The sequence below is a fragment of the Neopelma chrysocephalum genome, unplaced genomic scaffold, assembly GCF_003984885.1.
Source record: "Neopelma chrysocephalum unplaced genomic scaffold, ASM398488v2 Primary Assembly neopelma1_26, whole genome shotgun sequence".
In the NCBI taxonomy this organism is placed as follows: Eukaryota; Metazoa; Chordata; class Aves; order Passeriformes; family Pipridae; genus Neopelma; species Neopelma chrysocephalum.
In genome coordinates this window covers 27,842,349-27,986,527 of record NW_020897695.1, presented here as the reverse complement: position 1 = coordinate 27,986,527, position 144,179 = coordinate 27,842,349, and the positions used below count along the sequence as shown (strand labels likewise).

Sequence of the window (144,179 nt, the reverse complement as noted above, 5' to 3'; positions counted from 1 at the left end):
AGCCTAGCCATGATGATGATATCTGCAATAATATTATTTTTTCCATAAACAAAGGCTCGGAGATTTCATTTTTTGCAGACAGTTCTAATGGAAATAGGACAAACTTTGTAAGTCTTAATATTCACCTCTAGTATTTTCCAATTCCCTGAGACTCTAAAATTTTCAGCTATCCTTGGAAAAATGTCCTGATCTATGTCCATAAAGACAATTAGCGGAGAAATGAGTGGAACTTCAAAATTTGGTTTTAATACTTCACACCAACAAGGTTATTCAGGAGATAAAGTTTTACATGACTGTCATGCCACTTTTCTTCCACACAGTCTGAGAAGAATGAGAAAAAATATCACTAAACAATTCAAACGGAATTGCTGTCATTCAGTGAACTTAAGTCAAGGTGAAGTGGTCATGGCAGAAAGCCTTCCAGAGTTCAAGAAACATTTGAATAATGCCCTCAGGCCCATGGTGTGATTCTTGGTATGGTCCGGTGCAGTGCCAGGAGAGCATTTATTTCAATGATCCTTGCAGGTCCCTCCCTGCTCTTGATAGTCTAAGGAATTTTAGCTATTAAATTATCCCAGTTGCATTTTAAGTAGAAGCAAGTTATTTAAGGAATACCTTAAGACTTTCTTAAGAAAGAAGAAGGAAGCCTGTTTCCTCCAGTGTCTCTGTCAGTTGGCCATAGGTAGGTGTCAGCAACAAATAGGATTTTCCAGTATCAGCTATGTGTGATGCACTTGCAGTTACCCTTTTCCCTTGTTTAAACTCACTAAGATTTCTGAGGATGAAACAGCTTCTTGCTTTAAGGATAGTTGGAAGGATTTCAGTATTTTTAGCAACTTGATGCACAGGGAAAGATCCTTCAAAGATTAAAATAAAATAAAATAAAAACTGGGATTTTCCAGGTGAATTTAGTGAAATCCTTTAAAGTATTTTGAGTTATGCTTGCATGTATTTTGATGGAAACCAAGGGCAAACTTCTGACTCACTGTGTGATCTAGTACTGTCCATATAGAAAACAGCAGAGAAGAAAGAGAATGAGTTCATCGATGCCCTCTGACTTGCAAGTTAAAACCAAACATATGACATTAACAGATGTGAAGGTGATATATTGAGTTATATTTCACCAGCACTAGGTAGCTTTTGTAAGAAGATTGTTGGTTTGGATGAGATCATCTCTCAAAATGAAGTTGTTTTCAGTCAATAAGTCATAAGCAGTGTATTCATCTCCCCATCATCATCTTAATAATACTGTTCTCCTTCTGTTATGCTACCTTTTGCAAATCTAATTTTTTATTTTTGCAGGGAATAAACTAAGTTCCTGATCCTTCTTGGGTTCTTAGGCTTATTAGTTACTAAAACCATCAAAAAATTGTAGATGAATTAGGCGACACATGCATGTACTCATGTTGTATGACACAGTCACACCCGTAGTAAATTAAAAACTGTAACATATATGCAGTGACAGGTCACTGGAAAAACAAGAGCCTTATGTTAGTAGAGGTACAGTTATTATTTTTCAGTTTTCTCAGTACATACCTACAATTCTGTGCCTCTGGAGTCTTTGATAAACCCAATGGTAAAAACAGGAATTGAAATTAATCAAGTCATCACATACATTACATCTTTTACTTTTTGACATTAATACTTAAACATCACACTGAAGAAAAACCAAAATGATATCCCTCCCTTATTACAACTGCATCAGTTGCCTGTCATCAGTGAAGGTAAAAACTAGTCATTTGCATTTTAAAGTCCCCAATGAAGACAAGCAACCTCCTGTATTAAAAACAAGTTGTACCTTCTGTATCTTCATGAAAGCAACATAATGTTATACATTAATTATATATATTTTGTACATATTTTCACAAGAAGGAATAAATTTGGACTGACCCAGTTCTTCATTAATGTGACTCTATATACCTCTGAGTAGCCAAGAGATATGCTGCTATCCTGATTTGGGAGTGTTCACCATATTCTTACTTTGAAGACTTGGTATATTTCTGTCTCTTATTGTCCCGCTCTCTTAAGGTCTTGTATTAAGCTGCGGAATGAAACAGAATATCCTAAAGTAGGACAATCAGAAAACAAGAGAAGTTTTTGCTAAGCAGGGAATGTGCCTTCATTTGTATCACTCACAAGATTCTTGAGTTTACACAGCACTAAATTAATCTCATCACACTGTTTTACATTCTGTTAATGCCTCCATTTTGAGGTCCTGAACATATAAGGAGTGAGACCAAGCCCAGGGCTGTAAGGACACGTTCCCTTGACAAGGCTGAGGGTCCTACCTTCTGCTCTATTCCCTGTGATAACAGTGCCGCCTGATCAGTAACTTCAGAGCAAGCCTCAGTGTTGCAGCACTTGAAAGAAATACATCAGAAAGCTTTACAAAATACACAGGATAAAGTAAAGATCCAAAATACAACAATACACACAGTGAATGCCAGCCTAATGTTCTGCCATATATTTCTTTTAATAATACTTGGACAGAAACATGTGTTCTGAATTGGGATTCAAGTAAGTTAACTTCAGAAACCAAAAAGTCAAGTGCCTAACTAGATCTCAGTTTGAGAGCACACAGCATGCCTGAGAGGAGCAACTGTCTTCTCCAGAGGGCAATTTGTTCTGTTCTAAAATAATCTAATCTCAGGATTAACCTCTGGAATTACACAGGGAGCGGTAGAATGGGTGATGTGGTTCAGGTGGCTAAATTTCAGTTCAGTGAAAACCTCCTTAGTGTTACCAGTGTAATTTTTTTCAGGCAAAGGACATTAGGATTTTGTCCAGCTGTTGTTATTACACACCTCTGTAATGCTGTGAGACCATAAAGGTCTCCATACTTTTTAGAATAGAACATTATTCTGCCCAATAAGGACTTGATATTTTCATGGGTGATGCAGATTTTACTTTAAAGTAAAGTATCAAAGTAAACTTTCATGCACTTCTGTTATTTGCTAGAAAATAAAACTATTCACCAGAGAAATGGAATAATATTTTTAGTATGCTCTGTTTTATTAAGACAGCTTGCACCATTCAAAGCAATATTTCAGATAAAATTACTAACCATTGTAAATGCTGTCCAAAGGAAAGAAGTGTGAACAGAGAGGCCCTACAAGTCAAAAAATAATACTGTCTTCTCTGCGAGAAGACTACTGAATCTGCATCACCACAAAGTATGAAGTGCAATTGATGTGACTGAATGGAGACATATACAATTGAGTATTTTCTTTTCTTAATACCCATCCTAGTACTGGAGTAGGCAATACAGTCTTCACTGAGTCAGAAGAAAAAGTTGTCAATTTATTGCCAAATTATGCTAGAAACACATGGAATGCATATAGAGGTCTGAGGTAAGAGTGGATCATATGTAGAATAAATCCTACCAGTGATCAAGGAATCTGAAAAGATGAATTTATCAGACTTTTCTGGATAGAGGCTCTTTTAGCCCTTCATCATTTTCTTTCTGCCTTCTCTATTTCCCCTTCCCCCAGTCCCTCCAAAGCTTCCAACCACTGTTATCATTTCCTGTGTTTGCAAATGGATAAGCAGAGTCCTGCTTCTCAGAAATCCCCTGCAATCAGCTGGCTCACTCCATCTCCCCACCCCCCAGCCTACTCCTCTCCCCTTCCACTGTGCACAATGTCCTGGTGACAGGTGGTTGCTGCCTTCTGTAATTCTGGATACAGCTCCAGTCAGATTCAGTGGCCTGTAAAAAAAACTAGAGCTTATGAAGAAAAAAGCTCTGGCTCTGAAAGTGCTGAGACAGGCTGGTACGGGGACTCAGTACAAAAAGCATTCAGCACAAAAAGCCAAACCCAAATGAAAAGAGCTGCTGCCAGGATCATCACGAGGTCCTCTGCTGCACAGATGTCTACTGAACTAAGCTGAAACTGATGAGTCTTTTATCATGACCCCCCTCCCCTGTAGATACCCACAGCAAGACTCAGCTGCCTGGCTCAATTATTATTATTCCAAGGGACACAGTACATGTGATAGACAGATGACACTCAGAGAATGAAGCTCAGATAGGACTATCTGGCAGAATTCCTCTCTTTTTTTTTCTTTTTTTTTTTTTTCCCTAGTCACAGCAAAAAGCTGATTAGTTAGTTTACAGGAATGGAAAGGATTTGGGTACACTATAGCAGTGTTTTAACAAACTAATTGCTTTCAGTATACTCAAGCAGGAGTCAGCTAACAAAGTGGCCTCTTCAGCTTGGTACTTCCATGGGTGCTCCATGTTTTACTGCCTCACTTGCAGAATTTTGCCATTCCAGTTAAATAGAAACAGGACTGTTTACTGTGTGTTAACATTCTCAGTCTGATCTATGCACAACATTTTACCCATTTACCTTGATCTATGCCTGCCTGTTTATTACAGTTTCTTCCCATGTATTATAAAATGGGTTTATAAATTTTAAACCAGTTGCAAGCTTGTGATGGGCTATATCTCCAAAAGAATTCAGCACCTAAAAGCCCTTTGCTCTCCAAGGCTCAGCTGATGTTTCCTTTTCAGTAAGTCTGAAGCACACACTTATTGTCTTGATATTAAACATGGAACATACAATTTATGTCAAAGCATCTGTCAAACACGTGTTAATTTCTCTGAAAGCAGCAGGCATATAAAACAAGCAAGGGTGATGGAAACTGGGCACTCAGCAGCTTATGAACCTTGGCTATAGAGAAGAGAAGAGACTGAAAGAGAGCTGCCTCTGGTTACTGCAGGTGCTGCAGTTTGCTGAAGAACAATTTTCAAGAAACGTTGAACAGGCAAAACATAAAGATCCCATTGTTTGTATATTAGAATGGACAGCCTGAGGGGTTTTTACTTTAGCCATCTGCCTTCTAACTTTTATATAAAAATTCTGCTCCTTAATAAATGTTTTAACACATTAGAACACATATCTTGCTGGAAAGAAATCAAACCAAACTCCTTCTACTTCACAAGGATAAATTAACAACTGAAAAGCAAGACTTTCCAAAACCTCTTTTGTATGAATACAGCCATTTAACTTAGAACTTGGAAAGTTGAAGGTCTAGTCACTAATCTACTGACTCCATCACATAAGGGTGAATTTAATTTAGGAACTGCTGGCTCCAGCACTGCATTTAGTTATGCCAACTTGAAGAAATTAATGTGATAATCCTTTTCATCAACATATCTGTTCTCTTTTTGAGCCAAATAGCAGATCAACCAAACAAAAGATGTGCTTTACTAGCTAATAGCTTAGCTGGCTATCTTTTTTGGCTGGACTGTTCCCTGCTCTGTCTTCAGTGGGTGATGAGATATATAAATCAGTGTCTACATGGAAAGATGACATTCTGTTTACACAGCAGGTTTATATTATCATAGCAATCATATATGGGTTATAAATTAAACCGTATCAAGGAAGCTCTTTTTCTTATAGTGTTACCAAGAGCCTGACAGAATATATAGACCTCTCCTGTAAACTGTACCAAAGCATTCAGGTTTGACAAAGTTAAATCTGCAAATGTAAAGTATTTCTCTGTTGTACTTGAACTGTCCAGGTTGGAAAGTTGAAGGCTTGCATATAGCCCTGAGCTGGTTACATGCATCTGCATTGCCTTGCAAACAGCTGCTACCTTTGCAGGCTGGAAGGAGGAAAGACACTTTATCCACACAACAAAGGCCCCAGGGCTTTACTGGTAGGACAGTGGGGGAACACAAAAGCAGCTGGGCAAGACCAATGCACCTGGATCTGCTCTAAAGGGGAGGGTAAGGCCAGCTTTTCACCACTGGCTTACTCCAAAGATTGCCTAGGTGGTTGGTGATGTTGGTACAGTGAATCCTGAATTCATGGATCATGTACATGGTGCAAGCGTAGCCACTGTATTCCATTTCGTATAATGCCCTAGTTAGTCATCAAAGAGCCTAATGCTCAGCAACCTGGGAGCCTTTTCTCTCAGATGGCTACTTGTCTCCTGCTTCCAATTCTGTCACTGATTTTGTTGGGCAAAACTTACAGAATCTCCCTCAAAAGAGCAAAATTGTCCTTTTGCAGAGTATCTTCAGAGATTTGTATCAAGGAAAAGAAAAAAATAAATACAGTGAAATTTAATAGTTCAGCAAATAAAAGCATGTAACTATACTTTCACCTCAAATATTGTGAGGTTTTGGCCCATCTTTGTTTTTACTTTTGACCACTACAACAGAAAGAACTCAAATAAATATGTTGTCTTTCTGATTGAGTACAAGGGTGTTGTTGTTGTTTAGATTTGTCCTTTGCAAAAAATGCTTGAAGACGTTGGGCCAAATTCATCCTTGGATTAATTGCACTGACGTCAATGTGATTACAGTAGGAATTAATTTGCCTCACTGATATCATTTACTGGATCCTATATCTACTTTCAAAATGCAATTAGAATCCAATTTCCTCAATATTTTATTTTGAAGATAGGCAGCTTGAGTTCCTCCACAAAGATACAGGGTTAACAAAAAAAGTAACTATTTTCTGGTCATTTAGCTGACCATTGGCATTGGTACAAGCATAATGGAGAGCAGGCTCAGAGGTTTTCCACTGTTTAAATGGAAGACACCTGCCCCTTATCACTGCAGTGTAAACCCAGCCTGGGAGATCTGCAGTCTTAGTTTAACTCCCTTTATTTTCTTTTCATAGGTTTTGGTTCATTCCATCTGACAAAATACAAGAAAGTAATTGATTTTGCTGTGAATTTACTGTGTGTCTCTACCCTATGAATCTGTTGTATAGTAATGCCATTACTTGAAAAATATTGACTTGCTGAATGCCATTACAAAGGATTACTGAATCAGACAGTATTGAACAAATGTTTATTTTATTAGGTTTTAACAGTGACTTTATTAATCAATGCACCACCTGTCTCACCACTTGCAGCAGACCCAGCTACAGGTTAGCAAAATATAAGCTTTTTAAAAAGTGTATCTTGTTACTGTCTAAAAGCTTCTGTATCAAACTCACTAATTTGCTTGTATGCAAAAAATGTACAGAACTAATTAATAAACCTACAAAATAGTATAAAAAAGGGGATAAGGGTGTTTTAAGGTAATTATTGAGGAGGCCTATAAAGGCAAACATCAATTATCCAACTATTACAGCAATTGGTTGGTCTGAATGTGCTTTCTTGGTGGAACCTATGCTGAACCACAGCAAAATACACCATCATTAATGGTAGGAGAAGCTTGAATTGAGATTTTGCTCACCACGTCATAGCAGCATTCGTATTTATTTGCCAGGAGCTGAAATACTAAATACAATAAATCCACTCTTCTTTATAAGCTGTTCTATATCTCCTTGCTTCTGGCTGCCATGCATAAAAGTGTAGAAATCAAAAGTGAAAGTACTGCAAATAGTAGGAAAAAAAAGTGTATGACATTGCATACAGAAAGAAAAGGCAAGAGAAGACAGCATGGAGCAGGGCCAAAAACTAGATGAAAAATTAAATATTAGTAATTATTTCAGAGTTAGAACAATCCATTAGACAGAGCTTACAGCAGATTTGCCCATCTCTGGGAAAACACAGGAACAGTAAGACAAGTTGTCCTGAGGACAGCTGGCTTCTGGAGCTTGTAGAAAGAGACAAGAATCTGAACAGCCCCCCTGTAATCCAGAAGGAAACAGTCAGTGACCTACTGAGCTGCTTGGATTCCCACAAGTCTATGGGACCAGATGGGATCCACCCAAGGGTGATGAGGGAGCTGGTGGAAGAGCTCATCAAGCCTCTCTCTATCACCTACCAACAGTCCTGGCTCACTGGGGACATCCTAGATGATTGGAAGTTGGCGAATGTCACGCCAATCCACAAAAAGGGCCGGAAGGAGGACCCGGGAAACTATAGGCCCGTCAGCCTGACCTCAGTGCCTGGCAAGGTTATGGAGCAGATCATCCTCAGTGCAATCACACAGCACCTACAGGATGGACAAGGGATCAGACCCAGCCAGCACGGGTTTAGGAAGGGCAGGTCCTGTCTGACCAACTTGATTGCCTTTTATGATCAGGTGACCCGCCTGGTGGATGAGGGGAAGGCTGTGGATGTGGTCTACCTGGACTTCAGCAAGGCCTTTGACACCGTCTCCCACAGCATACTCCTGAAAAAGCTGTCAGCCCACAGCTTGGACAGGGGCACTCTGTGCTGGGTTAGGAACTGGCTGGAGAGCTGGGCCCAGAGAGTGGTGGTGAACGGTGCTGCATCCAGTTGGCGCCCGGTCACTAGTGGTGTTCCCCAGTGATCAGTGTTGGGCTCAGTTCTGTTTAATATCTTTATCAATGATTTAGATGAGGGGATTGAGTCCATCATCAGCAAATTTGCAGATGACACTAAGTTGGAGGGGAGTGTTGATCAGCTGGAAGGCAGGAGGGCTCTGCAGAGGGACCTGGATAGGTTGGAGAGTTGGGCTGATTCCAACAGGACGAGGTTCAACAAGGCCAAGTGCCGGGTCCTGCGCTTTGGCCACAACAACCCCATGCAGCGCTACAGGCTGGGGACAGAGTGGCTGGAGAGCAGCCAGGCAGAAAGGGACCTGGGAGTTTGGATTGACAGGAAGCTGAACATGAGCCAGCAGTGTGCCCAGGTGGCCAAGAAGGCCAATGGCATCCTGGCCTGTATCAGGAACAGCATGGCCAGCAGGACCAGGGAAGTGATTCTTCCCCTGTACTCAGCGCTGGTGAGGCCACACCTCGAGTGCTGTGTCCAGTTCTGGGCCCCTCAGTTCAGGAAGGACATTGAGGTGCTGGAACAGGTCCAGAGGAGGGCAACAAGGCTGGTGAAGGGTCTGGAGCACAAGTCCTATGAGGACAGGCTGAGGGAGCTGGGGCTGTTCAGCCTGGAGAAGAGGAGGCTCAGGGGAGACCTCATCACTCTCTACAACTCCCTGAAAGGAGGTTGTAGCCAGATGGGGGTTGGTCTCTTTTCCCAGACAACTATCAGCAAGACAAGAGGGCATGGTCTCAAGTTGTGCCAGGGGAGGTTTAGGTTAGATATTAGAAAGAATTTCTTTACGGAGAGGGTGATCAGACATTGCCCAGGGAAGCAGTGGATTCTCCGTCCCTGGAGATATTTAAAAAGAGACTGGATGTGGCACTTAGTGCCATGGTCTAGTAACCGCAGCGGTAGTGGATCAAGAGTTGGACTTGATGATCTCGGAGGTCCCTTCCAACCCAGCTGATTCTATGATTCTATGATTATAATCACTTCTCACAGACCACATTTAATATACCCAAGCCACTAACATGCAATCTATAGCAACAAATTTCCCATGAGCAAAGGGCAGCCATGCATGAGGCCATCCTGGTCTGTGATGCCCCAGTTGCATCAGCTGGAGAAGGTGTAGAACTCCTCCAGATGGGCTGCATAGGGCCAGTCACAGGGACCTGAGCCAAGATCGGCTCTGCAAGGAACAGTTGTGCTTTCTGGTTGAAATTCCCTCATGGTATAGATTAAAGAAATGCTGATGTGTATGTTAAGGAGAAATGGTTAGCCCTGTTCAAAAAGCCCTTGGAATATCTAAGATTCGTCAGTTGTAGCTGTCCTGTAGATTTGCCTTTCAGTTTTATCCTTGAGTCTTTTATACATGGGGTAAGGCTTCCTGTTCTAAGAAGCCAAAGAGAATGTATATTCCCCAAATCTTTCTCAGATGTGTCTGTATCCCGGCTCAGTGTTTCTCTAGATAAGGGGATAAGAAAGTAAAGCACATTGGAGCAACCTAAGGGGATGTAGTTTTCTTTATACATAATATGCCTATTTTCCAGGCATTAAACCAGATTTTAGAGAAATCATACTCCTTCCCTCCTCCAGGTCATACTCCAGCTGTAAACATGCTTCACATGGGGAAGCATGGCTGGCACCAGGCCTAACCAGATCGCAAAACAATTTATATAAAAGTTTGGACCTGAACAGTCTCATGGAGGAAACTCTACTTAATCATCACAGAGCTCAGAACTGAAACAAAATTTCCTGGCCCACAGTTTTTGGAGGTTACTATAGGTCTCTGGCCAAAAGTTAGTCATTAGTTTGTTGAATGTGTGACCAGTATGCCAGGGAGAGCTCTCTAGATAACATCAAGTTTCAGCGTGGAGATTTTTCAGTGCCTTCTCTTGGAGCATAAGCTAAAAATGACAATAGAAAAGGAATATAGGATCATATCTGCTTTCTCTGAAAAATAGGCTCTTAAGCCATGAACAGCTCTCTGGGAATCAGGACCTCCACCCCACTATGGTGAGACAAAAACAACCTCTATGAGCAAAAATTATGACCTCCCTGTCTCCTCCTCCCTTCCCCATTCTCTTTCTGAGCAGCTTGTAAAACAAAGAGGGGGACTTCTGGAGTTGTCTCCAGCTCCTGCAGAGTTTCCATGGATGCTGGTTGCCTAAATATCTTTTTCTGTCCTAAGACCAAAAAAGTATCTTCTGGTCTAATTCAGGGGTTTCATTCCTTTGAATGAAAGCCCTGTACAATCTCACAGAAAAGATTACTGGAACATACCAGAAAGGTAATAAAATTGAGAACTTGTTTACTTGTCCTAGAAGCAGCAGCAAACTGCTTGACTGGAATACAGAAAGCTCCACAAAGTCACTATGGCAATCTCAAAAGTATTAATACATAAATTGATTTTGTAACTTGGGTGGGTTTTTATTGTTTGTCTAGTTTGGTTTGTTTGGGGGGTTGGTTTGTTTGTTTGTGAGTTTTTTTGTGGTTTGGTTTGGGGGATTTTTGTCATTTGTTTGTTTTGTGGTATTTTGTTTTGTTTTGTATTGTTTGTGTTATACCCTGTAAATATGCTATATGAGGCAGATGTACTTTTTAACAGCACCATATCTTAGGGCAGATTTTGGCACATTTTACTGCCACTATACATTGCATGAACAGCAGTAAGTTAGAGGGGTGGCAACCAAAGTGAGAGCTGTACAGACAAAAAATCAACAGATTTCCTGGACTGAGATAGCTCACACATTTTAGATGAGATGAGATGCTTCAACACATTTTAGTACTAAATTTGGTAGCTGATGTCTCACTCATCAAAATTTATTGATCATTACTCAATACTAATAATTAGTAAAACTCTGCTGGCAAAAGTCACCAAATTCTAATGTGCTTGTTCAAAAACTTCCTCAATTTACACACCTCTGAGCAGTAATCACTCTGCCTCCAAATTAGATGCATGGATATGTTCCACTTTAACTGTATTTGACATCTGTTGAGTGCTCTGGGGATACTGGCGATGGGAAGAGAGGCATAAGGTTAGGGTCATTGCTTAAGGGCAGCTCTAGTGCATGTTATTTCTTTGATCACATATTTATGCTTTGAGAGAACATAAAGGAGTCTATTCTCCACTTGATATACATATCTAAGTGTCATTGATGCTAGAGGACTCAGATTACTGGTTACAGCTTTCCACCACAGTCTTTTTTGTATATTAATTAGCTTGAACATTGCATAAGGCTACTTTGATAGGAATGCTTAAAAAGCAGTCTATATTACAACCAAACTCCTGTCTCCTTCCATGGGAGCCCTGCCTTCTGTTGATATTTTGCCTGAGGATGAACTGAAGGACTTTTTCCCTCCACCCCTAAAGAGCCTCCATCACCTCTGCTTCATGTGTAAAAATCAACCCAGACACTTGGCAAGGCGAGATGAAAAACCAGGCAAGGCAGACTAATGCAGAGTTTGTATTAATATTTTGACTCAGTCTAGGTTTTTGTAATGGTAAATGCTCTGCTATACCAGGAGAAAACTCCACTGACTTGTAAACAGAAAAACTGCACACAAGTGTCAGAATTTGCTTTACAGAGTTTGCCTATCTGTTAAGTAAGCAAGAAATTATGTTATTAATGCAAACAGAAAGGCAAGATTTATTCCCAGAGCAATGGGCTGTCGAAGGCTATTCATACAGAGTCATCGCCTCTGGGACTCCCAGATCGATGTGATACTTTTACCCTCCACCACACCCCGGCAGAAATTTTCCTGATGACTTCTTTGCTGCTTATATATTTTGACTTCTGAAGGCTTTTAAGATTGGTGATAAATACACAAATGTTGTACATACAAATATAGCATACATGTCAAATATCACAAGAGCATTAAATTTACCTATCTAGCCTCTGGGTTCATTTCAGCCCTTTTTACTCCTGTTTGCCCTCTTGGTGCTATTGCTAGGCCCAGCTCAATTAAAGGACAGATTCATCCCTGCACGTGTCCTAGGGGCCCTAATGAAGTCAGCTGTCAAACTCCCATCATGCAGCTGCCTGGCTGCAGTATCTGATGGCCACTTGTCAGCTGCTTCACCCAGTCAAACCCAGACAAAGGCCCCTTTGATGGGCTGCCTTTCTCCAATCAATCTACACCTTCTTCTCTTGGACTTCAACATCTGCTTCAGTGTAATTTGATTTTATATTCAGTGCAGCCTGACCCTATTGATAAATTAAATCTATCTGAACCTGATATCCTCACACCACCATGGGGTAAATGGCTTGCTCTTTAATTTTGGCTTTTGCCAGATATGACATGTTATCAATACTGACTCTTTTTTTTGTATGTTTGAGTCATTATTTGAATAATTTAGGCTCCAGATCACAATTAGGATGGGGTGAAAGGAGGAGAGAGACTTTTTAGAAGTATGTGCAAAAAAAGTAAATCAGAATAATTCTTCTACGATTTTGTTATTGCTTTCTGTAATTATGTGGGGTTTTTTCCTGATAATCATGTTTTATTGCTCTGCATTCCAGGTGTATTTGACACACACACAAAAACTCCACCCTTAAGCAAACAAACAAACAAGTATTTTATATCCTTATTCTGGATATAAAATCTGCTAATAACCACTTACAAAAGCAGAGTTTTGCTGGATCATTCCTTAGCAGCAATCTAGTCTCTTCTGGTGCAGTTGGAAGAGGCCGGTGGAAGCCAGCCTGCTGTAGTGCTACCCCACTCCTCTCTCTGCTTTGCATTTCAAGATAAAGCCAGCCTTGATGTGGTCTTTGGGAAAAACACATTAAAATGTCTAGTTAGAAAAGAAAGCTAGAATCTTAAAATTCAAGATGGTTTCAAAATCTCTAATAACTAGAATAACTACTCACTAAAGTCTAAGTAGATTGAAATGGAAGATTCTTCTCGTGTGTACGCAGTTTCTTGTAGGGAACATGTCCCAAGGTGCAACAGGTAGGCACCGAAGCTAGGGGACATGCGCAGAGCCAGACCCTCCTATTGGCTAAGAGTCACGTGGGATCAAGGTATAAAAAGGCGCGCGTTGTTTGAATAAATCTCTTTGTTTACCACCTCACAGAGAGCGTGCCATGATTTCTTTATTATATAAAGGCAGCGTCCACGTGGATGCAACATATGGCGCCCCAACGGGACCGAATCTACATTAGATCAGATATTTAAAACCTGTACCAGGTATTACCGGTAGGTCTCCGCTTATCACTTTAGTTTTATAAAGTGGGAGTCCTTTTACCGAAAAAAACCTAGACGTCTGTAAACGTTGCCTTGGGGGAGACCAAGGAACGAAGTTTAGTGAGCTCAAAAAAGATAGGTTAGTGCACAGAAACAAGAAGAAAGAAGAACTCGCCGAGAGATCGGAGCGGGCGGGCACCGGAGAAAGCGGAGAGGACCGAAACAACATCGCAGCGGTGAGTGAGCTGAAAGGCAGCCTGCGCGACTAGGACTGCTCCCCGACCGGCAGCGTGACCGCAGCCCGGACCCCCGAGCCGCGAGCCACGCTGAAACCGCGGGGAAGCTTCTGCCGCGCCACTGCCCACCGCCGCAGCTGAAACAGCCGCGCGGACCGGCACCGCAGCTGCCCGCACCACCCCAGCCGCACCGCCCGGACCCCTGCTTTGGCTGACTGCCTAGCAGAAAGCTGCAGCTCCGCGCCTGCCGCCATTCTCGCCGAGCCCTGCGCGACCGCGTCCGCAGCCCCCGCGAACCCACCTCGCCTAGCGAGCCCCCGCCACCACCTTCTGCCGACCCACGCATGCCTGTAGCCACCGCGTGAAGCCTCAGCGTAGAGGAAAAACCCCCCCGCGGTGCCTAGCGAACCGCGGGACACCCGGAGCCGCTCCCCACTGACCCCCGGCCGTCTGTAAGGACTGCGCCGACCCTTAAAATCGGTAAAAACCGCCGAAAGCCGCCGCGAACCCACAGAGAACCTGCTGCCGCTTTTGCCGCTTTTGCCGCCGCTTCCCCGCCGCCGCCGCCACGCCGAGCCGCCACAGCCGCCGCGCCAGCCGCCGCGGAGAGGACAAGGACCCTGCGCCGCAGCGCCGCGAGAAGCCTTGCCGCCGAACCGCCGCCGCAGCCGATAGCAGCCCCGCGCCGCGAGACGACCCCGCGCCAGCCGCGTGCTGCCGCTGTTTGCAGCCACCGCCACTGAGCCGGGAAACCAGCCGACCAGAACCAGCAGCCACTAACTACACAAAGAATTTCTGCCCGCGCGCATCCAAACCGCCGCGAAAAGGTAAACTGAGGAACTTTTTCCTCACTGCAATTTCAAAAGACACAGATTCACCACACACAGCCCACGAAAGGACAACACAAGAGCATAACACCCATAAGCACCCCCCCAATAACACTGCCCGCAGCAGCCGCCCAACTTTTAGGCGTAGGGACACAAACGCCCAAAGTCTGGCGGGGGGGGAATGGGAGATGTTCGTGAATTGAGCACTGAGTCAGAAGCCCAGAGCCAAAGGCACACGAGCCGTTGGGAGGGGACGGAGCCTGAGATGCGAGATCCCCACTCATGGGACCATCGCAGAGGGCTCCGTCACGGTGACCGGGGGGGCAAGCCAGCAGAATCGCCTCCCCGTCCCGCGAATGACTGCCGGCCACGTGGACCCTCATGGGCGTCGCCATCTTGCCGATTAAATGGCCCGGGCGCTGAACTGTCTCTTCCGGTCCCTGAGCCGCCCCGCCCCACCCATAGCCGCGAAGGGGGAGGCAGCCCCGCCCCCTCGCCGCCTCCGACACCTGCCCACACCCCCCCACCGGCAACCGAGGCTGCCGCAGCCACGGGGAGGGGGGGATGGGGGGAGGAGGAGGAGGAATTCTCAGTAGTTCCGTCGGGAAGCAGCAGGGAGGCAAACAGGGCAAAGTCGGATAACAGGTGGGAATAAAACAGGGGTAAGGCGATTCGACTGGGCGGCCTGGAGGTTAACTGGGCATACTCAAATGAATTTAGCCAAAGCCACGCCCCTCAGCCTGAGCCCCTGCACAGAGCTATTCAGAGGCTGAGGCATTTGGTAAGAGATAGTGGCATATCCCTAAATGATGCCTGCGGGTATCCGAGGGCATTGAATTCCATCCATTTTTCCACCTCACATGACACAGAACATGTGCACTGCTTATCTGACTTTCAGGAGAACTGTGCCAATAACACAGCAAACACCCCAACTGGTATAACAGTAAATCCATTGACTGGAGAAGGGAGACACAGCACAGCAGGTGCCCAATTGAATCACTCCCGAGAAAAATACAAAGTAACAATCAAACAGGCGCTGAGAGCCATGAGAAGGCTTCTCGCCACAGACAAAAACGGCAACCTGCCCAGCACAAGAGTGTTACAAAGTTGTGCTGAACCAAACTCACAACATTTAAATCGGCTGCGGACTGCTTTGCATAGGCAAATTGAATACAATGAGGCCAGAGAGATGCTGTATAAGCAGTTGGCTTCTGATAAGGTGAGCACAAGCTGTGAAAAGGCTTTGCAAACCCTCTCTGGAGGGGTTGAACACAGCGCCGCTGAGCTGGTTCAACCTTACCGAGGATTTGGCTCTGAGGAGCACCGGTCTGCCTCTCTAGCTGCGGCCCTAGAAGCCCAGCTAGGAATACGAAAGGAGGCCAGACTCAGAGCAAGTGGTGTCAGGTGCAGTAGCACTGACCACTTCCAAGGAGATTATATCTGGAGACCCCTTTGCAGCAATGCCCCAAAGTATTCCAATGGCAAGGAATGGGCTGAGTTACACCCAGGGTGCCGAGGGCGAAACAAGTGCGTTGCTGCCAGCATCGTCCTGCTTGTTGCTGTCCTGCTTACTGCCTTCTGTGCCACAGGCCTTCATGTGCCAGAGAGGAAGCAGCTCGAAGCAAGCCCCAAAATGACAACAAACAGCCTAGACAATGCCCTTATATACTGCACACCCAAGAAAGGTGACAGATGGAGAATGCTGCCAGACTCTAGAGCAGTAAGCGCAGTCATAAAGCATGTAGGAGCACAGCAGCATGGACTGCCTTTACCCGATGTGCTCCCAACGAGTTGGCCGCTATTGGTAACTGATTCAAAGACTTGTTCCTCTACCACCTTCCTACACCCTGAGGATGTTCCAAGGCTTGCCTGTCCCATCATGGCCTTGTGCATGGCCCGTGCAAGTATATTGCTGGGCTGTCTGTCCTCAGGGGATGCAAATAGCCAAGCAAGATATCAGACAACCACGATACACCCTTATACAGGTAGCATACCAATGAGCATGGCCACAGGAAATGAACTGCCATTTAGTCTTACTGCTCTAATCCAAAATGTCCAAGGCAGGGTTACAGCTTGCAGCAGAAGAAATTCAGCAATCGTTACCCTGGACTTTCCTTGGACAAGAATTCACGCAGCAAAAAGATTCTCCACAACTGCTGCAGCTCAAGGTAAAAAACACTTTATATTTACACGAGTTGCAAAGCTTCAAGGGGCCACAAACCGGTTAAGGCCTATTTTAGGCATAACCACAGAGGAGCTACACCCTCTGCTTCAGCTGCCAAAGGGAGACTCCAGTCCAATGTCTAACAGGCTACTGATACCGGAAGCCAAAAGAGTGTTAGACATTCGTACCAAGGCAATAGAGAGAGGGATAGGCAGAGGGAGAAATCCTGAACTACAGATCTGCCTGACCCTCATTCCCAGCAGGTATCAACTATTAGCAGCCTTGTTACCGTGGGATCAGACTGAAAAAGACCCACTGCAACTTCTAAAGTGGCTAATTGTGCCCCATGTACCATCTAACACTGTGTGGACTGTTAATGAGATGTATGCAAAGCTTGTCATTCAAGGCAGAGAAAGACTGCAAAACTGGAAGGAGGGGACCCTGCCTTTACCACCATCGACTTGCCAGCTCTGAAGGACAATTTGGATAGGACGCCAGCTGAGGACGCAAGGTTCCGAGCTGCCTTAGCAAGCTTTCATGGTAAAACTTTAATGCATCTCTCAAAACACAGGTTGTGGGCAAAGACAACTAATCTACCTTCAAAAGCCACGACCAGATGCAAACACGGACCAGTGAAAGGCTTCAGAGCCTTCACACCTGCATCTGGAAACAGCATAAAAGGCTGTAATAACTCAGGTAAAATCCTGCTACGAAACAAGGGAAGGACAGACGCAGACCACGAACCACAGCTGTGCAGGTTCTGGAAATGACCTCGTCTGTATTGTCTTGGGAAAGTTATTAAGCGATCTTTGAATGTTATAACTGATTTCTGTTATGTTGCAAATTGGTGCCCCATCTTGAAGGGTTGTTTGTTTGAAATGTCCTAGTGCTTACTTGTTAATTGAAATGCATTCTGTTTGGTTTCTTGTGAATTACAGAAGGTTTGGATTTTCATACACATGCATACAAAGTAACACAATGACAGGTAAGGGCCAACAACTGATAAAGAACTAAGTGACTGGCAAAATAACAACATTTAACATCATATCTAAGGTCTTGAAGCAAGCGAAATTGTCTAGTTCATTTTTCCATCAGAACGCAAAATCCTTAAACAGACAATTCAAATAACATTCAATTAGCTCAAGACTCCATCATGTCACGCCCAAACTGTCAAAAAATCACAACAATGCCATCTCAGAATGCATTAACCCCGCATGGTTAATTGCAAATGAGATTGAGCAAACACATATCACACACATCTCTGAAATGGACATATTATATTATGTACATGTAACAGTAGGTATATACCGCACCACGTAACCTACACAACACCCACTGCAGAAAAGGCCAAAAGTGTGAGACACTTTGGCTTAGTTGCCCAGCAACTATTGGTCCATAATATTCACATTAAGGCAGCTATATCTCCTATCAAATAGGAAAATTCTCATGTCACAAGTGTTCCACACTCACTCATTACACAGATAATTACACAAAGAGCACACAACACAACAAAACAGTGTCAACTAAACAAAAAAGGGGGGAGAGAATCTGTATAGCTAAAAGAATATCTGTGAAAAACCATGTATGTATTAATTTTCAAATTGTGACAAGCTGGAAACGTGAGTATGAAAGGTAATACAAACCCCATGCTAGTGTGCCTCTCCCAAAACATCGGTTATGGTAAGGGATTTGGTATCTGGGCAGTGGACGGAACCACTAAATCTGATTTGGGATAGAGGCTACGCTGGTGAGTCTGAAGAAAAGAGTTAAAATGAACCCCTTCCAGGTCTGTTACACCCCACAAGGTACAAAATCACATCAGCAAGAACCAGAATGACGCAGAAGTTATAAGAAGGTTATGTTTATGTTTAAGATTTACTATAAGGACGACCAGTGTGGCAAAAAACAGTTTATAAAAACCTCATGAATGTGTGTGTATGATGCGCGAGATGATGGCCATCAAAGCGAATGAGAGTATGAATGAACATGAGTGTTGTATGTCTGGACAAATATTGGAACACTAAAACACCTCACAAATAACAATACCTCCGCCACAGGGTCATTTAAGAGAATGTAGTTCTGCTAAGCTTAGCCCGTTTCTTAATAAAGTTGTACTCCCCAGTTATTTAAAACCCTCAGGTTAATAAAGCTTATAAGTTTGCACGGTTAGGCCAAGGCCTATAGATTAATAAAGTTATTTCTCCAAGTTGCACTACCCTATAGGAATATAAGAAAGTTTTAAAAGGTTCACAATAGGACTATGAGGCCAAGGCAAGCAGTATGCTGGTTCATTGCAAGCCTTGGTAGTTTATAATGTACTGTTCTGATTGTTTGCGCTGTTGCCTTTGTAATGTTCTCGTGACCTTCTTATACAATTAGGAAGGGGGAGATGTAGGGAACATGTCCCGAGGTGCAACAGGTAGGCACCGAAGCTAGGGGACATGCGCAGAGCCAGACCCTCCTATTGGTTAAGAGTCACGTGGGATCAAGGTATAAAAAGGCGCGCGTTGTTTGAATAAACCTCTTTGTTTACCACCTCACAGAGAGCGTGCCATGATTTCTTTATTATATAAAGGCAGCGTCCACGTGGATGCAACAGTTTCTATCTATAAACAAATAAGACTCACACACACAGACACAAAAGCAACAAATGAAAAAAATCCTGGAACTGTACATACTTTATTTGATACCTTTACAATGCTTCAAAGTTAGAATAAATATAATATTTCAGCCCCACAACACTTTATGGTTTAGAAAATTTAGGAGTCTACCTTTCTAGGAACTCCAGCACTTTTCCCTCAAACTATTGACATTTTATAGATTTATTAATTCTTTCTTTCTTTCAAAACAGCCTGAAAACACTGTGAGATCTGCTGCCTCCACACATACCAGCCTCCTTCACCAAAGACTTGTCAATCCCATCTTCTCTTAATCTGCTTCCTCCTTCTCTTTTCCTAGATCAGGAGGGCCACGTGCAATCAACACCCTGCTCATGTCTGGGGAAAGCAGTTCCAGGACAGTGGGAAACACTGAGAGCATGCAAATAAATGTATGCATGAAGAGCACTCTGAGGTTTTGTTTTGGTTTTCTTTTTTTTTTTTTTGATAAAGAAGAAAAGTCTTCTCTTTTCACTGTATTAGTCTAGGTAGGTTTGCAGAAAAGGACCTTATTATTCCCCTAGTTTTTAGGGTGCCCTGAGGAAGGTAGGAGTGGGCAGAGCAGAGACCCTTGGGGAGTGCCTGGCTGGTGACACTGATGAGAGAAAGGCATCCAGAACTGGGTTCTGGGTTTTACTGGTATTGTGGACTATGGACTGGCTTGGGCCACCGCATAACCATTTCCCAACACACTGAGAGGTCACTCAGGGAGCAGTAGGGCTGCAGACTGTCCGTGCATCTCTCACCTGCCCTTTGCCTGCTCTGTGTTGCCCTAAAGCTGATGTTTGAAGACACCCGGTGCACCAATTCATCACTACACAACAAACTGGGTTCGCCAGTCATAAATAATATTGCTCAGCATCTCCTGTTATAAAACCCTGTTCCCTGGCAACTAACAAATATTATAAAATCTTCCTCAAGTGGGATAAAACTTTCCATGTGGTGTTATCTGGTCTGGGATTTCTCTTCTTTTTAAACAATTTAAGTTAAAGGATGGAGTGTCCCCTGATGGTTACCAAAATTTCTTCACTCAAGAAGGAAGAAATAATTTCTTTGCTTAACTAAACACCTCCTGCCTATACCCTGAGCAATCAGGGCATCCTAGCTCTACTGCCACATGAGGGCATCTTGCTGAACCACTTGTCCACATTGAATCTCCTAATTTTCTTGAAACCAGCGCACCCTCTTTTAGCAGAGGGCGCTTTTGAAAGGGTGGGTTACAAGAGGTTTCTCACTCCTCTGCTCTCTACCTGTGTATGCAGTGTGTTTGCAGACATGGCAGCTCTAGCTGCTGTCAACTTTCTGGTCTGCTACCTGAGTCAGGCACCAAAGCCTCTGAGGAGTCCTTTCCAAAATAATGGCAGAGCTGAGGTTTTAAACTTGAATTTAACCTAACAGTTTAGTTTGGATTGATTTTTATTTTTTACTTGGATAGACGAAATGTAAAGTTTTATCCACTTTAGCTGAAGAGAAAAAGTCAAATTAATGGTATATCCATGAAGAAAAACTCTTCTTTATTTGTGTTTGAGATCTAATTACTCAGACTTTTCTCAGCTGTTGTGTGCTAACTCTACAGTGCCTTGAGAGTGGTTTGAAATTGGAGTTGCTTTTCAAGAATAAAAAGACTCTAGACTACAATCTGTTTCAGTCACTAATGTTGCTTAGGCCTTTGTAAAGGAGTGGGGCCTTTACAAAAACCAGAAAGTAATCAGTGACCACTATCAGGATTACTCTATTTCAAAGAAATGCCTGTAGACATGTTTAAACCAGGGCAGCAAAATGTCAAAATATGCACTTATTATTATTCCAATTACATTTAGTCCATCCTTACAGTGCTGCAAAGTGGAATGAAGTGCACAGATGAACTAGTCTAGGAGAAAAGCTGTGATCCATCTTCCACCATGCTAAGCTTTACCTACGTTATCCCACTCTAAGAAACCTTAAAAGTTTCCAGTAGAAAAGTGCAGAGGGCAAAGCCAGGTCCCCATTTGCCATGTAAAGTGGCCAAAGACCAGTGGTCCCATGGGAAATCCTGTATATTGATTGAGAGGACAAGGAAACATACCCAACATACCCAACAATTTGTCAACTTCCTTAAACCAAAGCTACTCAGCTTTGACTGTATCCCAACAAAATGACCTTAGGAGCTGATATTAAATGTTTGTGGTTCCATGTAGGTCTCAGTTGTACCTCTTGACTCATATATATTGGAGACACAGTAGTTTGGCCCAACATTTGAGTAATTTGCTGGGATTACACCTGCCCATGAATGGGTTGTCTCACAGTGGTAGCCTCACTGTAGCCAGCCTGAGGCCTGGGTCCTTAGCAACATAGAAGATGTTTGCCCTGTAAGAGCTGTTTTCAGAAAGGTTATAATCACTGCCTGTGTCTGTTTTCGTTTCTACAACCTACAGTTTGAGTGTTTTTCTGGTTTCAGAATGCGAAGAAAAGTCAGCAAGCCAGCGTAAGCTGGTTTGGATTTGGGCTTTCCGTTCAAACCTTATCTTTGCTGTGACCTAATGCAACATCTTAGCAAATCTGGAGTATAACAAGCTTCTCCAAAGAAAAGAAACTTCTCCAGAGAAATCCTGCACCTCCGAGACCTGTCCCGGCCAACAGGTATAAACACATCTGCCCACTTGGAGTGGCACAAAGGAACAGTGCAAAGGGCAGCACAGCAGTGCCACTTCCAGCTGCACGTGCAGCTGCACTGACAGAGAAATTGCTGGAAATCCCATCCTTCCTAAACCTCTCTGATGCTCCCTAATTGGCTTGAGATTTTGGGAGGGCCACCAGCTCCTACTTACAATATTCAGTTTAAATATATACATATAGAATACATATAAAATTTTAATTGAATAGAAATAATTTTATAAAAAACCTACTATTTCAGTGAAAACACTGAAAGAGACAAAATGTTTCCTTTTGGGGGCAAATATAATTTGTACAAAGCTACTGCTGTTAAATAAATTTTGACAGCTGTCAGAAATGACAGCCAGTGGTACTTCCATTATTGCATCTATAAATCTATAGGAGCTTTTAAAAATTGAAGTATCCTCTTCCAGCTGTTGTAGTTAGGAGGATAAAATTACAGTTTGTACATTCTGCAGCTCTTAGTTCTGGCATTTAAGTTGCATATTCCTGGAGGGAGTGCAATGTGACAAAATTGCTTAGAAAACTATTGAGGTGGCAAATTATGTCCATTGGTAGTTATTCTGAAGACTTAATGGGAGGTAATTTCAAGTAATTTCAATTTCAAGTTGACCTCAGTTCTTTCACTTACAGGAAGAAAAAGCTCTATAAAAATTCATATTCTTGCCCAGAATCCCATTATTAAGATGAATCATAGAATGGTTTCGGTTGGAAGGGATCTTAAAGATTTAGTTTTAATTGTCCTGTCATGGGCAGGGACATTTTCCACTAGACAGATCACTCAAAGCCCATCCAACCTGGCCTTGAACACTTCCAGGGATGGGGCATCCACAGCTTATCAGGGAAACATGTTCCAGTGCCTCACCACCCTTACAGTAAAGAATTTCTTCCTAATATCTAATCTAAATCTACCCTCTTTCTATTTACAACCATTACTCCTTGTCCCATCACTACATGCCCTTGTAAAAAGTCCTTCTCTGGCTCTCTTGTAGGCTCTCTTCAGGTATTATGGAAAGCGCTATGAGGTCTCCCTGGAATCTCCTCTTCTCCAGGTTGAACAATCCCAGCTATCTCAGCCCGTCCTCATAGAGGAGACGTTCCAGTCCCCTGATCATCTTTGTGGACCTCCTCCACGTAGGGTCTCACAAGAGTGAAGTAGAGGGAAGAATCACCTCCCTTGATCTGCTGGCCACAGGTCTTTCCCCCTTTTTTAAAACTGTGGGCTATATTTCCCCTTTTTGCAGCTCCTGGGAAACTTCTAAACTTGGTTTTGGCCAGGATAGAGTTAATTTTCTTCATAATAGCTTGCATGAGTCTGTGTTTTGGATTTGGGTTTAAAACTGTGTTGATAATATAAGGATGTTTTTGTTATTGTTGACCAGTGCTTAGGCAGAGCCAAGGACTTTTCCGCCCATCACTCCACCTCACCAGCAAGTAGGCTGAGGGGTGCATGAGAAGTGGGTAGAGGATACAAGCAGGTCAGCTGACCTCAACTGACCAAAGGGTTATCCCATACCATGTGACATCATGCTTAGCAATAAAAAAGTGGGTGAAGAAGAAGGAAGGGGAGGAAGGACACATAGAGTGGTGGCATTTTGACTTCCTTGGTAACCGTTATGCATGATGTAATCCTACTTTCCTGAAGATGGCTGAACACCTGCCCTCTGCCCATGGGAAGCGGTGAATTAATTCCTTGGTTTGCTCTGCTTGTGTGTGTGGCTTTCACTTTCCCTACTAAACTTCCTTTACCTCAACCCATGAGTTTTCTCACCCTTACCCTTCCAGTTCTCTCCCCTACAGCACTAGGAGAAAGTGAGTGAGTGGCTGCTTGGTGTTTAGTTGCTGGCTGCAGTTACACCATGGCAGAACTTCCCCAGTCTGCCATGACTCTTCAGATATGATAGAATGGCTTAGTAACTTCATCTGCCAGTTCCCTCAAGACCCTTGGATGTATCTCATCAGGTCCCATGGATTTGTACACATTAAGGTTCCTTAGATGGTCTTGAATCTGATTTTCTCCTATGGTGGGCAGTACTTACCATGAATACAGCACATAGTTCTCAAGGTTAAGTGTTATCCCTTCCCAGAACAAGTAATTTTGCTCAATACTTGATTGCAAGATGTCTTTCTTTACTGCAGTATAGTATTTAGAAGGCACTGTTCTCATACAGCAAGGAAAAGTAGAGATGTCTGTGGAAAATGCTTTACTTCTTTTTTAAGAGAAGAAAAAAATCCATATCCAAAACGCAGCCAACGAGAACTACTTTAATAAGTCAGTGGTTGAGCATTCACAACTTAAATGGAAATCAATGATAACCTCACTTCTGAAAATCTCACCTTGCTCAGTGAAGCATAGCTAAATTGCATCAACCTCACCTAACCCAGTCATCCTTATATATTTGACCATGTCAGTGGAAGTAAGCAAATAATTAAAAGACGAAGTGTGCTGGTTTAAAAGTTAACCAGCAAGGCAAAATGAACTCAATTCAAAAGAGAGATTTATAAGTCAGAATAACAATTTATTAAAATAATGCAATAAGTACAAGTATACAGACAGACAATTGGTTTTAATCCACAAAACCCAAATGTACAAACCCAGCACCCTGGGGTATGAACAAAAATGGTGTACCTTGGCCCACCCCCCGAGTCCAAAGCAAAGGGAGAGGGAATAAACCTGCTGGTGGGAGAGCTGCTGCAGTCTGGTCAGAAGTGGTGATTGCAGTCCAGTTGAGGGTGGTGGTCTCAGCCTGGTTGGGAGCAGCGGTGGTCTGCTGTCTTCCTCTGGGTCCCACGAGAGAGCCTCAAGGCTCTGAAACTCCCAGTTATATACTCTCCAGTTCAGGCGGGAGTGCTCAGTCCCTCCCTCAGAGTAGGGAATTCCATAAAAGGGCATGCGGATGCTCAGTCCCTCTTCCATATAAGGGTATCAGAGGGGGGAATTCCATAAAAGGGTACAGGAACATCTTCCCACCTTGCAGGCCTCTACTGACAGCAGTTTTTGGGAAATGGCATGGAGGCTATAGAATACACAGTTTTGGGTTACACCCATCCAGTGATGAATTGGTCCCAGCCATTCTAACCAGGACACGAAGATACACTTATGAGTCTTTTTAATAAAGGTGCTTATCTGCCCTTACTGTAAAGAGCAGTTTAATTTATACCTGCTGATAATTGTCCATGAACTCAGATGCTACACTGAGAACATGCCTAAACTAGACTGAAAGTTGGCTACTTGACATAGTAGTTCATAATACTCCTTTTACATTAAAAAAGGGAAAAGTATCTTCTAGTTATTTTCAAGACATTGCAGAGGAAAATCAATTCCCTCATTGTGCTTTTACACTGGAACAAATCATCCATTCCTTTTATTGTTTCACTGAGGTTTTACTCTTTTACTGTTATCTCTCTTGCTATCTCTGTTTTAAGGTGGCCAGTATTTCCCAGTATTTAATTTGACAGTGTGAATGTGAGTATGGGAATGGGTGGTGAGAAGTGCTCTCCAAAGCTGAGCCATTTCTCTATTATGTCATGAGGCATATATTTTGTGACTGCCTTCCCTTTGCCATAATAGCCCTCCTCACTCCACCCAAACATCTCTGACTTACGTCTTCTCTTTCTCTGACAAGATATAGGTTAAAAAAAATATCTCTCGATTTACTAGTTAGCAGATGAATAGTGCTGAAATTAAAACTAAGAGGTTTAAGACAAAGTATCATGTTTCAACAGGCTAAAAAAGCTTGGACGTGCAATGACCTAGAATTATGATGTGAAAACATTAAGTAGCAACTAACTCATTTTCTGTTTTCATTACATTCAAGTTTGTTGCTGTTTTTCCTTACAGATATTCTTCACTTGTTTTTATTTATTTGGCCCCAGAGGTATCCTTTGAATGTACCATCTAGTGGGATGTAAGTGACCACTGGGATTTTTCATGGCTTTTTTATCTGATAAAGGCTACTAAACTACTGGAATCATTAGTCACACTACTCTAACCACAGAGAATCCAACCAGCACTCATGCAACATTGTGGTGTGCCCACCTGATGCAAGTGTACCTCATTTACAGAGAGTACAAAGTTGATCTAGCTTTGAAAGAGAGGCACTGAGTCACTGGACCTCTTCCTGGAAGCAATAAATCATGCACTTAGGTGGACATCAGCTAAGTACAAAACAACAGCTGAGGCTTGCCTTTTTCATTCACTCTCTTCAGATGACTATTAACTCAGCATAATTTAGGACTCTGAGAGAGGCAAAAGAGATTTACTAGAGGGAAAACATTTATGTAAGGAACATGACACATATTTTCTTAGTGAGTCAGTTCATTGATGCAGTCAAGCTAGTTTGTCACATCAAAAAATCAAGGGAGATGGGAAATCTTCCTTCTCTCTGGCTAGCTGTGTTTGCCTACTGGTTTTCTAGCAATGTGCACGTCACTTCTAATGGCAACAGAAGGTTCAAGTGCAATAAACAGACAAGGCAACGTACTTGTCTCTTATATTTTACTCTGTATGCTTTTTATTTTAAAATCTTACCATATATTACCAATAGATCAGGTTACTTTGCAACGCCTTTATTATATTTCTTCTCTTTAGTTTCCTACTAAAATTTAGTTGCTAGTTTATGGTGTAAGAGCCACAATTATAGAACAAATCCGAAAACAAAATATAGGGGAGATGTTCAATGCCTAAAAAGAAAGGAGAAGAGAAAGTCAGTGCAACCATGATATAGACCACTCTCTATGCAAATTTTGCTATCTGTTTGAGAACAATTTGTTCATTATGCAAAGTCATACAGCTGCTAAGATTTCAGCTCTTGTGACTGCTCATGGAGATCAGTGGGTATGACTGCCCCTTCATCGTTAAAGGTTCTTGACAGGGTGCTCTTATCCTACAAGTATTCTGAAACATTATTTCATAGCTGATTGTTTTATCAAAAATTCCTGTTAGGAAGTCACTTTTTTTTTCATAAAGGGGTAAAAAAACCCACCATAAAAACTTACAGTCAACACAAAACTGATTTTTGCTTGGGTTTTTTTGTGTGGTTTTTTTTTTTAGCACTGTGTAGCTGGTTTAAAAAGAGGCTTGCAACATTAATCCAACTCTACATGGGATATACACTTTCTCATCCTACAAACAACATTTCCATCCTTTTCTGATTTCTAGCCTGTTGTAACTAGATCTACAGCACTCAAAGCATGCTATGATCAAACTGGTTTTTGCAAATGCTTGTCCAATAGCAAAATATCACGCAACAACAATGTAGTGGTCTGTCAGGTAAATCAGTGGAATATAACACAGTTGCTGGTGTTGTCAAAAGGAATGACTGTTAAAAATAAAATTAAAAATATCAACACTTGATATGAAAGTTCCATATTCATATGAAGTACTCGTTTCATATTCCTTCACTCCCTTAGATCAAGGCCTTTGCTAGGGTAATTATAAGTGTTAAAAGTCATCAGTTTCAATTTTTTTTTTTTTTTTAATTAGGCATATTCAATTAGAAACTTGCACACAAAAGTCATTCCACTGGACGCTCTTAAACAGGTCAGCGGTGCTTAGCTGTGATGTTATTTATGGAGGGAAAAGAGGAGAGCGAGGGAGAGATGGTGAAAGCAGATTGCCTGGGAAAAGGCTTACCTCAAAACAGCCTGGAAAGAAGCACATGGGCCTGGGACCAGGGTGGAGGGGTGATTTCAGTCTTCATAGCCATTGGCTTAGGTGAAGTGTATTCGTTATGAGAATTCGTAGTTACTATACAATCATGAAAAGTACAGTATACCAAGTTCATACTTGACTCTAATGCTTCAGTTTGCTCAGTTATGATTTTCAACAGCACTTTAAACAAATGTCAGACTCACTGATGGATGAAAAGGAGAGGGAAGCTTGGGAATACTTGCTATAGGAACATGCTGTTATTTACATTTAAAACAGGGAATGTTTTAATAAAACAAGCAAGGAAACAAGAACTTATTGGACTAAATAAGTTCAAGGGTCCCTCTACATTTATCCAATACCCTCTTTATTTTATCAGTGGAATATTTTTCAATGGAATTGATTCTGAAAATGGTTGCATAACATCTGGTTTTTGCCTAAACATCACTCCATGGCTTTGATCAGACACTTGAGTCCGTTTGCCTTTTTCCTCCTCTTCATCCTGAAAGCTATGCCATCAAGATTTTAAGATGGCAAATCTCAGAAGAATAAAACACAGGCTTCATTAAATTTGTTAATGATAGATATTGTTTCTACAGGGATTGTCATCAGACTTTTCAAAAGTTAGAAGATTTCAACAGCGTATCATAAGATCAGCAAAAGCAGGAGTAAATGCACGAATATATAGACAAGAATATAGTGCAAACTCATTATATGTACAGATAGAAATCCAAAGGTGTGTCAGAACTGCTGAATTTTATACATAATTTAACAGTCTGCAGTCCTACACAGTTTGAACTATAATAAAACTGTTTGTAAGGGGGCGGGGTTGAATATCAACTTTGCTAAATGGAGTCTTGATGGAGAGAGCAAATCTTACTTGCAAATGGGTCAAGTTTGGAGTATGTTTCCTACCAATAAAGATAAGGGTAACATGCATTAAGGGAGCTGAAACATTTCTCTTTGACATTTTAAGCAAAATGCTTCATGTCAGAAATATGATTTTTTTGCAAATGCCTTGATTTTTAATTTTAAACCAGTAATTCATTTTAGCAGGACCAGTAGACATATGATAAAGCAAAAGGTTACTAAAAACTGAAAGAAACATTTTCGTTTGACTCAGAATTTTAATTGATACAAAGTTTTATTTTTCATTTTACTCAAAACCCTCCATAAATTCTGCTTTTGTATGACGTTAAACCCAATATTTTCTTGGTTTTGCTCTGTTATTTATTAAGCTTTATATGTAAAGATTTTGATTTATGTATTTTAACTGTGTACTGTATTGTACATGACAAAGTTTGTAAGAAGATTTAGTACCTCTTATTAGACGGATGGACAAGCTGACATACACCCACAATCTTCCTCAGACCATGTTTCAGGCATGAGATGGGTCAGAAAGCTCAACTGCTTTTTCTCCCCATGTACGTCATCTGGTTTAATAAGAGATATTTTATTGCATACAAAACCCTTTGCTTCTTATATCTTTGTTAATCCCAGCTTCGACAAGATCATCCCCACAAATCATGATACCTAGTGGGACTGCAAAAAATTAGAAGATTTGGGGGTTCAACATCTCAGATGCCTTCTTTCCAGTGATTTATATTTTTATTTACTGTGTTTTGCCCTCTCGATACTTATTCCCATTGCACTCATACCCTGGGAAGTTGTGTCAATAGAAAAAATATATATATTAAATTCCTTATTTTTTAATCTGGAGCATTTAGGATCCCAGGGATCTATCATTTCCAGCACTAGCAGGATGGTGTCAAAGCCATTATTACTTATGTGGTTATTCTCATAGTGACATTATAGGCTAAGGAAGCAATTCTAATTCCATTCCACAGATGAGAAAGTGGAGTCCACAGAGATCTCATGATTTGAGTTGTAGGAAACATCTATGGCATTGTAAGAAACCAAATGTAAGGGCTGTGATAATTTTCTCCTTTTATAACTCAATTGTAGGACCACAAAAACTAGTTGCAGGCTAAAGCTGAGTTAGGTAGTTTATGCCCCCTACATTTACTTCCTTTGCATTTGTACATGACAATTGTAGATGCAAAACATTTTGATACATTTTACAAAAATATTGTAAAACTTTTTCTATTTCTACCTTCAGAATGAGTGGGAATTTTTTTGATTTAATTAAAAAAAAGTCATAATGTTAACAATAGTAAAACAATAACTTTTTTAGTTCAAAGTCAACTGTATTCACATGACCTTTAAAAGTAGTGGTCAATCATTTGCACTGCCATTGGTATGAGCTCAGAATTTGGAGGATGGATGTTAATGTCTCACCCACCAAAACTCCTTGTCATCCATTAAATGGAGAAGCTCCTCCAAGATAGGTAGGTAGAGCCTTTGGGAAGAAATCTTACTTCCACATTTCACAGGAAAACATGAGAAGTTATGCTGTCATGTTAAAAAACACACACTCTTAAAAAAAGAAAAGGCAGGATGAAAACTAATTTATCTGTGTTACTGAAGTGTAACTTAATGGGACACATGAAAAAGGTTATTTTAAAACAAGACACATCATATTCCAAAAACTATGAGTACATAGGTTTGCTATGCCAGTATGACATTCTTGAGGACAACTAATGTATCATTTAAGTATTTTTTTTCCAAAGAAGATTTAGTATATGTTTCTGTGCTGTACATATATTCCTGTGCATCAGCTGTCTCTTCTACTGGGACAAATATTATACTGCCAAAAACAGTCAGCAACAGTCAGAAAAAAAAAAAAAAGGGAAGAAAGGTATAGAATTGTTTTCGCCATTAAACTAATTCCCAGTGTAAAAAGAAGAGTAATAACAATTAGAGATGCAAACATTCTTCTATGAGCCAATGAGATGCCTGCAAATCCAAAAACCAAGTATATTTGAGTACTAGTTGTTTTGTCACAGGCCGAGCGAGTCATCTGCCGTCATTCTGCAGCAGTGTCAGTGTGTGGGGCCATGGGATCCTACAAAGGACTGAGAGGCAGGAAGGCAAAGCCTACTGTCATGTCTTTGGTGTTTCAGAGTAATAGAGGACACAATAAAAAACGGTGGACTTCAGGACTTTTTTCTCCATCCTCTCTTGCTGCTATCTCTCCTTCTGATCATATCTTTGTTCATATACAGATAACTCCAAAAACAAGGGAAAAGCAAAGCAAAAAGAGCCCCAAACCACACTTATTCAATCTATGCTTGCATTCAACCTTTTATGAAACTCTGCTATCCACATCGTTCAGCATCTGATTGAGCTTGTGTTTCAGATGGTGCCTCCTATTGTTTCAGATATCTTACTCCAAAAGGGTCTTAATTGCTTCTTCTGTTTATTTGAACAAAAAGTAGCATCCCATCTGCATACCAGATGCAACAGGACTGAACCCAACTTTTCAACAGTATTTTAAATGAAGTACTCGTTTGCTAGTAGCTGACAGCCTGTAGCAGCAGACTCAAATTCTGGGAAGATAAATGAAGTAACTCAATTGCCCCCTGGCAATTATGCTCTGCAAAAGTGCACACAAAAGGGAGAAAAATTAGCCCAATCCATCCCTAAACTGAATGCAAATTCAAGATCTAATTAAGTGCATCAGTTTCCTGGTGTGGGTGTTTCCTTCATGTTCTTAGCTTGATTCTAAGCTAAACAACATTTCTAAATAGTCATTACAACTCAAAAGGCTTGCTTTCCCAGTAAATCATTTCAGAATAACTATTCTTATGAAAGTTGTCTGTCTTTCTCTCTATATTTGTGTGCACAGATTGCATCATTACACACACTGGCCAGTAAATATTGTCTTTTCGGAGTAAATCTGGGTAGAAGAAAATTACTTCCTCCTGTAACTTGATCATAAAGAAATACGCATTTTCTGTGTCAGTTTATGATCAAAATATTTCAATGTTTTTATCAGGTACATTAGAGAAATGTACCTAGTCACCTTGGCAAACAAGGCTTTTCCCTGCGAAAAATTCAAAACCAACAGACATAACCTAGGAAGAGTACATTGAAGAGTATATCTATTTAGTCTGTTCTGCCCGAGCCAAAAGCTACAATAGACTTCTATTGGAGCAATTGGCTCTGACCTACCAGTCAAAATTCAGAACTTTCCAAAAAAAAATTATAATAAACCCTAGAAGGTTATGGTGCCACTTGCAATTTTGGTGGACGGGCATTTTCTAAGGAAAATGTCATCTTAACCCTTTCTGTTTGGGGTTTCATGGCTCTTACAGCTCAAACTACAGCAAAGTTATTTGTCATGAAACTGAACTTACAGTATATACTCAGAAATGTGTAGGGCTTTACTTCCATGAAAGTAAATAAACAAGAGCATTAGAAGTGGATCTATTCTTCCCAAAGAAATAAAAAAAACCTGTCCCAGTAGATAGACTTGAGTCGCATTTAAAAACCTATTTCAGGACTCAATTGCAACAATTGACATTAGTAAATCCTTTGTTAAGCAATTTCTGTTTTAATAAGCTAACCAGATCAGCCTCTTTAAGAGGCATAAAAGTCAAAGTTTTTGAGTAGTCCAGGCTCCTAAATGGAAACATGCTTTGAAATATTTTTATGCTTTGTCAACAGAAAAGAATTCAAAAGTAAAAGAATTATAAATAAAACATCTCAAGCACTCATGACAACTACAGTAAGCCAAAATAACCTTAATCCTGGCACATGGATAAAATTTACCATAGTCCTACATTAGTGCTACTAGGTACACTTTGCAGAGTTTGTACATACCTCCTAAACACAAGTCCTGCTACTCAGGTGACAGGAATGCTGTTAACCAAATATAACTCTCTAATTAGAAAGTGGAGATGAGACCGTTTTTTAAGGAAGAAATCTGCCCCAGTCAGGAACAGTTTACAGACACCTCTGCTTTCCATAAAATGCCATCTTATTTGTATTTCTAACATTTCTGGTTACAATTCCCTTGCAAATAGGAATTCTTCAAACCAAGAAAGTCTGCAGTTCTTTAGACAGAGGCTGTACAGAGAAAAGGGTTTATTTTAATCCCTGACTTTTGATTTAAATTGATTTCCTAAAAATGGTGTTTAACCCCTGCAATGCTGGATCAATTAGCCTTAAAGTTTGACAAGTTTCCTCAGTTTAGCAAGAAATTCTGCAGCTGGAAGTGCTACATGCTTTCTGACAGAACTCCTTCACCAGGGAAATGCCAGATTATTAAAAGTGGAACTTTGATTGTGGTGGAAAACAAAGAAAATAAGGTGCTATTAACAATAAACTTTCATTTCTTATAGAAAGTGAAGGAGAGAGGAAGGAATCAGATAAAGATGCACATCAACCTAGGGGCAGAAGATGCTCACAAGTCCACATCTCTCAACTCCCTTATAATTACAAGGAAGCAATCTATACTTAAATTGGTCACTCTAGAATCCACAGTCTCACCCAAAGTACAGTTACTTTAACTCCTATTATGTGCCTGCAGTTCAAGGCTGCAAATATCCACAGCACTGGAGTGCTGTCTCTGGAGTCTCAGCCCGGAATTACACCTTGCTTTCCCAAACACTGAATATCATAACCATTGGGGTATTTGCTTTTTTAACAGTACAGAAGAAGATAAAGACAGGTAGAAATTTCTCACCCTCGTGAGAAGTCAGCTCCTTGCCTAGATTTTACCTACTTCCCAGCTTCTGGGTAGATGCTTTCAAGTAACAGAGACACACGGGACATTTCTGTCTCCCAAAATACTAAGAACTCTCTGAAACTTGTTTTTTGGACCAGTATCTTTATCATCTTTACAAAATATGGTATCTAATCACAAGAACATGGATTTGCTTATTGCCACAGCGTATGTCAGAGTTTTGGTTTCAATTTTACTGAAACAAAGTTGTTCACTCCCATCCCAACAGAAATTAAAAGCAGCAGAAAGGCAGGATATTCAGGCTAACACTGACTTTTCCTCACTGAGGCCAGACATATACTTTTTAAGAAGTACTAATAATAATGGAAAAGGGCTGTGTGAGACGGACCTAATCACTTCTTTCTCTTCCCAATAGACTCCTTTCCCAATAGCAGGGGCCCAAGCTCCTTCCTGGTTTTAAAAACGTGAATGTTTGTAAGACCACAAAGGTGCAAAATATCTGAAAAAGGAGGCAAATAGAGATTAGATTTTCACCTGTATGTAAATTAAGGAACAGCCTTGCAAGATGAAGCAACATCTGCTGAGTGAACTATTTATTTTTGCCATCTAACAACATTGGATCTGCCTGTACAAGCACAGAACCTCTCTCGTCATTGTGATCAGGTTGCACTGTGGTTGGACCTGAGGTAGAAAAGCAATTGTTAATTAAATTAAAGAGAACACATGGAGTCAGAGCATGTAGTGCCCTCATTCATCACTCGGACTCACGGAAAAAGGTGCTCCTAGCTGTTATAAAACATGTTGCAAACCGGTGGTTAACTCCCATGTCAGAACCTTGACAGATGTTTTCTGAGCACCTGATCCTGGGGCAGCAGCAATCATCTGTTGGAGCTTCAAATCCTGTCCTGACCCTTCCTTGGAAGACCTATTAAAAAATTAATGTCTAAAACACAGGATACCTCATTATTATTCCCACCCCCCCTTTTTAAAAAAAAACAACCCAAACCATAAATCTACATGCAGCAGTACAGGTTACTGCTTTGTTTGCCTGCACTGTTCAGCAGGGCTCTTCAAGCTTCATTAACTGTTTTGAATAGTTATATTTCACTATTTGATTGCATGTTCTGAATACCTAATGGCTGCAAAGTAATTTTTCACTGCAATGCTAGATAAATCAAGAACTCAATCACCAGCTAGATGGGATGTCTTATGCACATAAAGAAGACAATGCAGATTTCCAATTTCATTTAAGAAGCCTTAACACAGAAACTAAAAAAAAAAAATCAAAACAGTGACCCCTATGCTAGCAGTAGTCAGTGAAAAAATATCAGGGACATTGAAGACATTCCATTTCCATATGACTTTATCACCTTGTAAATCTCATTTTGTAGTGCCAGGACAGAGGAAGCTTGTGGCTTGCTTTTGTACAACAGCTCCAATACTTCCTTGTTAAGGTTCCATCATTTTGAATACAATTATGGAAGAAGAGAAACAGACCTAGTAGCTCAACTAATTCCTCTCCCCCTTCTGTGCTCAGAAGTAATTTGCCTTTTATTTACCTTTTCCCCCTTGATGTTGGCCTCAATGACAACCCTCCCAAACTTTCACTCAAAAAAAAAAGTGTTCTTTTTCCTTTAACTGTTTCTGATACATGGCATCCTAATTAGAATAAAGCTGTATCACAGTAAATGGCAGCTAGATGTGGCCTGTTATTATTAATAATAAAAATAAGAAAGCTCTTCTGAAGATAAAAGGCAAATTGATATGTGATCAGGAAAAGCAAAGATTTCACCTGGTGGCTTGAATATTTTTACAAAATCTAGCTGGATTTATCTAAATAATCCCAGAATGCATTGTGCTTATGCAATCACAATAAAAAATAACACTCAGATATGATTTTAAAAATACAAAATATTACACAGTAATAAAATATCACTATTTGAATTGTGAACCACTAAGGGACCCAATAAAATTATAAAAAAAGCTCATTTCTTAACCATCAAGTTAATTCTGAGGATAGCTCCAATCTGCAGTCTCATATTTGATTTACTAACAGGACTTTCTAAAATGTATGTAGGTGCCAAATATTAAATAAACTTCTCTGTGTGTAAATATTTTAAAATTTCAGCTTGTGTTATTACTTTTTTTTTTTTTTTGCAGCCCAGAATAATTATACTAATCTACAGAAGAAGTTTTAAATCCAACTGAATAAACATATGTGCAATGCACCATTAAAGTACACTCCATCACATGATAGCATAATGTAGTTTTTGAAATGGATCTGTAGAAAGGATTCATTAAGATAAAGTTCCGGCATTCCACCTGAGGCCAATAAAAATTCTGTGCAAATCTCTTCAAATTAAATTTTCTTCTTGAACATATCCTCTCTAATTATGTTTAGTATTATCCTCCTTTAGGAATTCTGATTCATCAGTGCTATTAAGGGAGGGAAAAGGAAAACCAGATGCTGTGGACCGGATACCCAGCTGGTAAGAAATCACTATAGTTTCACAGAAGTCAAAAGAGCTACAGTGATTTATATCAGCTATGGGTTTGGTATACACAGAGGAACACACATGTGGACAGATGTACAGAGAATTATATTTATATCTGAAGTTACACCAGCATAAATGTAAATCTGTGGAGTTACACCACAAGAGAATTTGACCCAAAAGCTCTAATAAGCTGAAGTTTATAAAAGAGCCACAGCTGTGTTGAGATTTCTTGTCTTTCACTCTCTAGAACTGAAAATAAATGTAAGAAACAGAAGTGCTCTAATTAGATATTTGGCTTTAAAAATCAGGAAGATAGCCAGCTAATGTTTAAGCACTTTTTTGTTCTGGGGAGCGAGACTAACAAAGATATCATAATTACAATCATACTACATACAGATGAAGTACATAGCATATACTGGTATACCAAACTGAGGGATTGAATTAAATTCCAGCTAAGTTGCTTCAATTTTAGTCTTTAATGAATACTATTTTTTTGTTTTTTGTTGTAGTCCATGCAGTAAGCAAAAATTTAGAGGGAGATTTACAAATGCATTTAACCAAGGTGCAAGCTGAAAACAAAATTTCTGAGCAGCTCCTATGTTCTACTCCACTGCAATTTATATGTTATCACCCATCCATAGACATAGAAGCACCTGCACTAGGGACCAAAATGGTACTGGTCAGGACACTTAGTGCCTGCCTCAGTTTCCATGAGCCACATCAGTCATTCTGAAAGCTCTTAATATGCCTTTAGCTTTCCTCACCCTGTCATCTGCACCCCAAATACCTCTGCATCCCATTTCACCTCCCCATTTGTGAGACCCTTCTGACTTAAAGGCTGGAAGAAAAGAGGGAAGAGAATGTGTGGCTGTAAGATGCCCACTCTTTTGCCTTTACCAAATAACATTATATGTGTCAGTGTAGTATAAGATCTATCCTACACTACTTTTCCCTTCCCAGCACCTGCTCTGTGTTTGAAGGGGGCTTCATCCCTTCCCAAACTTTTAACCTGAGACTTCAGTCAGCCTTCTGAAAGCTGATCTTCGAGGAGTTATGCTTCAGTATCATAGCCTGAGCCCTGCTTTGTTAGATGGAAGGCACCTTAAAAGAAAACTGAACTGGAACAAGGTTGTTTCCTCTTTCAGATTACACGTATTTTATCCAGCAGCCCAGTGAGCACAGCACACACATGGGAGGCAGCAAACCCAGGTTACCATTTCCATTCCATAGAAGGAAAGCAATTGCTCGTCCTACTGCTGGCAACTGTATGCTGCCTCTGTGCTGCTGGCTATGCCCCCCATTACACAGAGCACCTCAAGGCTTGCTAGTGAAGAGAGAGAGAGACAGTCTTGAGCCAGCACAACCACTTTGTCTGGAGGCACATGCCTGCTCTTCGATTCCTCTGTCAGGGACTGGTTTCCTTACAGTAATCAATCCTTGAGCGAAAGATCTAATTAAGCCTCAGGACAAGGACCCCTGGCTGCTCATAAGCACATAACAACAGGAATAGAGAGTCCCTCTATTTCACTAAAATTTTTTATCCAAATAATTAGGTCATTTCTTACAAAATATACAGATTTGACCTCCTGCTGCATAAGTGACAAATCTCCAGTTCCCATGTTCTGGACATGTGCTCTAAATATCGATTTTTCAGATAGGCAGAGAAGGCAGTAATATCAACTCCTCCACATCAGGGTTTGAAAATGAGACAGGTTTGAAAATGCCATTTGAAAATGACATCTGACTGGGAGCTTGCTGCATCAGAAGCACCTAGAAAACATTCATTATACTAAGTTGCTTTCCCAAAACAGCCCATTTTGTGGATTCCTGCAGTGCTCAACCCTGAATGATGTTTATGCCTACCAAAAGCAGGCAACTTCTGCGGTTATTTAGAAGTTGAATGTAATGTATCTCAAATCTTTGTTGTCACAATCTGCCTCCTTGTCTAGGTCATTCTAGAGCTAACTGGCAGCTGAGAAGGTTTTGAGGCTTCAAATTCAGATGTCTAAACCCTCTCTCCCTCCAGCTGTTTACACATCTTATACTCTGTCTTTACATGCACTATTATTTTGTAGGTGTATCTCATATGTGCAATAGAAATTTTAGCCCATAGATGGCTTTACATTAAGATCCAAGCTTTTCTCAAGAGCTTCTAATTGCTCTACAAATAGCTTTTAATCTCCAATGTACTTACAATTATTGTTATGAAAGTAAAAATAATTTGAAAAGGTCCCAGAGCAAATGGTGCTGGTTTTCCAGGGTAAATAATCATAACTGGAGGTAGGAATTGGAATGCTTTGATAAGTGCATTAAAACATAACTATAATGCTTCTCCTTGGCTCTAGAAATGCTCCTACAGAGAAGATGCATTAATGGCTTGTTCCATACCATACCATAAGGTATGTTGATTGAGGTATTTACCAATGTGAACAAAAACATATTAGGACTCTTTCAGTAGTTCGCTCATCCTTAAAGATAAGTTTTCATGCTGAAAATGCAGCACATCTCTGAAGGATAATAGCAGAACTCTTAGTGCAAATTAAAGTAGAGGTGCTTCTAGGGTATTTTGGAGGAAGACAATATCGCTATGCCTTCAAAGGGAAATCATGTAGTGGGAGCTTCCTAGAATCAAATGCAAATGGTTAGAACCAAAAGCAATTATTCGACCACTTAGCTTTCCTTCCTCCTTGCACCTTTTCTCAACCAGATTGGAAAACTGTCTCCAAATGGACCTGCCCTCTACTCTAGTACTCTGGAGTGATTAAGTTTGAGCAATTAAAAGTTTTTGGACCAGATGGTCTTTTCTCACCACTGCCCCCATAGCCATGGGGCTCCAGAAATGGGACACCCGTGGCAGTACCCATGCAATTGATGCCTCTCTTCTGCCAGCAGAGAAGATTTCATTTAAGTATTTTTCCAGAACAGCTTGTTCAACAAATAGCTTTTAGCATATACAATTTGCAAAGTTGCCAGTTTATCATGAATAGAGTTATTTGTAGTCTAGTCATATCATAAAATCTTGTTAAAAGAAACAACACAAAGAGACTGCTCACTTTTCAGTTATGGTGCTTTTGAATTAATTTGAATCCAGATTGCCTCATGAGTATTGTTTGTTCCAATATGAAACAGTTTATGGTGATAAATTGCAGCAGCATCTCTTGAGAGCTGCCTGGTACAGTATATTGCAGCAGAAGTTGAGTCAGTTTTCATATTGAGTATATACTGTAGCTTCAGCGCACCCAGATTTTGTGGTTTGGAGGATAGTTAACTGAGAAAGGCAGGGAAATCAGAGTATTTTGTGCATGTGCAGGTGTTGTGGCATGTATCAGGGCTTGTAGGGGCAAAACCAACCAAAGCATATAGCGAAAATCCAGTAATCTACCTCCTGTCTGAGCCCTCCTGTCCCCCTCAGTCAGGTACTTACTTACTCAACACTCAGAAGTAACAATCTACAGAGACTGACGTTGGGCTACTTTAGCCACACTTTCAGTGCTGAGCCATTTAACACATATGAATTCTTCATCTAGATCTAAATTTACTGTTACAGCAGATGTTAGAGTCAAATCTCATTAGTAAGATTTCAGTAATCTGCAGAATAATGACAAAACATTTTGGTATCCTCTCAATTATAACCTTAATTAAGACTAAGTAGGGTATGTTGTGTAACATATCACCCTGCAAATGCACACTCTTGTGTGAACCATCATGGGCCTGATTCAGAGATGGATAGCAAACATTTGTCATTCTCACCAAAAATCATCAGGGATTCAAGAAGGCCTTACTCCTCCATCAGACCAGTTCTTTACTACTGTGTGATTCAATAGCTTACAGATTTTCTGTAGCCTCTGAGAGGAAGAGGTAGCAGTTCTCTAACTCAGCCAAACATACTGATATCTATAGCCTTATGACACATATTTAAGGTCTCGCCTGGTGCTGCTAGATCCCATCACAGGGCAGAAGAATCACAACTGTTACCTCACACTTAAAATATTTTTTCACATATAATGAAATTAATGAATTTGATGAGGCACTATGCCAAATTAATCTCTAGTGCCCTTCCATCAAATGCAACTGAGTTAAACAGGGATTAATTGAGGCCCATGCAATTACCTCTTAATTAACCCTGAAGGGTTGGGATTAACCCTGCTGTTCAGGGTTAGATATGAGTGTATTTGTCATGGGAACCCCTATACCATGGGTATCACAAAGTTAATGTTGACCAAAATGTCTGTGCCAAAACACATTTGGGAAAATGAACAGATTGCTCTTGCTCTCCTGCCCTCAGCATTTTGCAGGGTTCTGGGGGCTGCTCCTACTGGAAGGAAAAGTCAATGGTGCAACTAGTTCCTACAAACTCGTCCATTAACATAAAACCCTGAATATATGCGCAGCAGGAATACAGGCAGCAGGAAATAGTCCCTTTCTTTCCACTTCCAGGTATCTTTTCAAACACTGTCCTACTCAGAGTCTTGCTATGGGCTTTTCTTAAAAATCGTGACAATGTTTTACTGCTGGGCTTGGTTTCCTAGCTTCATTTTCTCTCTGTTATTCCAAGTATGCCTACATCGCAATCTAGGGTGGTAAGCAGAGGTGCTTGAATTAGGAAGGATAATGAGCAGAAGAAGCATTCACATCTTTCAGTTTCAAACCAGTAACCATAATAATCTGGTTTATTTGTGTGAGAACACAATGTGACCACTGGTGTTTCTTTAACGTGGAGCCGCAGGAACACCTCTCCCTGGCACAGAACTGCTGTTTTACACTTGTCTTTAAAATATGAAGATACGTAGGAAAATGGAATTTGTGCTAAACAATGTGAAAGCAGGCCAAGAAAAATCTTGGTAAGGATTTGACTCAACAGACAAGGGGAATGAAGTGGGAGACAAACCAATCCTTTTAGGTTGCCCTGTTTCTACTTCAACTTTTAAAGTTATAGCAATATCAAATTAACATATTTCCATCTTTTCCCAGGGGGAAGACAAGTAGATACAGCCTGCCTCTGATTAAATTACAACCCTCAATGCACAGGAGCACAGTTTAACTCAAAGGTTTGCTACAGCATCCTGCAACAGTTGGTGAAATTGCTCAATTTAGAGTTCTTGATGACCCAAATTCAACACAAGTTTAAGCGTAACACTTTGAACTCCCGTTGCCAAATATATTAACACCTATAGAAAATGAGCATAACTTGACAAAATCCTTTAGTGCAGCTGAACTGTTGTTATCAGCATGTAAGGAATATCAAGAATATATTATCATGTTGATTTTGGGTCATGCCAGACTCATTTCAGACTTCAATGGAGATAGTTTTGCATTATACAAAGTCACTGCAATATGATTAAAATGCACTACACATCTCTCTGTCTTAGAGATCAATGCGTACATGAAGTCTAAAATATGTTAAGGAGGTTTTTCCTCAACAATTTTAATCATCCATAGTAACTACTGTTATATGGTAATTCTAAACCATACTGACAAATGTTTGAAAAAACTTCACTTATAATGAATGCAGAGCATCACACAGAAAAATGAAAACTATATTTTGCATTTGCTTTCAGAAGTGACTCAGATTATATCCATACAAGCAGTAAATAAATATCTTGTTTTGCCAACACAAATTTTGTACCTTCCACCCACAAGTCAGTTGGCAGAATTTTTGCTGACAAAACCAATGAAAACTATACACCCACCCGCAGGGAGCTGAAAATTTGCAGTGTCTTTTTACTACAATATTTTACTAGCTTCAGTTTCTTGTATTACAAAAGTGTTGGTAATAAAGCTATTATATTTTCTATTTTAGACTAAGAAACAATGTGAAAAAAGACATGCTTTTTTTTTCCCCGCAATGACAGGGTTGAGGGGCCAATAGACATATATACATACATACATACAAGCTTCATACTCTTCACTCACTGTAGAAAACAATAATTTGTTTTCTGAAACTGCTTTTAGGAAGGAAAAAATTTATTCAGCTCACTGAGGGATTTAAAGATGTATGTGAACGCCAATGGTCCTTATGCTCTTGAAATAGTTTATTAGGTTTGCACATGCTCTTTAGGTGCTAATATATATTCTTTTTAAGAAAAAAACCAAACAGTTTATCCTGGCCAAACATGAGTTATACAGAGCATAGGTTAAACACCTTTGCACTGTTCCTAGCATTCCTATGGCAATAAAGTATCAGCCCTTTCTAAGTCCTCAGTTTAGAATGCATGCATCTCCACCAATGCATTCATCTGTTCCTGCAAAAGGTAGTAAAGAACTGCAATGACACATTTAAAAAAAACAACCAAACAAAACAAAACAAGCGCAAATTAATAATGATTATATGTAATTTCCTGTAGTCACATCTACCTGTTTTTCCCCATGAATCACATTTCTTGGACAGTTCCACAAAAGAGATGGTGAGGAAGTCAGCCTTTAGAACTTCTCAGCTTCCTTCAGTGATAGACACACTGTGACTCTGTCACTCACGAAGCAGGGAAAGCTTTGAAATAATGCAGACAATTTACCTCCTAGAATTTCCAAGTTATGCTGGGAGGTGAGGAAAGCTTGATTGGGAACACCTAACTCCTGTTTACTGTATTGTAACTAAAGTGGAGGAAAAAAAAACATAGAAGAAAAAACATGAGCAATCAAATAGGAACTGTTGAGCTGTATCAGTCCATCAGTCTGTTTGGTAACCCATCTGATCCAGGTCGAGAAGGGTGTTCTGTCAGAGAGAAAATAACAGAATCTTACAGGATTAAAGAAGTGATGCTATATACAGAGTCGAATACAAAATAACTGCTTTTGGGCTAGAACTATATGGTCTTATAAAATTTAAAAAATCAGACCAGAACAGGTGTATTAGAGTGAAAAAAGTCCATTATAAACCAAATTTAGGTTTCAAAAATCTTTTTTTCTTTCACTTGAGCCAGCCCTTTCTATTGCATTGCTACCCTGTTAACCATTCAACAAACATTTTGGATTGAGTAGTACTACCTAGAGCAGAAACATGAACACAGAATTTAATATCAAGTAATGCACTGTGCTGCATACGTAGATGTCATGGCCACAGCACCAGTCAAACCAGGGACCTCAGGACCAATCTTCCATTGCCCTTCACCAACATAGGTAGAGATAGATATGAGAAATGCATAGGCTATGCTATGTACTCCCCAGCACAAGCATTAGGGAGGCACAGTCTCATATGGAAAGCTGACTCTGTTTTGGGTTTTTTTTCCCCACAGAGATACTGCATTTGCCATTACTTTCTTCTAAATTGTTCTCTGCTCAAAACTTTCACCTAATTTTTAGTTACCTTACCATCCTGTTCACCCACAATGTCCATATAATTACCAGCAGCCAAGTCACCATCATGTTGTAATATGGACACTCAATAAGAGTCATATGCAATACTAAATTTTAAAACATAATTGAGGAAGAAATTCAGATTAAATAGGGGAGGGAGCCAAGGGGGGCAAGCTAAAAGCACTGAGGTAAGAAGCCAATCTAATCAGGCAAACCCCACATTCATTTATTAAGCTTCCCATTTGAATCCTGTGGCAAAAACGTACAACCAACATCACAAACTAAAATGTACAACTCTGAAATAACAAAGCAAGAGACATAAAATGCCACATCCAGAGGCTTTGGATTACATTTTATTGTAATTGTTGCTAAGCACGACCCATTTGCAAAATGATTGTACAGTTCTTGTACTCAAACCAGTACTAAACACATAGACGATAAGAGAGTAGATTTTAAAAACCCTGCCCCATAGTTTCAGCCAAAAAATTGTGCAACAGAACTTCAAATGTTTTGTATGGTCCTTGCAACACAGCTGTCCAGCTTGAGGGTCAGACACGCTGGAGAGGTCAGGTCCTTCCTCGCCATCCTGAAACTTCCCCACCAGCTTGGCCAGTACAGATGTAAAACAAGGGGACTAAAGTTGCACTGCTACTGTTTGAAAACAAGTAGGGGTCTTGAGCACATTTCCAAGCAGCTTAGTTTTGTCACTGCATATTGGGTAACCTCAAGGAACACCTACTCAATTGATACACACACATCCAAAAAGACACAGGTGAAAAAATCACTTTACCTTCACACCCCTAATGAGTGTCACCGTGAGGACAATACATCACTTATTCCCAGTCTGGATTGAGGTAATTTATGGTGTTCAGAGAGGTACAACTTCATGATTCAGGCATACCTCTGTAAATCAAAATGAAAAAAGTCAGTGGTACCTACACAACTGAGCAGCAGCTGAGTAGGGGCTGCCAGAAACACTGTTTCTGGATTCAGACACTCACAGCTAGGGATATTTTTGCAGAGACAAAATCACATAGGAAAGCGCATGTAGAATCAAACTGCTAAAAAATCCTCTAATTCTGCACTTGGTCAGTGCCAGAGCAAATTTCCCTGTGCCAGGCCAGGCAGACCCATTATGTCCAGGAGATGGAAAACAAGCCCCACTCCAGCTTTGCCAACTGATGAATTACTGTGTTTTTTCCAGTTTCTTCTGGTGTCTGCTAAGTTGGTAAAAGTGCCCCAACTCCACAGTCACATGCTGTGGAATCATGTAAAATCGTGGCAAAATCTGATGCTCACTTAAAAGTGAGCCATACTAATTGAATTAAAAGAAAGACAACTGAGGAAAACAAAGTCCTGTGTGATAAATGTTGGCCCTTTGATCCTCTAGTTTCTGTAATGGATGAAAATTAGGGTGGGCTGTCTGGATTTGAGCTGAACTTATTAAGGATCTGTTAAATCTTTCTGTTACTGCCTAAGAATGTCCTTACAAGCCTACTGGGTCTATTAAGCATAAGTGGAAAAGATTGCCTGCGTATGCATTTAATGCCTGTTTTGAGCTGCTGTGTGCTGGTGGTAACTGCAAGATAAATCACAGAAAAGGAAGCACAGAGACAAAAAGGGAATCAGACATTTAGGGCTACAGATGTAGCAGAGAGAGGATGAGTACAGGAGTAAAACAACAGGGATAGAGACAGAAAGCTCAGCAGAGGGGCTTTCTAAGAGACAAGAAGGCATCAAGTCTGATGGTAACAGAGCTACCAAAATCATCAGTGATTCATTAGCAAGAGCAGTAATGCACTAGTAAGAGCCAATGAAGAGGAACAGCTGAAAATGGGAATTAAAAAGAAAGAGAATTAGAAACTCTTTACAGGGAGAAACAACATAAAAAGAATTGCATCCCATAAAATTAAGAAAATATTTTTTTAATGTACATCTTCTCATGTATTTCAAAACACATGAAAAGTTATTAATTCATGCATTTCATGGGAGCAAAATCCAAATTCGACAAATACCAACAGGTTTGTGAAGGAAGTTGAAAGAGAGGCAAACATCACATTCCTTTGCCAAGCAGTTAGCAGGGAACAGAGTCAAAGCCAACACAGATACTGACTGGCCACGGTACTATAATTTTTGAAGTGGAAAGGGAGGAGTTTGGATCATTCATGAGTTTTTTCCTTTCTAAATGGAAAAATAGAGATGATGGGGAAAAGGCAGAACAATAGAGTAGCAGCTATTTTATTCTTGCTGTTTGGTTTTACTTACTGTATTATAATCAGACTGGTCAGATAAGGACAGTCTGAAAACATCAGCAACACCTCTTGACACTAAGCCCAGTTATAACTGTCCCTCCCATAGTCCAGGGAGGAAAACAACCTGTTAATGCTTGAAGTTCTCCAACAACCAAGCCCTTTACTGTACTTGTGGTTCATCAACATCCTACTACTTTTCTAATATCTTTCACAGTAAAACAGCATAAACCTACCCCTTATTCCAACATCTACATAACAAAACAGGGGCTGCAGAGCCTCCCTGCACTAGGCTTCTCCCCCTCTCCCCTCCTCCATCTGAAGCAGTTCCTGTGCAGTCATTCAATTTCAGCCTTATCTATTCCCAATTACACATGGATTAAACTCAATGTAGCAGGTTTATTACATGTGCAAATTCACTGCTGTTTAATCTTGCCAGTGCTGTGTTTAGTTTTGATATATTCTGACTGGTTTGCCTCTCAGCAGCAGGCTGAAGAATATTAAACACTGCAATGCAGAGTTACTCACACAAACTTTCATGTGTGTTATTTATTTGTGTTGTGTGACTTACTAAAAGCAAGCATTTTTGAATCACGCAGTATGGACAACATCACAGCAAGAAGGTGCTGCAAGGAAGGGGAGCTTGTAGTCCGAAGCAAATGTTTCAGGACCATGAAATGATAGACCAATGGAAAACAAACAATAAACAAGAAGGCCTCCAGACTGTCACCTTTCAAGCTGTTCACTCAAATGCTATTGCAACCCTCAGCAACTCTACCCACTAACACCCAAGCACTGATGCAGGATAAACAGTGAGGTCCAACGATGACAGAAGACATGCAGAGATTCTTTGTAACACTGTGTTGTGTGTTGAGGGTTGCAATCACATGTAACAAGACATTGAGTGAGCAACATCTTGCTAACATCCTCTGAGTGTGCCCGAACAGCTAATGAACTGACTTTTCTTCATACCTTACACTCACAGGAGGGGTGAGGGCCAAAGTCTGTGCTCAGAGGCTGGACAAGACCTACCTCCCTTCTGGTTCCTGAAGCTTTTGTCAGTCAATAGCAAATTCAACTGTTCATTATTCTTCCCTTGTACTAGAGGAGAGTCTTAAGTACTGTTTGGGAATTTCTGCTAAGTGCAGTAGAGGGTTTCCCCTTCAACCAGTATCACCTCCACTGCAAAAGAAAAGTCATCACAGGATTTAATATTATTTCCTCATTTCCTTACTCAAGGTTTTAAAATACACAATGAAATCTGAGGGAAAATTTGACTTTTCATCCTCCTCATTTCCCTGCAAAAGAGTCCTTCTCTTGTTGATGTTAGGCCCTGATTCTCCAAACAGATATTCAGAGTGCTGCCGGCATTAGTGGGGTTACCTAGAGGCACCAGGCATGCACTTGGATAAATACAAACAATAACAGACAACAACAGACAGAGGTCATTGGGATAATACTAGCAAGATAAAGTGAATATGCTTATTGTGAGGTATCATTTCTTTAGGATAAGTAGTGGTTGGGTTTTTTTCCTATATTCATTTCTTATAGTTCTTGGGTTATGGCACTTTTTAATTTTTTTTTTTTAGTGGTTGAAGGTGGGGAACAGCTAATGTTTGTGTTTTCTAGACCTATAGAGATTCCTGCTTCACAGTAAAACCTGCTAAAAGACTTCTGGCAGCTTCCAACAGCTGCCTAAGTCATTCATTTAACAGAGAGACATGCAGAAGTAAACACAATCATTGTCTATAACTAATCTGTAACATTTCTGGGGAAGGGAGTCTAGTTTTGTTCTGTGTTGGTCCATGACCAAGCAGAAGATGACTATGGGGGATACAGAGAGCAGATTTTGGCATTAGATAAATATAAATAATGAGGTAATTGAGAAGAGAATAAAACTGGAAGTTTCCTCAGAGAATATATTCCATTAACCAGTGAAGAACAACTTTCATGATAAAAGTGGCAAGTTTTCTGAAACTGCCCATTCTTAGTTTGGTAACATTTCCCCTAAAACTATTACATATAACTTATAAGCTGGCTGAGTATCCTTTGCCAATCCACCTATCCTCTTGGAGGTTTCCCATGTCTATTAACATTCTACTGGGAATTTTTTTCTTTCCTCAGTATTGAAGAATATATATACATAGCATACATATCCATAACACATGTATAACCCCTCAGAATCTCAAATGAGTGATGGAACTGGAAAGGACCACCCAGTCACAACATTCAACTCCTCGCAACCACATCATAAACATTTGGCTCAGGAAAGTCCACAAAGCATCTACTTCACACATACCCTCACATAAAGCAAGTTGGGCCCAGTTCAAATCCTCTGACACCTCTGCTACCTTCCCAGTTCCAGGGCTCTTGTCTGGGGCACTGTGGTGCACACAGTCACACAGACCATTAAGCAAAAGCACCTTCCACCAATAACTCCTTCTTGCAGCACACTCCACCACCACTCCTGAAGATCAACTGCCTGCATTTTCACTTGTTCCTTTGCTCACTAAACCTCATTTAGAGAGTTGAGAAGTTAAGAAAGTCTTTTATCTCCCTGGCCTTCAGCTTTTATTGCTTCGTCCAAGTTCCCAACCTCATTCAGAGAAGTCAGCTGATGAGTCCCTCAGCTCCTCTCCCTGGCCTCAGCCAGCAGGCAAAACCACACCTGTCACTCCCTCTGCCCTTCCACTGAACCTCCCACCACGTTATCCAGCTTCCTCTTCCTTCATTTCTTTCAGATGCTGCCCTACCCTCTTAACTGGACTCAGCTGAGAAGAGCTGAACTTTCCTCACCTGGGAGTCCATGGGCCTACATACATAATTCCACATGCCAACACATTTTCTGTCAGGCTTGTGTCTTTTCTGTTCCACAGTTTTGCAGTCAGCATCACCAAATGAGGACCTGCATTCAGATGCCTGCATACCAGATCAAAAATACCAGTGTTACAACCCTCTCTTGAAAAAGCTTATGAGGAACAAAAGGCAATGGTGGAGACTCTCATTAAAACAGTACACAATTACTTCTGTTTGCCATATTCATTCCTCATTTTTTCCCTTTTCATAAACATTTATGTATTCTAGAATACTATTCTTTCATCTATTGACTGCCTACTTTACCATGTAAGACTCTAAAAGCAGAGTCTTTTAGACTAAACCCTTTCTAAGTCAGTGGTCCCAGTTCACAACTGGCATTACTGCTCCTCAGCTTTCTGGAACTGTAAATGTGTACATAGGCTAACTGGTGATTCATCTTTCAATGCTGTTTTTAGGATAATAAATAGGTGTCCTTTCTGGCCTGCTCAGAAAAATAGTTCTAGTTGTAGCAAAGCCTAAACTCTCTTCTCCTAAAATGTGAGTTTATTAATAACAGGGGGGAAGCAGAAAAGCAAAAGATCAGCTCAAATCTTTGCAGGTTTTATTGCTTATAAAATTTCTTTCCTCAAGTTTTCTTGATCCAAGCCATTGTCCTGAGACAGTTTCTCCTACCATACTTATAATCATGTGAATAATGAGTCCCTCGTATTAGCATATCTACAGAACATCCACAGTGCTTTCCCAGAGTAACTGATATCTGCCAGCAGGATGGAAAAGATCTGTTATTATCTTTAAAATGCACTTTCTATTTTTGCCAGAAACGTTGTATTATGAGTTACTGAAGACAGCCTGTTTATCTGAGAATTATCTGTAAAAGTGACTGACTCTTTAACTAAGATGCTGCCGGGAAGAGAAAATGCTTCTCTGACCCACATTGACCTTCTCTTTCTGAGGAAGGTGTGAGTGAAACTATTACAATACAACCATGAGGTGGCCTAGGTGGGCTATTGCAACTACACTGTTTTTCTCAGTTATAAATGTTTACTTTGACATTACCTAATAATACTCAGCCAAAAGCTGCCACCTTCTGCCCAGGAGAATCACCATTCCAGTCATTGGGTACACTAAACATTAACCTACAGCAGCATTTGAGCCTGGGCTAAGATATCTATCATTAGCAATTTTGCAGTATATTCATTAGGCCAATTTGTCTGTGTATGTATAATAATTATTTAAAAGCCCACACACAATGCAATTTTGGCTGCTGGAGAGAATTTGTCAGTTTGGTGGGGTTTTTTCCTGAATTTTATTTTACTCATTCTTACATTTCATATTAAAGATATCAAAAGTTCCAGAGGACGTTTGAACATCAAAAGAGCTTTTAACTGAGCATCATTTTAGTGTTGATTAGGACATGACCTGGCAAAAGTATGAAATCTTGGCCTTAGAGGAATTCAGTGAGACCTCTGAAGTGGATTTTTCTGTAGTATTTCATTTCACCTTGAATTCCCCTAATACTCTTTAGAAGTTTGGTACTGAAGAAACTATCGCATTTCCTTACATTGTAGGTCAGCATTGAGAGGTCTTTGCATGGTGTCCACACAAACAGCCAAAGAAGTATCTGTTAGAGAAAAAAAAATTATTCTTTCACTTTTAAGAAAGGGGAAAAGTTGAATGAAAAACAAAATACCTAAATCCACAGCTCACTAAAAGATGTCTAGATATCTTAATTACTTTTGTGAAGAACTGCCTTGAAAATATGAAATGTTGACTTAGCACGAACCATTTTTAATTAAAAGGGGCTGATTTTCCTTATTATAATCCACTAATTTGAAATATTGAATATTATTAAAATATCCAAATAGACCAACTGAATAACTTCTGTGATATGGAAGATCAGATAATACTTTATGGTACAGTGGAGTGTTGAAATATTACTGTGGCCTTTCTCTCAGCATGATTTCATTTGGTTTTGCTTGAAATCGATTTTGATTTGAAACAAGAACCCAGAGGTCTGATGTAACTTAAGCTGACCTTTTTTCCATCACACCATTTGCATCATGCAATTCTGAAAAAATTTCCCCTGCTCTTTAATAATTTATTTGCACATATCTTCCCTTTTCCACAGTACTTGTTTTTAAGTACGTATTACAGGCTAACAGCAATAATAGCATAAATTTCAAGATGAATTCCCTAGCACTATTTTGTTATAAAAGAACAAGAAGGTATATGAACTTTTCCTTGTCTTTCTATTGAAAATTATAGTACTATTTGAATAGTCACCATTTCAAGACCACAGCTTTCATATTTAGGAAATTTCAGCTTAGTTTGCACTAAGATTGCTAACCACTATTCTATGATGGGCCCTTGCCTTTGCACTATGATGGATTCTTTCAGTGTCACAGAGGGACGGTGGTATCTCCTAAATCCAAGAATCCACCTCCATGCCTTTGTCAATTGGCTAGTCTCTGTAGACAACCACTGCAGAGAAATAGTCTTCTCTGAATAGTAGTTCAGAGCAGATCCTTAATTTCAGGGGATCAAAGCTGTCCTTTAAGAAGCCTCTCCTGTTCAGTATTGATTATAACATGAACACAGAAACAATTAACCTCACAACTAAGGCATATAAATTGGATGCCTATACCTGGCACATCCTGTCCACCTCTAAATGAAATCATCTTACTGGGAAATATGCCAGGGTTATGAATATACTGTAGGATTTGCAACTTAAATTAATTTTAAAATAGGCATTGTTGTATAAGCTCTATGAAAGGTGTATGATACTTTAATGGTAGCTCAGATAGGTGAGCAGCTATGAGTGAACGTAAACGTATACTAAATCAAAAGCTTTTATAGCCATAAAAAGTATATTTTTAAAACTACAATGCCTAAACTTTACAGACATTTTATTTTTTTTCACCTACAGCAGAAGCTGAGGAAACAACATCTTGGGAAAAATATGCCAGCTGCTGAAGGTAGAAGCCACCACAACTTCATGACCTGTGAAGGCAATGATTGTCATTAAACCAATACAAGGGTTACACCTCTGAACTGTCTTCAAGAGATAAAAGGCCTCATTCAAAACCAGTACTTGGCTATGGGGCATCTATGATTTTAGGGTGTTCCTTAGCAACTTCCTTCGTTCCACATTGAAGGGTGAGAACATAGTTTCCCAGATTCTTCAAATTTCTCTTTACTCTCAGTTTTTGGTTGTTTTGTTGGTTTTTTTTTTGTTCTTGTGCTAATGCCCCTTCTGGTGGATTTGGTGAAAAATGACTCAGCCCCCAAACAGACTTGTGTGACATAGCATTTGGACCGCACATACTTATTGCATCACTGTAAAGGGAGGATCACATTGCAGCCTCCTGCCTTAAGTCCAGTCTTTGCCTTCTAAAGTGACTTGTTGCATCATTCTTAATCATCATCATGATAAGCTGTGCCTGGAATCTTGACAGCCCTCTGATTCATGGCCTAATTTATCCACTTCTGGCAGGACATTCTGTGTGTAAACCTCTCCTTCCACAATAAGCTACTAATGACAAGTTACTCAAGAAATCTTGACAGATGAGGCAAGAAACACTGTCTTCCTGTGGGAAATCCCTCATTGTTGAAATTCTTGGGGAGGCATAGCCACCTTATTCCTCAGGATTGCAATAAATTTTTATGCACCCTTTGGACAATGGACAGGGTAGCAAAGCTGTCCTTACCAACCTGTGTAAGCAGCCTGCTCTGAGGTGATGTGAGTAATATGTTGCTGTAATGGGCATTGAGAAAGCAGAAACTTAAGAAAGAAGGCAGGCTATGTTTAAATTAAACGTATATGAATTATAATGTATACACTTTTGTCAGGCTTTACAGGTGCTGTTCAGTCAATAGATAAGACACGCCATCCATGAAATTGATGGAAATACTTCTGATGAAGAGGGAGAGTTGAGCCAGACACAAGTGTCTTTACCTGCAAGTTCAAAGAAGAAAGCTCTAGTGTTTATCCAGAAGAAGTATTTAGAGACCTATAAGAAAAGAGGATCTTTTCTTTAAACACACAGTGTAAGGGGAGCAAAATCACAAATCAAACAATCTGTTTTGAACAACCTAATGTCTATTATTCTGATCAAAACAAGTGAGGGAAAAGGTTTTATCAAACCACACACAGGTTCTACATAAGTGAATTCACATCAGGTCTATTACTCTGAGCAAGAGCTACAGCTGGTCTAATATTACAGAAATGGTTAATTGAGTAATGTATTCAGTCACACCAAAATGTGCCAATATAGTAAATGGGCAGTATTCAATTAGCTCCAGTAAACACCAGTTAAAATACTCTGGGAAATGAAGTATTCTTTGCTGGAATACTATTTAACAGAAAATTATTCACAGACAATTTGACTGGCCCCATACAGACTAATTCTTTCATGCTTAACTTGGAATTAGAGGGAAAAAAAATACTGGAGACTATAAAATGCTCCTTAGTAATCTAAATCATAAAATTATATTCTAAATCACAAAAACAGTTATGACATGCTATCAGAAGTCAAAAAATCTTCGAAGATATTTATAATAATACTAGATATATATAGATAATTGAAAATTACATACTATTTTGCCTATCCTCACATTCTCCTTCATGACAATTTGCATGCAAATAAGGAGTCGTTAAGTGCATTTTAATTTCTACATTCCTTCAAAAATAGAGAAGTTTAAAGATATATTTATTATTGTGTAGGAAAGGAAATGTTAATATGAAAAAAATAATTACTCTATTTGAATAGTGATAAGACTTATTCGTAACAAAATCCTCTTATAAATATAAAGAAGGAACACTGAATGCTATGGAGCTTGAAAAGCAAAATAACAGAAAATGTCATCAAGAAAAGGTACAGTCATAGGTGAAAGACTCTCATTACATTACTTTTCAACATATCTCTACTACTAATGTCAGAGTAACAGGTCAAGGCTTTAAAATTCCCAGCATATGCCATGTTTATTAGGCAGAAAGAAAATGTAGATTGAAAAAAAAAAGAAGCCAGAAGTACCTGAACTTCTTGCACTCTGAGGATTTTCTTGTGATTGCAGTTTTTTAAAGCTGCTGAACCAATGTTTTAATTTAGAAAAGATAAATATAATTTCCTGTGTATGACCTTGAATTTTAAGTCTCAACCCAGAGGGAATATTTACAACTTGTAAACAGGCTCTGATAATGGAAATTCTGATAAATTTCACCATTATGATGCTAGTTACATTTATCTTCCAATTTTTTCCCCTCTCTCTCCTCTCTTAGACATAAATATTCACAGCTGACTAAAATCCTTGTCTTGGGTGTCTATCAGAACATCTCAGACATTTGCAGCATAAAAACCATGGGCTCACTTCTCATTTACTTCAACTTGACTTAGTGTGTATGAAGTCAGTTTGTATTCAGGCCTGTATTCCATTTTGGAGTGTTTTACAAAGTAATTCATATTGGCAAAATTTAAGCACAAGATTGACTACCTCCATTTTCACAAAGGCTGTAGAATTCAAAAAGTGTTCTTTTTGCTTGTTCTGATGGACTTTGCTGTCTCATACTGGCACTGTAAAGCAGGAGGTTTCTCTTCCACTGCCTTTCAGAAACCATAAATCACCTCCTAAGTGAAATATTGACAAGAAGCTAGAGACCAACAGTGGTGTATCTGGGTTCTATTGAACCCATATTGTGAGTGCCCATTAGCGTTTCAGGTTATGCAAAACCCCTTCGTTGTTTTGTAGGAAGAGTGAGGCAGTAAAGAAGCAGCACAACTACTATGGACAAACCTCAGTAGTCACATTTCAACACAGTAGCAGGGTTTTGCTCAGCCCAGTACGGACCATGGAAACATTCCCGTCAGCAGTGATTCCCATGAGTGGAGTTTCATAAGCCCTAAAACCTACCTAGAACGCTTCCATCAACGCTGCCTCTCCTAGAACGCTTCCATCAACGCTGCCTCCGTACAATCCTTAACATCCACTGGTCAGACTATGTGACCAATACATCTGTTCTCGAACAGGCAGCAATTACAAGTATTGAGGCCATGTTACTGAGAACGCAGCTGCGTTGGGCAGGGCACGTCTCCAGGATGAAGGACCACCGCCTCCCTAAGATCCTGCTCTATGGTGAACTTGCCTCCGGCTGCCGCAAGAGAGGAGCTCCGAAGAAAAGATACAAGGACTCCCTGAAGCAACATCTCAGCCTCGGGCATATTGATCACCATAACTGGTCCACTCTGGCCTCCAATCGGGAGGCCTGGAGACACACCATTTATAACGCTGCTGATGCTTTTGAGAAAGCACGCAGATTCACCCTTGAGGAGAAAAGACAACGCAGAAAGAATCGAGCCTTGCAGAATATACCATCTAAGGAGTTTTTCTGCTGTGTCTTTTCCAACCGGACTTGCCTTTCTCGTATTGGCCTTTTTAGCCACCAACGTGCTTGCAAGAAACGTGGGTAGAGCCCTTCCCAAATCTTCGTTCGCGAAGCCTAGCCATGATGATGATGAAAACCTACCTGTACTATTCAGGTGCTCTCTCTCTGTATCATGAGCATTCTGTCTCTAGCCCAACAGCTCTTAGTCTATCTCTTCAGCTCCAGTCCTTCCCATCATCACATGGGCACTAAGTGGCACATGCCAGGTACAAAGCCTGATCAGGTCATGCAGACCGGACATACTCTGACCAACTATCACATCAGCTGCTCCACAGGCCTTGCTCCATAGGTAAAACTTGGTTTTGTATTCTCTGTGCAATGGTTAGAGAAGACTTTTTCTGCTCCTCACCCCAACCCACCAGTGACCAGGCAGGGAGTGCACAAGAAGTTGGGAGGGACGACAGCCAGTACAGCTGACCCCAATTGACCAAAGGGATATTCCATACCATATGGCATCGTGCCCAGCATATAAAGCTGAAGGAAGAAGAAGGGAATGGGCATGTCTGGAGTTAATTTTCTTCTCGAGCACGTTAGGTGTGATGGTACCCTGCTGTCCTGGACATGAATGAACACTTGTCTGCCCATGCGAAGTGGTAACTGATTACTTAGTTTGCTCTGCTTGTGTGTGCAACTTTTGCTTTCCCTATTAAATTGCCTTTATCTCAATGCACAACTTTTCTCACTTTTACCCTTTTAGTTCTCTCCTGCATCATACTGGGGGAAAGTGAGCAAGTGGCTGCATGCTTAGTTGCCAGCTGGGGTTAAACATGGTAGAACTTCCCCAGTCTGCCATGTCTCTTGAGATATGATAGAATGGCTTAGTAACTTCATCTGCCAATTTCCTCAAGACCCTTGGATGTGTCTTATCAGGTCCCATGAACTTGTGCACATTAAGGTTCCTTAGATGGTCTTGAATCTGATTTTCTCCTATGGTGGGCAGTACTTACCATGGACACAGCACATATTTCTCAAGGGTGTTATCTCTTCATAGGACAAGTAACTTTTTGCTCAATACTCGATTGCAAATTGTCTTTGTTGACTGCAGAATGGTATCTAGGGGGGACTGAGCATGCAGCTGCATGTTGCTTGGTTGCCAACTGGGGTTTGGTGATTGGACTTCACAAACCCAGATCTACAAACTGGTGGTTGCTGATCATCTTAATTCTTGTGATAAAAGCATTATCAGTCCATGCTTGTTCTTACTTATCATACAGTTCAGCTCCAGCAGGGCTACTACTCATCCTCAGAGAAAAGGATACCCATATCTTGAGTTCTCAACCCACTCTTCTGATGAGCAGAAGAATATTTTGCTATTTTACTATGCCAGTATACTGCACATAATAGTGTTCTTTGGGGTTTAGGATTCACAGTTATTAGTGTGATTATCATTTCAATATTTGGGGAATGAAAGGAGAAAATAAAATCTTCTCTAGAATCCATCCCCTACAAATATATTTATTAAATATAAATACAGCATGTGAGAGGCCTTGGTGTCAGCTGTCTTGTTGATTTGAACCTGTACAACTAATCTGTAACAAGTCTCTCTGTGAAAGTCGTCTCCTGTTCAGCTTCACAAACTGCTTAAACCTCCAAACTCTGGAAAAGAAGTTCAGCTGTTAGAGACTAATTTGGAGAAACCAGTCAGCAATGTGCTGACTGAAATTCCTACTGCATTGCATCAGACATAGCTAAGGAGAGGACAAACCTTCCAGAAACTGAAACACCCCACATGCCTTTCAAAATCAGGAGGAAAGGTTTGTCCTTGTTCAAGAAGAAAACACTAAATTATCTCAAAAAAAGCCAAAACCTCCAATATCACAAGTATTTTGGTCTCCATCTCTTCACCCGTATGTTATCATATGATAACATGCTACAGAACTACATTACAAATTGCATCCCTCTTTTTATTTTGCTTCCTGTAGCTGCTAGTCTTCTAGGAACATTCTGGTTTAAACTGCTTTTTAAGCCCCAGAATTGTAGTGAAAAAGCAAAATTCAGTGCAACTACTTGTCTAGATATGTTCAGTAACTGTGAAGGAAAAAGAAAACAACCCCAAAACAGAAACCAGCTGTATCCAAGCATGTATAATTTTCCATAGCCTTAGGCAAGAAATCTATTCATAGTAAAATTTCTAAGGTGTCAGAGTAACCAGAAATGGATTAACAAGAAGATAATTAGGGACTGATTATGAAGACTTACCAGATGGATATAAAATTAAAGTTTGGGGGATTTGTTGGTTTTGAGTTTTTATGTATTTCCCAAGTAATCTGTATATTTAACTACAGTCAGCAGTTTTATTCTCCCTGTTACCCAGCATAGCCAAGAAGTTACTTAACTGTTGTTACTGGAATTTCACTCACAAGTTCTTCCTTTTGTTCACTAGGCTGTCAAAAAGTTAAAAATCAATCAGCAAATAAGCAGAAGTATTTTTTATTTAGAAGCAGTTGTAGAAGGGATTGTCTTTTCAGTAATGTTTACATTATGAGCAACTACTTTTCTTTGAAACAGTACTCTTTTTGAGAAAAAAAGGGTACTCTATATGCTGTCTCATCCACAAAAATTACATTACTGAGATACTATATTTAGGAGTCTGGGCATATACATGTCAAGAAATTCACTGTGCAAGCTCCCTAGCTATTTTGTTCTCATTTACACATGGTGAAAACTCCTTAATGGTTGTACACAGCAAGCAATGCCCATACCAAAATATTTGCACTACCTGTGATATCTAAGAAGTTTAGAATAAATTGATTAGATTAGCAAGTGAGAAGGAAAAGACAAAGTTGATATCAATGTGTAGACTGAAAATGTCCAAGTTTCCTCACAAGACAACAAGTTCATCATTAATGAAGTGTAAGGCATGCAGGGATAAAGTTTTCTATTAACAAAGCAAGTGCTTGTGTAAAGCAAAATAGAAGCAGTGCAAGTTTTCCAAAATGTCCTTTTGCTATGCCATAAACCATTTCTGGTAGGACAACTGAATGTTGTCCACTCAGTTCATTGCTGCCACACTAAGATTGCAAGTGAGAGTGACAATAGATGTCTAAAAAAAAAAAAAATCTCACCACTAAAAAAATGAGTTCATTTAACATAATTTTCTAACCAGCTGTCAAATGGTAACAGATTCTGGTCATTACTACTAGAGTCAAATCATTGCTCTGGTTTCAAGATCTCTAGTTTTTAATTATTGATTCCCCAGCCTCTCCAATCCCTCCAATTGCCCATTCACATGTCAGCTGTAAGTGCTCTTGGTTTATGAGGGAGCCGTAATAAATATGTGCATTGTGCAAAAAATATTTACCAAAAAAAAAAATCTATACATCCTAAACTCACAGCAGTGCTCTGAATATCATCTCAGTGATCCCACCAGATTTTATGTCTCAGGAATACAGAGATCCTTGATAGCTCGACCTAGTCCTCACCCTGCATCCCCAAAACAAAGAGGACTCGGTACATGAACAAAGAGAAAGAGAGGGAGAGAGGGAGAGAGAGAGAAATTTTTGTGTGCTCTCACTAAATAAGTTGTCTGACAGGAAGCAAGGAGAGTTGTAATGCGCATATGTACTATTGTGGGAAAATCTATTTGGGTCTATTACAATAAAGAAACAGATGAAGAACAGTCCATCTGTGCAAAAATATGACCCCTGTGATGCTGCCAACATCAGAGTGATCTGCCAAATGATACCATCTGCACAAATTGAAATTCTTCTATGGGCAGATTGAGCTCACGTGCAGATTTAGTAAAATTCTTAAAGGAATACCGTATCCAGAGACTGTGTGCTTTGGAGGTGGGGGAAACTTGCTATCTGCTAATTCTTGTTCTGTTGCATGACAGATAGAGGGTCGGAAGGATGTTGTCTTTCACAGACTGGTGGGGAAACGGAGTAGGATTGTGAACTTTTCAATTTCTTGGGATCCCTGAGCAGGACAAGTGCATCTTGTTCTCTTTTCCAGCCAGCAAGAACTAGCTCCTTTCCTTGTACCATTCTAAGAGGACTCCTCTTTCTCACCTAAGTGAGGGCAGCGGGAAGACCCTGGTTCAGGGCTGCGCTATTACTGCATTGCAAGGACCTTACGGGACCGTGATTTGGGATTCCTGATTTTGAGTGAAGCATCTCATCTCATAGAGCTCCTGACCTGCAGAGAAGGAACCTAACACCGTAGCACAGCACCTCAACTGATTTCCAACTGTGACCCCATTTCTGTGTGACCTCCCAAAGAGTAGCATAGGTGGTCGAATCCATAAGGAGTTTAACCACTCCTTTGAGAACAACCACCCTAGAGGGAGGACATGTGTACCCTGGAGCACAATGAGGTTACCTAAATTCACCAACAGTTTCACAGCTAACCTTATGAGGTGAGAAAAAGAAACCCACCAGTACCAACTGGCAGAATAGAAGCTGTCAGTGTGCTCTGGAAGTAGATTGGGCCCCATGGCTTGACAAGAGCGTGTGTTGGAGTCATGTAAATATTAACATATAGGTGTAACAGTTTGAGCTCCATAGGAAATGAAGACAGCAAGTCCCCCAAGCCACAGAGAGTAGAGCCATCAAGGATCTGTCTGCAGATGCCATGAAGTTGAAAAAGAGCCTGATCAAACACAAAGAGTTTAAAGCAGTTGTGAAACTTTTTACCTGTTGCTGAGTCTCCTTGACAATTTCTCTGGACTTAAAATCATATTTCAAAATCTTCATCTGTCCCCTGTTGATTTTTAAAAAAAACAGCACATAAAAGAAGAGACCAAGTAATTGACTTTGTAGTGAAAACTAAATCTGACCATGCATAAAGCACTGCCAAAAGATACAAGTGATATTAGAAAAGACAAATATATATATTTCCTTTAATCCTCTTTCTGTAAGGCATTTTAGGTGTTACTTATACAACAAACAATAATAAATTCAGAAATAACTCATGTTAATGATATCCCTGGAAAAATACACAGAATATGCACTTCACTCATGATAGGCCTTAAACCACTTTCATTCAGTACTATTTCAATGGAAAAAGTTTAGATATCTTAGCAAGAAGGTGATGTCTTTATGTATTTTCTTCTGGATGCCCTTCTAATACAGGGAAATATCATCATTTTTCTTATCCATAACAAAAACTTCTTACCAGTATTTGGTGGTCCTGATCTGAGATCAGGCCTTGTATCCACAAGTATTGATTGATTAAAGCCCAATTCCAAAACTGGGTTTAGTCTGCAATGATGAGCACTGAAGTAATCAGCTTGAGGGGTCAAAGTTCTGGAACAGAAATTGTAATGTTGAGACAGGTACTTGGGGATCTCCCCTGAGCAACCCAGAGGTGGGTATCCAGTGGAACAAGACTGATGTGGGCAGGTCTTAAACACCATGATTTGCCAGGCACCACGTACTCTGTGCAGTGCAAACAAAAGACAACCTGCTCTCTCCAAATCAGAGCTTTAGTTCTTCCCTTATGAACACAAAACAGCTTGCTTCTTTTCTCCCTTGGAGAGCACAGCTACTGTAGGACATGGCCTCACCCTTTTACATAAATAGATCACTTTTCAAAAATGCAGAAGAGCTCCTTTCCCTGTATTCCTCATCCTAAAGGGATTTGCAGCTGCATGTCTCCCAAGAGAATGTTAAAGCTACCCACTACTCTGGAAAGAAGGTACTCTCCCATATTGCGGGAAAAAAGTGCCTTGACGAGTAGATATCAGGTAGGTAGGTTCATCATCAATGACTGTTTCACAAGAAACTGAAGCAGCCTGTGGAGCACCGACTGGAACTTCTCCTTCTCATGCAAGTACCCTGATTACAAATTTGTGACCTATATCAGTTGCAAAAAAAAAAAAAAAAGAAAAAAGAAGTCAGCTATTCTGTTTGATGAGACATGTCACCCTCCAAAATGTCCATTCTGAATTTAGCATGTTTTTGCCTTTTTCAGGGTAAGCATTCAAACTATTCAAACATGCTTAAAAAAAAAAAAGAAAGCTATATACTTATGAGAGACGACTGATTGAAAACATGCTGTCAATGGACCAGTTTCCAAGGCGATGGTGACAGATCTTGCAATAAGTCGCTTTATAACTGGGTTTTGAGGGTGCAGGGAAATATGTATAAATATAGGTATAACAGAATGCCTTCTGTTCAAAATTATTTTTCTTCTTCCAAGAAATGTTTTAAATGTTGACAACCAAGCTGTATCAGAAAACTAATCAGCACATCAACACCCCAGAGTCAAAACGAAATGCAGACTCCACTTATCTTGAATGGCAGTTGCATAGTGACACTTGTCTTCTGTGAAAATTATTATGGAACAGAACCAAGACCTGGAAGATTTGGGTTCTTTGTTTTGCCAGTCTTCCTGCGAGACATTAACCAAGATATGAGGCTTATTTTTTGTGGGTTTGTTTTGTTTTTTTTTTAAATTATAGATTAGCTTATTCCTGAGTTATGTGAGGAGTTTAGTTCAGAAAGTGATAAAAATTTGCTGGATGAATAACATCAGCCTGCTGTCTACATTTTGCCATCATACTAATCACTAGGGACACATCTGACTTTAGGTACTAAAGAATACCTACAGGAAATATCTGTTCTCATATTTTCAACATTAATTATTTTGCTTCCAGTTTGCTACATCATTTTATTATAACAGAACTCAGACAACTGTGGTCAATCTGCCTGGGATAAATTTCCCTAATTTTTCTCTTGAAGAATTTAACTTTTTAAAAATCAAAATCTATATGCAATAATATAACAATATAGTACTATAAGAATGTACTATAAGTACTAAGAATGCTAGACATATGTAAATCACTTAGTAAATTGTGATTTCAACTTTTTTTTAATCAACATACTCTATATTATTCCATCCATCTACATTCTGCATTAAGCAGAGTGTTTACAAAAACACAGTGGGAACAGGTTGTTCTCACAAAAACCTGATGCACTAGAACACAGCAAGATATATCAGAAAGAAAATAGTAAAAATGAGACTCATAATAATGAAGGTTAATTTTTTATCTAATTTTAGAATTTTCTGCTGATATTACAGGTTTTGATGAAATTCTTTGTTGAGAAAAACAAAACAAATAAACAAAAGTAGGAGGAATTATTTGCCTTATGCAAGATGATAATTTAACTAAGTATTTTCTACTTTTTTCCAGCTGAGAAGTCTTTCAATTAAGACTGCATAGGTTGTATTATGAGCAAGATACTATCTTTCTCTAAGTATTTTGCACACTGGGGGATATTCCAAGGACAACTCTTGTTCTTTTCTTGTCAAGATATCTTATAAACTGTCAGGTGGCCATTTATTCCACCTAGCTGAAGGTCTGTTTTGAAGGATATTTGATTAGGTTCCCCTGATCAAGACAGAGATCTAACATTACCAGGAGGATGGTAAGTTCTATTGCCAAGTTAAACGTTCAGAGGTACATGCATTTAACATAGTTCCTTCTCCTATTTCAGACAGATTACAGATAATGTTTCTTCCTCTGTGAGATACAGATCTTACTGCACCAATCTCATCTGACAATATTGGCTCTTTATGCTATTCTACAAGATTAATTTGTTCATTTTCATAAACCATAAACTCAGTTCTAAAATTCTGTTATTTAACTGAGTTTAAAATCATTACGGGTAAAGGCATTTAAAACTGTGTGGCCTCAAAACATCAGCAAGAAATGGCCATGAGCTAACTTCACACCTCAAACAGTTATTCCCGTTATACTTTGAAGAACTACATCATACACAGTTTAGATAGTTTCATCCTTTTTTTTAATTTTATATAAAAAGAAAAGCTTGTGCAGGTATTATAAAAAGCACTATACCAGCATAGAAAGCCTACAAAATTTAAAAGATTAATCAACTTACAGGAAAGAGATGGATGACCATTGATTACCATGTACACATGTCTGAGATGATAGATGAATGCTGTTGGACCATTGATCTTTGCGAATTAGCCTGCTTTTGGTCAACGAGCACTTGTCTTTGGGACTTCTTCCATTAATAGCTATCCTGAAAAAACCAAAACAAAAACCAAAACCCAACATATCTCACTGAGTTTTAAGTCATTACTTTGATCACAGTCTCATTGATACAGCCATAGCACATCGTAATCTTAGAGCTATTCTGCAAAAAAAGAAGAGATTGCTTCATTTTTTCACAATTCTGTGAAAAGATCCACAAGATTTTTTGTGTTTTCTGCTAGGCCCTATTTTCAATCTCCTTCTCCCATATGGTCTTTTTTCCCAATAAAGTTTACATTTACATTTCCGGAACACGTTAAAGATGTGAGAAACCGTTCTACAAAGATAAAAATGTTTATTGAAGCTTTCCCCTGACTCTTATTCTGATCTTGTACTTTTATACTTGCACAGTGTTAGATCAGTTTTAAATGAATGTTTTTGCTATTCAGCAATAGAAGCAAGATCCAGAGCAGCCTATTGAAAACAGAATTTTCTGCTGACCTTTGTTGTGCTATAGAAGATCTAGGCCAAGTAATCAAGTGCTTTCCTATTCCTTATTCTTTTTCTGAGATCCACTCAGATGATCAGCTGTAATTACTGAAATTCAAAATCTGATCTGTACATGTAGGTACATCATGGTTTAAAATTGAACAGATATATGAGGAAATAAAGTGTACCTATTTTACCACCAGCTGTACACAGACGCCTCGGAACACCGCTATTGATCATGTCTAGGCTTGTCATTATTCACAGCAAGATCCTCAGCTTCAATTTTCAGAGTTCACTGACATTGTATACTAACTTACAAGTCTTTCAACCTTGATGTGAACTTTCAAGAAAGACCAATATACACTGTTATTTATGCTGAGGAAACTTAGCCTGGGCACACACTGGCTTCATGTGAAGATCATAGAAAATGCAGGCCAGATGTCTAAGGAGATATATTCCTGACAATCCAGGAAATGTTTCAGCAAATGCACTACCTGAGATGTTAATGTTGATAATGAAGAGAGTAAAGTCTAATAAGTAGCAAAATGCTCATTAAATATGATAATTTCATCCGGGAATCCTTCCTTACCCCTAGAGGAGGTCTGGTCTGACAGCAAGGGAAGAAATCACTCTAGGAGAGGGGTTGAAACAAAGAAAAGTGATGAGCAGATGAATTTTATACTAGGCTCTAGATAAGTACCTAAACACACTTGCTTAGCAGCAGATAAGGCAGATTATATGCAAACCTTACTCGTATGTTATGTATATCATAACTTGTGGTCCAAAAACTACACTTTATGAACAACTGTACTTCACAGCTCCTACTAAGCAAGATATAATATACTTACACGGGGGAAAGAAAGCAAAAGGTATCAAAGTTAGACAGAGTCATTGCAGGTCAGTATAAGATTAGAGAAATTCATCCATTTTACCATGCTCAAGGCCACTTCACCATTTCTTGAGAAAGAAAAAATACCTGGCATATCTTGGGAACTTTGTAAATCACTAAAATCCATTCAGTGACTAAACTGATTACCAAATAGAACTGGTCAAAATCAGTTTTCACCTCATGGATAATTCAAATATTTCACTGTTTGTTTGCATCCAGAATTAAAATTAAAAATCTACATTTTCAAATTATTCACAAAAGGATTCGGTTTCATAGAAGTGGCTTGGAAATGACAAAATGAAGTTTGACATTGCCAAGCAAGTCAAAATATTTTGTTGTTTGCAAACTTCTCTCATTTCACTTAACAGCACAAGAACTTTTGGGAGGGATGAGGGTATGTTCAGCACAGATCTGTTTTCTCCAACAGGGGTGGAGAACTCTGTAATCCACGGTCTATATCGCCAGGTCCACGATCTCCTTGGTGGATCAGATCCTATTCTGACAACAGGTGTAATGAATGTTCTTTGCCCATCCGACTTAAAAGATGCCCCTTGAGTTTGATCAGGTGAGCAAACCTCAGGTATCATTTTCTGATTCATTTGGGGAAAATTTCAATTTTATGAAAACTGTGTCTATCATAATAAAACAATGAAATACTAAAGTTCCCAAAGAGTTTTTAAAATATTAGTTTAAGTTCCCTTCCTCTAGTGTTCTTATAAAAACAGCAGGGCTCAAACGATACGGTGCTAAAGCACCTTTTGTAATACAGTTGTAGAACAAGTTGCTGCAAGACCAACCTGAACCCTGTGATTGATCTCTTATATTGAAACCAAACTAAAATATTCCATTTCTTTTCTTTCTTTCTGTGTAGCTGCTCTCACTTCGGTCTGCTACCAGATGCTTATTTTCTGTCAGACTGTCATATCCTTTTCGCAAGCATTTTGCTCCCTTTAAAAATGTTTCCACTTCATAATTTCACTTGACCAAGGTGACTTTTTAACATTAGTTCATTGACTAAACTTGTGAAGTTCTAATCAATGCAAGTTCAAAGCCTGTTTTTCATCCAAATCTCGTCTGTTTTCACTGATCTCTTGCTGAGAGCAATTTAACTTCTTTTGGTTATCTCTCATATATCATATATAACAGGTGTTGTATAAATATTTGTCTGCACTTCCCCACCACCATTTTTCTGGTTTTCTAGAGAGCACCGCAGTATTAAATAAAAGACTTCTTGTATTTTTGGGGGTTTTTTTGGTTGGGTTTTGTTTGGGATTTTTGTTTGTTTGTTTGTTTGTTTTAGGTTGTTTTGTTGTTGTTTTGGGGGTTTTTTTTAGCAACATCTATGAACCTGTGATATCCACGTTGGTTATCACAATATAAATCAGGATGGAAGGAGGACACCCAACCCTACACCCTGCTGCAAGACTGCACAATATGTTCATGAGCCTGCTTGGCTACCCTCATGGGCGGTATGAAACTCTCATTTCAGTTTGTTCCGACTGTCTTTTGTGCTCCTGATCTATCATTGACATTTGTGAATTTTAGGAAAGTTCTTCTGGTCTCTTTTCTTTAACCTATGCACTAGGTTGGCAGTCACTCTGCACATGTACTGCACAAATTCTGCAAGGCATGCTGAGGTTACCCATGTCTGCTCAAAGTTGATGCTCAGGTGTTTCTGGCTGCCACTGTATTAGTAAGGACTACATCTAATTTTTGGTCCTGGAGACGTATTTGGCCCAGCACTCCAGCCTAGAAGGACGTGACAAAGTCCTGATATACTCCTCTGCAGGAACTCTGAGGCCTGAAGCCTTGTGTTACTTAAAAAAAAGTTGCTTTTTAGTTATAGCTTATTAATATAATCCATGTAACATACCAATTTTTAGTCTTTCTAAGACAATAACCTCACTGAGGGGAAAGTGTCACTTTTGCTGAAGAAACTGCGAGAAGTACCCATTGTGAAAAATAGGAAAAATTTCTAGTAGTGAAGAAGTAATACAGGTAGTACTTTGGGACCCTCCTGTATGTTTATATACCTCTCCTCTCATACTAATTTTACCACCCTGGTTCCTCTACGAATGAGGCTGGCATGATACAGAAGGTTCAATCATCCCAAACTGCTCCATGTGTCCTTTCTCTGCCAGTGCCACTGCTTCTCTTCAAACCACAGTGGAGGCACCTGCTTTTCTGCCTGTTGGGAATTCTCACACAAACACTGAAAGCGTACCTGACAAACATTCAGAATAGGAAAATAAGAAATTTTATGTAACACCACTGTTTTCTTTTCATAGTGCTACATCTCATTGTTGTCCCCAAACCTACTCTAAAACCAGTATAGCCTCCTATGTTTCTATCATGTTCAGTTAAAGTACTAACATTTGCTCTTAGTCTTGCCTGTAAACCAAGGTAGATTACTAGAATACCTCCTCTCAACCTGCCAGTCCAAGAATCTGTGGTACATGTAGAAAAAACTCCAAAACCTATTGAAATGTATCTATGTTTACCAGTTAAAACTTAAAAGTAATCCCAAGAGGAAGTCTGCTGCAATTGTGCTTCCACAGCACATTGTGTTTCCACAGGACAGTCACTGTGCTTCTCTTTAGTCCTCTTATGAGTGACATGATCTGTGGTTACTCTGAAATCCATTTGTAACTCTGACAAATCAAATTCAAGGCATATTATGTTTTTATTTTGCGTGCATAATTTCTTTAACCCAATCACATCTTACACAACAATTAAACCAGACAGCCATATAGTTTTAAGTCCCTTTGAGTTAAAGCATTTGAATGGTTCCTAAATTATCTTTGTTAATCAGAAAAACATCTTACACATCTCACAGTATTTCGTACCATGACATATATACCCATCCTCTTCTGAATTGTCACCTTTAGGTACTTGGGTTTGAAGTACAGTTGTTAAATATGCACTCAACTTTCTGCTTTGCCTTTATTTTTAGTTGAGTCATGCAGCCATTTCATTCATGCTCCCCTTTCTGCCAGGAAGTAGATTTTCATTGTCTGAACTTGTTCCACATTTTCAAGCTGTTCAATCAAATAATGAAGCTATTTTCTACATGTGTTTCCTCAGCTATATTGTCCCCTGTGTATCATTATTAAAGCTTTGTGTAAAAAGAATTTTCTGAATTTATCCAAAGTTTATGAATAGTTTTGGTCATATACAGTTTTATTTTTCAGACAATTGGTTTTTTATGTAGAATGTTACCATTCCTCCAATTAAAACACCACCATCACCTCCAGTTTTATAAGACCTAACTTCTGTGTTGTTTTGTGCCAAAATATTTCTAGAAGTAATTTGAAGGAGTAGCTGTCCCAGATGTCACTATGAAAGCAGTTCTTAAAGCCTTAAGAAATACTTTCACATCTCCAGATGAAAGATTTAGGTAATACCTAACGGAATTCTCTGTATTTTTGTCAATGTATCTAATTTGCTAGAGGATTTGACTCCTGCATCCTCCAAATTTTGTCAGCAAGTGCAAGCATTTCCTTTTATTCTTTTCTGTAAACTCACAAAGATGAAGAGTTCCGAATCCTCCCATTCTTCTGGCCAAATACTGTGCTCACTCTTCTGAATTTTTAAAGGATATCATACATTGTTTTGCAGCTCCTTCTCCTTTCCGATTTTTATTTAAGGAATATATTTGTAGCACGTGCTACAGATAGGAATAAATACGGTTGAAAAGAGGATGTGTTAACCGGAAATTTTAAGCCATGTAGGCATATTTGGAAAAATTCCCAACATTATTTCTGGGGGGGGGGGGGGAAAGGGGGGGGGAGGGGGGGGGGGAAAATTTTAATCCTTTTTGTTTAATACAGGAACATTTTACGGAATATTAGAATATTCCCCTTCTAAGCAAAAAGAAAAAAAAGAAAAAAAATGAGAAAAACTCTCTCAGATCCTCCCAGGGTTTCTCAGTCTGGTTCATTCCCCTACTGTGAACTTTTGTGGCTTACAAGGCTGTGGTCCATCCTGGGAGATGCAGCTTTATTAAAGACCCTGTCAAGGAGCAAGAGCAGGAAGCATTGCAAGAACAGTTCCTTGGCCCTTGGCCATATCTTGGAGTATATTTATCATCCCAGACCTACGTAGGATCTCTGGGTACTACTGAAGTCAAAACAGCTTTAAATGGGAATGAACATGTTCAGTTTGTAGCATTTGATACAAACTGAAGCATGAGCATTTGATAGGGTTGGAATGGTAAATTATGATTCCTTTGAGGTGACAGACATGTTAAGAAGTGGGTTTTTCACACTGCTGTGTACATGTTGTTGTGGAGAAAAAGATTATTATTATTCTGACATTGTTATCATAATAATCCATAGGAAAGCTTTTCTTTTTCTCAGCCAAGCCAGTCACAGGTGGCTTGATGGCCTGTTTGATGTGTGCTGGTAGTTACTCATTTTACCAGAAATGAACCTGCTAAGGTGTTTCATGTAGGTATGTAGTTTTTAAGTTTGTAAAATAAGATGCTGCCTGAAATGTATTTTTCATGTGTCCCCCACTCAGTCAGATTTACTGAAAATGAACACATCACAATTACAAGATCAGTACACTTGAAACATATCTTTACATATCCAAGGAAATAACAACCTAACGCTTGTCCATTCTTCTTTAATATGATCCAAAAGTGAAGTCTGTCTTTCAAGGCACTGACTATGAAGAGGGTATGTCCTGACTGGTGTCCATTGACTAAAATGTGTGCAAGCTTGAACTTTGAGGCAAGGAGTACATCTGTTAAATACGAAAAAGAAGGCTGTTTACATGCCATGGACATTGTTGCAACCTGTTCTATATGTTAAAGAATCTCACGGTTTTCTGCCAAAACTGAGGCTGTTTTCCATTCTAAAAATAAATAAACAAATCTCATCTCTTCCATATAATGCAGGCAGGAGCTATTAGCCTTCTCTACACCTACTGGGCATGGCTTACAGAAGACCTGACCAGAATAACAGTTTCATCGTGGCCAAGGCTGCACAAGTGCATGTGAAGATACAGTGCTACCCTTCATCGGAGAAGTTACAGGGCAGTTTGTGTTTTCTTTGGGCAAAAGAAAGGAAGGTCCTACACTGCTTACCTGCCCTGCTTCATGTTTTCTAAAAGGTTCTGGATGTTTTCTCAACAATAGTTGCACTGCTGAGACCCTGGAGTCCTTCAAGCAGAGGTGAGACAGGAGTGCTGTTCCTCAGTCTCAAGGAGAGCAGTTTACAAAAGATGATCCCCAAAAGCTCCAGCACCGGGTTACCTCATTCCTGCTTCAGTAGGTCCCACCCTTGAATATGCCTCTCTGTGCTAAATGTAAGTAGTGTTGGCAACCTCTTCTTATCAACCAGACTTTTTGTTAAATTTTGGAGTATTCACATTTTCATAAGTTCCTTTTTATTTAGCCTGAAAAAAAAAAAGACATTTCTCAACTCCTGCACAAAAAACTGCTGAAACGAAAGGCCTGTTACCCACCAGAAATAACCAACTGCACGAAGCATCTTTAAGCACCTGACTGCAAAACAGGTTCATACTGAAAGATCCTGTGAGTATAAACAGCTCTTTTGTGGCCTGACAGGCAAGGACTCCCAGAAAACCCCAGCAGTTGCCTCTCCTCCCTACACATGTGAGATCTCAGGAAACCTAATGAGCCTCTGTTGCTTCCCAGTGCTGCCCATTAACATAGCTAATGGCTAATGAAGCCTTGCTGCAGCTTAGCTCCGCTTCTCTTGGGTTCTGCTGCCGCAGGGAGTGGGGTGCTCCACCACGAACCTTTCACAAAATCATACAGTTCCCATATAGGGTTTGAAGGGAAGTGAATTCAGGCTCCATTGTGGCTGAGGAGAAATTGTGCTGCTCCAAATGTATTACAATGCACCCCAAAACACAAGTCTGCTTGAGGTGATCCTGAAAAGAGAGTCTAAGCTTGAGATAAACTCATGCCTGTATGAAGTAGGATGGAGAAACTGAAAACAGACCTGTTAGGAAAGGAAATGCATTCAAACTCAGCAATGTATATCCCTTGCCTGAAATATACTTTTGTCATTGTCCCAGTCTTAGTAGCAATGACTCTGTTTCATGGACATGCCTTAAACTGCTGTAAGCTTTTTTAACACCTTATAAAGATGTGTTCTCAAATCTCAAAGGGTTGCATAAAAATTACTTTGTTTCATACTATATTTTCAGACATATGTTTGATAAACTGTTGATTAATTAGTTTCCTGATCACATCCAGAACTGTATTTGTTTATATGACCACAGTTCAGTATAAAACAAATTATTATTCTGATTCTTCCAGTCTGTAACAACAGAATCACAGCTTCAGGTTTTGTCTTTTTTTTGTCTTTTTTTTCCCCCCTCAGTTCTTTCTAATACAACAAACAAGATGTAGTCAGGATGAGAACTGTAGACAGAAGACTGCAAACCCTGGGTTCTTTAGGGACTCTACTGAAGGTATGGGCAAACCAGATGAATTCCATAGCTGTAGGTTCTAGATGGACTCCAAGTTAGATTTGTTCTTTACAGAGAAGTGAAAAAACCGCAAGTGGCCATTAAATCCAAAGCCCTGTCAATGACCATCCATTTCCTTAAGATATAAGCCAAGGACTGGCCAACCTTCCTCTTGGAGCATGATCTTATGCCCTGGCTCAGCAGCCAGCCTAGGAGAGCATTATTGACTCCCTTCCACTCCCTCCAAATGTCCTTGATAGCAGACCTGGGGCAAGATGCCCTGTCCTTTGTTTTTCAATGAAAGCAGACACAGATGACTCCCCTGTGGCTAAGATCCCCATAAATATAGACATCTCTCGGTCAAGAGAATTAAATGTGAATTTCCTTCCTGTGGGTGTACCCTGGAAACAAAAACAATGCCCTGGACAAACAAAACAGATTGTGGCACCTTTAATTATGTTTTCCTTGCCCTCTGTAATCATCAGCAAAGCAGAGCTCTTCATATGCATGATTAATGTGATAATTTAACAAGTGATCTATAGCAAAGGCACAGCAAGTGAAGTAGAGGTTTTGTTTGTTGGTAAGTAGGCATGCATCTGCCTACCAACAAACAGCACACCCTGATCTACAGGAAGATGGCCTGATATGGACATTGCTCTGACCTGATCTTTTAAAATATTTATGCATATACTGTAGTCCCTCATGAACCTCCACAATAGTTAATTGGAGACACATAGTCCTAATGCTGGTCTCTCACTGCAGTAAATATTTAATCACAGAGGGAAGTGTGCCTTTGCAAGAGGAAGCATCAGTCACTGACTCTTAAAAACAGCACAAAGGGCACTATTACCTGGAAGAAGTATTTTACTCTGTAGTCTAGAAGTCAAGAAAGGTCCATCTAATTATTTCTGCAGTGAAATAGCAGTCTCTCTCTGTGAGTTTGACATTTATCCCCTCTTCTCTGGAAAAAAAATTAATTGAATACAGAATTATAGCTTTTCCTGGCTAGTTTATTACTAGATTTTGTAGCAGGATTCATGGTACTTGATTAAGTGGCCAGCAACATTTAATTTGTTTTCTAAGACCGAGGTGCAGGCAGGTACTGTACTGACAGTACAGGTTCTGGGACTGCCCAAAAATTCTCATGCCAGGTCATCCATATACTGCCATCTAAAGTTGCCTCTCTCCGGACAGAGTTTTTAATAATCACTCAGCAAGTATGAGAATGTGTTTAAAATAATTCAGAATAAGGTTTGACTGACTCAAACAGGTGATGAAGAATTAATGGCAAAAAGACATCTGCTTTTATAAGTGACAAATTTGCACTAATCCTTGCAAGGTTGTTAGCAGAAAGGGGGATAGATAACTACAGTCTGGGAATATGAGGGCTAAATACAACTTGATATACACAGCAAACAAAGTGATGATTTGAGTAGGCATCAGGAGGTAAAACTCAGAAAAAAAAACGTATTGAGGAATGTATCAGGAAAGCAAAGTATCAGAATGAGGAAAATAGAGCAGAATGTGATTATTTTGGACTCAGAACAAGTTTAGTGGAGCATAGTATACCCATTCTGCTTTGAGTCTTTTCTGCTAGAGGTCTAGATTGTTCCATGAATTTAACTGTTGAATGATGGGCAGGCAAACATCTCTAATATAAAAAAATACAATTAAAAATGCTTTTGTTTGAGTCTTAGTACTTAGGGTTTTTTTCCAAATGGGATGTATACCTGGAATACAAAATTAGGTAGGACAATTAAAGGATACTACTATTAAATCACTGCTTCTTTTGATTCTGAATTATATTTCAATTCATTAGTCAGAAACTATCTTAGATTATTCTCTAGTTTAAATTTTCTGACTGTGGCTTCCATTGGAGTTGATGACATAAGTTTTTCTTAATTATACTGGAATAAATCAAAAGTAATAATGCAGCAATCTGTGGAATTGCTCTGGGTATACAACAACTTAATTGGAAACAAAATTTGAATCACTAATTCAATGTTCTTTTTTTTTTACTGCCTTGTGTGTATGTGTTGCACTACATTAATTTTATATGAGGAATATTCTAGAAATACAAACCTACCTATAACTATTATTTTTCTTTTTTGCCTGACAGATGCGTATTTGTTGCAATATAGATCATTTATGTAAAAATATTTTCTGGGAAAATTACACTAAGGTTAAAGTAATTTCAGGATGATATTACAATGAACGGGGTGTAAATGTTTCTGATCTAAGGGCATCTTTTTTTTTTTTTTAATTTCAGCTAACGAAATAAATCTAAATCCTTAAGCCAAGGTTGAGGGGTCGACAGCACATAAGGATTCTAAACAAGTATTGATGGAGATAGTAGAAGACATCAAAATGTCAATATGGTGGGTTTTTTGCAACAAACAGTTTCCTAAAAAATGCCCAGATGCTGAAGTTCAGGTAAATCCATGCCCACAAGTCAGTCAGTCAATTAGTAAAACTGCCAATGCCACACACAAGATTTTCCTTCTACTTAAATCTGTGTTTTGCAATAGATTTTTAATGAAAACTTAATAAAAAAAAAGCATCTCCATAGAGAGGAATTTGGTGAATAAGGGATAGACCACACACAGGCATATACAATTTCCATTTTCCGATAATGATAAGATGCAATTTGAGGTCTTCAGTGACAAAAGACCAAGACTTTGCTTAATTTGTTATATGTTTAAAGCATTGGATGAAGTGAATTGGAAAGATTGTTATCAGACATCTGGCAAAGACTGTACATTGTAATCTGGGCATGTATATTATTTTGATGTTTCAGGTTTGACACTTCCCCTACTGAAGTGAATGTATCAAATTATACATTTGATGTATCATTTGATACATAGGAAAATGTATCAAATCTGACAGATGCAGGTCAACAGCTGGGTGTCCACACATACAGCTTCCTTACTTAGTTCAAAGGCAGATTTCCATTTCTACAATCTGTGGCTGTCATCCAGGAAATGAGAAACTGCAAATAAAAATTTTGCCATGAGAATTTTTTTACAAAATTTTTTATTTCCCTGGGAAAAAAAAGTGTCAGTGCAAAACTTCCATCTCCAGACAGCTCAGAACATTCCTGTAAATGTATTTTTCATGATTGCCTGAGAAGCCTTCTTCACTGGTATTTTTCTATGGGCTCTCTCCAGCTGCCAATACCGAGCTTGGCAAGATAAGATTCTCCTAAGTCATTGCACAGCCCAGCCAGCCTGATTAGGCTGATTAGGAGGTCTGGAGCCTGGGACATATTAACAATGCTTAATCTCATGACACTCTATATGCCAAGGCAGCACCAAAAACCAAGGCACCTTTGGATGTTGTTTATACCAAAGTAATAAACACACATAGATAAAACAAAAATTTTAAAGTCCCAGGCCCATAGACAAAAATCTGAAATTTGAACACCTTGTGAAACTGTTTGCAATATGCCAGAACAAGTCCCATGACCCATAAGACTACACCTCAAGTTTGAGATCTTATTAGAGTAGGCAATTAAGGAATCCTGAGATTCTCTAAGGCTGATGCTGTGACTGCGGAGCCCACATGGGAGCATGGGACAGACACATACTCCTGACATATTAGATTCATCCAGAAAGACACTTAGTTAGGACACAACTACTACTTCCCTTGCAAAAAGGTGTATAGTTATGACAGATCAGGGACAGTCCCAAGAGCCTAGATGTGGTCACCAAACACCTCACAGACTGTGTGTACTTCCAAATACCTCTCCTGCCATGATAGGGGGAAGTTGGTTGTCTTATATGGGTTTCCCTTTAGGAATACTACATTCGCTATGCACAGCAGTAGGTAGTTATTTGGAGTCTAAAATTTCACCCTGGTAGGCCTAGGATTAAATAGACATAGCCACAGTAGAATCATCTCGTTTGAACATGACCAATGCAAGCAGAGGTTCCTGGGTGTGTGTCTTCATATACAGACACCAAAGCGCAGACGGACTTTTACAATAAAAATGTCACTTGGGAATTTGCCTGTGACCTTTCAGTGACACATCTGGACAAGGAATCTCATCAGTGCCTTTGCCCATAGCCTCAGCAAGAAACCAAACAGAAACACTCTACCAGGGTAGGGTCAAGAACACCGAGCAAACTATGAGCTCCTACTGTCCCTGGGTAGTGGTTGGAGCCACTAACACAGTCCCATCAAAACCCACACATAGATTGCTTTGTAGAACTGTCAAGCCTATCTGCAGCATCCAGCAGTTCTTATACAGGTTACTCCCAAAGGAGTCATCTTAAATCCAAAAGTCCTCTTGGATCTATCATCCTTAACAATAAAAAGCACATTAAAAAGTGAGATTAAAAGCCATAATAAATCTGTAATTATAAGGTAAAAAAGCCAAGAAATTGTTAAAATTGAAAACTTTTTTCTTTCTTTTTTTCTTTTTTTTTAACATGACAGCATAATAGCAATATACCAGTACTGTTAGTTTGAAGGGCTGTCCCAGCTCAGAATAAGAAAGTAAATCTTTGTGTGCATTTTAATACGAATGAAACAATTAAGCAGTTTTCTCTTATAAGAAAGAGTATTTTTTCTCCTAATCTTTGTGTGTACTTTAACCAAACTGTAGCATCTCACATTTGAAAAGTGTTGGCTAAGACAAAAAACCGAAATTGTTGGGTTTCTGGTACCTATGACTACAAATGCCTATTCAGGCTAAATGAAAAGAGAGTTTTTCAGATGTTTCAGATATATATATGGGGAATGGATGTCCCCAAAAAGGGACAGCCTTTCCACAAGCATGTAGAAATTTTGATGTCCTTGGTTGAAATGTGAAGAAAGAGGTTCTTTTTTTTGATGATTTCTCAGAGGAACAAGGCCCTGACTGATTCATTTTAGTTCAATCATTAAGAAATAATAATAGTGTTTCATCTCTTTGACAATAATGCATTTTTAGACAAGCTATTAATTGAAAATGTATTAAGTATTACTTTCAGTTATCAGTGATTGTTTTAATATAGTATTACATTAGAATGACTTCAAAAGAGTAATAGATATGTTATTTCAATACAGTAATAGATATACATATATTATTTATAGATAAAAATAGATATATAAAATAGAAAACAATTCAAATTAATAATTCTTTTGCAAATTGCAGTGAAAGGGAACACAGAGTTATTCCTGAGAATTCAAATTAGGACGTCTTCTGGTAGGAAGTGAATCTCTGGAAGAGTTTTGTTTTCATGGGTAGTTATCAAATACTGTTTTACAGCAGGGAAAACAACTTGTGCACTGATCCTTGAGAATTGTTGTGGAATCCCCAGAACACAACCTACATATTTGTAGCTGCGATCTTCAGCTACAAGTAGTAGGAGGAGAGACGAGAAAGAATATGACATCTCTTAATAAGTAGTCTGCATAGCTGTGAAACTAGAAGTCAGATTAGAAGAAGACAGAAGGGAGAAGAAATTACAGAGAACTGTGAAAGTAGGAGAAAAGTAGAAAGAAATTTCATCCAAAGACTACCTGAGACTATAAAAAAGAAGGTTTCATGATGAAGATAAAAGATCTTAAATCAATAAAAAGAATGAGAGGTTGATATCTTCCCAGGAGAGGTTGATATGGCAGGCTGACCAAAGCTTCAGCAGAAGGGTGGCTGCCCATAGCATGTGTGCAACACAGTCAGTGCAAGGTCAACCAGCATCATGCTAAATTCATGCAGTGCAGCAGTGGTAACTGCCCTTAGCAGTTCCCCTCCATTGAAGAGAGAGATCATTAAATCTTAAAGGAATTATTGTTGCTTTAATTATTATTGGAAGCTAGGGAAAGAATCACCAAATTCAACTTTTTTTCCCAAATCTTTAAGTCAAAACTCTTGCCTACTTGCCCACCTGTTGGCAAGCAGATACATTTAAATAAAACTGGACATTGTGTGGTTCTGTTGAGCCTTTTCCAAAGGAACTAAATTTTATTGGACAAAGAAGATCCTAGGGAATACAGACAGGGACAGAAACACAGTTTGCATTTAAGTCAAAAGTGTTTGTTTGGTCGTTTTAATTTCTACGTTTGATTCAACACCCTATTTGAGAGAATGCTGCCAAGCTTTGCACAGCCAAAATGGGACTTACCTTTTTTTGGTTAATTTTAGGGATAAATTGTTAAATACTCTCAGTTCCTTATTACCACTTGCTTCTGCTGCTAATAGAAAGCTCAGAGCCAAGTAAATCAAAGTATCCAGATGAAGGAGAAAAACAATTCACTCAAGAAAAGGAGTTCAGCTTCAGTTTTCCCAAGAGGCTTTTATAAACCTTAAGGAACAGAATGTTTATGAAAAATGTCTCGTCAGTGTCCTTTTAAATGTGCCACACATACATAGCATATACAAAAATGTTAGAAAGGAAATGAAGTTTCTGTAGATACACCACGTCATCTGGGCATTTGGAAGCCACTCATGCTCCAGTTTCAGAGTACTCGGCAATACCTATAAACCCAGAAAGGATCTGTTATAAAAAAGGTTTCTATCTGCCATGTATAGGTGAGAAACACTTTGAGTTGAATATGTTTGGTTTGGGAAATCTGTTTTTACCCATTAAGCAGAGCTCTCCTTACACATTAATAGAAAGATGAACGTAATGTTCATCGCCTCATGTGGTTTTGTGTGTCCCAGGAATACTACTACTACAGTCTACAACTACAAGGCTCCATCTGGCTGCTCAATTGGAGCCCATCGTGACAACTAATTGTTATGCAAAAACAATTGATTAGATTTTTATGTCCCTCAACAAGCTGACTCAATTACAATGAGTATAATTTTTCTTTTATTTTTTTTCTTTTTGCTTTATAGCTTATAGTCAATTTTATTGTTTTCCAGATCTGGCACTGAAGTCTGTGGACTATCAAATGCCCTTGCCAGGAGGAAGCTATACCACTCTGGGAGCTTGATGTGCTGTGAAGGGCTTCTGGGAGGCTTGGCAGCAACTTTGCCAAAGCACAGTTGATTATGCAGCATTCAGACAGAATTTCTGAGTAGTCTTGTTAACCCCCTCTCCAAAACAATTGGGAGATGAATATTAAAAATGAATTTAAGCTACTAACTGTTCATCTGTTTACATCTTCTAAGTTAATCTGCTCTTCCACTTTTAAAGCTCTGTTTTAGAGATGGCATGAGCCAAACCCTTGACGGTACTGGTCTTCCTCATTTTGCACAGACTAGCAAAAAGGTCTAGGGGAAAGAGGCTGTCAGGACCTGTCACACTCAGAATCCAGACTGCCCTCTCATCTTCTGGAAGAACTGCTTTCCAGTGAAGTTCTTCACATTTCTATTGGCACTCTGAGGGAAGAATTAGGGCCTCAGAGATGGATTTTTCCTCAACATTATACTGATTTCCAATAAGCTAAAGGGCAAATAAAGCTCCTTCTCCCCTGTGTATCCTGTATCTGGGAGTAACATCCTTGTGTTTACAAAGATTTGAGACTGCTGTACTTATTTTCCCAGTGTCCAGGAGGTGTGTATATACAATAAAAATCATCAAGAGTGCACTTTACCTGCTCAGGCCACTGAATTTCATCCGGATGATGAGCATCCTCCAGGATGCTCCTCTGTGTTTGAAGACTGTTGAGTATCATCAACTCAACAGAGCTGATTTCTCTGCAATGAACCTCGCCGCCACCACCACCAGCACTCACAAATTCCAAAAGATGCCTGACTCCTTGGCCTCCTCACTGAATTCTCTTGAAATACAGCCAGACTTGCTAAGTCCTGCAGCTCCGTGACTAAACACCATACAATTTTAGGTCAGTATAGGACTTTCTTTGTCAGCTGGTGCTGAAGGCCACTGGCTTATTCGAATCCTTGATTCATTGGTTCATAAGAAAGAGCAATTAATGTACCTGTCTGGATGCAGCAAAGTTCACCAAAGCATCTGGGAAGGGGAGAAGAAATTGAAATATTTTCATGTTCAACAGTTAAGTGTTTTTCTCAGTCAGCATTTTAATATGAAAATTAAACATTATGAGTTTCTCACAAAAAAAAAAAAGGCAATTCAAATAGATGATTTTTTTTTTTTTTGTCAGGTTGTAGATTTACTTTTTTTCCTTCAAGGGAAAGTAAAGGCAGGGGGCCTGAAGGCAGAGTTAATTTTTCAGGAGACTAGACTTCACTCAACACTTAGCTCTTCACCTGTGAATGAGCATTGTGTAACTGGGACACTGCAGAGGGAATCACAGCATTTAGAAGCTTTATAAAGATGAACTGGCCATAACCTCTGCTAAAAGCCAGAAGTTTCTTAAAAAGCCAGCTCTGTAAAGAGCTTAACTCTTTGCAATGCTTTGAAAGATTGGAATAACTACTGTTTCATGCCTGCCTTAGGCAGTAGCACAAAGATGCTAAATACCAGTAAATTGCGATTTTTATAAAGGATAGTTTCTTCTTGCTGTTGTAGGTGAGGCCAATAAATTAAGGCCCATAGTCTATCCTGCCCAGCCAGTGTTATTACACTTGTTCCATTGGGAGGGAGTCCCTAAGGTTTCAGTCTAACATGAAATTATCCAAGCTCTTTTTTTGCAAGTAACCTTTAATAATGAGTCACACTAGCAGGCCTTATTAGCAACATCAGTCCTGCTGGCCCACAGCCCCACACCACCTCCCAGGTGAGAAAAAAAGCAGCAGCTGAGAATTTATTTTGAACATTTAAAACGTGTAGAGTAAAGAACTCAGACTTGGGAACAAAATAGATTTGTCTTGAAGAAACTGAAAAAAGGTATTTTCACACTACTAAAATCAAGCACTGTTTAGTACAAAGCAGCTCAGCTGCCTTTCTGTTGAAGGTCATGGGGCTGGCGTCTGCCATCTCAAGGTTTAGTAATGAATGAATGTATGCATCTTTTTCTCTCAGAAGCGACAGGTGAAAAGAAAGTAATTTGCTCTTCTTACATGAGTCTGTGCACACTTTGGAGCACAGACAAGGAGGACTGCTGCTTGATCAAAATCCTTGACTTCCACAAAGCCAGGGGGGATTTCAACTAGTGCTAGAGCTGTGTAACTATTCTATGTCAATGGATAAAGAGCCCCGCAATGAAATGGACTCAGGTCTCACATACTTGGGAAAGCTGACACAGGGTGATTGCTGTTTGGAAGTGCAAATACTCACTGAAGTACATACCGCGTTACTGTTCTCAGCAGCAATGTTCTTCAGCTTTAATCATGCTGTCAAAGCACTAACTTTACCAAAGGTTAGAGGGGTAACACTACCAGCATCACAACCTTTCACAAATAGTAATACCCTTCAAACTGGAGTGTTTTGCTGCAGAACACAGTTGAAATTTAATTTCTCCACCATATGAAAAATTGAAATACTTAAGTAATAACATTCAGCAACATCATCTGCCATCTGATAGTGCACAGAAACTGGGCAATTATGTTTTGCCTCGGGTGGCTAATAGGCCTATTTCAAATTTCAGGTATTATCAGATAATAACACTGCCTGCATCTGAGTATGTTATTATAATTATTAGCTGTAAAGAAAGGGAGGGGGACATGCAAACAGGGAGGGAGAAGGATTTTTTTTAATTGTTTAATTTTGAAGTTATATAAGTTTATTGTTCCTCATGAGTTAATATTCAGAGACCAAGTGCTGGCACTGCTGCAGATTTAACTCAGTTCAAACTGTTTTGTTTTCACATTCATAAAACCTTATCATTGCTATTTGGAATAAGTAGGTCTTAGAGCAGTGAGACTTGCTTATAAACATTACATGTGAGTGAAAATGGTTATGACAACAGAAACTTTAAGGAATATTCCACTAGAAGCCAGGTTTTTTTCTGATATCACACTAAAAACTGTGATCAGTGTTTTAGATCCATTGCTCTATTTTAATTATTTTGCTGTCAAACTCTTCTTAGGATGTGGATATTCATGAACAGAATGATGAGACAAAACCTAGATGAAATACCCTTCATACATTCATAAATGGCAAAATTTAGGGCCACAAATGTATACAAGCTTGGAAAGTGGAGAAATGGCCTTTGGGAATAGGTGCCCTTAGTCCAAGTGGCACTGGAAGCCAGTGTTTCTTTTTCTGGCCTGAGTAAAAATATATAAAGGCAAAACATAGTTATTTTGACAAATTTCATATCCTCCATTTCTGTAGACATAGCAAAAATGACATCGCACCAAGGTGAAACACAGTATTAGGCTTTTTAGATCTATAGCTTCTTCAGTGCATGGTAGGATTATTAAATATATATCTTCCCAGAGAAAGGAACAGAAAATCCAAAAGATATAGAAAATTTAGGAAATGAAATTATGTAATGCAAAAATTAATATTAAGCCATATAGAGGTCTCCACTTTTCTCCATTGGCTCTGGTTCTGTGATATTGGTATTCTTCAAAGCTCAAGGCTCAGAGACAACATGAAACATGCTTTTAATAATTGCTTTATTTTAAAAGTAATTCTCTAGCATTCTGTAGGAAAAGCTTCAGAAATAATGAGGTGAATTTATGCTTTAGGCCCAAACACAAGATAGAACAAAAAGGTTAACTAATGACTTAAACTTTTTTCATTATTTCATGTGAGAGTGCTCTTTTCAGCCCTCAAAGGTCATTCAGTGCACAAAAGGACTAAATGCATGAGAGTTGAGTGCAGTGTAAAAAACACCTTTAATGGACTTCCATGAAAAACAGAGAATAAGAAGTAAAGGCAGTTAAAAACACATATTTGTCTAATCACCTAGAGGCAAACAATCCTCCATTTGAACAGCCACCATGAATCACTTCAAGCCACCAGCATCATGCCTGGTCCAGTCCCACCAGCTTTCCAACCACATCAGAAGCCAACTTCCCATCTCTTCCACCATCATACATCTGTCTCTGTGGATGTGCTATAAATAACTGCATTCTCCCAAAAAATGGTAAACTTAAGAATTCAGTTTTTACAGATGCTTTTTCTCTACACATACTACAGCTATCTCATGGTATTTTACAACTAGAAAAGCAAGAAAAATCTTCTGCCCTCTGCAGTGTTAGAAGGTGGCTGTGAAAGAAGAGTTGTTTCAGGGAACTCACAGCACTGGACAGCCAGGCACTTCTCCGGATCACTCCAAAGCAGAGCTGCTCTACCTCCCTAAAGGGGAGCTTTGTGTTTTTCCATTAACTAATCTTAAGTACATATGTGGATTTAGTTGTAAGGGATAAGGTGGATACATTGCAAGAAGGTCTCTGCCTCAGCAGCAGTGGATTTGATGAAGAACAGGTTTCCCTTTTGAACTTTTGTGAGCTTTCACAAAACAGCCTTGCCAGCACTCATGTAGCCAGTGCCAGCATTTGCAGTTCCTCTGGTCCTATGTTCCAGGAAACCGGGTAGTTGTCTTCAGTGCTTTGCTCCTTAGCTGCCTGCAATATTTCACAACATGGCCAGCCCAACCTGTGTAGTAGCCAGACCACGTGCAATGCAAGGGACTTGGTTAAGGGGAGAATTGATTCTGCCACACATCAATAGGAGACTGAGAAGCAAACATATGCTTTGGTTAGACTTGTAAAAACTGAGACCATCGATAACAGACAGACAGAGCTAAGCTGAAAAACATACTGAATTGTGATCTCCAGCATAAGGGTTCTGAGATGTAACCACTGGGAGGCAAAGGCGTCCTGGCTTCCCTAAGTCTACATGGGAAGAGTTTGTGCATAGCAATCGTGACCCTGACACAGCACCTGACACAGAATCAAAATAGGAGTGATGTTTGTGGTTATGAGTTGACTTTATGACTTTTTAACCACCAAGGAATTTTTTAGGAAGTTATTTTCTCAGGGCCACACCATGAAGTTTTTCAGCATGATGTGTATACTTACTTAATGTTTTAGCCTCTCCAGTGCCACACAAGAGGTAACTGGAAAGGACATGAAAATTTCCATTACTGCAGAGCAGTGTATCTCAGCAATTTTTTTTTCAAAGTACATTATTGATATGATATTTAGCAAATTCTGAATGGCAAATTACTTTCTAGTTTGCAAACTGAATACATTTAACATTAAGATATTCAACTCTTATTGCTCTCAAATAGAAGTAAATCTGATCACATATTTAAAACAAATAAACAAACAAACCAACCCAAAAGCAGAAATAAAACTGTTTATTCTAGTGAAACAAATCTCTTAGCTGTTGAAATCTTCCTCTCTCTCTCTCTCACTCTCCTCCTCCCCCATATTTTGAAATGGCATTGGCCCAAGATACAGTAATCCAGTTTGTTCAGTGACCAAACACTCTCTCACGCCTGAAGGATCAACTCAAGATGCCGCACAGCGAGAATCAATTCATGAAGCTGACATACAAGCACCCTCTGAAGGCTGCAGTACCTGGGGTGCCTGAAATGCCATTATTCTCCCTGTAAGTGGCGAACCTCAAGAGGTGGAATCGCTTTTTCCCTGGCCTGTTTTCAATGGCAACATGTCAGGTTTTAATTGCTTAAAAGGGTCTTAAATTTAAAATGCTTTTTCCCAGGTTCTTGGATAATTTAAATCCTTGACTAGTTCATTAAAAGGCCATTTGCAATGAGGGGGGCTGGCGCATCTCTCACTTAGCACGCTCAGTTGAGCTAGGAATAGAAGCAAATAAATGGCAACTGTGCTTCCTGACACTGAGCATGAGCGTTTGAGGGCACTCACAGCGGTGGTAGAGGGGCAGATATACTGTGGTTAAAGGGCTCCATTCTTCCTTGGACAAACATATAAGGTGAAATCCTGGCTTTAGTGAAGTCAGTAGCAAAAGTGTCCAAGCTTTCAATGCAACCAGATTTTTCTCTCTATTAGTTCCAGGGTTCCTACAGGGTGGAGCCCTTGAAGGTGCAATGCAAATAGATAGCTGATCCATAAGGGTCCAATGTAGCTAATTGGAAAACATAAACCAAATAGACCAACAACATGCAGTAGATGTATGCTTTGGCTCAATGCCTTCCTCGGGGTTTTGCATTTTCACTCTGTGTTCTGTTTGTGTCTGTGTATTACTTTAAAATGACATAATATTAGATTAGACCCACTAGTGGAAACCTGATTTAAAGAAGCATTGAGGAGGTCTGTAAAAGTCAGTTTCCCAATGATTGGAAATGGCCTTATAATAAAAATGGAAAAGATGCATTCTTATGACATTTGGAATTGTCTTTGAGAAAGAGCAATAACTGAGAGAAGTAGGAATAGCCTCTTGTACGGATTCTGCTTTCTATGCAAGATTACACTAAGAACTTAATATTTTTCAAATTCGGAAAATATTAATATTGTCCAAAGTTTTCGATAAGGTAGTTAGGAACACATAATTAGAAAATTTCAGATCACGTTTAATGACTATATATATGCACATGTGTAGATGGTACTCATAGACATTGCAATCCCTATTCACATATACATAAACAGCAATAATGTACATATGTACAAAGAAATAATGACACTTATAATGCGGCCATCTGTATTGTTCTCACCTGAATGCACATGCACTGTGCAGACCCTCCTTTTCAAATCTTACAGACCCCAGCCACAAATGTTTCACCAGCCAGGACTGCTTGCAAAATTCTAGTTCTAAATGTCAATCACTTTATTAATAATTTTACTTGGCACTTTCATAACCTCTTTTGGGTAACTATACCTTCTGGATGCTGAGAGTTTTTCCTTACAAAAAAGCCATACATTTGTGATATCACAGTTTCTTGCCACAAGCTTGGCACTATACAGTGCTGAAAAGTTTTACTCTGCAGTGCAGCCTAATCTGGTGCTATACAAATGTAAAATGCTGCTGATACCTCTAATGAATTTTTCAGGTATTCTAATTTTGGCTCTTAGGTAGCTGGAAAACTAAATCTGGGTGGAAGTTGCAGCTTACCAGAAGAGTCCAGTGGTGAAGCATAGCTGTTCATTTCCAAATGCCTAGGTATTTTTATTTTCCCGAGGTAGTTCTTTCCATCACAATTTAAAGTAAGCTTCTTGATTAACTTTTTACACATTTCCCAAGGAGTTAGAAATAGGAAGTGTGTCCTTTAAACTCTATTATTTTTTTAAAAATCTATCTGCTTCCTTCCCTCCTCCTTTGAAATCTTTTTCCACCTTGGAAATCCTATTCAACAGAAGTAGCCTCTTTCTGCTTTCTGTTTTTCTGTGACAGGTAAAGTCTCCAGGTTTTCCCTTTCTTGCTTCTTAGTGTCACTTTGCTGTACAACTGAACAGCAAGAAAATGATCCATCTCTGTAAAGGTTGTTTGTCATTAAACTTAATACCTATTTGAACTGCTGCTTCTTTTTCTTGAAGGCCTATATTTGTCATTAATTAAGAAGAAAGGATGTGGATGATGCATAGCTAGCTCCCTCTGATCTTTACTGTTTGATCCCATCCATTTGAATATAAATGTTCTTTCTTGTTCATCGAGACACTAAATCAATGCAACAAATCCAAAGGTCTACTGCAGTGTTCGTTTGTTTGTGGGATTCTTGTTTTCTGTGTTTTAAAGAATGTGTTGAAAAAGTGATACTAACATAGCTGGGCCTCAAGAGCTCAATATTTAAGACACAGAGCATAGCAAGGCTAGAGCTGTTGTAGGCGATTCAGGATATTTTGCAACATAATGCAAACATCTACGTTAGGAAAGCATCAAACTCAAAGAGTTAAATACCAAGAGAGGGATTACTTGAAGCTGACCCTACCTTCCAGGGAAGGCATTACCAATTCGCACAGAGGATTAGCAGCCTTAATACAGGCTAAGTGTATCCATGTCTGACTAGCTCCTCTTTCATGCTATGGTTCAGTCCATACTCCCAAACAGTTCAATTTACTGTTGCATTCTTTTTTCAGACATGAACTACACCATAACTTACAGCCTCCTTTCTGCCCCAGATAATTATAATCCTCTCAGAGACAATGTCTTTTCTGCTTTGGTTTTAAAATTTTCCAGTTAGATTTGTAATACAAGATGAAATTACATTTCCATGTCTTCTCCCGCTAGCTCTCCCAGCTTTCCTGCTCTGCAGCTTTACATGCTAAATGCACAGCATTTTTTCTTAAGCTGGGTCTTGCTAATCTCCTCTATTCAGCCCTGTCAGGTTGGCACCTCAGGGTTGATCACATTGGAATAGGGAAGAGAAGGGACCTGGCATGTCATGAGCAGAAGATATTTTGCATATTTACCCACTTTCTCTTTTAAAAAATATTTTCTTCAGATTGTTTAATATCTTCTTCATATTGCAACTGTCTTTTGTGTCAGAGTCATTTATGAAATCCCTGCTGGAGAATTCTATCCTAAAAATTAGCCAGCTGGGGACTGGAATAGCTAGGAAATCATATCATTACAATGCAATAATGTGTTAATAGTGCTATTATAGCTTCGTAATTCCTACTGTTCTCATATTCCTGGCCTGCTATATGCTGATTTTTCCTTGCACTAAAGGAATTGCTATAGCAACATACCTTCAAACACATATGATTAATACTTTATATGCCCATGACTGACTAGATATTTGTTCTAGGCATAGCATATTGAAAAACAAGATGGAATACCTGCCACGTATCCACACAACAGAAACTGATTTATACTGGGAGAAAAATAAATCATAAATTGAATAAGAACAAGTTAAAAATACAATTTCATAGATTCAGAATACAGGCTAGTTGATAAAATATACTGCAATGCTTTGATCTCTATGGTATACCTAAGAACCTAGAATATCGCAAGCCATTGTAATATTACATATTAAAAAATGGAATCTTTTCCACATAGGAAAACAACTTCATCAATTTTTCACCTGTATATAGATTCCTCAACCTAGCAACCAGATTCTTCCTTAGGCCTTGGAGAAGATAAAGCTGTCTGAGTTTGGGAAACTAAGAAGAGGTCACATTTCGCAAAGTTAATCTCAGGTGCACCTTCAAGCCTATAGTAAATATTTGAGCTTCCTCTCAACTACAGTTCTGCCTGGTATCATTCAAGACTTTTGTATAACTGACTATAGTTGCCATTCCTGGTCAGAATAGACAACGAACAACATATGTTTTCTTAAAAGCTAATTATACAAAATTTGCCATTAACCACACTGGATCAGAGTTATTGGAGAATGATTAAACTTATTTTCAGAAGTCACCCAGTTTGCATGATGCATCTAATGGCAGAATTTCCTCATCTCTAAAGCAAAAAGTGCCAGGCTTTCCCAAGTGTAGTTACATATTTCATCTTTTAAAATGAATAAGGAATAAAGCTGAGTCATGCACTACATGGGGCAGTTGTCAATAGCAAAATTGCCTTGCAATGAACTGTCTGGCAGATTCAGGAGAATGCCCACACACTATTAACATGGACTTTAACAAGTCTTTAAAACAAGGCTTTGGGGGTGTGCATAAGCTTTTGCCATGCAGATGGTAAATTCCACTGTACGGATGGCCAGTGAAGGTCATGGTGAAGGGCAAGCCTGTGCACCACTCAGGTCTATGGACTTCTTGGCTTTCTGAGACATCCATTTACCAGCCCAGATCCTTCAGTTTGTTTCTGTCAAACCCCTTCAACATGGGCTTCGTGCGTGCGCAGAATGTGTTTTGCCCAATGCAGGAGTCAGAGAGTTTGTCATACAAAATGTGGAAGATAAATAGGGGGAAAGAAGTGTGATCAGAGTACCGAAGGGCAATCTCCAACTCAGAATGTGGAAAATGTCAAATCTCTCAGGAAAAATGGTGAAATCTGATGCTATAAATAAGAGATTATGTGGAACATCACTGATACTGGAGAGGCTCTTTAACATTCCTAGAGCTGGGATTATTTTTCTGATTCCAATTTCTTGATGTTGCATGTGGTGCTCACATACAAGCCCCTGAACTCTATTAACCTGACAGGGTGTGTGTACACAACTCTTCTCAGTCTGTGATAAACACACCTTCAAGACATTGGCAAAGAGAAATATCTCAGACAATCTGTCTTAAATGACACTAACAGAGTCAATTGTGTTGGCTACTTTCCTAAATTCTTTCCCGGGATTTTTAAAAGGCATTGTCTTCCTACGGACAATCTCAGGGCCTGAGTGTCAAGGTAAGTTTACCTGCTAGACACACATGCCGTCCCACTTTATTGGGATAAGTATCCCAGACATCTCTAGGTATCTCTGATGAATTAAATAGGCAGGTAGCTGCACAGGTGAATTTGATTTCTGACTGCTTATAAACAGCTGCTTGTTCTTTCATCTGAATGTCCACTTCTTATGCCCAAGTTCTCAGCTCATTTCACAAATTCTCGGTTTGCTCTATTTTAGCATTTTTTGGGCTCACAGCCTTTTGTAGGCTCTCCATTTCGACTTAGGCAAGGCTGATGGAAAAAAATGTCTCTAGCCTCTTTTTTTAAGTCAAAATTTTTAAACTCTGACTGTGACAATTTTAAAGGTTCAGACAGCCTTTTGGTATCATACTGTCACATAACGTGCCTCACTTTCTCTCCAGGCAATGCCAACTGGTGTTTTCGAAATAACTGCCTATGGTCCTGCACAACCTCTATGTTTCAATGCTTTATCCTGAGCATTTCCTCAAACAACTCCTCCCAAGTAATTTTTCCAAGACAACTCTCAGTTTAAGTGAATGAAGTACATTTATTAGAATGGATAGAAACTGATGCCTAAAAAAAATGATAGGCAGCATTAATCAGCAATGGGGACAAAGAAATTAACTAAATCGTTAGTGAGTTAGCCCTGAGTGACTTTTTATAGAAAGGTCAAATTCTTCCTTAGTCGTCACTGCTAGCTTCATTAGTACACACAAAACTTAACACAGGAGCCTCTTGAGCACTGATTTTTACCTGAAAGTTGACTGACAGTTGCATCCTGAATTGGGGGAGCAAAGGGAAGAATGGGATAACACAGGTAAGAGGTAAGCAGAGAAAAAATCTCACTGTCCCCTCTGCAATCCACTCCCTCTTCCCATCACACATCTTGTACCATCCATCCTTGCTACAGAATCCAAGAGGCAGGAGAAATGAGTCTGTCATTTCAAGCTTAAAACCACACAGACAAAGAGACTCTTTTTCTCCAAAAATGAGAAGTGACTGAGGGAGACAGAATTACAGTGATCTGCTAGTCAGAGATATCATTCCTGAAGAATACCAAGACATTTCTTCTTTGGTTATACTTTCTTTTAAAATATATTTTATTTTAAAATATGTGTTATTTTAAAATATTCTAGTCCAGATGCCTATTTCACCCCCATTTGTCTGACTGCTATCTAAACACTGTCCACACATAATGATCAAGGGGATTACAATAGTGCTTTATCATAGTTCCTCATATTCTCCAATATACATGCCTTTGCCTGTATCCTTGTATCTGTACAAAAGACTAAGACATTCTGTATTGAGGCAATGTTTTAAGTGATTTAGATGCATCCTTCTAGACTGTTCATATGTGGAGATTCCCTTTAATCTTAATTCTGACTTTGTATTAATTTAATAAGCAAATTCAAGCCTCATAAAGCTTTAAATTGAGCAAGAGGAACTGAGTGCTTGGTTTAAAATTTCTTACTAGAAAGATATTGTGAATAAGAAAGACCTTACTCCCGAAAAACAAATTAAATTTATAAGGCCAGGTTTTAACCTGCAAAACAATGTATTTTATAGCTGCAAGGACAGAGAACCTCTTAATTGCCTCACTCCAACACTTGCAGAAGGAATTTGCAACTCCAATCCACTGAAAATCACTCCCTAATCATTCTGCCCCTGCCAGTTAAAATATGCTTCTGTCACTAAATCTGGAGCTATATGTAAGGCCAGTAAGTATCCAACTTCCAGCTTCTCTGCATTAGTTTGCCCAAGTCTCCAAATGTGCTCTCAAGAGAGCAGATTCTTCTTGAGATGCCACTGGTTCAGTAGCAAAACACACCCCAGTTAGACCACCAGAATGGGAGTAGGTAGCTTTTAAAGTAGCAGAAAATAGCATTGCATCAGCAATTCTGCCTCTCTCAAATGTGAAGTAATGTCAGACTACAAGTACATTTACAAGATGTTGTCTTTCCAGAATTTTTCTAGTGGGAAAGTATGACTAGAAATCGAAAGAAAAAAGTTTTTAATCACCTTCTTTTGCTATAATCTAACTAAATTAGAAAGAACTGACTACTAACAACTGCAGAGATTTTAGATAAATCATATATTTTGGACCATATAAGATGATGGCTAAATACAACACCAAGAGACCATACGTATAATGCAATTTTTAATTTTTCCACAAGCTGAGGCAGCCTAAGTTTCATTTACCTAAATCGAGAGACCAAAAACTCTGCAGAACATGAAGATATACTTTATTTGTCACTCAGAGGCGGATATATTCCACTGTGAATACAAAAGAAAATTATCCTTCCTTTCTACACTAAAAGGAGTCTTCAGATCCGTGAACGCTTGTATGATGGTGGAAGACCCATGGGCTTGCCTCTGTGAGAGAGTAGGGAAAATATCAACATGCTACATGCTACATTTTGAAAAATTGGAGGAAAAGTCACATATCCTGTATTATGACATTTGCTCTTTCTGTCTCAAGAAAGTGGAAGCAAGCCAGAGAAGAGTATATGGAATCTAATTTGATCTCCAAACATTTGAAAACTGTGGGATAGAGCAACTTGGGTAGATTTCACAGAAATCTGTAGACATAGGATATGGCACTTACTAAATATGTTCAGATGTTTGGTAACTGTTTCTGAAGCTTTAAAAAACTTTCCATTGTGGGAAAGCCATCTGGCGGGTCATCCGCATTTGCTCAATGAGAAATTCTTTGTAAAAGTGAAAGTTAAGGACTGTCCTGAGCCTGACTGATTAAGAACCAAGAGATATGTCTGCTGGCAGGGCCAAGTCCCAGAACTTTATCAGTTTCAGTTCAGACAAGAATTGCTGGGAGAACAGTCAGACACCCCAGACAGTTTCTGACAGACTTCAGAAGGCCAGTGAACAGTGAGGAAATGCTGTGGCAGGGACAGTCTTCTCAGACTCCAAGCACAGATGACATTTGCACAAACATACTGTGGTTATGCTACAAATTTTAAGAACTGCCTTGGGAACAAGATGAGAATGGAATTCCTTTGTATGCAATAAAAAGTGCCCAAAACCTCATGTTTGGATATGAAACAGTAAGAAAGTGAGCGAGACTGCATAAAGAATACAAACAGAAACACTCTAGTAAGTTTTGTTTAAATTTTTTTTAGGGTATTCAAAGTACATTTTAGTGTTACTGTTTACAATATTTTCTATGTACATTAAACATTTGCTTCATTAAGGAACCATATGGTATTTTAAAAATTTTCTGGAAGCTAATAATGCCTGTTTTCCTGAGCTGTGTCTCCAACCCCTTGAGGTGTGAAACTTTGAGACCATCTTGAAGAATTAGGGCTGTAAACAGTACCTCAGCTAAGAGTTAAAAGTGAGTGGGAAGATGGGAATTTAAGGACCTGAACATAGCTTAGTCTGCCAAAAGCAAACATATTTAAAAAAGAAATACCTTAAAGATGTTAGCCTACATCTCAGCTGATGTCCTTAATTTTACTTTGGGGATATACCGCATCAGCCCAAGTTCAGCATTACTGCAAAAGACCTTCTGATTTCCCTACATAGATAACCTTCCTTCATCAGTGCAAAACCTGTCATTATTATTGGCCTGCTGTTGCCTCATCTCTCTGCAGGACATCTTCCATTCAAGCTTCATGCTGAGGTACTACTATCAAGGCTCTGCCTTGATAAAAGTTGTTAGTATTTTCTGCTCAAAAGCTCTTGGAGTCTTTCCTTCGGAGCAGAAATTCTCATTCCCCATCTTGAATATTGCAGAGTTCCTTCCCTTACCCTTATCAAAAGCAGTCTCACCTCTCTGGAAAGCTGTTTTCCCTTCTTCTAGCTTGTTGGGTTGACTGTATCAAACCTCTCTTCACATCTTTCAGTGGCTTCCTTCTCTCTATGACATCCTTGTTTTCACTTCCAAGGTGCTCCACAATTTGTCCCCTCCTTGAAGTCATCTTATATGATACAGTTAGCCCCTGATGCCAACTTTTCTATGCTCATTTTGTATTTGAGATTTTTCCATGAGTGCTGAATAAATGTTCTCAGAGTGACCTGTTATCTCCCTCCACATTTGTTTTCCCATTGCCTCAACTTTACTAGTAACTCAAGGCCCTGTTCTGTGCTTGTGCCTTTGGGAGTTTTGCTGCAAGAATGAACAGGAGCAAGAGAGAACCTCTGCTATGAGAGACTTGGGATAGTGTTATAAACCTTAGCTGATGTTTTGGTTACCATGTCATCAGTGCATTTCGTTGCATATTGTTTCTCTTTCTTCTAATGGAAAAAGTAAATGAGTAAAGCTGTATTGAATAAGGGGTGGATTTTGTGTTAAACTGTGTGCGATTCAGTTTTAAGAAGGACTGGAAGCACTTCAGTGAAAACTAGTCTGAATCATAAACTTAAAACTGAACATCTCTTGTCCTTGAAATTCAAGGTTGAAGGAAAAGTTCAAGCTTCAAATCTCCTTGGGTTTTGATTCTGGGCTGCATTCAAAACCAGAAGGGACTTATTTTCCAAATGTAATTTGATATGGCCTGGGATAGCATAAATCTCACACAAACATCTGGGAAGAATTTTGCTGATAGAAAGAACATGGAAGTAGTGTTTCTTCATAATGCACAGCATTATAAAACTAACATATATTTTTTCTAAAATAATTTCCACTGTGACATTAAAATGTGGGCCATTTGTCCAGAAGAATAGCAGAGTAACTTTGAATAATTCTTTGCATCCTAATTACATATTGTTATTTTTATTTCTAAGAAAATAAAAATACCTGCTCGGTAGAGCTAATGATGTCCAACACCATCAAAAGGACAGTGTAATTTAGGGAAAATATGTGAGCTTGGCTACATTTTGTGGTCTGTTCTTCTCATACTTCCTGAGCATTCAGAAAGACTGTTTTAAGGATGTTCCAGGACATATTCATGTCTGCTTCACTTAGGTCTTAGTGCAGATCTACTGTCCATTAGTTCCTCTAATTCTTTCCTGAACCTAGTTGTATGCTCTGCCTCCACAGCTTCAAATGGCAAGATGTCACAAAAGCTCACAACACCCTGTGTAAAGACACCCCTTTTTCTGTTTTAAACCAATCTCATCCTAGCTCCAAATGCTCCCAAGTCCAGTCATTGTAGAGTGTGGCAAAGAGAAGTTCTGTATTTGCCTTACCCACTGGCTTTGGATTTCATAACCCTTCATCGCGTCTCTCCTAACCCAGCTGTCTCTTGAAGCTGAACAGTCCCATACTTTTTACTGTCTCCTGGTAAAGTAGCTGCTCCAACTCCTGGAACATTTTGTTATCCTCCTCCTCACCAGCTGCACAATATCCTTCTTCAGTTATGGAGATCAGAAGTATACACTGCATTCAAGATGTGAGCCCATCAAGCTTTTAGATAATTCCCTCCTTCTTCCTTCCTGACAACACCCTGCATTTTTTTGGCTGCTGTTGCATGCTGAGCTAATGATTTCAGCAACAACTAAGAACTCTTCCCTGAGTCATCACTGTCATCTCTATGTTCAACTCAGTGCAACAGACCAGTTCAGATTATTTTATTTCCAGATGCATTTGTTTATATTTATCTGCATTGGTAATCCTTCGCCCCCTTTTTACCCCCAAGCTTTGTTTTCTGAGGTCCTTCTGAAGTTCCTTGCCATTAGCACGGCATTTGGCTGTCTGAGAGTGCTTAATGTCTGTTGCTTGGAGATTGCACTGTGAACTCCCACCACCACATCATTGATGAAGGTTCTGAATAAACCTGGTTTTAACACTGATTCTGAGGGAACAAACTACTGACTCATATCCATTTAGAAAAACCACCTTTAAGGACAGCTATCTGTTTTCTGTCCCTTTACTAAGTTTAATTACATAAATGATCCTTTCCTCCAAATCCATGACAACTTAATTTCCATAATAACCTCTGGTGTGGAACCTTAAAAAATTTTGGAAACTCCAGATTATGTCCTTTATCCTTTATTGACATGATCACTGACACACTCCAAGTGCTTGATCAGGTTACTGAGACAGGATTTCCTTTTGAAGAAGCCATGCACCTTTCCTAAAAGACCATGTTCTCAATGCTTTTACTAATATTTTATAGACTATGTTATCTGAACTGATTTAACAGCCTGCAGTTATATCCAAAGACTTTCTAACCAGACTGCTGCATTAAACAATGATGCCTAATCTCCATAAAGCGTGTTCTCGATGTATTATTCATATCCTGGAGATGGGTAAATGGTGCAAGTTTCCCAAAGCTGTAGCTCTTGCTGAAAATTATTTTTATATGCTAAGTATATAAGTTCAAGGAAAGCCAGCTCCACCAAGTGATCACACCCACTTAATTTCATTGCTAGGCAAAGAAAACAAAACCAAAATAAACCCCAGGTGTGTTACAGCCTTACAGTTATAATGCAATTAGCAGCATGATATGGACTCTTCCTTTCAATTAGGTTTCTCAGATTATATATACAGTCCCCCCATATTTCTATAGGAGTGGTCTTTTTATTTTTCTGTTTTAACTCCTAATTATGTTTGTTTTTCTTTCCCTCTCCATTGTTTTTCCTTCACCCATCAATTTTTCTTTGCCTTTCATATCTCTTAACTTCTTTATTTTTCCCACTAAGAAGTGGGAAAAATGGTAAATTATAACCTTAAATAAAATACTTCCCTTTGTTATTAGAATAGATCTATCTTCCACATTCATTTAAAATCAAAGTGCTGAAAAAAACTGGTCAATTATTGAGAAAATATTACCCTTTCAATGCCAGTAAGAAAAAAGTCTATGCAATATAGAAAAAATCCTTACAATATCAAGTTCTTACAAATACACCTAATTTAAAGTAAGGAACATATGATGTTCTGATTTTTTAAAGAAATGGTTCTGATATTAGACAAACATACATACACACTGCTTACACATGTTATAGTGAAATTGCATGAACCAATACTCTAAGGGCTTGGCCAAACTACTCTGGCTGGCAAAAATAATGATGCAGTATCCAAGCTTGTCTTTTGGGGGTTCACTTCATGGTATTTATCAGTCTTGACATTTCACCCCCACCATGCAGTAGAAAGGTTACTAAGAGCACAGCACAAATAGCCTGTATTCCCAAGAGCATATTTTAATCAGAAAGAAAAACAGTAACTGCAGATGCTGATAAGAAAGGGGCTCTGTGTGAGGGAAATATCAGAAATTGCATGGAAGAGTTTTGCTTGTGCCTGCGGCCAGGCACATCCTGTGGTGCAAAAGGGAATGAACCATCACCTGCCACCAGCTGGAGCTGCTCTCTGGAGTCATGTACAGAGGTGCAGAAGAGATATGTCCTTTTCTTGCTTAGCTTCCATCACCTATCTTTCCTGAGGATTAAAAAAGACAAACAAACAAATAAACATAAAGTTGTTTCTTTTTGTCTATGAGGAAGCAAAATCTGTGGTACACTTGTGGTCTTATTCCCTTAATTTTCTTGGGAAGTACTACTGGAAATGTACCATCCATTACTGTTCCTTCTCTGGTGTACCTTTCAAATTTCTTTTTACTTTATTTTGTAAGCCATAAACAGGAGGGTCAACATGGCTCCATCCTAATTTACAGCTCCCAAGAAAAAATTAAGCAGTATGTGACCACACACGGCTGCTGACTTCCACCATGCTTAGGTGATATGGCTGAGCTGGAGTCACGTCCCAGCCATTCCTGACTCCTTCAGTGTCATCTCTGCCGAGCAGCTGTCTCTGGCTGCCTGCCCCTTACCCCTGCTGCCCAGCAGTCAGGCACCCACTCAAAGTGGCGGCTCGAGTGTGGGACTCCTCTCCATACAGCACAAACTTGCAGCCTTGGACAGGGCCAGAGAGGTGCTGGGGAGCCCTAACCATACAGGCAAACTGGCAAACAGCAAGAGTGAGAGTTCTGGGTGCTGAAACATCTTCAGCCTCTTTGGTTAACCTCAGTGTGCTGTACTAGAGCCACAGTAGCATGCAGGGATGTATTAATCCCTCATAAATCATCACAGGGGAGCGAGAGGCAGGTACAATGGGTACTAGATGAGCACAGGCAAAAATACAAGAGCCAGTGATTTTGAACAAGGTAGGCAGTGAAGGAATAGCAGGAGGTGGTTGCATACACAGGCAAATGGAGCAGAAAGCCTAAGTGTTGAGTCCTGAGCACTCCTCTAGACCAATCATGCTACATCATCTCTTGTTGCACTGTTCCATGGACTGGAAACACTCTTCAGTCTCAGCATCATGATCTGGTGGCTGCATCCCAAAAATGCCCATAGCTGTGCAAGTAGCAAGGGGTGGAAGAGTACGTGCCATCAAGTTTTCACCAGTGCACCATGACACAAAAAGCAGAAATAGTTGAAGGGATTACAGCTTTTTATCCACTTTTCTGCCATGGTAGGGGTGTTGAAAACATTGGGTCCTCAGCTACTCAAGGTCATAATCTGGTACATTAACTTCAACCTCCCTTATTGATCTCTTCACTCACATCAACTCTAGAGTCAATGACTTGAACAAAAATGGGGAAAGGGAAGCACAGAGGTTACGCTGATAGCCTTGGATAGGTAGACTCCTAGCCTGAAGAACGGATCTCTTCCCCGCATATTTAACATCTTCTTCAGAATTTCCCAACATAGCGAACTGGAAAGAACAGGTTCTGTGTGTCTGCAGTTTTGCTACTTTATTGCCTTTTTTTCCAGTTCTGTAACCTTTTTAGGCATTTTGTAGCTGAAAAAAAATCCTTATTTATTGTTTTTGAAGATCTCACATTTCTAAGCGTACCTCATCATCAGAGGGGATCTGCCTCAGGACTTCTGAATGCATGGCACTGTCTGCCCATGATGCAGCCTACATTATCCCGTAAGCAGACACACACTTTCTAGTGCTGAAATTCTCAAGACATCTCTCCACTGTGGCTTCAGCTGCAGTCTCACAACTCTGGACGGTGTGAGGAATATACCAACAAGGCTGACTGCCTCGAAAAGCTGCATGTTACCTAGCAGCAGCATAAAAAAATGTGCCTACTGAGTAGCAGCATCACTGTCACCGCTTGACTGGAGAGCACAATGAGGCTGTTTGAGCCTAAGCCTGATCAGTGTCCAGTAAAAATGAAAAACAATGTTGTAATAAATCAGTTTGAACTCCACTCCCCAGGTATTCAGTGACATTATGATGAATTTCTCCATTCACATGCAATCTGCTTCTTTCTTTGCCAAAGTTTCTCCATCATATTTTCAATTCCAAAGTCATGGTCATCGATATTTGATTAATTTAACAAGAGATAGTTAAGATAACCTGGGGATATTATTTAGATGTAGAAGCCAGACATTAAAAATGAAGCACTTCTTAGAGTGTCCATAGGTCAATCATTACTCAAGTAGAAGATGCAGTGCAGAATTAAGTGGTTTTCTACCTTTGCCTGATGTAGGTTTATATCAGCCCTAAAATAAGCTCTCTACACAACCCCACAACAATTACATCATGCGTTGTTTACATCTGACTGAGGTTTAATAACATTTAAACTTGAAAAAAGGCTGCAGTTTTTAGTCTTCCATGATACCTTACAAGCAAAATGTTCTCTATCAGGATATTTTGCCCATGTACTATATAAAAAATGTATAATGTGAATGTGGAGTATAAATATTTATACCACATTCACTTAACCTCAATCCATCACATATGTTCAGCTTTAACTGTGTAAGTTTTGGGGAAGTATAGCTTCCAGGGCAACTTGTCAATAGCCCATGCCTATTATAGAATGGTTTTTCCTTCCTTCTTCCTCTGTACCCCACAGGGAAAGAACACGGTGGTCAAGACCAGAATTTTTCATTCCAAAGCATAATTTATTATTAAAAGATTAATTTGTTGATAACTGCATGTTAATCTTTCCTAAGTTACAGACAAACACCACAAGGCATTATCCAAACTATGTTGGAGATATTCCCGAGGGTTTTCATATCTTCAGCAGGTTTTGATGTTATCTTTGGCAGCACTCTAGCTGATCTCTTTACATATTGACTAGTGCCCTCACAAATTAGACCACTATTATACTTCTTATTGTAGAGGTCTTTAATTAATTAGTTCCATTTAAATCTCTTTGTTCTTGAAGCTTCATTAAACAAATGGATAGAACTCATTTCCAGCTATCCTTACAGGATGAGTGTACGGTCTTCCTTACATTGGTGTGGATGGATGCTTTCATACTACTCTTGTATTTCAGACTGTCCAGGCTTGCCTTGCATATATAGGTATCCTCTCTCACTAACAATTATCATGCACCACATCTGCAGGGGGATGGAGAAATTAATTAACAAAACTTTATTTTGCTTTAATTTTTTGAAAAACATTTTTGTCCAGTAAATGAAACAGATTAGCAAAAAAATATGAATTATGTAAGTGACACTACATGGATCACAGTTACTTAATATATTAAATGTCATCTAATGTTGTAAGTTTTCTTAGTATAAAACCACCGCACACACAGGATTTCATGTAAACAATTAGAAATTATATCTTAGCCCCACAAAAGAAAAAGACTTCCAAGGCTTTCATTAATTTTCACGTAAAAATATACAATTAATACTTATCACGGAATGTTCATTTTTCAATCTTTTTCCAAAAGCCACAGCTCAATGTATGAAAGGGGAGTTGAAAATAACACAGTTGTTCAACATCATGCCAATTAAAATGAATGTTTAGCTGAGTTGAATATGGGTGAAAATGCACTCACAGAATAAACAATTTAATTTTCCTCCTTAAGAGTGACCTTGCAAAAGCAGCTTTGCTCCAGGAAGTAATAACTGACTCATCATGATGACTAGTTCAAAATTAAAAGTGCCTCTGACTTTCCACACAATGCAAGTCATGGAAGGTAATAGGCTCTACCTTGGTAAGAAGCCAGCCAGCTCCACTCAAGGTCATCCAGTCAGGCACTGCTATTTTTGATAGCTAAACAAGGCCAAACCACTGCAATTTTCAAAGAAAGAAGACCTAATAAATTTGAGAGGTAAGGACTGGGAAGGAAAGCCAAGTCACCCCATTGTGAGGAAGGAAAGTGAACACAGTGCAGAGAGCTGGGGCTTGGACTAAGCCTGCTTCAGCTGCCCAGTGACATAAAAACTGAAAGAAGAAGAAGGATGGATTAGAAAAATGTAATAAAACTGTTTAGGAATTTCTCCTTTTATTAGCTCTATTGAATGGCCTTACTTTCCAAGGGAAGGCATCAAGCAGAGGGTATTTTAAAATCTTATAACTGCAGAACACAGCATGAGATCTGAAAGTCAGAGGATTTTTCTTGGAGAGTATGCCACCGAAGGATTGTTGCCTGTCACTGAGGGTTTGTGTTGTACACCCTATGGCCTTTCTGAGTGTACCATACATGTGGCCTCCCTGTAAGGCAGGGACATTGTCCAGCCTCCCAGGAGCTGGCTGGTTGCAGCTGCCTGTGGTCACCTTGCTCAGGTATGGTAGGGCTGAGCCCTGCCAGCCTCGCTCACCCTCAGCTCCTGCTCTGTTCCTCCTGCAGGGTAGCCTGTCCTTGCCACAGCCTGACAGATGAATCTTACAACAGAACAACGTTCAACAAAATGTAGTGTCTGTTTTACATAAGCTATTTATGGACCTGGGTCATTCAGACAAGGAAGAGAGCAGGCTCAGAGGGCTGTTTGCAGTCCCATCACAATCATCCAATGTTTTTACCATTATTCTTCACAACGCTGAAGAACAAGAGCAGTAAGAAATGAGCACTGCAGCATTGTAGTGACAAGATAAAACTGTATTCAGGCTAAATAGGGTAGCTGCTATCTGAAGCCTCAGGGTTTCAACTACAAAGCCAGTGTTAAGATTATGTTGATCAGATGGTTTTTCTACACAGAGAAAAGAAGAGGACAATCGAGCAAATTAGCAGAGGGAGGAAAGAGAGACTGCATGTCTGGAATATGTGCAGTAAACCACAGAATTCATTATAAATCATAGCTATGTGTACATTTGCTAAGCCAGCTGTGTATAATATTTTATACATGCTATAGGGTAGTTTTGCACCAATAACTCTTTAAACATCATTCTGTTTCTACACTGAAAGTCTGTCAGTTTACTGAAGTTCACCATTTCTTTGACAAAACCATATTAAATAAATAATCCACTGCTTTGATGTTTTTGGTTTAAGGAAAATGAAAACAACATTCTGCCCGTGAATGCTGCAAGGAATTCCATTTTCCAGCATTAACAGCGAACTGTCACTTGTGCAGTCACATCTGCATGCACACCTCCAGTATGGGTTGATGATAGGGTTTACATGCAACCTGGTCTGGTGGAAAGTGTCCCTGCCCATGGAGGACGTGTTGGAACTAAAAGATCTGTAAGGTCCCTTCCAACCCAAATCCTGCTGTGATTCTATGAAGAATGGAAAAACATTTAATTTCAGTGGTCCAAATCAATCTGTTGGTCTTTTTTGCTCAGATTTAATAACCTGGTACTGCACAACTGTGAGATGCTGTTTAACAGTTTCTGAAGAGGATGTCATATCATTATTAGCCTGGCACATTACAGTTAACAGACATCACTCAGAACCCAGAAAATAGTGTCTGTAATCCCATAGGGTTCATGCTAACTATTGGGATAGGTTACTGCGGGGGAAAGAAAGAGTGAGAGAAAGAGTGAGAGAAAGAGAGACTACCATGAAAACTGATAGTCTTTGAGACAGAGCCTGGACTCCTGATACTCATTTTTACCTTCAGCTTTGTGCCCTTTTCACTAAATCCACCATGTTTAATATACTGCTGCAACATGATTGTTTCTACTTGGCTTGTTAACACCCTAAGGCCGATTGACATTTTGGTTAGCATATATCACATTCATTAGTAGTCAGAGAAGACATCAGAGACTCTTGTTCCCAAGCTGGAATTCCAAAAAAAGACTTCATTTTCACCCGGCTTACCTTTATGATAGAAATGCAGTACAGTCACTAAAATCATTCCAAGAACAAGGGATCAGAAATCAGCAACTGCAAATCTTTTGTCATAAGGAATTACTTCCTTCTCCAGGTGAAGCAGTTGATGGCCATCCTGATCCTCCTCCTGACTAAATAATCAAAACTATGGCTCTGAATCAGATTCAGAATGAACTGGGGGACCTGTTCCCTGCCATGCTTCTATAAAACACTGGTACCTAAGAGCTTTCTGACACTACCCGCTTCTCCGTGACTGGGACATCTGCAAGACAGATATATATTGACATCTACATATCTACAGACAGACTAAGCTATAGATATAAATATCTGGATATCTATCTACCTACTGTATCTAGGTGCAGATAGCTACTGATATAGACATGCAAGTATCTTACATCCTAGTAGTTTGATACACAGATGTCTAGCTAGCTAGCTCTATACAGATACCAAAATCTAGGTAGATAAAAGTATCAAGATATAGATAATCTTTCTATCTATCTATCTATCTATATCTATCTAACCTATCTACAGATATCTAGAGCTGTATGGTTACCTATCTAGATCTACAAATATCTACATAGACAGATATCTAGATAAATCCAGACAGATAGATAATCTTTAACCATATAGATCTGATGTGATGGTGATGATACCGATATAAGTCTATCCGTTCCCAACCAGATGAGTGTAGATACTGGATACCAGACCAAGACGTGTAGTTCAATCATTTGCTGGTTACTCCATTCATTTCAGCCCAGCTAAAGGAAAGTGATATTCTCACCAAACTAACAGTATGGACAGAAGAAAATGATATTGTTCACTACCCACTATTTGATAAAGCTGTACTGCTGAAACAACAGGAATTTGATTGGATTTCATCAGAGGTCTCTCTGATTCTTCATTTTCTTGGAGATATTTAATTTAGATTTCTATTAAAGTGAATTAAATTAGTATTAACCTTGTCTGTGAAAACAATGCTTCAGAAAGGTAAATATATTTCTCTTGGCATGCATGAAAATGAGATGCTAGATTGTCCAAATCTCAATGCAGATGGAGCCTTCCTAATAAGTTATCACCAATGTGTAAGTCTATTAAGTTTGTAGATTGTCAAGTGGGATGATACTGGATGAATTTAGAGAAATCAGTCTTTGAATATGTTTAGAGATGGGTCTATGATACCATTCTGGTTCTAAATTTTACCTGGGTAGAAAAAAGCATGGAATGTCACCACCATGTTAGGTGGACACATGTCTGAGCAAAACTGACAAGCTGAGATACAGTTTATCGGATTGGCTTTGTAGGAACTGGATAAACTTTATTATCAACTATATATTGTCTAAATTATTAATTGAGCAGAAAGAAATGAGACAGAAAAACATTTAATAAAAACCTACAGTTCACTGGTAGCTATTAAACTGAGGTTAGCTTCCTAGGTTCATACTGTTTTTTAGCAAATGCAGGGAAAAAAATGGCTCATCTTACTCTTGTTTGCCTAATTTTGGTGATGATTATGATTTTATAGGGGCTGAAAATTGTATATCAGTCTCCAGAGTATCTCTATTACAGCTTGGGTTCAGATGTACCCTACTAAATTATTACCTGACTTAAATTTTCATGAGTGCTGCCTGAATACCTGGCTTTTGATGTTCAAGATAAATTAAAATAAAGTCTTATTCTGTAGTGAACTTGAGGCATCATCTGCCTGCCATGTATTTGTTTATTACATCCAGTTCTATTTTGTAATTGTTCCTAAACAGAACAATCTATCTAACTATCTATCTATGGCAGAATTTCTATCCCTGTGACTCAGTTCTAAAGAAAGACATGAAAAAATCTGTAATATTGTGAGTTACATGATTACCTAAGTTCCCAAAGTGTTCTTAGAAGAGGAAATGGCAAGCACATACTTAGCTTATCACTAATTCAAAGCATGTTCGAATCTATAAGTGGGATGCAACTAACAGATAAATCTCACTGCACAGAAGGTCTATTTTAGCCATGACTTCGTAGTTAAGGTGACATTTTTCTAAAAGAATACCAATGACTGTCCTTACATGCTCAGCCAACTCCGCAACTCCTTTAGGTATGCTGATAAGTACTTTGCACAAATTGTGGTTCTCTTCAGGTGAGATTGCAAAGTAAAAGGCAGATCAAGACATGTTTGTTAAGCACAAATTATGATTTCTTTCAATCATGCCAGGTTACGTGCAAATATCACAGTAGAATAATTCTCTACTATGTTTCACTAGCATACTGTAGTCTTGCTTTTCTGAAAATCACTGAGTTTTCTGAAGGGTAAAAGCAAAACAAGAATATAAAATAAAAATAGAAAATCCAACAGGTTTGGGTCACTCCTCTCCCACAAAGTTATACAAGCTTTATTTTTATTGCAAAGAAAGACTTTGATCCATGTCTTTGATGCCCTGTGCACTTTCCTTCACAGACCCTATCGCTGCACTGTGTTTTCAAAGAATAATATTCACTTTGAGTTCTCCTTGTTTCAGAAAGTCCACCCCCACTGACACTTCTACTATGCTGATGGAGATAATATCAGTGCCTTGTACCATATTTTATCCTGGTATTCTTATGGCATAAAATGGTATTACACAGCAATTGGTTTCATTTGGGTCATAAACCTGTCTTGCATGGTAGGTCTGAATTTTCTAAAGGTGCAGAAAACTGTTTGTCTTGCCAGAATATGAAGAAGACATATATCAAAATTTTACAAATTACAACAACAAAATCCAGGAATCATAGCTCAATTTCGACTGGGAAGATTTGACCCAGCATTTCAGGGTGTAGAAGGTCAGAAGCTGCCAATATTTGCTTTTCACCAACTAAGAAGAGCTAGTTTTCCTTTACTCTCTTCCCTCCTTTTCAGTCCCACACTTCTTTTCTCTGTACGTTCCATTTGTCCTTGAACCAGATTGGCTCTGATCTTCTCTGACTGCTTGCTAGACTAGTGAAAGGGGGTGAAATGGAACAGACATAGAGAGTCCTATGGTATGAAAGAGAACAAAGGAAAAAGGAAGAACATGGGGTCTGTAGCGTTTGACCCTTCTCATACGCATCACACTGCAGCACAGCACATTGCACCCGGGGCTGCATTGTATGATCATACCTCATAAAGATGTGTTATAACCTATTGGAGTAACGCCACTGAGGACTGTGCTACTCCCTTGCAAACAAACATCTTCTCTTAAAAATCATCTGAACACACGGCAAAATCTCCAGGCTGACTTGAAGTCAGCGTTTGAAAACTGTGTGGAAGAAACCATCTTCAAAAGAAGGTGCTATTAGAAAGTTTTTGTTTTTAAATATTTGTTTTTAAAATGGAGCAGTATAACAACAAACATTACCAACAGATCCTATAGAAGTGATAGATGTTTAGTTTTCTAGTGAAGCTGTCAGGATAAAGGCTTGTAGAATTTGACTGAAGTATTTGAACTCTATAATTTCTGGTTCAGCTGTTTTCATAAGCTGTTTTCTGATAAGCAGTCAAAATGCCAGCTACCTAAAGGACTATTAGGTGAAAAGGCCTAGCCTTCCCATTCTCCCCACAGCAAAACCCTTTCTGTAGAGTTTCTCTAATTTTTAAGCTATGGAGTCTATCAAGAACACATTTTGTCTTTGGCTAGCTGCTGAAAAAATTCTATATATAGGATGGTAATATTATGTAGTTTTATGACTACATTATTTTATCCCTGTTTCACTTCATCTTTTTGGGACTCATCCATCCATCCATCTTTTGTTGCCATTGGACCCTGAATCTTCCACTGTTTATCAGAATAATTAGAACAAACAATAATTGAGATTTACTGGAGCTCTTACAACTCATTCAGTGGGTTCCCAAGGAGTCTTGGAAATTGAACAAGTTCATATTTTGCCTTTTCCTTTCCCACCAAGGCATGGGCCAATTGCCTGGCAAGCTCATGATGCTGCACTAAACTGTCCTTTGACATTAAAGAGTTTGATAGCAGATCACAATTTCCCTTTCTCTACATGCCAGTTAGAGTGGGAGAGCTCAGGCATTTCTCAGTTTCTCCAGATGACTAAAAAGGACTGGTTTTCACAGTGCAGAGAGCCAAGTTTAGTCTGTCTTGTTGAAAACAACACTGTGCACAAGAGTGGCTGAATATGAAATTAAAGAGAGATGTAATGAGGGGGTAGTAAGGATCTGACCAGAGTCCATGCACAGGACCCTCTGGAGAGAGGAAGATAGAAGACAGTTTTCCAACTGGTATTACAACCTCAGTTACAGCATCCTGCACAGAAGAGGTGTCATAAGGAATTGGCACAGGGAGCACAGGACCTCTGCTGCACTCTGAGTTCAGCGCTTCACTGACTCAAGCACTGTCACACTGGGTCTCAGGGCACCACAATGAGCAACCTGACAGTGCTGAGACTTACCACCACCCTTACATACATGTGGTGGGCAGAGAGTCCTGGAATGGACACCAGTCATCTGACACTACCTTAAGCTCTTCAAATAAATATCTGGCTAGCTGGGCCAAGGAACACATCATTGCACTTCTGCTATCATAATATTTGTGTTCAACTCCTGCATGTTCTAAAGCAAACATAGCAGAGAGTATTACTACTGGTGGAAAGATTACAGTCTGGAAAGAAAAGGGCTACTTTCTTGAAGGGTTAAAAGAAGGTTGCGCTCCTTCTTTGTAGTTCTCTGCACCATACCAGAATGGAAACTTCTTGAAGACCACCTACGCCTTTTTTTTTCTTTCTTTTTAAGAATATTAGGTATTAGATTTGAAATGTTGAAGCCGAATTGTCAGTTTAAAATTTACATAATGCAGGTCTTTGGCAAGGCTGCACATCTTTTCAGCAGGACTTCTCCTGGGAAACAGAATTTTAGAAAAATATCTTGAAACTTGAGTTATGTAAAATAAAGAAAGATTACTGTCAAATAACTAGTTCATGGAAAGCATCAGTCATATCCAAAGTGATCTGTAATGAGCTGTGTGCTTATTAAAATAAAACAGTAAATGTGAACTACTTGGTGTATATTTTATCATCTACATCTTAATACATTACCAGTTAAATACGCTTGGTGACTCTGAGACGATCAGCTGCACGGGACCTGTGTCTCACCCCTCCAAAACAAAGCCATGGCACTTCATTTCCACCACACTGGAAAACAGCCTATTCATCACTGCCATTGGGACTGTAGCTACCTGACATTTTCCTGATAGGGAGAGCAGAGGATTTTGCCAAGAGCTATTTGCTTGCTCACTGCTGCCATGAAGCATTGCTCCTGGCCTTTGGTTGGGATGCTCTACTCAGCACATAATAACCAGTGCATAGGTCACATGAGAGCAGAAGCAGGAGAGAGATCAAGATGTAAATGTAAATCTGTACCAGCAATAAACAAAAAACTAGCTAAGTTAGCTCAGTCAGGTTAAAAAAAAAGAAAAAGAGACTGCAAAAGTCAGAATGAAGCTGTCGATTGTACCTTTGCAATGGGTTGATGGCATATACTCATGTTCTGATATGTATTTTTTCCCCCTTTCCCAGGAAAGACAATGACAGGCCATGGAGTCACAATCAAGGGTTGAACAACAAGAAAATTACAATGGATTTGTACTTCCATTTCCTTATTGTTTCTTTCAACTGGCAAAAAGTGTTCCATTTCAGATGCATTTGAACCACAAAATATAATAGGGACAGCAGAGGGAGAAAGTAGAAGGAAAAAGGAAGGGAGAGGAAAGAAATGTGGGCTAGAAAATGCACAGCAGGATTAGGTAAGTATGCTGTTAGCATTCCTGATGTGGGTATGTACATGTCCAGGGAGCTTTCTGATGTGCTGTTGCTTTGATAAGCAGAACACTCTGTAGGTTTGGGTTAAGAAAAAGCAAAATCAGCCAAAGGAAAGTGTCAGGTCCAACATTTGATAAAATTGGCCTAAACATCAGTTGAGAAATGAACCTCTTATGGTTTTCATTAGATCAACATATATGTGAGCTGATATGGAAGCACTTACTCCAAGTCCTAGAATGGCAATGCAGATCCAACGGCCCCTGGAGGGGTAGTGCAGAGCCTGGTCTGACCAGTAAGGGCTTCCTCAGAACTGCCTCCTTTCCGATTCTTTCTTATTATAAAAATACATCAGCTGGCTCTTGAAAGAATAATGAACAACTGGCCTCTGGTAGAAAAAGTAACACCAAATCACAGACATGCACAGATTTGTAGGTTATATGTGCTTTTCCCATAAGCAAAAGCTAGAGAATTCATGCAAATCTAAATTTTGCTCTCCTCTTACTCTAATAATGCCTTACTTTAATAATGCCTCCATTTAATTTTTCTTAGCCCTTTCCCAAGAGATATCACAATTATAACTAGCATTATGCTAAACCAGGTGATGCAGAAAGTGTTCACACAATATATTTCTCATCCACATTTCACAAGAAAATTGGGAATATTCTGGTGCTGGACATAGATCCTGTACCCAGTAACATATACATGCTAACAGCAGACAGGAGCCTTTTATTTTATAAAATGGTAACATAAAACATATGCACAATGTGTGCTTACTTAACTTTAGCTTGCCACATGTACAGAAAACATGATACTCACAAATGCCCTCTGTAAGTGTTCATCTTTCATGTTTTCTCTGAAGAAACTTCACCACGCTGAGGTGCCGAACATGGCTAAAGCCCAGTGTGATGTCAGTGGTGGAAAGTGCTCATCACTGCACAGAACAGAGGGAAAGGGAAAGAATGGTAGGAGAAAGGTCTTCTGCTACCTTGTAACTTAGAAATCCTAGTTTTCCATGTTAAACAGACAAGATAAGTGTATTTCCTGTATTCCTGTGTCCTAGAGAACCAAAAATTCTTTAGGAAACCTCTTCACAGAAGAAATTAGTCTCATGTAGGACCCATCCCCCGCATACCCATTCAAAGTAACACCCTGAAGAACTAATGACTCTGCTCACCCTCAAGAAACTACTCACCCATCCACCCCAGGCTCTGAGCACTAGCCCTACCAACCACGAGGGGCACAGCAATCAAACTGCTTTCAGGATGGCAGGAGGAAGGAATTAAAGAGATTTTCAGTTTGGCCACAGTAGTGCTTTGCACAACCAGGATTTCAGACAGAGAATTATCCACAGTCAACATGGTTTGGCACCATTAGGATGGTAACAAAGACCCTAAACAGAGACTGAGCTCAGTCTTGTGTAACTCTTTTCTACCTTAAGCTGAGTCACGGTTAGACACTAGTTGAGATGAAACTTCATGTCAAAAGATGTAACACTCTTTTCGAATAAACAAATTCCTTCTTCAAATACATTTTCATAAACCCTAAATATTAATATATCTTTCCACTGTGCCCAGACAACTGCCTATTTCTAATTTTTGGTACACATAAACAATATCTGTACATGTGAGGGTTTGGATATGGAACTGTAGGAACCCCCTTTGGAAATTTAGATGATTGTTAACATAAATATTAATGTAGATTTTCAGGGGTTTTTTTAGATATTGAAAATGTTTCTTTTATGTTTTTGAGGACATCAGGCATTGTTTGCATTATTTTATATCACCTTAGTGTTTCTAAAACAGAATCCAATCAAAAGAAAGTCCTGAATGAAAGTTTATTCTAAATATAAAAAGACATAAACAATACCAAGGAAAAGAGCCCAGGCTGCAGGACACAGTTTTTCTGCTGTCTAAGGCTCTTTTTGTAAACTATTCTTTAGCAAAATGAAGCTCATTTTTCTTTTGTTTGCACAGATGCTTCTTTTTTTTTTCTTCTGAAATATAAGTTCTTAAATTATGCTCTTCTGATTCAGCAGGCCTCTGTTGTACTCCAGGAGCAATATTCCCCCTCGGTGACTTATTTTTATCTTCTTTAATATTGATAGAGGTAAAGGTGGAGAGGGAGAGCTTTCTTAGCTACAGTGCTAATATTTAGCACAGAATTCATTTGGTAGCAACACGGCTTTAGCCTGGGCTGCCGAGCAAGCAATAAACCCTTTAAATGGCTCAGGGACCACTGGGGCCAGGGCTGTGAAGAATTCATGAAGCCAGGCCTGCAAAGGCTGCTACTTTGATATTGCTTTCAGTGCCTGGAGCTTTCTATCTGCATCCGGCCAAGCCTCTTTTGTAATCCCTCATATTGATCCACCCTAAAGAGCACAGCCGTGGGCAAAGGGTTGGAGCTGGAGGTCAACACCAGAGCTGAAAGTCACTGCTGTCGCCTTCAAGGCAGAAGGGTGGTGCTGTCTGCCCATTTGGCTCAGCTAAGGGTCTTGGGGCTGCTGGGTTTGGGAAGCAGAGCTGCTGTCCTCATTGTAGCTCACAGCCAGAGAAGGAAGGAGTGTAGGAATGGACAAGGAAATGACATGAAAAACAGAAAAACAAGGTTTCATGGAGCCCTGCTAACAAAACACAAAGAGCACCCTCTGATATAGTGAGGGATTCTGCCAATATATTCTGCACATAATGATAAAATCTATTTCTTTTCCCATTTCCTACCTCCCTTTGTTTATTTTCTTGCTTACAGGGCTTGCCAGGACCCCTTACTGTGCTTCCTTTCTATTACTCTTTCCAGTTTAGTTGCTTTAGTATCAAGGAGATTTATTTACTTTTTTCCTTTTTTTTTTTTTCTTTTTTTTTCCCCTCCCAGTAAAATAGTCTAGGGTATTTTTATTCCTTCACACTTGATAGTAATTTCTGCAGTCTCCTCTGGCCTCTGTGGCCATTTACAATGATTAGCGGTTTGCAAGAGGTAATGAGTTTCCATCTTTTCCTTCTCCCCCTCTCTCTTTTACTCTCTGATCCTTTTTCTGGCACAATCTTTCAGTTATTCAAAATAAACAGACAACTGCATAATTAACAACCTTAATATCAAAAAGAAAATATAATTGAGCCTTCTAAATACTAAGAAAAGAGAGGGAGAGCTTGATAAATATCACTACATTTTCTTTCAAGTCAGGGGGTTGGGATTTCTTCTCTACCCCCTTTAATTTCTGTTTAGGAACAAAAGATTTTTGTGTTTGCAAGAAAGGGGAGGTAAATGATTTTAGATTTGCATGTTCTCTTCACTAGAGCCTGGCACTTTGTTGAAAATAAAAAAAAAATCCATCTTACAAATGAAAACATCTGTTTAAGTAAAAAGCCACTTGAGAAAAAAAATCATAAAAAATAATAATTATTATTTTTTCAAAGCAGGACTGAAATATCCAGAGGTCAGTAGAAACTCTTCTCTGCGGTGATTAGTGACTGGACCTGAGGGAAAGGCCTGAAGTTGCGTCAGGGGAAGTTTAGATTGAATATTAGGAAAATGTTCTTCACCCAGAGAGTGGTTGGGCACTGGAACAGGCTCCCCAGGGCAGTGGTCACAGCACCAAGCCTGACAGAGTTCAAGAAGTGTTTGGATGATACTCTCAAGGACATAGTGTGATTCTTGGGGATGGTTCTGTGCAGGGCTAAAGGTTGGACTCAATGACCGTTGTAGGTCTCTTCCAGATCAGCATATTCTGTGATTCTGTGAAATAACTAATACTTATTTATTGGTGTCTCTTTCATTTTTCTGAAACCTCCATTTAAACTGTGGATAAAAATCTACGTTAAACGATCTGCTCTCATTTCACACAAAACATCTTGCCTCTTTTGAACAACTGCAGAAGCCTTTTAAATATATCCATTTTAAAGAAGGCTGTTTATCAAAGTTGGCCATATGCAAAGCAGCACTCAGAGACAGTAGCCAAGACTTTCTTCTCTGCCCCGGCCGGGTGGCACTGGAGCTGGCTGATCTACCAGTAGGCTTGGGAGTCAGGCAGGAGTGGGATGAGGGGTACAAGGCACTGCAGTCTGATTGTCAGAGTGCAGCCAAGACCTACATATGTGTCATGTGTCCCAGGCCAGGGGTCCATCCTCTGGGCCAAATCAGTGCCTAGGAGGGGGCTTCGGTCTGCCACCCAGTATAAAATGGTGACAACAGGTGTGGCAGTCTCACCAAGGTGTCCTGCACTGGACATTTGCTGTTCCCGTAGCCATGATGAGCCCTTCATAATGCCTCCAAGATATCTGCTGGCCACATTCAGGTCTCTTCATTTCCTTCTAGTTACTGGAAAAATACTTTCATTGTTTTCCATGTATTCTGAATAATTCTTTTTGAAGGGCAGAATATAAGAATAGATAGAAATTTAAAAAAATAAAAATTTGAAGATTGATTGTTCTTAATTGAATTCTGCCTCAGTTTGACCTGAAACTAGGAGTCTCCAGAAACTAGGAGTCTAATCTTTGAAAAGGAGTTTGGAGAAGCTATTCTTGGACATCTTCTCAGCTTTGAAAGTACCTGAAAGTACCTGAAAGTAATTGATTTCTCCACTTTGACTAGTGAGCTCCCTAGGCACCTGAGCAAAAACTCCAGAAGTTCACTTCAGACCCCAGACTGGCCTGGTACATTTAGATTTCATATTAAATCCCTTAGACATTTCAATCCAAAATCCCACCATGATTGGATGAGATAAAATACTTCTGTTACTCCTCATCTTTGTGAAATAATTTCTTAAATACAACATTCACACAGGGAGATGGAAATAATTTTGGGAGTCAGCCTGGGGGGACTTGATGTGTTGCTCCCATATTCCAAGAGGCAACTGAGACTGAGCTGGGATCAAAGTGCTTTCATTTCTTGCAATACCTCATCTCTATGGGGCAAGTGAGTGACACAGCCTAAGAAAAGCCAAGCCTGATTCTGTGGTCTAGCTTACATTAGAACCTCTGTTTTGAGGGTGGTTTTTGGTTTCTGGTGCCAGATAAAGAATTTGCTTATGCTTTTTTTACAGTGGAATGTCACTGAAAAAAAGTACCAAAGAGCTGAGGAGCACACAGCAAGGCTCAAAGGCCCACTCACAGCACTTCCACTCAGGTGCAGAGAGCCAAGTAAAATGATCTTTATTTGTGGTGAAAAAAAAGGTGTTTGTTTCTCAATAACCCAATATGTCATCACTTTTTTTCCAGTAAGCTGTGTTGATTTCATGTTGTACCTGATACTGCAGACTTTTCTTTTTTCTTTTTAAGAAAACATTATTTTTAAATATCCTATGAACCTTTTGGAAAAACATAATTGCTTTATCTTTCACTTGAAGCCCTGCCAGGGACAGCAGGTCCTCTGTTCTGCTGCTCCTCAAAAAACAAAAGAGAATCAGAAGATATATTGAAATCCCATACAAGAGTGATGGTGATGGCTCATGGGTTAGCCCAAGTCCAAGGCCGGTGCCAAGAGGCAGCCTGGATTCCCAGCCTATTTTAGGAACAAACTTTCAGTTTTCTGGGCACAAGTCATGCTCATGTTCTAGCCTGAGGGCCAGGGAACAATCTCCAATCCATTTTATTTACTAGTAAAAATGTAGCCAGGGAGACCATTGTCCTAAGAATATCCAGTCGGCCTCAGCACACTTTATTAATTGCTATTATTCTCTCTTACCTCTCTTGTCTTAATAGAAGACTGTCTTTGACAGTCTTTTTTACACTAACAAAGTGAGTTGAATTTTACCCAACAGGGACATTAGTATGGGAGATCCTACACAAGCTGCTTTTGTTTTACAGAGCACATGGCCAGTGCAGCTCCAGTACTTTCACCATTGTTTATTTCTCTCTCAGTTCAGTCTCATCCTCTACATTTTCCAGTTGTCATACTGAAGTATTTTGGCAGAATTCACACGCCTATCAAGGTTTGGCCTGGCTCATGTCGCTTTATCACACTTACACACTTGTATACACTTCAGCCTTACAGTAACAGAAACTTAACACACTGTAAATAAAGCCTATTGTTTTTACCCATGGGCAAGCCTATTATCATTAGCCTTAAATTCATAGAGGGTGAATATGTTCTGACTTATATAGCATGATTTTTTCCATTCTCCCATTGATTTCTCTCAATATTTTATTTTAAGCTGTTTGTAGCTGAATATAGGTCAAACTCGGGATACTTCAGCTGCTCACACAGAAACAATTTACTCGGTTCCAATTGTGAGCCCAAGTCAGTCAAACTGCACAAGAAATGGAAAAAGAAAGTGGTCGTATATTTTTCAGTAAGACCTTCAGGTGGAAAGGAGCCAAAATTTTCCCATGCCAAATTGCTGACCAAGGGAGAGTACCTTCTGCAGGGAGGGAGCCTGTTGAGTTCTGGCTGATCCCATGCAGGGAGGAACAGCCTTATGGGGACCTGGTGCCTGACCCAACCTACACCAAAAGGCAGATTCAAAGATCATCTTGGTAGAAAGGGGTCATTTGGTAGCCTGATCTGTTCTCATGCCTTTGGCTAGAGAGCAGATTGGATGAAAGACTGAAATAGTCAGCATTACTAAGTCACTTCTGCAAACGGCCGATTTTGTCAACTGCCACAGTACCCTGCTTTTTTTTTTTAATGACGTCACACCTTTGCTTTAGCTTTATACCTTGCTATACTGTAATTTACTGATTAGGCCTCTATTTTTAAAGAATCCTCTTCCCATTTTTGTATTTTGGCGTATGATAAAATAAATTCTTTTAGTTTTTTCTTATTTTCTTCTACAAAGGCAATAGATTGAATTTACTTAGGTATACCATGGCAAATTATGTTATCTATTTTCCTGCATTTTTGTTTTTCACTGGATGGCTATGGAACAGTGTATAAAATGCCCCATTCTAGGTTTCACTAGAATGAGCTAGAGGAAAAACAATTTCATTTCACTTTTTAGTATTCCCCTGCTTTGGCTTCTAAGGATTCAATTGGCTCTTGTACCTCCAACATCATACATGGACATCCTGTTCAAATGGTTCTTTTTTTGAGTCCTTCTCAAAGGCACTGTTTTTGGAGATATTAATTAGTCTCAAATTTGGTAATTTATAAACAAGGCTAGCAATGATCAGATGCATTTATTTTCTACAGTGAACTGAAGCAACCATGAACTAAGATTTTCATGGTGCATGGTCATGTGCTAACACCTTGATGTAAAATAATGTTAAAAGAGTTCCATCTTGCTAAGTGTTACAGTATCTTTGTACATGAATATCTGGAAGAGAATAAATAATACTGTCATTTAAATAACTTCCATTCAGGAGCTTAGCATCTTGAAAAAATATAAGACATTTTCTTTTGAAGCCTTTTCTGGAAGTATGAGTAAAACAACAGGTCTGCATTCAGGCTCCAGCTCATGGATATTCATTAAAACAAATAAACAATGAAGTGATGAGGAAAGCATTGCACAGCTTAAAGCCTGGTCTAGTATCAGATGAATAATAAATATATTAGTGTTGGCTATGCAATGGCAAAATACATTTCTACATACCAGGAGATAATGAGGTCACTCAAAGAGCCTTATGTATGAAAAGAGATTTCTGAAGAAACACATCACAGGATAATTGAGAATTTGTTATTACTAATCCAAAAGCTTTGAATTTCCATCCCTCAGCTTTCTTTTTCTTTGATTTGTCTCAGCATAGCCTATGTAGCAGTAAATACATATAAGTGAGCCCAACACAGGCAAGAAAGGGAAATACAAAAAACAGTGCCCGGAGAGAGGTGCTAGACTCAATTAGAACAATCACCCAGTTGCCCTCACATAATACGATATGTTTAGGAGTGGTAAGACATTTTAGTAACAATTATTCCATCTTTTTTTCCCCCTTCTTTAGGCTTTTTTTTGGTGCTAAACCCCAGCCAACATATTTTAAACCTTATGGAAACCAAGTGACAAATGTCTTCAGTCATTTAGCACACACTCTTAGTAATCATAACAACATTTTTGTATTATTATATGCAGTATTGGCAGTATGTTCAATTGTGCATGGAATAAATAGCTCGGATTAGAAGTTTGCCTTAAAATTCATGTGATGGTAGCAGCCAGCTTAATTAAGCTCATCTCTCTGGGAAATCAGTAATAAGAGTAATGAACAAACCTGCTGCTGACCTGCAGCAATGACAAGTCATTCCAAACATTGCTGAGTTTGGAATTAGGAATCACCTAAAGCTTCCTGCTGCATAATGCTGTGATTGGGAAAGGCAGCCAATACTACCAGTATTCATCTTAGCTTGATAATTGTTCCTTTATTCCTTACTGGTCACTATACATCATGTTAGAGTTTGGTTGGTTTGGTTGGGTTTTTTTTATGGGATTTTTAACATAATGTTTCAACCAGATAAGGGGCTGCTGTGTGATTGGGTGCCTGAATTCTTCCACAAAAAATATTTAAGAGTAGTTCAGATATTTTGGCCAGTGAACCAGAAGCAAGAAGCATCCATTTGGTTTCAAAAACTAAATGTGTCTATTCAGATCATACCACCCTAAAACATGTCTGGGGGCAGGGGAAGCAAATACCTTCTACAAGAGAATTGTCTCTGATTTTGCAAAAATTACTTTTCAAATAAAAAGCAAAACAAAGAAGCTTTTCACTGGAAAATTTCCAACTAACTTTTGCATTGACAGATTGTGACTTCTGAGAAAAAGCCAAAAACAAACACAAAAGCATAGAGCCTAGAAAACTTGTCTTGCAAGGAAAAATTGAAAAAGCTGAGGGCAAACATTTGACAAAGATAGAAAGACAAATAGATGTTTAAATATATTTGAACTACATAAACATTGAGCATGAGAGAATTTCTCTAGTTAGACACATGCTGTCATAGAACACATTAGGGACACTTATAGTCATGGGGCGGCCTAACAAGAGAGGAGGTCAGAGACACAGAGTACATTTTTATAGGTGACATCTATTTTACTAATACCAGTAAAAGAATGGAAAAGGTTAAGAGTACACTGCCTTAGTGTTTGGAACGTAGAGAATGAAGCAGAAAACAAACTAAACAAATGGAAATATTAAAGCATATAGTTGATATTATACAGGAAATATAGGAAAACTACAGAATATCCTATATCCGTGTTGGTAAGAAAATGTGCTGAACAATATAACAGAGCATTTTCTGATTTTTTATTTCTATAACTGTCCAGAGACCAGAGTATGAAGAACCTGGATACCATGCATGGGACACCATAGACACAGAGAAGACGTTGTTGACAGGCAGTGAGTCATCATGGGTGACAGTTATTTAAATAAAAACTATAGCATTCTTCAAATAAAGTTCTAGGAAAAGCCATAGGCAATATCTAAAACGAGAAAGAGTAAACAAGAAAAGGGATGTGGGATAAAATTGTTTCATACCGAGAACAGTCTCCTTCAGCAGTTTGAACTCTGCCAAACAGAGTTTCAGTCCGAAACAAAATGTGCAGCAGTTTTGTTTTAAAGAGAAGAGACACAGAGGGAAATCTTTGTTTTCCTTTCTTTTTCTCCTTATTAATTAATTAATAGCAGTGATGAATCTCATCTAAGCCAAGCAAAGAAAGAACAAAGAGACTGGAAATCATACCTTGCACTCTAAGTCTCTGAAATGATGGTCAGTTAGGGAAGACTTCCATTTCCAAGGGAAAAAAGACTTTTACATTTAACATTATTAAGGATACAATAAAGAATCATAATGCTCAGAATTAAGATTTTTTTTTTTATTCATCACAGGGTCAAAAGCTTAGTAAAGCTGGCAATGCAAAACTTGCCTGAAAACTTAGATGGAAAAATTCTAGAAATCACAAATAATACAGAACCATCAATTGCAGGATTGATACCCATATACGCTTTTACCCCAGATGGCCAGCAGTCAAATTTTAAATGAATTAAGACAAAGTCACTGGCTAAAAAGAAGACTTAAAAATGTATATAAAACCATAAAGGACTCCAAAGAATCAAGGTCTCAAAATCAGGAACCAGAAGTTGGAATATTTTCATTAGTCCAGAGAGAATGTGTTCAAGGACAGATTGGACAGGGCTCGGAGCAACCCGATCTAGTGGAAGGTGGCTCTGCCCATGGTAGGAGGATTAGAACTTGATGGTCCTCAAGGTCCTCTTCCAACCCAAGCCATTCTGTGATTCTCTGATTCTCTGATGTTCTTCAAAATCCTTGGAGCCTATAGCCCAGCAAGCAAGCAAGGAGTCCAACAAGAGGTAAGGGAAGAAATAGAGTAAAAGATACTGAAACCCCAGAAGTTCAATTGAGTCCTCTGTAGGGTTGCTGAGGTACATTGGTTGCTTTGCTGCTGATCTGATATAGTAGCAAAGCTTACCCATAATTGTGTTGTGGAGATAAAACAGAAAAATAAATATTTCCATGGACTTATCATGTTAGCTTTGCTTCAGACTAGGTCTCTGAGTGTTATTGTTACAGGGCCAGACCGCAATACTGACACAATCTATACATAATCTGGCTAGGCAGAGTTCAGAAAAAAACAGATCTGGATTTCATTTTTTTCAGTCTTGAGTGAGCTTGAGAAGTTCAAAAAGCAAAATAAAACCAACTAAACCCTATTCACCTCCATATCCACCCCAAGTTGCTGCGGAAAGGAGAGGATTCTTGGGGAATTACACTGATAACCTACCCTGTTCTGTTTTGGGGCTCCTTATCCAAGTCCTGGGGCCAGCAGGACAAACAGTGCCTTGTTCTCAGCAGCAGTGGCTGAATTCTCCTGCCATGTGGTGACACTGGTTCAGGGGAAAAGAAAGGGGAGGGGGAAGGGAGAAGCCCTGCCGTTTCCATCAGTCAGACAGACAGCGAATTGAGGAAGGAGCAGAAGTTGTTTAGGACTGTCTAGCAAGTGACAACTGCTTGATTGGCAGGAGGCCACGATGAGCATGCGGTGCCTTTAAAATAGGTGTCTATCTTCAGCCTGGAATACATTCAAATCAGGTTGCATAAAAAGCTGTCCCAGCTACTCACAAGCTACTTACAGTAATTAAAAACAGAGAGCTGCCTTTGTCTCCCAGAACCTGCATAGAATAAAAAGCAAGCAGAGCAAAACAAAACTAAAAAAAAGCAATTCCCAAGGTCAGTTCTAAGGTATTATCCTCCTTTTCTGCATATGCAATTTAAGTTTACCTATATAGGGCAGCACAAAGTCACTTCTCTGCAACACTTGATGACATACACTGCAGGAGATGAGGATCCTGGAGTATTTAGTCCATGTAATTTGGATTGTAAAACAGAGGCAGGGACAGATTAGCTGAGCTGCCAGTAGGCAAGGTTAGGAGTAGGCAGGCAAACTGTTGTGCTCCAGACTCCTGTTCATCTTACCTTTTTCCTCAGATTTTGTCTATGTTGGCCAAAAATATCATACATCCAGAGATCCAGTTTCTGAGTGCTCCTGGGGCACTTTAGCAGTGTGAGACCCAAAAATATGAAGAACTGATAGCAAAAACTGGATTCCACCTGCTCTACACAATCCCACTATGATTTGCATTGGAAAACTCTGAATGTAATTAAGGCATGGAGGTTGCTCAGTCTACCCTAGTGCTCTGCAGAGGTATGCATCTCTGGAAGAGTATAAATAAATTTAATGAAGGGCATTCTGTCTCAGTCTGCTCTGCTTGCAAACACGCACCTTATTTGTATGTCAGGAGGGCAAAAGAGCAGCATTCCTTCCACAGAGGAAGCACTCACCCTCAGATCTCCCTAAAACAGTGAAGCTCTCAGCCAGTTACTATTGCTTTGCTCTACTTCCAGACCACACAAAAAGGAATGGGAAAGAGGCTAAATGTACAGTTAGGTGATGGGATATTAACTTTCTCACAATTTGGAAACATAGAAAGAACCACAGTACAATATGTAAAAAAAAAATGTTAAAAATATTAATATACACAATATACACAATATCTATACTATATATACATATATCAGTAAAATATATTGAGCAATACTAATATGCTTATGATAAGAACTCTGCCAGCTTCTTCAGCTAAGTTAACACACCAGGACTTTGTCACTGTCAATGAACACTTACACAAAAAGTATTACAGTATGTTCAATAGTAAGTGAACCTTGCAAGTTTGACTGAGAGCATTGTATGATAGGTATATGGTGATTTCTTCAGCATACTCAGTGTGCAGGGAATACCAAACCCAGCAGACCAATCGAGGCAAGGCTGTCACAACTACATGCCCCCAGGTCCATCCAGCAGCCAAGCTGAGCGCATATTCCCAATAGGGGCACAGGTAAATACCCATATATGATACATACACACACACATACACACACACACAGAGACACATGGCCGGCCACACAAACCATCACAGTCACACTCAGCACTCACACAAGCACACAGAGCACCAGCAGCCCCTTCCCTGTCCCACTCTGGATGGCCAGGCTATTCCCATATTCCTCCATTTCAATCCCTCCCTTTCCCCCCCTTTGGTGACTACCCTAAAGAACCCATAAAAACTTTTGTGTAATCACAAAAGGCTTTTCCCTGCATCCCAATGAGTCCTGTCCACATACTCATCTTTGCCATGAATTTGAAGGCTCCCCTAGGACAGCCCTAGAAGTGGCTGGGACAGGGTGTTTTTCGTGTTTTCCCACCTGCCCTTGTGCCTCTGTGCTCCTCTGTGTGGCTGCAGATGACAGTCATCACATAAACCACCACTTCCGCTCCCACTGAAACATTCTTTTTCATCAGTCTACACAAAACAATTTACTCCAAAACCAATCCACCTCTGATTTCTTCCTGGAAACACTAATAAATACCTTAAATAGATACAATTATATCAAGAAAGACAAATGATTTATCATTTTTCAATTCCATCTATTAATAAACAGCAGAGGGTTAACCTAATATTCTGGAAAGATGGCTATCCATTATTTGCAACTTCAGTTAAAATTCCTCCTAGTAAAAGAGTCTCAACTGAAAAATGGGCTTAATCAAAATGGAAACTTTTTGTAATTAAGATGAAAAAGTTTTCTCTCACTTTTACAATTCTTTCCCCTTGTGTTTCTCGCTCCTCGGTTTGTCTAGGGAGAAGACAGTCAATTTAAGGACCTTTTAACCTTTCTTCCGGTGTATTAGAAAAATAACTCCTCTACTTCCAATATTTTATTTCAGGGAGTATTTTATTCTATAAAATTTCAGTTTATTTTATTCCATAAAATAACACTATCTTATTCTAGTGGAGTAAAATACAGTAGTTTTCCCAACCGAAAATTTATGAGAAGCTTGGGAATATTTTATTAAATATTTTTCCCCTAGCATATCATATCCTCCTTAAATTTTCATATTTTATACATATATATGCAAAAATGAAAAGTATTTTCAGTAAACTTTTCATATTTGCATATACATATGTGTATGCAAACATATACACTATTTCCAAGTGGCTCTATTTGTTTCTAACACATTCAAGTATGAACAAATTAATATACAAATTTCAAGGTTGCTTTATTCCAAATAATTTTTAAAATATGATGGAAATTTCATAATAGATTACAAATTCAAATTTCATTAGAAAAAACACCCTCTCAAATGCAGAGCACTTTACTAATACTCTAATAAATTGTTCATTGTACATCCATGAATGGCTTAATTTATTTTGAATGGTTTTTTAAATAGTTATAACTTATCAACAGTCAACAAAATTTCCTTTATTCAATGATAAAGGCTACTCATTTTATTAAACATGTTTTCAGAGCTTGTCTAAGCCATTTATGTAAAAGGACAATTTTTTAATGTAGTATAGTGTCTATGTTTGCAGTAATCTGTGATGCTTAATAATATAACTGTCGTGTCCTGTAAATGTATTGTAAGACATTTAAATCACTGTACAATACTGACAACATCGTTTTAAACAAGTCTTTGAGACCTCACAACTTCTATACAAAAATCTATGAGGTTTTTTACCTCCAAGGTAATAGGAACTAACTGCTTACAGTATCTCAAGGTATATGTGGGAAGGAAAGAGAGACTAGAAAAGGCCACACAGGATAAACAGCAAATTATATAATCTGAAATACTCAGATGATCATGACTGCTGAAAAGGAACATTTTATCTTCTATGTTTATTCAGGTTATGTGGTTGTTTCACAAGGTGTACATACAATGAGGTTCTACAAATCTCATTTCACTTGTACCACGAGAAGCACTGCATACAGTGCAAGGATAACAAGATATTATTCAGAGCCCCTGGAGAAATTAAAAAACATACCCTGAAAAATGATCAGCTAATTTCTTAGAAGTAGAAACACAGAGTAGAAGCATGGAAAAGAGCATGAATTTACAATACTCCAAACTCAGAGGAGGGGCCAGCACAGTTTTGATCTTCAGATACAGGACATCACGTCACGATCTTGATGAAGATCAATCTGCTGCAATATGGTGAGTGTGAAGCCATTCTCTAACAGAAATATATCAACTGACATACTGGAAAGAATTCTGATAAAGGTAGGAAAAAACACAGGTAATTTTATACACCAATCCAAATTCATCTGCTCTTGCTAGCCTGATGACCTATAGACATCTCTCTCTGCTCCAGACTTGTCTCCTTCTTTATGGGCTAAAATCTGGGTCTGTCTCTCTGACATCTCGTCATGGGTGTTTAGCTGTCAGCTGAAGTTCAGAGAGGTTAAAACAAAACCGTGATTCCCCCTCCCCAGCCTGGTTTCTCAATCTGTGTAGACAATGCCATTATTCTGCTTGTCACTCAGGTTCACAATATGGACATCAGCTTTGGAGAGCAGTCTGAGCTGGCAGTCTCCATCATTTTAGGCCAGCCTAAGTGTGAGCTGCCACAAAAAGCGTAACTCAATTTTTCTGGGTGAGGTTTAAGCTGGATCAGTGCCCTAATCCTGCTGGCAGCATGGCTCCATGGAAACTAATGGAATTGAGAGGAACATGGTGTCCCTTTTGACAACAGCCTGTCCAGTCTCAAACTTATTATTGTAGTCTGAGTCCCAGTGCTATACATCTAGATTTTTTTTTTCTCCCATGCAACTGCAGAGGTGAAACTCCCCTAACACCACATCCACTTTCCGTACTCCTTGAAAAATGAAACCTTGAACACTGTAATCTGGCACAGCTGACCTCTCTTCAGAATGCTACTGCAAACACTGCACCCTGAAGCTGTTTTTACCACAGCTGTTCATTCCTTGCACCCTTCACGAGCTTCTTTTCTCTGTCATTTCCACTTTCAGATGATCCTGACTTTACAACTATCCTGTCAATCATGTCAGCCACTGCTCAAACATCCACTCTTTAGTTAGCTTAAACTTAACTCTTACCATAATAGTCAAAGCAAGAAGCTGCGTTTGCTTTTAGCTGGAGTTTAGTCCCTGGCCTCTGGATTGATCCCATTATTCTACACCTGAAATTGTTGATGGAAAATGTACCAAAGAGTACTTCCTGTTCCCTGCTTTGTTCCTCTGAAGCTCCAGCAGATAAAATTACTGCAGCCACAGCACTTCTCCATTGCAAAGAGTCCATCTGCTTGCAAAGGATATTCTTCTCCCCTCAACCCAAGCCCAACACAAACACACACACAGGCTGAAGCTAAATCATCTGCCGGTTAGTCTCATTCCAGTTGAAACCACTCTCCAAGGGGATGCAATTTGTCATTTCTAAGAACTTGTTACTTTGAAGTTCTCTGCATATATTTATCTGCAGCCAGTCTCTTCCGTGTTTAAAAACGCACACCACCCAGACTTGTCAACAATTTACTGTTGAGAGAACCAGCTCATGGTTAGTATCATCAGACGTCACACCTTTAATGAGCAGTGAGGTAAAAGTTTTGTACTTGGACTTACAGTGCTAAGTATCAGAGCTCAGACACAGTAAATGAAAGCCATGGCTACTTTTCCTTGCGTTCCCACTGCTATTTGCACAAGAGGTCTCTTGCTTCAAAGCATGGTAGGGAACAATATCTTCATCTGCAGGATTCCTTAGAGTTATAAGAACTGCAAGAGGAACATGGTTGGTGGGAAAGACATCAACAGTTTTAAAATTAAATATAAAAGGTACAATATGAGTAAGGAATAGAACACACTTTATCAGGTCATTAGCTGTTTCATCACAAACATAGGAAATATATGTCCAATCTGTTAGTACAGGAAATCCACTCCTAAAATGATCTCTTTCCTGCCATAGCAACTATATGTGACAAAGTATCCAAGAATAATCACAAAGAGAGGAAAAGCTTTTGAGATTGCTACAACACCATCATTATGGCTAGGCTTCGCAAACGAAGATTTGGGAATGTCTCTACCCACATTTGTTACAAGTGCGGTGGTGGCTAAAAAGGTCAATACGAGACAGACAAGTCCTGTTGCAAAAGGCACAGCAAAAGGACTCCTTAGGTGGAATATTCTGCAAGGCACAATTCTTTCTGCGTTGTCTTTTCTCCTCGAGAGTGATCCTGCGTGCTTTCTCAAAAGCATCAGCAGAGTTATAGATAGTGTGTCTCCAGATCTCCCGATTGGAGGCCAGAGTAGACCAGTTATGTTGATCAATATGACCAAGGCTGAGATGTTGCTTCAGGGAGTCCTTGTATCTTCTCTTCAGGGCTCCTTTCATGCGGCAGCTGGTGGCAAGTTCACCGTAAAGCAAGATCTTAGGGAGGTGGTAGTCCTTCATCCTTGAGACGTGTCCTGCCCAACACAGCTGTGTTCTCAGCAACATGGCCTCAATACTGCTGTTTGTTCTAGAACAGATGTATTAGTCACATAATCTGACCAATGGATGTTTAGGGTTGTGCGGAGACAGCGTTGATGGAAGCGTTCTAAGAGGTGGTGGTGGTAGATGACCCATGATTCGGATCCGTATAAGAGAGTAGACAGCACAATGGCTCTGTAAACACTGATCTTTGTATTTTTCTTCAAGTGTTTATTTCGCCAAACTCTTTTATGGAGTTTTCCGAAAGCACTATATGCCTTTCCTAACCTGTTATCTATCTCTCCGTCAATCTTACCATCCAAGGAGATGATGCTACCTAGGTAATTAAACTGCTGGACTGAATTGAGCTCTGATTGGCCAATGGTGATATGGGGATGATGGAAGACTTCCTGAGGTGCAGGTTGATAGAGAACTTCTGTCTTCTTTAAGCTGACTTCCAACCCAAAAAGCTCAGCAGTGTCTGCAAAGTAAGAAGTTAAATGCTGCAGAGCTACTTCTTTGTGGGCAACAAGGGCAGCGTCATCAGCATAAAGCAGCTCCCAGACAAGATGATTTCAACAACAAAAATAAATAAATAAATAAAAGAAAGGAAGTAAATTTCATGCACAGTTAGTAACGAAAATATATGCTTTAATAATGTAGTGTATCGGCCCACAGAATGGTCTCTAGGGTGTATAGATGGAAATACCATCATTCAAGTTATTTGCATATAGAGAGGACAAAGCACATAAGAACATACAGTATAGCAACTGTAATCTGCCTTGACATAGGAATGAATCATGTCCCCTGATTATAGGTAGACCAGTAAGGCTACATTAAATTTGGACTATAAAACTGAGCTCTGTTTTGTGATCGAACACTTAGTCTAGACTTAACTGCCCTTCCCCTTTGTCAAGTTTATGATTTTCACCTCTTTTAAATATGTTGGTGTAACAAGAGTATTTGAAATACAATGAAGCAAAGATGATGGAAGGTGAATCTTAAAAAAGGGAAAGAAGGAATGACTCCACAATGTTGCATGCTCAAACGACAACCTGTCCTCAAGATCGTCTCCTGGAGTTGCAGTCACTCTACCTGCATATTTCAGTGACACACTTCAGCATCCATCAGCCACTATGCCGCTCTTTCTGGTAGCATTCACTTACCAACTTCCTGCAAGACCTAGTTCCTATCCGGAATTCCCACCAAGGTCTCCCATGCAAAACATGAGTCTAATAACGCTTTTCATGTTTAGTTAATACACATAGCTGTGCCACAGGTCGTTAACCTCAATCCCCCTGTCCCAGACACTCTGTGCTTCGCCAGGAGCTCAAGGTATCCATCTCAGCTGGAGAACCCCTCACCTTGCACATGTGTGACTTCAAGCAACATAAAATTTTTCTTTTAGTCTTTACTGCAAGAGGCATTACCAGGGGGAAGTAACTGTAGCCAGAGAGAGTCCACACCTTAGTAATACTACATCTCTCTACATTAACCTTCTGGGAGTCATAAGTAACAGTAAGGCTCAGAGATTACTGCAAAGTGGCCAGGGACCAACACAGTTCCCAGTTGGCCCTGGGATTAGAGAGGCATAAAAGCAATTTAACGCTGAGTCTTCTTCCACACAGCAGCACACAGCTGAGCATGGCTCCAGAGAGTTTGGAAAGTAAACCTTATGCTTTTAGCTTTGATATATTAATTCATTTTCAGGTTTTAGTAGATAACTTGGATTTATTTTTATATATGTGATTTTTTTTAAGAAATACTTGATTATGAAAAAGTTGGTATATCCAGCAAACTGTGTAAAATCCATTAAAGCAAAAGAAACTGAAAATTAGCCGGAGTGTTTTTCCCTCATAGTGTTTAGAAGAGATACTTGGCAAGCTCATGGTGGGCAGGAAAAAGAAGAAGCACCATCTTGCAAATGGTAAAGGAACATTTAATACTTCTCATAAAAATCAGCAAATTCACTATACAGTCCTGACTAATCACTAGGTTTTCCAAATTAAATTGAAAAATTCATAGAAACATCAGAATAAAATCAAAAGCAAAAATTAAATTGAGCAAGGTTGTTTTAAACACTGAGCAAAGGAATATGTTCCTGTTTGGTGTTGTAAATAAGCAGCAGAAAAGGTTCACCTTTTCTTTGCCACAAGGTTTCAAGTCTCATAATTTTAGGATGGAAATCACTTGTGAAAGTGACAGCAAGAGAAATATTTGGGTCAGTGCCATCTGTTTAACAGACCTTTTATTTCTATGTGATACAGGAAAGAAATACTGCAGGAACAATCCTTGATGTCAGATGATGAAATCTCCTGAAACAGGTGTGTGTGGAAAGCCAGGGTTTGTCTCTGAGACCATATATGTCGTCAGCTATTACTCATCATTACACCTCACCTGCCACTTTAAGATATATTTTGTTAAGCAGTTCCTGGATTGGACATTTATATTTTAGCAGATGAGGACCTGCAATTAAGTCCTGCTTACTAGCAGCTGGATCCTCACATCCCAGCTACAGAGGTACCTTCACCTGGTCAGATTTGCAGGTGTGATTGGCACGTAAACATGGCCAAACTGCTCCCAGGCCAGGTGAGTTCCGCAGAGAGCACAGCAGTTTTAGTGCAGCATCACAGCAGAACAGATATAATACTGCTCTATGTCGGCTATGCCCACACAGAACCAGGGCTGGTGTCTTCCCATTGCATACACTAAGCAGAGAGAACAGTGAAGAGATGTGCTGGGTGTGCACCAGGGTATAGATCTCGTGGGATCGCTGTGCACGTGGGATCCAGGCTGATGCCACCAACAGTACTGTTTGCACACCCCAGCATGCAGTATTTCCACCTGACCTGTGTGCCTTACTGCTGGGTCTAGCTGGGGCCAACTCTGTGCATTTACAGTGTGCCAAATCAAACAGGCCCCACAATAGAAGCTGGGGACTGCTGCAAACACGCCTAAGAGGGTCTGTGGGAGCCAGTCTCGTTCTTTCATGACCAGAGCCAAGGACCTGGACCCAACATCTATGGCTGCACTCACCCTTGTCTCATCAGTGACACTGAAGTGGCCCTGCACTAAATCTCCAGTGAAACCCAGTGGCAACAAAATGATCAATGCTTCACTCCTGCCAGGCAATCTCAGATCCTCACTGCCCTAGTAAACAGTAGACACGCACGTAGCCACTAGCCATTGAAATCGATGTAAATATTGGATTAGAAGCCACATTTTACAAGTGACAAATATTGATCTTATTTGCAGCAATAAAAAATCACTGATTGATGAGTAGCACAACACACACCAGTGCCTACAGACTATATAGATGTCACATTTTTGTCTCTTAAGGCATGTCTTTCATCATGGAGTACCAAAGATAATTTCTTTTTTAAACTAATACAAGGAAAGGATTCAGCATCATATATTACAAAAAAAAAAGTTTCCACATCAAACTTTTACAAAACAAGTATTCAAAGTACAGTTGGTAGAGTTTCTCCTTTTTTGCTGCTTCCCTAGTTTATTTCTGCAACTGGTTTTTCCACATAAACAGAAATCTTCCTGAAAATTGGACTAGAAGTCTTCAAGTGCCAAATCTTTTCAAGGATAAATGGGCTATTTCATCTTAGTTTAAATTAATTATTGTATATACATTATGTGAACCAAATTGCTTCAGAAAAGGAAGGAGAGGAAGTCTGCACTAGATTATGCCAGATTAATTTCAGTGCAACTCCTTCAATTTCAATAAGAATAATTTACACCACCATCACTAGGAGCAAAATATGCCACAATGTCTGGCAGTTAATGGAAACTCAGTAACTCTGGCAGATGCAGTGCCCAGATTTTAGCTTTCTTTGTATAATCTTGTATTTTTTTCCAAGTGATTAAAGCATGTAGAGAGAGAATTCATCAATTTTCACCTCACTCTGGTTATTCTTAGGGATTATTGGTTACTTTGAATGAAGTCTTTCCAAAGTCTCTTAAAGAAATATGGGGATTATAAGAGGTAATATATTTTCAAGATTTTTTCTTTCTTCTATTTGATGTTGAGCTAGTTTGCAGTCTGGTCACTCAGAAGAAAATTAACACTACCTATACATATTAGTCACTTTTGGAAAAGAGGTCACCTGGATTTGCTGCTTATTTTCTCAATGAAAATCATTATTTATGTTAAAAAAGCTGACAGATTGTTCTGGAAAGGAAGGTATATTGTCCAATATGAGATGCACATACAAACATGTTTAGTTTAATGCCACTGAAATTGTAACTGTAAGATAAAAGCACAGAAAAGAAATGACAAAAAAAGAAAGACTTTAATAAAATGCTAATCAAGCCTTCCATCAGCAGTTTGCTAACTGGTTTAGACTGTAAACCAAGGCACTAGGCAAGCAATAAGAAACAATACTTGAAGGAACGGGAGAAGGTCAGAGAGAAATTAGGACTTTCTGAGCAAGAAGACTGAGGAAAAGTTCTACATAGTCAGGAGTCCTTGTCAGGCAAAAGCATTTTGAGGGAAAAAATATCACAGCTCACCTTGAAATGTGACTTAGATTGCTAAATAAGAATGTGATTTGACTAAAGACATCAATATGGCTTTTCCTTCCAACTTACCCCGAGAAGAAATTATGTTTAATAGCATTAGTAAAAAAAGCAAACCCCATACATAACAAAAAACCCCAAACCCAACAAAAAATGGCACCAAAATAAAACTGCACAAGTCATGAAAATCATGAAGAACAGGTCATAAAGGGACTAGACAACTTTAAAACCAGAGAAATCTTATGTTGAGAGTAACAAAAACTATTTATATTTTCCTCTGTCACAGCATATATTTTGTTATTGTTGTTCCCAGCACACTGAAAGTGTTCAGCTTTGGGACTCCGAAATATTAGAAAATTTGACTGGCAGAAAACAAGGAGAGGGAAAAAACGGGGTCTGGGAAACTTAAAAACAAAAAATAAACCCCCACCTAGAACTGTTGTATTAGATGCATTTACTTGTAGGGAAGATGCAGGGAGAAGGGAGAGCACTTACACCAAGCCTGGGACTGACCACAATTAATGAGTTGTGACCAGTTTCACAGCAAACAGATTTCCATTGTTCCTGAGAAGTTAGAAAATGCTGCTGCTTAGAAAAATACCAGCTGTATCCAAGAAACTGTCAGCTGCTGTTATCAATATTGCCTCTCAAGTCTTGACCCATTGCCCAGAAGTCCACTGGGTGACCTTGATCTCAATGGCTTGTAGTAAAGCAATAGCTATAAATAATGCATTAAAAGTGTTCTTCCATGTCGGCAGACTCACATTTGTCAGGCATTTCCATACTATTCTGGGCCACTTTTTGTGGTGTTCACTTAATATGCTGTGCATTTTTCTTCAACTGCTTTAGCATGGATTTATCCCTTCCTTAAATACAAATAGATTAATATAGACTTTTCTCTCATCAAATATGGTCTGAAAACAACAGTTGGTGAGTACAGTGGGGAAAAAAAAACAAATTAGGGATATCAGATAAAATATTGGCAACTTTACTGCTTTTTTAAATGGTGTTTATTGTGAGGGAGCAACTTGCACGCTAATGGTGCTTTTTGTGTAATCTGATGATTCCAAATGTTTTACAAAACGGATAGTTACATTCACAGGACTACAGAATATCATTATAGGTAATTAGTCATAAGCAGGATATGACTTATGATATAAACTCATTAACCACTTTATCTGATCTCTTTATTATCAGATCATCAAAGGGGGGGCACAGAAGATACCACAAGTGGGCAACCTCTGCTCCAATGCAGGATTACCAGACCCTTAACCCAGTTTTCTCATCCACTCAAAACTCCCAGCAATGAACACTTCACACTCTCTTTGGCACTCTACCTCTTTACTTAACCATCTTCATTGTTAGAGAGTTTTCCCAGAATCTAACAGAAATCAAACTCATCAACTTCTTGAAATTGGTTCAATTGGGATTGACTTTCTTTAACTCTCCTTTCCTAATTGCTGCCTTTCTCCTTCACATTCTCTGCAAGATTTTCTTGTCAGAATCAAATTTCATAGAGGTCCCCATTAATTCGTTTGTTCTCCATCCATACAAAAAATTTATTCCAAGACAGTCTGATAAAATTTTGGACAACCCCTTCTGTTCAGCTGCAGTCAGTCCCTGACAGGTAGTTAAAAGATCCCTATTGACAGTCAGATGTTGGATAACTTTGCTAGATTAAATCCACATCCATCTGATCATTCTGCTGTGATAGAAATTCCCTTGTTTTATTATAGATTGACAGTAGACAACTACTCATTAAAACATCCCTGTTTTCTCTTTTTGTCATGACATTGAGGCTATCAAGAGGACTATTTTTCCTCACCTCTTGGACTCTTTTGGTATAGGCATCCTTTTATTCACACCTCATTTCCTTCATTTCTGTCAGTCAGTCCTTCCTAAGTAAACCCTGACCCTCCATTTTAATGTTCTGTTTTGTTTGTCTTTATATAACTATGATTGCCTACTGGGACTTCGAGGTCCTCCTGTTTTTTTTCCCAAATTGCCTATGGCTTCCTGTGAGCTTGTGATGCCACCTGCATCTCTGAGCCCCACTTCCATGCCCTCCTCCTTGCGAGATTAGCAGGTCTCAGACGACATCCTTCATGGGGCTGAGAGAAAGAAGAACACGAGCCATCTTAAAAAAATGTATCTCCAGCAAGCTCTCAAATCTAAGCAACATGATTCTAGGGGAATTTGGCTTTTAGCTTTCAAACTAGTGTCATGCATCTGAGAGAGCACATTTGAAGCAGAGGTGTCCCCAAAATCCTACAGTGGGGTGGGGCCATGCCTCAAAGCAGCATGCTCCTAAGGGCAGCCCTGGAGACCAGCAGTGCTATGGTGTGCCTTCATCTTCTGCAGCTGAGAGATGCCATGAAGGACTGCTCAGAGCCAGCAGGAGCAGGAGATTCATGGCACACTTGCTGAGTCTTCATATTCCTGTTCTCAGTAGTGTTCACTTATAGCTGAGTTTCCTTAGAATCACGAGCTTACTCCTTTGATGTACTTGATGTATCCTTTTTTTAAAACAAAACAAAACACAAAAAAACCCACAAAAAAACAAAGCCAACAAAAGAAAGAAAGAAACAAACAAAATTTTTACTCTTTTGAGGAAGATTTCAAAGAATGCCATGAGCACAAGGCACCTTTCTTTCCCAGAAATGCCAAAAAAAGTATTAATAATGCACTGTTACAGAAAAATCCGTTTGGTGCTGAGAAACCAAGATGAATTTGGAGTGTCTTAGCAGCTGGGATGTGTTTCTCACCAACCTGCTAAAGTCTTTTGAAGGATAAAACCATCAAGGGCCAAGACATGGAAAGAGTCATTCTGGTGAGACACTAACCAGTGCCTTCTGGCAAAGGACAAGTGACAGAGACACAGCCCAGGACTAAAGGAATCCCCACGTTGTCACAATCTATAAACAAGAAGTTTTGGGAAAGTTTCCAGGATTCCTTACCATTTTCATATCAGCAGCACAAGTTGCCAGGAGAGACTTCTCTGCTTTTTCCAGTGCCTATCAACACACAACATGTGTCCCAGCTTCTTTGTCGTGTGAAACTGTGAGAGTAACCATGCAGTCTTATACATCACAGACTGTTTTGTCTAATCATGACAAGAAACACTGCCTCAGCTGGTAAAATATCATATGGATTAATTGAAGGGCAGTAGACAGCCCTTAAACTTCTACAAACACTCAGGACAATACTGGATAACCAAAAAATACTTCTAGGTAGGGAAGATGATGTCCCCAAGATTAAGTGACCTGTACTTTTTTCAGATTTTTGGATGTTTTAGCAAGTGCTTAACCATCCTCTATAAGCATGATCTTTCAATAAGTGCAAATACAATAACTGAGTCTTCTAGGCTCTGCTTCCTGTAAAGAGAAGAGGGGTTTTCATTGTGTGATACAAGGGCACCTGTTGATAGTAACCAGTACATCAGGTGGATATTGAATCATAAAGTCGTGATAAAACATGACATAATTATCAGCCTAGATCTTAAGCTAATTGTTGTCCCGGACAGGGACGTTTTGCCTTGCATCATGGACAACAATCCTGACCTGCTGTTACACTATATCAAAGACAGGAATTTTTCCCGACCTTAAATTAGAAAGTATGTTTAAAGTATGCTATATTCAACTAGCATACTTTAAACAAACTTGTACAACCTGCTCACACCAAAGGATCACACACAATCAATCTCATTGTCAGAGAATCTGAAAATATCTCAGATATTATAGACATTTTAGTCAAAGAGAAATTTTAAGTCATAATCAATATTATACTACTTTTAAACCATAAGTGAACACAGATATTGAAAAACCTCACAAACTATGCTAATTTGGAATTGATCTTAAAAATTGTAATCAGTGTTTCCAGAAACTTGACTTTCTTCACCTCAGCTAAAATGTGATGCCATAGAAATGCAAGCACAGTTCTAGCTGTAATACCACTACTGTTTCACTATTACTTATGCTTTCAGTAGAGACAGAACCCATGGACAGAGAGTGGTATGTAAAGCATATTTAAGTTTCTAAAACATGGTGAAAAAGCACGAATGCAGTTCTTTAGTTCTGACCTGTAAATAAGCACTGACACCAGTGCACCTAGTCTTCTGTGGACACAAGTTATGTTCATTTGAACAGTCTAGTAGAGAACTTGGAGATTAGTGGTGTGGGCAAGATACATACAACACCTTTACATCACAAAAAAAAGGCTTTCTACTTCTGTATGCCTGTACCCAGTCAAATAAAAGTGCATTGTCACTACTGCAGCTACCAAGTTAAAAAGTAAGAATTAGTCCAAGCCAAATATAAACTCTGAGGGGCACTGGGGAAACAATTCCCTGATGCAGCTGCTGGGTATTGCTGCCAAGCAGCAGGACAGTGCAGGCAGCAGCACCAAGGGCACCGAGGGAGCCTCATCCCTCAGCGCAGCAACCTCAGCCTCATACAGACAAGGGACCGCGCCGAGCAAGAGTGTCCCAAAGGATCTTTCTTTATTCTAAAAGAGGCCATGCTGTGCTCCAAAGCCTCCACAATTTCTTCATTTGTGTTTACCCATATGGGTGTTGTCTGTCAAGAGTGGTACTTTCCAGGCTATTGCCCTTTTCTACTTTCTCTCATGCTTCACACAAGCAAGATTAGCAGATCTTGGATAGCTTGGTGACAGGTTACAGATGGAAAACAACCCTGATTCACTGGCCCAGCACTATACCTCCTTAGCTTCAAATACCCTTCATAACACATAGGTAACGACTGTAGTCACCAAAAGTTTCTGTTTTCAAATTTCAGGTGTAGCTTTTTCCAAAACTTGGTAGCGCTCACCCAAACTCCTTAGACTTACAGGCACACATGCAGAAGGCTACATGCAACCCTGAGAGCTGAAACTATTTTTCATACTCCCTGTCCAAAGTATATTTTTATCTATGTTGAATGAGAGAGGCCAACAGACTCATTTAGAGAAGTTCTTTTTCTCTCTTTCCTTCCTGCCATATTCAACCTCCAGCCCTTGCACTGCCCCAGCCAAGCAAACCCAAGAACACTTTTCTTTCACACCTCTGTGTTTTCCCTGATACATGCACTCCTGCGCCTATCTGCTGCAGAAGGTTCAGGGCATCACACTTAGCATATGTGACTGCCCACAGAGAGGATGAGGACATGGCCAGCAGCTGTCAGGAAAAGTGACATTCTCTTACACTGATGTGACATTTAATCCTGAGCTCAATGAAATGTATGGCATGATATTTATTAACTAGCTGAGCCATCCTATAACAGAAGAAATTGGCTGCAGCTGTGACAGCCTGTGAACCAGTCCAGGAAACTGGCTGGGGGGTTTCTGAGAAAGAAAATCACCACCAAATTTTAGCATCTTCTAAAAAAGCAGCTGTTTTCCTTTATCAAGTGTTGCTACCACATGGTGTCATCAGCAGAGCAGGCAACAAGGCCCATTCCTGGCTGACTGCTTCCTTCAGATTTGTGTGAGAGTCAGCCATACCTGACTGCACTGCAGTGCAGAAGTCTATGACAAAGGACACTGGGGGACACCACTGGGGAGATGGCAAGCCAAAAGATAGCCCGTCCCAGCTCTGACTCTCCCTTTCCTATGACTCTAGGGGAGTCAGTCTCAGCTGTAAGCTTCCTAATTATAAGAAAAGCCTAGACATAAACATACACACATACACACACATCCATGTGTATATATATATTTACATTCACACATGGATACATATATGTGTGTGTATATATATATGCGCATAACAGAGAGATATGATGAAGATATGTGATATGAATTCAGCATATCACAGCTTTTCTGTTCAAGCTCTGTACAGCAGAAGGATTGTATTGGATTGTATTGGATTTTTCTTTCTTTTTTTTTTTTTATTTTTTCCTTTTTTTTTCCTTGCTGCTGTAGACAGGAGCAGTCTGGGGGAGGGTAAGGATGCCCAGAGGCTACTTCATAAAGCTGGGGTGCTGCTGCCATCTAGTGAGGTGCCTCTGCCCGGGGACAGATATACACACACACAAGGTGTGGGAACACCTACGTGTTTGCATTTTCCAGGTAACATGGGGGCATGGTGCCACACTGAAATTAAAAAAGCAGTTTGGAAGCTCAGCCTTGAGACAACACAGTATCCAGCAAAAGTGCTTTTTTCCTGTAGTGAAGCCTGCAATAATGCCAGATTACAGCCTGTACAAGAGCAGTTTATTGAGGGTTCAAAGAGGCTGTAACAGAACCTAATAATGCCTGAACATTATCACTTCAGAGATAATACATGAAGCCACCAGTCCAGGCTATACTAGCAATCAAATTATGAACATGACAATGATTTAAACCCTGTGTATGAATTGTCATGAGAGATCCCAACCTGTGAGCACAGCCTGCCATCTGACAAAGGCAGTAATGAAATGCAGCTTCTCTTCACCCAGCACTTCCATGGGAAAAAGGGAGCCTTCCTACTCACAAGACAGCCCTTACCTAACCTATAGCCAGTTTCTAGGGGTTTAGACCACTCTGCATTAGTCAGGAATAAAAAGCAGACCATGAGACAATAAAACGCAAAGTGCACAGAGCTACCACCTTCACTTGCAAAAAACCTTGTGATTCGTATGTCTTATCCCAGCTCTGGAGGAACAGAGTATCCCCAGACAAAGGCACCAGCCTTGGGGGGCTCCATATCATATCACTCAAGGACACTGTAATCTTGCAAAACCAACCCATCCACACCATCTCCTTGTGGCCTGACTCCACTTCCCCAAGCTGCCTCCTGTACTCAACAACTCATTGCAGGGCTGGATGGGAGAGTCCAGAAAGAAGTTTATATACACACATTTGGGAAAGGGAATGAATGACTTATATCACAATGTAGGAAATCAGGAAGGGAGTCAGTTTTGTATTTGTTAAATTAAAGCTCCAGAGAAAAGTAAGAGGTCTGGGCTCTTGAAGTGCTCGTTTGAGAGTTCTCCTTCATCCATAGTACATCAAAGCCGTTCCTCCACAGGGAGCCCTAGACACATGGTTATCTTATGATGCAGACATTTGGCATATTTTCCTAAATATGTTGAAAGACCTAAAGATGATACTGTAAAATCTAGTTTGCTAAAATACCTGAGAACCGATTGAAAAAGAAAGCACTTTAAGTGCTCATTGTGCTGGTTTTGAGTGTGAAACCAATAATTTTCTCCATAGTAGCTGGTTTCTGGCTGTGTGCTAGAAACTGTGTTGATAACACAGGGGGAGTATCATTATTGTTGAGCAGCACTTACACAGCGCTAAGGCCTTTCCTGCTTCTACTTCTCCTCCAGTGAGGAGGCTGGGTGTGTGTAAGGAGCTGGGATGGGACACAGCCAGGACAGCAGATCCCAAATGACCAAAGGGATATCCCATACCATAGGGCATCATTACAGTATATAAAACTGAGAGAAGAAGGAGGAAGTAGGATGCTCACAGTGATGGTGTTTGTCTTGCCAAGCCACCACTCTGCGCGATGAAGCCCTGCTTTCCCAGGGATGGCTGAACACCTGCCCATCCATGGGAAGCAGTGAATTAATTCTTGTTTACTCTGCTTGTGTGTGCAGCCTTTGGTTCACCTATTAAAGTTTCTTTATCTCAATGCAGGAGTTTCCTCACTTTTACTCTTCCAGTTCTCTCCCCCATCCCGCCATGTGGGTAGTGAGCAAGTGACTGTGAGACACTAGTTGTCATTTGGGGTTAAAACACAACACTCATCAACTTTGAGACTTAAAATGCCAAGTCTTCCAGGACTTTCTGTAACCTGGATCAAAGTGAAGTAATTCAGCAGCCTTCTGTTCTTGCTTTATGGATTGCCCACTGACTGACTTGGTTTTTCTCAGGTCTGAACCATGTGGAAACAACTGTTTCAGAGAGCTAAATCTTTTGGTTTGCACTTGGATAACAGGTCTTCTAAGAAAATATTTTTTTTCTGTTTCATTCCTTTTTTCTCAGGCTCATCTAGATTCTGGAGATAAGAATGCCCTTACACTGTCATAGAATTTATTTTTTTTTCTTTTGAATATATAGAAGCACTCTTGTGCTCTGATTTGGAACAGCTCATTAAGATTTAGCTTCATGCCCTTAGCCTAGCACATTTTAATCTCATGGCAAGATTATACAGCTATGTAGATCTTTGCAGGACTTGGGACTGCATTTTTTTAAGTCTAGGATCTGAGGCGGTGTTGCTATGACATTATAGAAAAATATCTGTGAGCACAGACTACCTTCTAGCCAAGGAAAGTGTCTGCAAATTGGGACATTTTCACTGACAGCTATCAGCCTTTTCCCCTGGAAAGATATAATAAAAATCCTTAGTCTAATATTCAAGCTTCTCCTAAATTAATCAGTCAAGCAACAGTCTCTATTCTATTCAACATGGGTGAGAAATCACACTCCAATCTGAATAAGAAACTATAGATGATAACACTTGAAGCAAACTATTTCCAAACCTTTATCAGACTAAAACTATTCTGGCACTCACCCAGAATAAAACAACCTCTAAAACCTGGACTGAGTTGTGATTTTTTTAAAACAAAAAACAAGGACTGCTTTCAGAGCAAAAGTTTTGAGGCAGGTCTTCTGCCAGATCCCTGGAGTAGGTGACCCCAAATTAGAGATTAAACATAAAAAAGCCTTTGTCCTAAAAATAAATATGATGGTTGCATCACCCTCTCCTGTAATGTAACTGTAACCAGGTAGAGGATGAACTCCTGTTGTGCTGAAAAGTGAGTGAAGGAGAATTGTTGGTAGAATCATCAGATTGACAGAAATGGCCTATTTCCATTAGAGTTGTGAGGAACCAGGTCCAGCCAAGCAAAGGATCTGGTTTAGCCTCAGTGAGAAAACTACATTCCCACTTGACTTTCTAGAGACCTTCATAGCTCCTTCACTGATGTTCTTCCCTTCTCTCCCTTTCCCACCAAACCATACTTACATTGAACCACTGTGCACAGTTATCACCTATAAAAGAGCCACAACCAAGACATATATCATACAGGAGAGGCAGGGGATTTAATTCACCACCACGAATAATTTACACCTGAAGTCTAAATGCAAAGAGATTAACTCTGAGGCATGTCAAGATACTGCTGCTGTTTGTTACACCACACCAAGCAATAGCAGTGTTGTTAATCTTTGCCATAGGTGGCATGTACTATAGTTTATAACATTATAAGCAATCCTCACATATTTTCTAAAAGGAGGAAAGCCAAAAAAAATGCTGAAGAAAACAGGAAGGTGGGACAGTGAAAAGAATAAACCCAGTGAAAGAAACATCCAGCTAAGAGCCATCTTATCCTGCTATATCTGTCCTCCCCTCTAGACACCTCTATGGAGCTGTTTTAGTAAGGTTGGCTATTTATTATATTGTAAGCCCTGCCGCTTGATTTACTGAGCTTTGGCTGCCTCAAGGAGTGAGAAAATCTCTCCCCCTTCTCAGCTTAGAACAGAAGAACGTTTTATTACCATCTCCGTGGTGCCCCGGTCCTTTCTTAGTGATGCTATTTCTGGCGCAGACTGATTGAAAAGTGCTGCTGTCCCCCACATGGCTGCTGGTTTGATACTTTTTGACATTTCTAAAACCTCGTACTCTTCCTGCCAACTCCCTGTTGCTTTCTAAACCGTTTTAATCCTGAAGAATGCAAGCTAATCTACAGAGAGAAAGAAGCTGGCCCTGGGAAGCAGAGCTGGAAATGTCAGAGTGGTAGAAATGATAAATATACCTGCTACGGAAAGAGAGCCAATACGGGAGAGGGGCAGTTAAGGGATGTTGCTGACACTGTGACCTGTTAATGTTATCTACTGTAAAGAAACACATAGTATATTATTAGGCAGAACTGTATAATATCTCCTTAGAAAAAGAATGGTTTGGAGGCAAGCACAAAACATGATTAATAAGTGGAATAAAGCAGTGGTCCCTCGGGGAGATTTAAACTACTTAGACTTAAGTATGGCTAATAAAAGTTAGTAATTCAAGAAAGTTTCCAAAAGGCTTTATTATTATTGTTCTATCATGCCTGATCTTTTGAATGGAAAGGTCAAAGAGCCTATCATGTGCTAACCTGATTGATTTATTTTCCACAGAGCACTCTATGTATTCAGAGAACATCAGCGCCCCGAAAGATCCCCTCTTCCCCCTTCTCACTTTCCACCCTGTACAATTACTTTTCAGCAGCCCTCCTCATTCCTGAAAGAAAGAGACAAAGTTTCTATTCTAACTATAACACCATAAAACAATAGACTCCAGATTTTTATCAATCTCTTTTCATATTATTTTCCCTTTTTTCACTCACAATGCTGCATTTAAAAGAAATGTCCTCTGTCATTTCTTTGCAGTCATAGCTCTTTGCAGAAACAAGGCTACCTTCAGTCAGGTAACCATGCATCTAAAGACAAGGCAGCAAAATGTAACCATGGTTTACACTCAAGCACACAGTACTGCTAGCAGGCAGTCAAGTTTGAAAAAACCTGAGCTGTAATACACAGCTCAGTGTGTGGACAAGGGTTCTCAGCATTTCTAAGCCATATCTTCCCAGATGCCTGGTGGTCTTAATCTATTACTCTAGTGTGTCAAAATCAGGCACGTTCCCTTCAAACTCAGACAATTTCTCACTGACAGTGCCGGACTGAAACTGGCTGCTCAGCACTCTTCCAGCCCAAGCACACCTATCCCCCACCCCAGCACAGTTCCTTCCTGGTTCACATCATATGTGCAACATTCAGAAAACCTCCTCATTGGAATGTAATTGGGGTGATGTTAAGACTCTCTAAATATCACTTGGGTTTCATTGCTGTTTCAAGACACCAGACGCATTTGACTGGTAAAAGCCAGAAGTTCAAGGATACAAGAAGTTAGGCTATTCGATTCTGAATATCAGCAGAGTATTCAAAGATAAGACAGTCTGACACTTTTGCTTTTCTTATTCCTGCTGTATAGTAGAAGAATGGATTAGATATTGACATTTCAACATAATTATTGTCAGAAATAACTTAGGAAATGCATCACCAAGAAAATAAAACTGTTTCTTTTTAGTCAAAGATTCACCTCTTCTCTAGCTTTATGAACAATACACCATCAAAGAGCAGAACTCAACCTTCAACCAGTTTCTTTGTTCCTACCAAAGGGCAAGACTGAGAAGAAATATAAAGACACCAATGATGACAATTTGTACAGTAAATACTTTAGGTGACATCCTGGGTTAGCTTTAAAATGCGATTTATGTCTATTTTCTTTGACATTTGACAGCATATATTCCAGTACAGCATAGAGGTTCCCTGCTGTGAAGTATCTGCTCACGAGAAAAACTTCTAGAAGAAAGTGAAGAGAAAAACATTAAGGAACAGGAAACTAATTATTAGCTTGATGCCACCTGTGTCCATCGAAATCTTGACTTTCTCTTACACTCTTCTCTGTGACAGATCACTTCTGACACAAAATCTAGAAAACTGCCATTGAAAACTCCCATACAAATTGAAATTAAGTCCAAAGACCTAATTTCAGTGACCTTCCATTTTACACATCCCTAACAGAGCTATCTATCTGCCTGCTTTGTGTGGTGTAGAATTATATGAACACTGGCCATCTCTCCTGGAAGGGAGTTTTACACTGTAGCAAAAGCAGCAATGAAGCGTGCTAGCAGTTCTGCTTACTGTTGCAACTACTAGTAATTCAGCTGCATTAAACTGAAATTTACTGGATTAATTAGAAACCTGAAATGTATAGGAAAAAAACAGAACTCTGTGTTCCCTGCCTGTCAGATTAATAAATTCTATAAAAGTTGCATTAGACATGTCAGGTTAACGAAGGAAAAATAGCACACAAAAAGAAGAAACTCAAGAGACAAACAATTAAATAACAAGAATGCATCCAAAGATTTCAGCGTAACCAACAGGGTCTGCAAAACTCCCCCTTTTGCAAAGCATCCAACATACACTCGACCTACTTATACATTAAAACAGTGGGAATTTGATGGTCTCTCAGTCTCAAGTTGCCTTTCAGCACACCAGGGAACTTTACCCGTGTACCCAGTAACACAGGACCTACTGAAAACTAGCTTAAACCCGCAAGGGCTAGAAGAGGCATGCACAGTTTCACTGCAGGCACAGCAGTGAACACAGGAAGTAAGAACGAGGTTCAGTTGTCAGCTCCATCACTGGCATATAACGTCACCCCAGGGACATCATCCCTTCTTGCGCATCCTTCCTGCTTTAGGAACATCAAAGGAAGATGGTCTCCTCCCATGCCTAGCACAGTGCAGCTCTGATATCAAGGGGTTCATGTGATACAAATAACAATGGAGGAATATACCATCACTCTTTTTGGGCCTCTCCAAATCTCTTGAGATTAGGATGGCTTCTTCCCCCTCAGGCAGTATACTCTCAATTTGGATCCTATTGCTGTGAAACACACATTTCCTTTGGAAAAAAGAAAATACACCTTCAGCAAATCTAGCAATATCAGGCTGTCACTGGGAGGAAACAGGTGTGTTTCAGAATGTTGTAAGACAACTTTTTCCAGCAGAGCTTACCAGAGGCATCCCTAAGTGAGGGACAGGGGATAAAATGGCTCCTCACAGTTAACCTTTTAAAAGGGCACCCTGGCAGTGAGCAACCATTTGACTTTTGGAGATCCCTGGGTCCCACAGCCAAAATCCCTCTGCTTATTCTACCCAGACAGAGAATGCAGAAATGTAAAAGAGCACTTGATTATAAACAGTAAGGGTAAAAGCCTGGTTTTAATAAGTCAGTGGTGAAACTCTCCTCAATTTCTCAAAGGCATTTCTGAGTTGCAGTGTTGGTTTTGGTCTTTTAAGTTTCTGATTTTTTTTAACTTTTCCTTCTGAAATATAGGTTTGAAAATGGTGGCCACTTTTTTAATAATCTAGTATTATCTACTAATACTAGATTATTAATACCGTAGTTTGCCATTATATACTAGTGAGTTACTCTCACTATTTTCCCCTCTGCTAAAGGGCACAGTGTATGCAGTTTGGAGACAAAACTTACATTTCAATTTTCATGTTATTGCCGTGCTAGTCTCCCAGGCTCATTTTAGCTTTGAATTTAGAAAGTTGAAATTCTTATCTCTCTGCCCATACCTTGTGTATGATTTGGGTCAGATTCCAGAGTCCCTGATACTTTTTTTATGCTGCATATATAGTAGTACTGCAGAACTGAATTTCTCAGCTCATATATCCTCTTTTGTCCAGTTTAATATACTGAAGTCACAACTACCACAGCCCCTTTCCTGACTTTAGATAGTAGAAGATTAGAGGACCCAGAAAATCCATCTCACTCCACATCACTGTGGCATGAAAAATTTAGATTCATACAGGGAGTCTGCTGCATAGCCATGGTAAGATTTACACCTCATAATGGTTAGGACATTGAATATCCTTTACCTGTGAATTCCTTTAATTTATCCTTTACTTGCTGAGCTTTGCTAGTGCTTTCTCTCTTATTAGTCATTATTAATTAGCCTTGAAGCAAATGTCCCTTTAATTTCACCTTTATTTCCATTGTAATCATCCCTTGTACAACAGCAGCCTCTTATATTTTCATGCTTGGTACACATATATTGGAAAATGGGTTTATCTACAGAGTTACACAGACTATCACAATTTATAACAGTGTGTTTAATTCTTTGGAACCAGACTGAGCACTAACTGCCTTGAGCTGTTTGGTGGGAAATTAGATTTGTGCTAAACAGCTTAAGGCTCTGGGGAATGCAGAATAAACTAGATGTGGCAATTTTATGAGTTTCAAAACTTCAAAATGACTATATTTTTATCACTATTACCAAGCTTGGGTGTCATTATCTAAGATTTTTTTTCCTACATATCATTGTCCCAAAATGGATTTAAATAAACAAACTGGGGGGAAGTGTGGTAGAGGGGGGTATGTGGGTATGCAGAACATCTCTAATTTAAAACACTTTACACTTAAAATATGGAATGGAAGAAAGAAAGATGAATTGGGAGCAGTTTCATTTAAATCTCATCTTTTAGATAAGACTACATCAGTAAATGTGATGTGCTTTCAGATGGGCAATCTAGAAATAAAAACTAAATTGAAAATGTGGAAAAACACTTCTATCTTACTCCTTTTCCAACCTGTAGCAGCAGGACAAACCTCTTAAATCCATTCTTTTATGACACTACCCAAGTCTCATCAGAAAAAGAGGAAAAGAAACAAAGAAAATATGACAAAATCATTTGTGCTCAACAATTTAGGCATTCCAGCTGACGCCACACCTATTCTGAATAACAGCACTGCTGTATGGACAAGAGTTCTTTATTTAAATTCCCAAGTGCTGTTCATGTAATATGATAATGCAACACAATTAGCTATTTCAGCAAGACTTGATATTAGCAAATCTTTTATTGTATGATGAAGTGCCATCCCTATTATGAAATTTCATAAAATACATTTATCATGGCAAAAAATATATATTTACAATAGGACAATAGGAATTGTTAACGGGATGATGAAGCTTCTGGAGCAGTAATTATGTGGCTAAAAGGCTGTGATTGTCACACAGTGCTTCTAAGGCGGGTCTCTGCAAGTCAGGTCTGTATTGCAATGTTTTGTGCTAAATTCACTGCTGATTCTGCCATTGCCAAGGAAAGAAAACTGATATTTTTCCTGTCCTTAGCAATGCTGTGGAAAGATAAAATACACAGTGAAAGACTATGGATTTGCAAATGAACTCAGCATGTCTGCTGAGTTATGAAAATGGAGGAACCTTTGTTCTGAAAGGAGTAGAGTTTGAATATTTCCATATTGCTTTAGTCTGATGAACAGACAAGACAAGCTTGACCCATCTGTCCAGTTGCTGTTGCCAGATATTGGCCTTCATAGGGCTCAGAAAAAAAAAAGTCCAAAAATGTATTAAAATTTAATTTCTTTTTTTGGTTGAATTGTCCAAAAAGCTACTTGATTAGGTCTTTTTTTAAGGATAGACCAGTGAATAAAAATGCCTGCAAAAACTTCACGGAGTCCTGATAGGGCTTTCTACATTTTCAAGTCCTTGCCAATGAACACGTTTCCAAGTAACTGGACCTTTTAATAGGATTAGCTGTAATTGGGATTCATGTCATAAAGCCTACTGTGACAGGGAACAAGGAAGAACTGAAAAACAAAAGTAAGAATAAGATAGGGCATCAAATATATCACAGTTGAATTATTAGATCTGGAGATCCATATAAACCTGAAAATTTAAAAAAACAATAAGGAAAAAAACAATAAGGAAAAAAACTTGGCCTGTTACAGTTTAAAAAACTATATGTACATCCTAAAAACTTGAGTCTGTAGAGACGTGGACTTCTAACTCTGAGCCTTTCTTTGGGAAGAGATTTGAAGAGCCAGATGCTGTCCTCATACAGAGTGACTAATTATGGAGACTAATATACTAAAGCTTTAATAAGGGCTATTGGCAAGTAATTACCTCCATTAGTATTTCTAGACTTACATCATTGTAAATTGTTGTTAAATGGTGCCCTTTCCTGTCAGATGCATATCTACCAGGGCAGTGGTTTTCATAAAGCCAATTTTAAATTTTGGGAAAGGTAGACAGAGACTATTGAAAAGAAGAAACATTTAATGAAACCAAGAACACTACCCGTACTGTGCATGTAGATCGAAATCTTCAACCCATCCAAGTTGTTGAGCAGCCAGGAGTTAAAAGAGATTAAATGGATTTCATTCTGCAGTGTATAATGGAAGTAATTTCTGCCCTGCAACCAGTAAGTCTCCAAAGGTCTTCATTAATTTCTCTTTACTGCTGATAAGACTTTGAAGAAGAAAGCTTGTCCAGTTGCTGAGAAAAACAGTTGGTCTGTCTTTCTGGTTGCTTATTATTCTTACTTTTTTTGCTGTTGGTGTTACCATTGTTTTAAGCATATGATTATTGTTAGTAAGTTTATTAGTACACAATATCATCTAAGACATTAATATTATACATCACAATATTTGGATAAAATTAAATAATCATATTACTGGAACATGATTTAGAAGGGGCACAATCCCTAAAAGTAAAATTATAATTAAAACACGTGTTTTATCAATAAAGTTTGAATTTCAGTGTTTGGACAGGCAAGTGGGAAGAACAAACAACAACTGCAGATACCACCACTCAATATGAATCACACCTGTCTGAATTCTTATGCTCTTTCTGTGGTTTTAGCACTTTAGGGGATCTCTCTCTGACGTCAGTAATACTCCTCATTAAGCAGCATACAGTCCAGTTGAAGAGATCAGGGAAGATCAATTTCCACTAACAGAGAAAAAAATCCAACACAATTGCATCATTGTAAGTCTTCATTTGGGTTATTTTAATGACATTATGCAACTCTGCAGAGTTGAACAATAGAAAAAATTCATCACTTCCAATGACAGAAATAATTTTTCATTTTGGAGATTTATTTTTTTAAAATCTCAATGCATATTTAACTCTAAGCAGTTTTCAAACTAATAAACATGTATACAACGTTTTCTACAGAGCTTTACCTCAGGTTTAGTTTTACAGGTATCTTCTAAATAGATTTCACAACAGTTTCTATGGTACTTCATTAAATCCACCTTTCTACATAAAATTTTGAGTAAGAGACCTTTGCCATGGGACTCTTTAAGCTGACTAAGATGACCATTTTTTTGTCATAAGTTTCTCCGACCTCGGGTCAGTGCAGTGGTACATGGCAGTTCCCTCTCAGAAGAATAGGAGAAAATAATACTGGCCCCCTGTCACAAGAGTCTGATTACGTATTGCTAGGATAGGTCCAATGTAACAAAAAATCAGGGAATGAGATTTTAATAGAAACATCTTCATGTTTTTCAGTCACTCAGAAGGAATTCTCCACTCCGTGTAATTTTGTCTTTATACCATGGGAACCATCTGGATCCCTGTGTTTTCATACCATCTGTATGTGATCATTGAAACAGTCATGGGAGTCCCACAGCGCAACTGCTGTGCACTTCTGGAGCTCTCCCCAAAGAATGAACTAATACTTGAGATTACTCCATATGGTACA

At 39.4% G+C, this 144,179-nt stretch overlaps 3 long non-coding RNA genes across 8 annotated transcripts; all 3 read right to left on the bottom strand.

The window, feature by feature from the left end:
* Positions 1-26,525: 26,525 nt before the first annotated feature.
* On the bottom strand, positions 26,526-51,172 carry LOC113964126. Of its 5 annotated transcripts, XR_003533061.1 has the most exons (8): positions 50,938-51,172; positions 49,575-49,634; positions 42,958-42,966; positions 42,617-42,756; positions 42,009-42,366; positions 28,890-29,002; positions 27,555-27,630; positions 26,526-26,602 (listed from the first exon to the last, which is right to left on the bottom strand). It is a non-coding gene; the product is annotated as an uncharacterized LOC113964126 (long non-coding RNA). The 5 variants fall into 5 exon arrangements; XR_003533064.1 differs by lacking the exon at positions 28,890-29,002 and having other exon boundaries at positions 50,934-51,172; XR_003533060.1 differs by lacking the exon at positions 28,890-29,002.
* A 5,641-nt stretch (positions 51,173-56,813) lies between these two features.
* Positions 56,814-59,697, bottom strand: LOC113964129. The gene is made up of 3 exons (XR_003533068.1): positions 59,568-59,697; positions 59,087-59,153; positions 56,814-56,836 (listed from the first exon to the last, which is right to left on the bottom strand). It is a non-coding gene; the product is annotated as an uncharacterized LOC113964129 (long non-coding RNA).
* A 6,111-nt stretch (positions 59,698-65,808) lies between these two features.
* On the bottom strand, positions 65,809-106,860 carry LOC113964127. Of its 2 annotated transcripts, XR_003533065.1 has the most exons (6): positions 106,749-106,860; positions 106,156-106,317; positions 73,143-73,202; positions 71,064-71,174; positions 68,859-69,169; positions 65,809-65,993 (listed from the first exon to the last, which is right to left on the bottom strand). It is a non-coding gene; the product is annotated as an uncharacterized LOC113964127 (long non-coding RNA). The 2 variants fall into 2 exon arrangements; XR_003533066.1 differs by lacking the exon at positions 65,809-65,993 and having other exon boundaries at positions 66,434-69,169.
* Positions 106,861-144,179: the final 37,319 nt, after the last annotated feature.